Source organism: Bubalus kerabau, chromosome 13 (assembly GCF_029407905.1).
Source record: "Bubalus kerabau isolate K-KA32 ecotype Philippines breed swamp buffalo chromosome 13, PCC_UOA_SB_1v2, whole genome shotgun sequence".
Lineage (NCBI taxonomy): Eukaryota > Metazoa > Chordata > Mammalia > Artiodactyla > Bovidae > Bubalus > Bubalus kerabau.
This window is the reverse complement of record NC_073636.1, coordinates 54,522,078-54,637,313: the sequence shown is the minus strand read 5'-3', so window position 1 is coordinate 54,637,313 and position 115,236 is coordinate 54,522,078. Positions and strand designations below refer to the sequence as shown.

The following is a 115,236-nucleotide window of genomic DNA, read 5'->3' as shown; positions in this document are numbered from 1 at the left end:
CCACTCGCTGGGGGTGGAAATCCAAACACTTCCTTCCCAGAGTCCAAGTCACCAAGGAGAGCTAAAGGCAGCTGGGCTTCACTTAGCAAAGAAGAGACCAGACCAGCTGTGTTGGGGGGGGTCATCTGCAAGCTGGCCTGCATGCACCCCTCTTGGACCTGTCCCCTTCCCAACATGCTGAGTGCTGGGGACACAACCATTTCACAGCAGGAGGGGCCCCCACATAGGCTCTGTGGGACCCTGTCTGATGACAAGTGGTCCAGGCCCACGCATGTTCTTCAGTAGCCCTGCGGGGGTTGGAGAAACTGCCTTTCCCAACAGCCAAGTCTGGGAGCCGGAGGCTGGCCCTGTCCTCGCTTTCCCTCCCCTCCCTGCTGGGCAACACCTGACTGCCAACTGAAAGACACTTCTGAGGCTTCAAGCCCCTGGTTGTGGCACACTGAACAGCATCCTAGAAAACTAATGCAACTGCTGAAGAGCACAGTCACGTTTCTTCAGCAGGAAGAGAAGCAGCGTGTAGGTGCCGACCCCGCCCTCTGTCCCACGCAGCTTGCTGGGCTGGCAGGATGTGTGAGGGGCTGGAGGGAGGCCCACTGGGGACGGCCTCTGCACTTCCAGCCCATGTGGCCTGCTGCACACCCTGTTCCACCGCCACCCCCAGGCACCAGACAGCCCCCGCTGTGTCCAGAACACACAAGGTCCTGGAGGCAGAGTGTCCGGTGGTTTAGAACCTGTCCCACTTCCCAAAGGGGAGCCTAACCCCAACCCCCACCCCAGGGTGGGCTGTTAGTGACTCACTTCCGCTTCCACAGCTAGTTCGTGCTGCTGCCCCAGGGACCTGCTGCCAAGTCGTGAGGATGCTCAGGCAGGCCAGTAGACAGTCTTGGTGAGGTGAGGCGGCCTCCTGCCAGCACCCATGTGAGCCAGCTAACCTGGAAGTGGGTGGCTTCCTGCCACAGGCAGCCTCCAGACAGCCAGGGCCTCAACCACTGTCCTGACTGCAGCCTCCTGAGAGGCCCCACACCAGAATGACCCAGCTCCTGAATTCCTGACTAGACAGAAACTGAGGTGATGTTTCTTGTCCTCTGCCACTGCGTGAACTCATTTGTTTCACAGCAATAGGTACTAAGTACAGCTCTAACTCCTCCCCAGAATAAGTCCTACCTATGCTTCTCTGTTAAGAAGTGTGATCATTCAGGGAACTCAAACTTGAGCTCTGTGACAATCTAGAAGGGTGGGATGTGGGAGGGAGGTTCAAGAGGGAGGGGATATATGCATACCTATAGCTGATTCATGTTGATGTGTGGCAGAAACCAACATAATAAACTGTAAAGCGATTATCCTCCAATTAAAAATTTAAAAAGTGTGATTGCTCTTCTGGGAAGGCTTCCCCATCATGTCCTCATGTCAGAGGTTCCATGTGGTGGCTGCCCCTCAATGCCTTACCAGAGCCCCCAAAGGGGTAAGAAGCCCTGACCTGCGATCAGCTGCTTCTCTGAGAATTCCAGGGCTGTGTGCTTCCATGTGGCAAGCACGTGCCTGGGAAGCCAGATGACAGGCACGTACAACTCACGCCTTCTAAAAGTATTTTCAATGTATTTCTTTCCATTCCTGCAGATTTCGGATGTCTCCACTTTACTGGAGGCTGTGTGCCCTGGATTCCGACTTCTGCACCTCTCCCTGGGCAGGGGATGGAGGGGAAATGGTGCAAGTTCCTTGGAGCCTGGGGAAGTAGCCAGGACTGCCCCAGCAGAGGGCTGTGGGTGTGGGGAGAGGTGAATGGGTTTCTCTGGGTCCCGGGGAGCAGGCATCTCTCCAGAGTCTGTCTTTGGTCCAGTGTGGACATCTACCAAACATGCCATCTCCTCAGAATTCTGAGGGGTCCCTGTCAGGCACCCCATGTGGCAGTTCAGGTCCCAGAGGACAGTCATGTCAGCCAGTGTGAGTTAGGATGTCTACTTGGTCCCTTTGTGCCACTCCCAAGTCCCCACGTGAGGGCCAGATATGTGTCTGTGAACCATAAGTTGCCCAGCAGGGCCCACAGAGCCACGGGGCACACCCTGGGATTCCAGGATCACCCTCCCTGCCCGAGCAAGACCCACAGCCATGGTGAGAAGGCAACTCAGACCCCACGCCAGCAACCTGAGAGCCTGGCCCACAGGAAGACTCAGCCCTGGGGGAGCCAGGGCAGCCTCCTCCCTCTGCCTCCACCAACTCCTGGGTCTCCAGAGGTGAAAGTGGGCTTGTGTGCTGTTTCTGTGCTTTCTTAAAATTGCCATTGTCACAAGAACGACTCACAGTTGTGATAATACTCAAGGTTGGGGTTTCCAAGAGGAGAGCTGGCTTTCTCACTGATGCACAGGCAGCGAGCAACCCCACAGCTGCAGGACACACTGGGACAGCGCAACCATTTCTTAAACACACAGGTTTTTTTTTAATTGTTCGTTTTTAAGTTCACTTTCACTACGTGGATGAGATGGGTGTGTATGACACTAGGGCTTCTGCTACGAGAGAGCTGCCGTGGCTCAGAGAAATCCCACCCTCGGTCCTCTTTCCGCTCCCCTTTCTGAGTCCACGGAAGCCGCCTGTGGGCACTGGTGGGTCCCAACCTGGTGGGTTCCAATCCTGCTTGTCACTCCCTCCAGGGCTGTCTTGGTGGGGACAGAGGGGTGAGCACAGGTCCCAACTTTCCTAAAGCCCACTGCAGGGGTCACTACCTGCCTGTGCTCTCTGGCTTGGCTCTGGGAGGCCACCAGCGGTGACACTGTTGGTTTCTGTGGAATGAAAGCCAGGGGCACTGAGGGCTGCCATCTGGTCTCTGTGGCACTGGCTCTGGGCCCTTCCTGTGAGAAACCCCTCACACTTTCCACCAAGTGGTTGGCCAGCAGGGACATGGCCCCCAAGCATCCAACCATGTGGCTGGGGCTGTGTGGAGAAGGGGAGGCTGCTGCCATGTCGTCAAAGGCCAGCACTGGCAGGTCTGGAGTTCCCCCCAGGCTGAGGGAGGGGGATGAACCTAGCCAAGGAGGGTCATGGCAGGAAAGGCCTAGAGTCAGGCCTCCAATCTGCAGGCTAGCCAGAGGGTGCCACCAGCCAGAAATGGAAGGATGGGGCAGGTGGGGAGGCAACTTGAGGAACCCTGACCCTTGCCCTCCAGCATCTGAACTTTCAGGCACTGGTCCTCTATCCCCTAATATCTACTTAGGGCTCCCAGAGGGGCAATTGGGGCTGCCACCCTCCCACACCTGGCCACCTGAAAGCTCTGCGGCTGGAAACAGATAGGGGCATCTTTTAAACAAAGAAGAGGGCACACAGGAGGGAGCCAGGACTCCAAAGGGCTCTAGAGACAGATCTTCCAAGGCTGCCTACAAAGCCTGGAGAAGGAGAGGAGGGACAGTGGGAGGCCGGCTGTCCCCACAGAGATGCTGTGCCAGAGAGAAGAAGGCCCTTCTGGGAGGAGGGGCTGGCAGGGGTGGCCATGCTACTCACAGCCCTCTAGACCACAGCAGTTTGCTCACGGTCCTGGTGGAGATGGCCCACTCTCCTAAAGACTCTGGCCAAACCACACCCAGTGACCTCTCCAGCCAAGCGCAATGACTGAAGGCTCCCAGGACAGCCGAGGGTGCCAACCTCAGGCCAAGGGGTCCCTGGGGACCCCTGTGCCACCACATTACAGCACCCTGCAGCTCCTACCCACCAGTTCCAGAAAGCACCGCCGCACACGAGCTCCCAAGGCTGGCCAGCGACTGGATACCTGGCCCTCACTGCCCAGAGTCCTTCTCCGTTCAAGTTTTTCTTCCTCTGCCCCCTCCTGTGTGCCGAGCCCCTCTTCCAGGGGAGGACGTGCAGGTGGTGGTGCCTCTACGTGCAGGCAGAGCTGGCTCAGAGGACGTGCCCTAAGTGACAAGGTGCTCATAAGGACCCGAGTGTTCCTGTCACCATTGCTGGCTTTATTGAGGTCGCCACCACGTCTGCTAAGAGGTTTGCCAAGAGGGGACCCAGCCACCGCCCAGCTTGGGCCTGAACTGAGGGACCGTGTGCCACTCCCTGGGGGCTCCTCCAGAGAGAGCCTGTGGTCAAAGCCTTGCCACAAGGACCAGACAGCTCGGAGTGCGGAAAGAGAAGCTGAAGCTGGGAGGGCAGGAGGGGAGGGAGGAGCGGGAGCAAAAGTTGCATCTAGACAAAGTCGAACAAAACAAAACCGAAACCCAGATGTGTTCCTGTCTCATCTCGGGATCCAGGCGTCGCGGAGTCCAGAAGGCCCCTTAGCCGGACATCTCCTCGCGCTGCTCCTTGTTCCTGCGCACCTCGGCCGCGTGCAGCTCCTGCCAGGACAGGCGGAGTGGGCGGGGCCCTGCAGCCGGGAGGGACTGGGTCCTGCGCCTCCCAGTCCTCCTGTGCTCTGCGTGTCCTGCACCCCCCCCTCCCCGCTCCCGGCTTGGGGACCCTAGGGTCCTTTCCTCCCTAGATTGGTTCGGTCCGAGGTGCTGCAGATGCGACCAATGAGGACACGCTTAGCGACCAGGAGCAACAGAGGGCAGGGAGAGGCCTGAGAAACCGACTGCAAGTGTGGCTGGCCCTCAGTGAGTCTGGGGTTGTGTCCAGACCAGAGCGTTGTGGCTCAAGGGATTTCCCGGGTGTGCAGGCTGCGGGGCTCCCTGGCACTAACCCAGTCCCACTCGCAGGGAAGGGGCTCTGGCCTGGGCAGGGGTTCCCCTCACCCTAGCCGGCTCCAGCAGGACAGGGAGTCATGGGGAGGCCGGACTGTGGGAGTGCTAGTGGTGCAGTGGGCAGGCACCGCCAAAAGAAGCATCTGGGGACCCCTGCTTCGGGCCCCGCCCCCTGCTCGGATCCACCCGCCTTTCGCCCCGCCCCCTGCTCGGGCCTGGCCCGCACGCGCACCTTCTCGCGCAGCCGCTCACGCAGCGCCGCCAGGTGCGCCTCGCGGATCTCCTTGCTGAGCTCCATCTTGTAGTTGAGCTTCTCCTCGGCCAGACGGCTGAAGTTGTTGTTCTCCTCCAGCGCCTTGTGCAACACCTCGCGTTCGTGCTCGCGCCGCTCCGCCAGCTGCTTCAGCACCTGCGCCTCCTGCGTCTGCGCGGCAAGGAGGGGGTGGTGCCCGGCGGGCGAGCGTGAGGGGCGGCCGGGCCCACCCCTCCAGGCATACCCTCCCCAGCCCTCCGCGCTGCTGTCGGGGACCCGCCGCTCAGCCCGACCCCACCGGACTCGTCCTCGGTGAGAGCTCAGGCCTACACTGTCCTGCCGTCGGCTAGGGTGACCATCTCATCCCCAGACAAGCCCTTCCTGTCTACCCTCGGCCGCAGAGCTGCCCCTTCCCCGCTGGATTCCGGGCGCCCCCTCTCCATCCCACTCCAGAGTCCGGGCTGCCCTAAAGAATATTGGAGGAGCGGAAGAAGCTAAGTTTGTGGGCTGTTACTGAGCTTTCCCTTGTCTCTTCTTCAAAGGTCTGCCCGCTGAGCACAAAGTAGGTGCTTAATACACACTAGGTTCTGAGCTCCCTGAGGGGCTGGGGGCGGTGGAGGGCCCCTCAGGGCCGCTGGGGAAGGGAAGAGTCAGAATGAGAAGAGCGGCGCTGCTGCTGGTCCCAGGGGGAGACCCAAGAGCCCCAGAGGTAACAGCCTCCCTCAGCCTCCTTCAGAAGGCTGCCGGGCGCCACCCAGGAGCTGGTCACTATTGGGTAACCCTGAGAAGCCTGGGCCCCCAGGTCTCACCAGCCCTGCTGTAAGGGGGTGGATAGAGCTGCTGCCCCTGCCCAGCGGGCTTGAGCATCAGGACAGCACTCCTGACAGCATAGGGTTTTCTGTGTGTTTCAGTCTGAGAGAGTCTGGTGTGAGAAGGGGAGGAGGGGCCTGCTTCTACCAGGGGCACCCTGAGCTCCCCTGCTCAGGAGTCTGCCTACCCAGCCTCCTCTCCCAGCACCCCGCCTGGGGCTACCTCCTGATCTTCCCATCTGGCCAGTATGGCCGAGGGCACCCCTCCCAACAATTACACCCCTCTTCCAGTGGCTGCCACCCAGGAATCCTTCCTCCTTCCCCCGTTTCATTCTGATGGCTCAGAGGGTAGTCCAGGGATATGAGACTCTCTCTGCTACAGGCCCAAAGCCCTACAGGCCCATCTCCAGCAGATGCTTGGAGAACCCTGCTCCTTGGGGACTCTGTCTGTGGCTACAAGTCCCCCTGACCATCTTCATCAGGACCCAGAGGGGCGGCTCCTGACCTTCCTCCGCTCCTCAGCTGCCTCCAGCCGCTTCTGCAGCTCTTCCAGGGAGGTGTCCTTCCTCTTGGGGGGGGAGGAGAGCACGGGACTCTCCGGGGACAGGTCGGAAGGGGACTTGAGGATGACCTCAAAGCTCTGGCCAGAGGCCCTCTTGTCCAGCTGTTTCACCTCCATGTCTGCAAGGCAAGAGCAGGTGGGGGCTTCAGGAGGGCTGGGCAAGGAGGGGGGAGGCTGAGCACACATCCAAGTCAAGAGCTGAGAGAAGGGGTGAGGCTTCTCATGTGGGACTCCAGGACTGGGCCCCCAGGACCGGCCCCTCCCCCAGGGACCCTTCTCCAGAAGCCAATCAACCAGCAGGGTTCACAGATGCCATGGGAGGGGGGCAGTGAGGTCAGGTGGCAGCAGGCAGTGGGAGGTCAAGGGCCAGGCACTCACCCCCATACTGGTAGACGGTGTTGGGGTGTGGCTGTGAGTAGAAGCAGGAGCAGATGAGCGACAGCACCGACAGCTCCTTCATCTTCTCCTTGTATGCTGTGGGCATGAGGCCAGGCTGAGCGGGTGCCAGCCCATTGCTCCTCTGGCCCCACCTTCCTGGCAGCCCAGGCCTCCCCCCGCTCTGCCCCCATCACTCCCTTAAGGTGCCTCTCTGGGAACACATGGATCATGCTCTTTTGTGTCCCACATCTCTGACTGTGCATCCCTTCCTCCCTCCTGGATGTTAGTTGTCTTCCCCTGGGCACGCCTCTTTGTGGGTGCCCTGCATTGTTCTGTCTCTGAGTCCCTGCACCTCAACCCCCATGTCTTTGTCTCCTTCTCCCTCCTTTTCTCTTTTTTGGCATTTCTGTCTCCCCTGCCTCTATCTGTCTGTGTCTCTGCTTCCTTCTGTCTTTTTGGCTCTCCATCTGTCCCCACCTCTCGCTGTATCTTTGCATCTCGCTGATTCTTTGTCACTGTGTATCTTCCTGACTCTCACCTCCCTCTGCCCCTCCCTGGACTTCCTCCTTCCTCACCTTTCCCTCTCATGAATACTTGCCCAGTCGGTAGAGAGGTTGACCACCACACTCATGACTGGGCCAGCACAGATGTAGAGCTTCTGCAGGCAGCATTTTCTTGGGCTATGCACTTAGGTGAGGCCCTTAGACCCTCTTGTCCCCACACCTGCCCTGTAGTGCCGCCACCCTGGGATGAAACCTGGTTCTCACTAGACACACACCGGTGCCTCTCAAAGCCAGAGTGAAGGGAGCTGTCCGTTCAGCACCACGCCCCTCCCTCTACCCTTGCAGGGTGAGTGCCCCCAGCCAATATCCACAGTACCCAACCAGAAAAGAAGGTAAGCCTGCTCAGGCCCTGGGCCCTGTCAGAGAAGGGGAGATGCCCGCACTCAGAGTGAAAATAACTGGGCTGTTCGTGGTCTCTTCACACAAACCAGGCTCCAAAGTAGACACATGGGTTTGATGCCTCACCCACTGGTTCTCAACAATCCTGTAAGCCATACTGTCACCCCGCCCCTACTCAATCAAAAGTGGGCCCAGGTAGCTGGGGTGATTTGTTCAGATCTCCTCCATGTCAACCCAGGTAGTGTGTGTTCTTTCCAACCCCACACTAGGTCCCAAAGACTAGGGGCCTCAGACCCCCAGACCTTCCTCCCTGGCTGGAGAAGCTATTAGGGGTCTCCAAAGAGACATTTCAAGGAGAAGGACTCTGGCTCTCAAGAGAGAAAGAGCATGCATTGTTACCCACAGCAGCCTTCCATGCGGCAAACAGTTTGGACAGAAAACTTTCTGATCAAATTTCATACGATAGTGTTTTAAAATTGAATTAACATAAAATTGGGGAAAGCATTGGAATAGAAATAGGACTCAGGACAGGAGTGACCAGCCCCTGTCTCAGGGAACAGTATGCTGTGAGCAGGGTCTTTCACCAGCCAGTGCACAGAATGATGGTAATGGATTGAAACATCCTGATGACCCAGACCCTTCTGGAGAGAGCCCAAGGAGCCTTGAAAGGAGCACAAAGGAATCCTGGGCAAGCAGCAAGGAGGGCCTTTGAGGTCTCAGAGGGGAAACAGGGCAGAGACACGTGACTTGGTCATTGGCTCAGGAGGCTGAGAAGGAGGGCCAGGTAGAGGCAGGTCTCAAAGGGGATTTTGGCCTAACTTATCAATTTTGCTTTTTCAGAAACAGAATCTAGTTGTCTATTACTTATGTCATTAAAAGTTAACTTTAGGACTTCCCTGGTGGTACAGTGAATAAGAATCTGCCTGCCAGTGTGGGGGATGCTGGTTTGATCCCTGGTCTGGGATGAGTCCACATGCCTCAGAGCAACTAAGCCTGTGTGTCTTGAGCCTATGCTCTGCAACAAGAGAAGCCACCACAGTGAGAAGTCTGTGCACTGCAGCTAGAGAATAGCCCCCACCCGCTGCAACTAGAGAAAGCCTGCATGCAGCAACAGAGACCCAGAAAGCCATAAATAAATAAAAAGTTGAAAAGTAACAGCCCAGTGGGAGGGATGCTCCCCAAGAGAGGACTTGTGTGTCTGGCTGCTGGTGGTGGGAGGGACTGCATGGCAGTTGGGGAATGGGTAAATTTGGAGAGAACACCAGTGGGGGAAGCTTGCACCCAGGCTGGAGATCAGGACTGAGCCTAGTCATGTGCAAGATGGGAGAGAGGCTTCAAGTTCCTCTCATTACAGAGGGGAGAGTGGATGGAGGGCCAGGCCTCTCCACAGATGTAGCTCCAACCAGGAAACCCCTGCAGCAGGAACACTCTTCCTTTTCTCTCTTCATAAGACCCTCTCTTCCTTCCCTATCATTGACTTCAGAAGGTCATTTAAAAAGTCTCTACTATGAACTGGATTGCTTTCAGCCACCCCCTGACCCATATTAAATGTTAAACATGCAAAAATGCATATTAGCCTTTTGGATGATGATATCCCAGACAAGCAAGAGTTAGAAGGCACGGGGTCAGCGTATAGCAGCAGTGTGGTAACAGTAATAGTCGTCCAAGGGGCCTGGGGTGGGCATGCCCCTTCCTCCCAACTGACTCTCAAGACCAGCCACCACAGGCAGACACCCTCATCAACCTCATTTCTACAGAGGTGAAGAAGGCTCAGAGAGGGCAAGTGGCCCTCCCAGAGTCACACAGCATGCCAAGATGGGAGCTTGTCAGGAGCCCAGGCCTCTGAACTTTCTTGTTGGGAGCCTCATGGAGGGTGGGAAGGTCTTCCAGAACTAGGAGGGAAGTGAGCCCATCATAGATTCTCACTCACCCCTAGAAGGGCCTTGGAGGCTGCTGCTTGCTGCCTCTTGACAGATGGAGCTTGTTGCCACTCAAACTGTCCCTCTCTTACTAGTCAGAGTCGGGAGCCCAACATGGCAGGTTGTACCCAGTCTGTCCCTCTCTCACTAGTCAGAGTCAGGAGTCCAACATGGCAGGAATTGCCAGCAGCATTCACCTTTTTCTGGGAAATGTGGCTACAGTTGTCACATTGCCTGGCATGGACTGGGCACTCACCTCCTGGCAGGCCCAAGCCCAAGCACTGTTTCCCAAAATAGCTCATTCAACCCTCAGAACAAGCCTAGGGGAGGTGCTGGCACTATTACTGCCAGCCAGATGGGGAAATTGAGCCTCTGAAAGGCTAGGTAGCAGGTGCAAAGCCTCATAGCTTGCCAGAGTTGCATAAGGGGATGAATTTGAACAAGTCTGCAAATGTGCCTGAAGAGCTGAGCACTAGGGAAGGACACCAAGAGGTGGTGTCCTCAGAGTGCAGCCCCCAGGAAGCGCAGGCCAGGGTGGAGGTGACCCTGGAAGGCCACTGAGGCATGGAAGCCTGCTCCAGTCAGAGATATGTTTTCAAAAGGACTCCATAGCTGGTTCACTTTGGCCACAGTTATTGGTAGTGTCACGTAGCCACTTCTGAGCCAGACCTCCCTCCTACCAAATTTTGCTGGGAGAAGCTGTGGTGAGCACAGGCACCTGTACATGTGCCCACACTCTACAGAGGGCAGCACTGATGACAGAACAGGAAAGGCCCGGCCCCATGTGACATTAGCCAGGGGCACTTCTCAAGTGGGCACTGCACCACATCTTTGAAGTGATGGCCAAGCTGGACAAAACTGACCAATTGTACCCACGGTCTCCTTCTGGACACCAGTGGTAACCGGACACCCAGAAAAATCCTGGGAACGAGTGTGAGTGAGCAGTGCCCCAAAGACTGGCCAAGAAGAGGGTGTGGTGCCATAGGGTCTGAGGTTGGAGGGTCTGGACCCAGCCCTGATGGCCATCGAGGGTAAGGTTTCCTCTTCGTCCCTCCCCCACCTAACCTAACTCTGCTCAAGTCCGAAGGATGAGAAGGAGGCCTGTTGAGCAGTGTTTTTACCAACAGGGTGAAAAGCTGATAAATGCTCCCCAGGAGTGGTTGCCCATGTCCCCCAGCTCAGCACAGGCGGTGAATGAGGCCACTCAGCTCTACCCCAGGGTGGGACTGGGGCAGCACTGGCCACCTCCATTTGCCCAATGTCTCTGGGGATGACAGGGAGAGGGCAGGGGGTGGATGAAGTCCAGATGGACAAGACCTCCCGAAGGAGGTTGCGGAGGGCTGTAGTCAATGATGCCCGTGGTCTCTTCCCACGCTCCTGCAGAAGTCACCAGGGGCCAGAACCACCCGCCCTCAGGGGCGGGGTCAGCGCGGTGCACACGTGGGTGGGCGGAGCTCTGGCGCTTCCTGCCTAAGCGGGTGCTCCCTAGAGTCTAGTTAGCTGGGGAGGGGGGATTGAAGAGACTGGTGCCCAGGGGAGAGGGAAGAATAGGCATGGTGACCGGGTGGAAGTGGGAGGCCGCCCACCCAGCCATCTCCGGCACCGAGTGCAAAGATGAAACTGGTTTTGGGGAGACTAGACTGGGCAGAGCGTTTCTAGGGAACGTGACCCTCGCGTCCTTGCGCCGGAGGTTGCCGGGCAGCACCCTCGCGTCCAGTATTTGCCACGCGTTTCCCGCCTTGTCCAGTGCCCGCTCCTCCGCGAGATCCTCGGGGCTGCTGCGGGCGGGGGAGGAGGTGGGTCGTTGCCCTTGAGGGCGGTGGGTCTGCAGCTGGGGGGGCGGGGCGGCAGGGGAGGGAAGGAGGGGCAGACGCCCGTTCTCACGGAACCCGCAGTATAAAGGGCGGTGGCTTTTTCGACCGGGGCGGGTGGCACCTTGTCACAGAGCGTGGTCTCGAACCCGCAGCGGCGAGGGGAGGGGGCAGCGAGGCGAAATGCGGGCGCGGCTTTGCTCAGGTTTCCTTCCCCCGTCTTCTCGCAGCGCCCCCTCCAGTTCCCCGGCCGCTCCATTGGCGCAGGGAGGGTCTAGGCCGCGCCGGCCCCGGGCTGGGACTCCCGCAAAGGGTCCTGTGCTCCTCCCTCCGATCCCCGTGAAGGCGTAGTTCCACTAGGGTCTGCGGTCGCCGGACGCCTCCCAAGACCATGCCTGCACCCCTCGAGCGCGCCCACCCAGATTCTCGGAGCCACCCTGTGGTACGGCAGTCGCGCCCGGCCTGGCACAGCGCCGCACCAAGGGGCAACGGCACCCCCAGGCCGACGCCCCCACCCCGAGCGTGGTCCCTACCCCGCGGCCCAAGCCTGCTAGGCTGGCACCGCAATTCCTGCCCTATGGGCATCGGGTATCCCCATCCCCTGGCCCCCAACCCTGTCTCCTGCGGGTTCCACCCGGAGCTTGCCCGCGCCCTTTTAGGGCGCAGGGTCCGAGATGGGAAAACACTCCACATCCCGCCCAGCAGTAGGCGAGGCCAGACAATAGTCTGTGCTCAGACCTGCTGCCCCAGGACGCCGGAATCCCGGGTGCCTACCGGAGATGGTGCTGGCCATGGTGCTGGCGGCGGCGGGGTTGCGGGACGCGGGAGAGGCGCGGGCGGCGGCTGGAGCTGCAGTCGGCGAATGCTGCAGTGTCGAGGAGGGGAGGGAGCTAGGGAGGGCGGGAGGCGGGAGCGCAGGGGAGAGGGAGCGAGAGAGAAAGAAAGAGGGGGAGAGAGAGAGAGAAAGCGCCTGGCTGTGGCTTGGGCTGCAGCCGTCAGAGGGAGGGGGTGATGGGAGGGGACAATGGGAGGGGCTGAGATCTGCCTGGGATGCAGAGCCCTGCGCTGCAGCCAGAGGCCCATCCTCCCACCGCTCACTGTTAGGACCCGCTGCCCCAACTTGGCTTTGTACACTTTCAGGCGGCTGGTGGAGACAGCACCCAATTCCCCAGGGGCTGTGCAGGAGGAGGGGGCAGGCCTCAACGTCAGGGTGGGGTTGCAGAACTCTTCTGAGGCCAGTGAAGGCTGGGAGGTGCCTTTTCTGTGCCCAGGCTTGTGCTGAGGGAAAGCAAATCATGGATGGTGTGGGTGGGGGCTGGTCTGGAAGGCCTCCAGGGGCCTCCCAGAAGATGAGCAACTCGAGGCAGAGAAGAGGGTAAATCAACGTGCAAAGGCCTAGAACAAAGCTTTGGAGGAAGACAGAGACAGGATCCAATACCCGCTCTGACATCTACTTGCTGTGTGATTGAAGGCAAGTTTCTGACCTCTCTGGGCCTCCATTTCTCAGATGTGAGATGAGATAATGGTGTAATCCCCAGTGGTGTAGGAGAAGTGTGCACACTTGGTGAGTGGTGTCCTGCCTGCTTCCTCCCCAGACTCAGAGTTCTGGTTGATACCCTCAAAGGGAGGGCCTTTCCCAGAGTAAGCATCACCTCTTTGGGAATGGGAAGTCAGGCAGATGGAGTGTTGTTCCCATTTTAGGGACAGAACCACTAGGCCAAGAGAAGGGCTGACCCCACAAGCAACGGAGTCCTGGAGCCAGAAGTAGAACTCTGGGGAAACCCGGAACAAGCAGAGACGAGGAGAGCCAAGAACCTTGATGTGCACACTCAGTGAGCATAATGGGTAACCATCTGTCCTGTGGTCCACATGGGGGCTGGTCTACCATGGGAGTCCCACAAAGCCTACCAGAACAGACACTCAGTGCAAGTTCACTGACTTGATTGAAATCTCTGTGCCGGCCTTCTGGGGCTTGCTATGTGGCCTCCATGTCCCTTTCTGCTCATCTCTCAGGGTGTAGGACCACAGCACTTACATGTTATAATTTTAGAAGGCTGGGAAGGTGGTCCTGATGCACAATGTGTGACCAGGGTCCTCAGTTCCAGTTCTGGCCCAGGGTTTGCTGAATCTCTGGGTCCTGGACTTCCCTTCCTTGGACTTCTGTGGGAGAAAATGCCACTACTCTTGAGGGTGGGGGGTGTGGAGGGTAAGGGTAGGACTCCCAGCTCTGGGACTTGCTACCATCTTTTCACCTGGTGGCTCAGACAGTAAAGAATCTGCCAGCAACGCAGGAGACCTGGGTTTGATTCCGGGGTTGGGAAGATCTCCTGGAGAAGGGAATGGCTACCCACTCCAGTATTCTTGCCTGGAAAATCCCATGGACAGAGGAGCCTGGCAGGCTACAGTCCATGGGGTCACAAAGAGTTGGACACAACTGAGCGACTAACACTTTCACTTTGGGAAATCTACTAACTACTGCCAACAGTGTGCTTCTTTTTCTCACCTGTAAGGAGTGGGTCATAGACGCACTTATCTCAGGGATGGTTTGCTGGATGGACAAACATGTTAACGCCTGCATAGATGGCACTGGAAAGTGTGCCAGGTAAACATCCAGCAAGTGTGTGCCAGGTCTCCTCATCTTCTCCAAACTCCCTGCTGAGATAGACACTTTGCCATTCCCTTACTGGAACAGGTGGGCATGGGTGGATGCCAGCATGTGCCAGGGGCTTCCCAAGCATGATTTCAGACCAAGAGCCTAAACACACATGCGGCATTAACGTGCTACCAGCAGGAAAACCTCTAGACATTAAGCGGCCCACGGGACCCTCTAAAATCAGCCTGGCCAGAGGACTGCGGCTGCCACTGCACCGTCAGTTTCTTCCTGGCGCTTTCCGGGGCATACTGGGGTCACCTAGACAAACATTTCTAACTACGGAGAGCTGCGTAGACTCCTGGAACTTCCTTGTTGACTGCCAGCTGGTGCTGGGAGCTGGGGATTCAGAGGATCTGCCCTGACCATTTGGGGACATTGACCGAAAAAGCGGCTGGACCCAGAGGACAGTAAGCAGAGGAACGGATGAGGCTCTCAGGAGCCAAGTCACGGGCAAGGGGCAGCCATTTGCGACATCTGAGAGTGATCAGCTCAGTCAAGTCTTAAAAAGACTTCCGGGCGTTTCAAGAAAAGGTGCAAACCACAGGAAACCTGTCAGAAGGTTTGTACAATTGTCTGGGCAGTTGTCTGAGAGGGACTTGGCCCAGGCTAGGCGGGAAGTGGAACGGAGGCCCCCGTGGGGATGACTTTGAGGAGGGAGCCGGGCGGGATCCTAGGTTCGTGCCCCCGGGCGAGAAGGGGCGGGCCCTGGGCTCAGGGTCAACGGAAGGGGCTGGTGGGACCTGGACCGCAGCGCGCGACTAGCGCGCGCACCCTCAGGGGAGCAGTTTCCGGCCGGAGCACTGCGCAAGGGACTGGGAATGGCGGGGGAAGTGCAGAGAGTTCAGGGAAGACAGCGCGCCTAAGCCCGCATACTCAGACTGGCTGCCGGCTGCAGACACGGTGGTGGTGTGTGGGCCGGACTGGGGCGAAGTCCTGGGGACCCCTATCGTGTACGGCTCCCCTCGGAGACCCGGGCACTGGAACCTGTGCTCCAGCAGCGGCTTCCGTCACTGCAACTCCCGGCAGGCCCCGCGCCACCCTCAGGTCGCGCGTTGGTGATTCTGCCGCGCTGCATTGTGGGGCGCGTAGTGCCCAGCTCTACGCTGGCGGAGTGGGCCGGGCCCGCGAGAAGGGCGGTCGGGCGGGGTTTTGGAGCGCGGGCAGTTAGTTCCAGTGTCTAGGCGAAACCAGGCCTCGGGAGGCGGGTTGGTTTGCGGGACGCCGCACGGATTCGCGTCCCAGGTCAGAGCAGCACACGTGTTCTTTCGCTGCCCGCCTGGGAGGGATGGAGATGGCCCAGAGAACCGAGGGTGGGAGCCCAACGAGTGGGAGGTTCCGAGCCGCCCAGGCTGGGGAGGGGGTGGACGGTGGGGCCCGCTGCTGGGAACGGGCTCCTCTGCTGTGGCGGAGGTCAGTGCAGTGTCGTTGCGGGTGGAGCACGTGGAACTGCACCTCCGTCTCTTCTGTTGCCTCTCCAGGAGTTCGGTGGAGCTGTGTGGGGCGGGAGAACAGGGCAGGGACGGCACCTCTCCGAGCCCCTTGTGATGGGATGTCACAGGCTCACCTTCGGATCTGTCCGCGGGAGGCACTGCCTGCGGGAACTGATGAAGTGGCCTGGCACTCGGGAAAAGCTCGCTAGACACAGGCTTGTTGTCATTTCCGTCTCTGCTGTAGGATCTCGCGTGGAGAGAGGCTCCTTGTCCCCGCAGTGCAGGCTGGCATCACTTGCCTGAAACCGCTGAGACTCGGAGATGTTCAGAGGAGGTTTTGTCTCGCAGACCCACACAGCCTGCACTTCAGCCAACCTCTGTGACCCCCCAAGAGTAGACCAGTATGCCCAAGATAACCCTGAAAGGTGTGACAGTGGACTTCCCTTTCCAGCCATACAAATGCCAAGAGGAGTACATGAGCAAGGTTTTGGAGTGCCTGCAGAAGGTGAGGCTGCAGACTGAGGGGCTTGTACCTGGGGATGGGTCAGTGTGGGTAGAGCCTCTGCAAAGACCTAACGCATCAGTACATACACCTTCCTGTGTATGTACTGGCCAGGTCCTACTGGTAATGCTGCCCTTATGGATGTGGGCCTTAGCCATAAATAGGGCTCATGTTTTAGGTGGAGTAGGAGAGATGCTGAACAAATAAATTAAAAAAAGGTAATTCTAGATGGTGATGAGTTCTATAAAGAAAGGCATAAGGTGGTAGGCTTAAGAGCACCTGGGGGAACCTCACTGAGAAGGTGGTGTGTGAGCTGAGGCCCAGCGATGAGAAGCAGCCAGCCATCTGAGGATCTGGAGGATGTATTTCCACACAGAGGGGCAGCTGGTATCCAGCCCTCAGCTGGGGAGGTCATTAAACCTCATGGGGTGCAGCTAGTGTCCTGCTGGGTTTCTGGGCATGCCCTCTTGTCTCTGCCCAAGCCCCCAGCCCTCAAGGGCTGCATCTGCAGCTGGGCACGTCGTGTCTGCCCAGGCTCTCCACTCAGGCTCCCAGCTGAGAGCTATGTAGGCCATCAGATCTCATCAAGATCGTGTAAATGCTTGGATCCAGAATTGTAGAATGGAACTCCTATTTTGAGGCTTGACACCTAATTAATCATTTTCCTATTTATAGCATGTTAGAAGATACTGTGGTGTTTTGGGTAATGCTCTGCAAATTGTTTGCTGACATGTATTGACCTAACCTCCAGCTTTTGGTTTGGGAGTGGAAAGATCCTGTGGAATTTTATGCTCTCTGCTGGCTGCCGGGCTGGTCTCAGGTGGGCTGTGTGGCTTGCGGTGCCTGCCCCCTGCTCCCCCCTGACCCTTTTTCCCCACCCCATTCAGAAAGTGAACGGCATTCTGGAGAGCCCCACAGGCACAGGGAAGACACTGTGCCTTCTCTGCAGCACACTGGCCTGGCGAGAGCACCTCCGAGACGCGGTCTCTGCCCGCAGGATCGCTGAGAGGGCGTCAGGGGAGCTCTTCCCCGACCGCACCTTGGCGTCCTGGGGGAACGCCATCCCGGAAGGAGATGTCCCAGGTGATGCTCCCTCTGCCCCACTCCTGGCCTCCTGGCAGGGAGGTGGGAAAGGAAAGGGGGTTTGTAGCTGCCACGCCATTTCTCATCGTCCTAGCTGTAAACCTAGGGTCATAGCCTTACAGACAAATGAGGACTCTGCAGAGACCCACTGCTCTGCTTCCTGGTCACGATTTCAGGCACTTGATGCTTAGCTGTCTGTGGGTGGACTTAGCTTAGTGCCTGTAGCCGTGACCTGTCCTTCTTTGTGCTGGGCAGCCTGCTACACGGACATCCCGAAGATCATCTATGCTTCCAGGACTCACTCGCAGCTCACACAGGTCATCAGTGAGCTCCGAAACACTTCCTACCGGTGGGTCGGGGGGTCTGCCAGGACTCCACCCTGGGACACCCTTACTGGGCTAGAACCCTGAGCTCCTTGTGGCCATCAGGATGTCAGCTGTAGGTGTGGGTGGGGCAGCAGAGGTGGGGCTCTGCCCTATGTCGGAGTTCCCGGCACTTCTACAAGAGGGCTGTGTCCCCTTCTTCCAGTCTCCCATGAGAGGAGTGTGGAGGTGGAGGGGCCTTCCAGAGGCCTGCCCTCATTTCTCAGCCTTGCCTCCTCTCTTGCCCTGGACCCTGACTCAGGCTGGGCTAAGCCGCAGGGAAAGCCCCTCTCAGTCCTGGGGCAGATTTCTGCCCTGCCTGCCTGCTCTGGTTGCCTGGGCAAGTGAGCCAAGCTTCCCAGTATAACTCATGGCTCTTGTCACTGGATGGCACTGGGGCCCCTGCCCTGTCTTCTGCCAGGCCCCGAGTGTGTGTGCTGGGCTCCCGGGAACAGCTGTGTATCCACCCTGAGGTGAAGAAGCAGGAGAGTAACCACATGCAGGTGTGTTCCTGTCCCTGCCTGTCTCCTGGGGTTCTGCTGCTGCTGTTTGTAGGGGTTGCCCAGGCTTTAGGGCCTCAGCTGTGCCCCTGGGATATGGGGAAGTGGAGCAGGGTGAAGAGCTGGTGGGCGCCTGAATGGTGGCAAGGGGAGGGCAGGGTGCAGTTGTCACACAAGCCCAGACCTCGTGTTCCCCCAGGTCCACTTGTGCCGCAGGAAGGTGGCAAGTCGTTCCTGTCACTTCTACAACAACGTGGAAGGTGAGAAGGCTCATGGCGGCCCTTCCTCCCCTCAGTGAAAATGCTGCAGGGCGTGGAATGTGGGCGCCTCTGAGGGTCGAGCTCGGCGGCCTCCTATGTGCGGGGGCACCTGGGCTCTGTTTCGTGACATTGGCAGAGGAGCTCATACGGGTTGAGGGACTGGGCTTTTCGGGAGGGTCCCCACCATGCCCAGTAAGGGAGTTCCCTGGGCCTAAACTGTCCCTTCTAGGAGTCTGGAATTGAGGTGCCTGTCACGTAGGAATGCCAGTGTGAGCAGCCCCCAGGACAGGCTAGGTACTGGGTCTCTGGAGAGCATTTCTCTTGGGGTCTCAGCCACGTTCCACAGCAGCTTGTGGGTCAGCTTGCTCCCTCTGGTGGACCAGCCTTCACCTGCAGGGTCCCTCACCTCACCTGGAGGGACCTTGAGGAGGGAGGGGCCAGGAGGCCAGGGTGGGGTGGGGAGCTGGGGGGAGCTTTTGGCCTACAGAGGAGGTACCCTCGGAGCTGGTGCCTGCTGGTCCCTGGGCTGCAGGCCCCCTTCCACTGCCCTCAGCCTCGTCCCCTGGGTCTCCCGTTGGTGTTCAGCCTCAGCCTGTGGCTGCCTTCTAAAGCACAGAGCAGGGCTCCCTCAGGACTTGGTTGAGGCTTGGTGCCCTCCCCAGGGGCTGCCTGGAATCATTCCATCCCTGGTGACCCCTGTGGTCCAGGGGGACTCAGTGGACCTGAGAGCCTGTGTTCACTCCCACCGTGTCCCCAGAGAAGAGCCTGGAGCAGGAGCTGGCCACCCCCATCCTGGACATCGAGGACTTGGTCAGGAGCGGGACCAAGCACAAGTAAGCTCCCCTCTCGGCCACCCCAGGCTGGGCTCCCTCCACGTGCAGAGGCACATTCATTTCTTTCTTTTTGAAATCATGAAACTAACGTTGTTCGGTATGAAAGTACATAACAGTTGTGAGGACTGTGAAGTAAGAAGTGAGACCCTTCTTCCTGGCCCCCAGCCCACCTCTACTCCCCAGGCATTGAGCTTGTCTTCCACCTGACGTGCCCCCCACCCCCGGCATCCGCTGTGACTTCATGGATTCAGGGCTCTGGTCATGGGGGCACAGGCCTGGCTGTCCCCTTTCCTCCGTCTCATCCACCTGCCCAGGAGTGGGCCTGGGGCTTTTGTAGATTTTACACGAGTGAGTGGTCCACTCACATGGTTGAGGACGGATGTGTAAGGGGTGGCAAGCCTCGCTGCCCATGCAGTGCCCCAGCACCTCCTCCTCTCCAGGCTGTGCCCCTACTACCTGTCTCGGAACCTGAAGCAGCAGGCGGACATAATCTTCATGCCCTACAACTACCTGTTGGATGCCAAGGTGAGGCCTCAGCCTGCGCAGCTGACAGTGCCTGATGGCAAGAAGGTCCCAGGCTCAGAGGTGCCAGCAAAGGAGCCCTTACTGGTTCTGGTTCCAGTATTAGATTGTTGCTGGGAGCTGCAGGCTGGTGCCGGAGGACCAGCCTCCCTCATCAGCACAGCTGGGTGGGTGGTGGGAGTGAGGAACTGCCCGGGGTCGGTGTCCTCCCACTGGACACCACAGGGCAGCCCGGGCACATCAGCCCCAGCCCAACGTCCCACCTCTTGCTGTAGAGTCGTCGTGCACACGGCATTGACCTGAAGGGGACGGTCGTGATCTTTGATGAAGCTCACAATGTGGTAAGTGTTTGGGGGCCTCCCAACATCCCCTTCCTAACACAGAACAACTGGGCCGTCCTGTCCAGACCCCCGTGCCCCACTGTCAGGACCAAGCGAACTTGGGCAAGGCAGGCTTCCAGCCTGTGCCCGCCATTTCCACACAAGACCCCAGACTCCTCCTGCCATCTTATCCTTCTCTTCCCTTTGTCCCTGTTGGCTGCCTCTGTCACCTGCTTGCTCCGCCCCACCTGTTCTGCAGCCTCTGCCAGGGCCCAGGGACCGTGTCTCCAGGAGTGGTGGGCCTTGACTGGGGTGCTGGAGGAAGACCACTTGGGGAGCCTGGCATCCTGGGCCAGAGGTGGTCACCCTCAGCCCCACTTGATTCCAGGCAGTTGTTGCCATGGGGGCAGTGGGCCCAGTGGGCCGGTTTTGACTCGAGAGTAGCTAGAAGCCAGAGTTTAATGGGAAATTTATTAATAATGGCAACTCAAACAAAATAGTTTTTCAACACTGTCTGGACCAGACGTCCACCTCTGGGCCAGTTTGAGAGCTGGCCTTGAGATCACAGGGTGGGGCTTGGGGGGCTCTCACTTCCTCTTTCCTCTGCCCCCTGCCCCACGTCTGCCTCCCGGAGCCCCATGAAAGGTGGATTTGGGCTCACAGGAGAAGATGTGCGAGGAGGCTGCGTCCTTCGACTTGACACCCCACGACGTGGCCTCGGGGTTGGACGTGATTGACCAGGTGTTGGAGGAGCGGACCAAGGTGGCACAGCAGGCTGAGCTCCACCCAGAGTTTAGTGCAGACTCCGCCGGGTCAGGTGAGCTCACGGTGGGGCCCACAAGCAGGCCGGGGGCCAGTCTGCCCAGCACCCTTCTTTCCATTTGGCTTTTGGAAACATCAGTTTCTGTTTGGCTTCTGGAAACATCAGTTTGTCAGGCTTCTCAGCCTCACAGACTAGGGGGCTGGGTAGCCCAACGAGTCAGCACTTTCTCAAGTCCTTTCTACCATCTTCCTGGGGCGTGGATCTACTTCTGGGTAGACGTGAAAACCAGGGGTGTTAGCTGTAGGGATGTTCAGTAACAACCTGCGAGCATCGTGCACATGAAATGTTCTCTTCTTGGAGTCCTCACCCCCTTTTTCTGTCTGATCAGGGTATGCGTAGAGGTCTTGGTGGACACGGTTAGTGTGTGCACGCGGTTAGTGTGTGTGTGTGGTTAGTGTGTGCATGGATTCTGCACGACCTTTGGTAGTTAGTAATCCACGTTTTGCTCACCCAGACCACTTGGTAGCAAGGGTTTCGCTGTTGAGTTGTGGTGGGTTTGTTGCATTCACACCTGCCCTGTGGGCATCTTCCACATCCCACTGTGTCCTCACACAAGCTGCAGCAGCGTGTGAATAGCCCTTGCCTCCCAGTCCCTGACACGTAGACAGACTCCGGAGGGAGCAGAAGCCCCTTCTCCCAACAGGCTGCCTGCTTCTGCCTGTGAGGGTCTTGGGTCCTCTCTTGTCGAGCTCACAGGCTGTGTTGGGGGGAGAGTGGGTTTGTAAACGGCTTTGTGTGTTTAACACAGAAGTTCTCAGACATGTCAGCTTCAGGACCCTTTAGGTTGTTAAACTTTCAGTTCTGGAAATTTACTAAGCTTTGTTTTTGTGAGTTACATCTACAGATAGTTATCCTGTTAGAGGTGGAAACTAAGAAACTAAATAACAAACTGTTTTGTGTTACTCGGTGTTGTGTGTCAGTTTCCCAGGCCTGCCCTAACTAAGTACTGTACCCGGGCAGTGCTGGGTCAGGTGTCAGCGGGCGGCCCCTTCTGCGATTCCTGGGGCGTGCGCCCCAGCTCTGGTAGCTGCTGGCAGATGCGTCACTACTGTCTGGCTCCATCTTCACACCATGTCCTCCATCCTTGGGACATCAGTCACCAGATGAAGGCCCAGCCCAGTCCACTAGGACCTCATCCTAACTGACTGTGTCTGCAGATAAGGTCACGTTCACAGGGATCAGGGGTTAGGATTTGAACATAACTTTCTGGAGGGTACAATGCAATCCAGAACATGTTAACTTAAATAGCCTTAATATAAGGTAACTGAATCTTGTAACGTGATAGCACACGTCACAGCTGTGTTCATTTCCCAGTGCTGCTAAAGGAAATACCCAGATGTGGCTTGAAGCAGCACATGTGTTCTTTCATGGCCCCCAGAAGCCCGGGAGGATCTTCAGCACCGGCTCCACTGGGGGCTGTGGAGGAGGCTCCATCTCCTGGCCTTTCCCAGCTTCTTAGGGCATCTTCTCTGACCCTTTGACGACCTTCCGTCTTGTTTAGGGTCCCCAGACAATCCAGAGTGATCTCCCCATCTCCAGGTCTCAGCACTATGGCACCTCCAAGTCCCTTTGCCACAGAGCTGACATAGTCAATGAAGTATAGTAGCCCCTGCTCACCACAACTAGAAAAAACCCGCAAGCAACAAAGACACAGCACAGCACAAAAATAAATAAAAAAGAAACCAAAGATATTTCACAGAACAGGAGGAAGTTTTTGCAAATAATATATCTGATGAGGGATTTGTATCTAAAGCATAGAGAAAACTCTTAACAAAAAGACCACCCAACCCAGTTTTAAAATGGGCAGAAGATATAAACAGACACAGATGGTTAATATGCTCACAAAAAATGGAGCCCATTGGTCGTCAGGGAAATGCAGATTAGAACCATGATTGGTGTGTGTCCCTGGGTCCCTCCGAAGATGACCCCCTGCCCCCACCCAGCTCAGGCTGCTGCTTCCTGTCCAATTGGGACAGCGTGGGTTTCAGGGCCAGCTCTCTTCTGTGGCGTCCTGCCTTCCACGCCAGCATCCTGGCTCCTTAGGACAGCCAGTGGAGCTGGAAGTAGGTAGGTTTGTGCATGTGCACTTTTCCCTCCCCAGGGCTGAACTTGGAGCTGGAAGACCTCGCTAAGCTGAAGAGTAAGTGCCTCTCTTTTCCTGCCTGTGCCCTGAACCCCCACAGCCCCAACCTGATAGCCCCCTCCCGCCACAGTGATTCTGCTTCGCCTGGAGGGGGCCATCGATGCTGTGGAGCTGCCTGGAGACAACAGCGGTGTCACCAAGCCTGGGAGGTGAGGGCCGGAGTGGGCAGGTGTGCGGGGAATGTCTTGGGTCACAATGTAGGGAGTCTCCCCATCCTGGAGGCCCTGGAGTGGCTGCCAGCATCTCGTTTGGTCCTTGAGAAAGTTGGGACCACTCGCTGCTCTGGTCCAGCCCTCTGTCTGCAGTTGCCTTTTAGAATGAAGCGCCACCCTCTGTTGGGGGGAAGAGCAGGTGTAACTCCTTGCATGCTGCCAGCTGTGCCAGCTCAGGATGCGGCCCTGAGCCCTGCCTGCTCTGCTGTGCTCAGACCCTCTAAGGGCCCGGTTGCTCCCCACATGGCCCAGCCGTCTCCTAGGCTCGCACATTTCGCAGGTTTCCTCAGCAGTTTCCACTACCCACCTCCTCCCGACTCTTTTTCCAGAACTGCTCCCTGGATCCCCTGCCCAGAGCCTCTACTCCACAGAGGCCTCCATCTGAGGCCTGAGCCCCAAGCACAGGTCTTTCTCTGGGTATGCAGGTCTCAGGCAGACTGCTTTCCTCCCCGTGGGGGCTTTTGAGGGGAGAGGCCACTCCCCTCCAGCTTTGGGCCTCTCTGGAGGCTCAGAGCTTGTTTGCAGGTGAAGGAAACTTAAAATGCCTTAATGGCTGTTATGTTCCCAAAGTGCAGAGCCACCTCTTTCTCGTAGCTACATCTTCGAGCTGTTTGCTGAGGCCCAGATCACGTTTCAGACCAAGGGCTGCATCCTTGACTCCCTGGACCAGCTCATCCAACACCTGGCAGGACGTGAGTCCCAGCCATGCACTGGGGCCGCCCCTTCCTCTGGGCCACTGACTGCTTTCTGATTGGGAGGCTGAGTCCTTAGAGTGTCTGATGGCATGTGTCCCATAATGAGCAGTCTTCCTGGTCAGCCCCTTTCAGGAAAGAGGATTGAGGGGCTGGGTGGCCAATGAACTGTGGGCCCCACCACTGTCTCCTCCAAACCTCCGTGCTGTTTCCACCCAGAGGGTTCCCCGGGACCACTCCCCATTGGTCTCCCTGGGGGCACCCAGCCTTGCTGTGCTCTTGGCTCCTAGGCAACCCCAGAAGCCTCTGTGCTTGTCCTACTGACCCAAAGGAGACCCCCTGGGAAGAGGGGAGAACTGTCTTCTGAGGGTACACCCCTCACCAACACCGCTGCTCCCACAGGTGCCGGGCTGTTCACAAACACGGCAGGCCTGCAGAAGCTGGCGGACATCATCCAGGTAGGGACTGACTGCTGCCAGCAGGTGGCGCCTCTTCTCCCCGATGGAAGGTCAGGGCTTCCTTCTGTGGGCTGCTGGTGGTGCTAGACTGGCAGCAGGGCCAGCTGCCCCAGCACATGCTTCAGGTCAGCCCCACAGTGTGGGGTTCCTCTCACTCTGCGTACCTGCTTCAGGCCTTGAGGATGGGACCAGGCGGGCAGCGGGTCCCCCAGATTTTCGGACAGGCCTGGCCAGCTGTCGGCTCTTCTCGTTTCTTAGTGACACAGCTCTTCAAGGGAAAGTTAATGATAAGTGGATCCCAGAGTAGGGGGGAGGGGGGCCACAGAGACTGTGCCCTGTTATTGCTGGGCCAGCCTCACCCAGAGGGTGTCCAGCATGGATGGGGTGAGTGTGTCCAGGTGACGCCTGTGAGCATTGGTGGGGCCTAGGGCCGGTGTTGGGATCAGTGGTGGGTTGCACATCCCTGGGCCAGGCCAGTCTCACTCTGGGCTTTGGGATCTTCTTGGAGGTGGGGCAGCCGAGGCCCTCTTGGACCCGTGGAGACCCCACCTTCCCTAAGCCAGGGGACCAGGGGCTGTCACGTGCCTCAGGGCCACTGGTGTCCCCACCTCCTGCCCCTGACGTGCCATCCTCCTCGGGCTCGGCTGAGGCACTTCCTCCACTCAAGTGGACAAGCTGGGGCCTGTCTTCTGTTAGCTGGGTAGCTCAGGGCCTTTGTTCCTCCTCGCTGGGCCTTTCAACAGAGGCCCCTCCATGGCCATTGGTCCTTGGGACATGGGCACCAGAGGCCCTATGTGGCATGTGTGTGGCTGCCCCTGCCACAAGGAGTCACGTTTGGGGGGTCCCTAGCTGCGTATGCTCAGTGGGCTTGCGGCCCTGGGTCACCTGCCCAGCAGCGCCTGTCACTGTCACCCCACCTTGTCCCTCTTGCCAGCCCTTGCTGTGTTCCAAGGCCGCATGCCCTCTTCCACTCCACTGCATGGGTGGCATCCATGGGGCCCCTGGCCGCACCCTCAGGTGCTCGTCATTTTGGAATGTGAGATGAGTAACTGCTGGGTCACACTTCCTCCAGCTGGAGGGGACAGAACGTGCCAGTGAAAGAGAATGGCCTGCAGGCAGTTCAGGCAGCAGAAGACGCTGAGTCACCCGCGGGGGCCACTTAGAGCAGCTGCCAAAGGAGATTCCAAAGCCACGGGCTTAGTGGTGTTTGGGCTCCAGAGAGTCTGGGGCAGGGAGCAACCCACTCCATAAAAGGGTATCCGGGGAGGGGTGGGGCTGCACAGGCCTGGAACCCAGGGCCCTGTGAGGAGGGGCAGGAGGGGTGGGCAGAGAGTGCCACGAGGGAGGGTCTGCTTGGAAGGGCAAGGCCAGGGCCCTGCAGTCAGGACTTGGGACTCCTAGAGACCCAGCAGGTGTGATGGGTCACCGCACGGATGGTGGAGGCCTTGGACGCCCGCTACTCTGGCACGGAAGTGCCACGAGGAAGCAGGCAGAGCCCAGGCCTGAAGGACCACCACTAGTGTCCTCCTCTGTGAGCCTGGCTGTCTTTCCAGCCCCATTCCTGCCTCACAGACAGGACAGAGCCCCCAGGGTGGAGTGCCGAGCTGCCGGCAGGCTGGCGCCAGAGCCCAGCCAGGAGGGAGCCACACCTGGCCCTCCCCCGCATCCGTGTCTACGTCACTCAGCACAGGGCGACCACACTGGGGTCTGAAACTTCTCCCGTCCCCTGAAGTGTGGGAGCTGCTCTGGGGCCACGGCATGGGTTTGCAAAGGAAGCCATGGCCCCAAAATGGCCTTACCTGCCAGTGTGGCCTCCGCTCTGGGATGGAGTCATGTGTGTGGACCTGTCCTTGCAGGGAGATACTTGGGTGAATTACTAGGCCGGGCGTTTTGCCCTCTGGATGATGGAAAAGCTTCTTAAAGCTCCTCTTGCCCTTGGCGCTTACTCCTCACAGGCTGCACGGTACCCACGGGCTGTGCTTCTGGGGTCTCAGGGCCGCAGGGTGCCTGCTGCTCCTCCTGGCCCCGCACCCACGTCCCCTGGGCCCTGCTGGAGTTTGCCGCAAACAGGGTGCTGATCCATTTGTAGGAAGGTGTGGTGGGTAAAGCTTCTGCCTCCAGCCGCTGGTGGTGCTGGTCTCCTGTTCTCATAGGAACCGGGTAGAAGTCGAGGTTCTGTGGTCAGTGTCCAGCCCAGCATGAGGCCCCTGGGAGTGCGAGGCTGTGGACACACTGTCCCTTCTACATGTGTCTTGGCCTTGTCTCTACCAGCCGAGTGTCAGCTTCTTCCTTTTCTGTGAGAGCCTCCTGAGCCTCGGCCAGGACTCCTGGACCTTCGGGCTGTTTTGGGGCAAGCCGGGGCTCTGTGATGTCCAGAGGGCTGCCTGAGGCTCAGTCTCTGCTCTCCAGGGTGGCTGTACCGTCTGTTCTGGAGAAAGTTACATCTGTGTCTTATATATTTCCAGTGTTAAATACTTTTGTTGCTATTGAGAAAGGGATCTTTTTAATGCACCCGTGCTTGTGTATGAGAAACCCATTGACTTGTATCTGTTGGTCTTGTGTCAAGCTGGCTCACTCAGTTTTCTTTTCATTCAAAATGTTTGTCATTCTGTTTCCTGGGTTTTCTAAGTGGACAGTCATGTTGTTTGTAATGTTTAGTGTGCTGTACTTTCTGCCCCAATATTTATCCCTGCTGTTGTTTTTTCTTGGCTTGTTGCATTCACCAAGAGTATAATTCCACTTGTTTTACTTAGGGATTAATTTCATCCTTTTAGTTCTCAAGTAAACTGAGGTCCTTTGCCCTGGCCCTGAGCCAGCCCTGGGGGGGAAGGGGAGGCAAGCTGCTGACCTGGGCCCGGGGCCCATGAGAGGTGCAGACTGGCGGCCGAGGAGGGGCCAGCAGGACTGCTGTATCGCACGGGGCAGCTCTCTCCCCTCAGCCTCTTGGCTTGGAGGCAGTGGTGGGTGACGACCATGCCCTGAGTGCCTGTCTCTCCTGCGTGGGAGCAGCATGTCAGGAGAGGCAGTCTCAGGTGTGTCCTGCTTACTTCATCCCTCATCTCTGCCTTCCAGATTGTGTTCAGCGTGGACTCTGCCGAAGGTGACCCTGGTCCCATGGTGGGGCTGGCGTCTCAGTCCTACAAGGTGGGGCTGCCTCCAGGATGGGGCTCCTGGGTGGGATCTCAGTCCTACCAGGTGGGGCTGCCTCCAGGATGGGGCTCCTGGGTGGGATCTCAGTCCTACCAGGTGGGGCTGCCTCCAGGATGGGCTCCTGAGTGGGGCCTGGGACACATGTGCACTCCTGGGACACCTGTCCACTCCGCCCCTCCAGGTGCACATCCACCTGGATGCGGGTCACCGGAGGACAGCTCAGCGATCAGATGTCTGGAACACCACGGCGGCCAGAAAGCCAGGTATGGCTCCTCGTGGGCAGGGACACGCTCCCCCTGAACTGGGGTGGCGCCTTGTCCAGCTGTGGGCTCCCGGCCGCCTGTCTGTCCAGCCTTATCTAGGTGCCACCCATCTGTCTTCTGAGAGTCCGAACAGAGAAGCCAGAGTGCCCCGAGGCTGGGCTCCTGGTCCCCAGCATCCTCTGTGGTCACTCCTGTCATTGCTGGGGCAGGCTGGCCTGGGACAGTATGGGCCCGGGTCCGCCTCCATCCTCCCCACTGAGGGCAGGTCCCATCCTAAAGGTTGGAAGAGCTTCTCTGGTTCACTTCTGGAAGTGTCACTGCTGGCCTGTGATGTGGCTGTGATCCCAGAGTCACAGTGCCAGCATCCGCGTTTGCTGTTCCCATCTCGGTCTGTGGAGCACGGAGGGCAGAGAGGCATGTCTGTCCTGCAGGCGTCTGTAGTGGCTTCCTGCCTCCTGGGGCTGTGGGCCCAGGCCCCTCCCTCTTCTGCAGTCCCACCTGGTGGGTAGGGAGGGGACTGGCTCTTCATGCCCTGAGCCACAGGGACCTCTGGGGTTGGAGTGGGCTGATCTCTCTGGAAGTGACCTCAGAGCCCTCCTCTGACCCTGGGTGCTGAGGGGCTTCTCCCGTGTGCTTGCTGTTCCTGGGCTCCCGAGGAAGCACTCAGCCCCAGGCCCAGCTCCTGACTCAGGCAGGCCCCTGGGCAGACTTGCACACCCAGGCCTCAGGGCCCAGCGCCACACGTTGGGAAGGCTGATCGCTGTATGGCTGGCAGCTGGGCCTCATGTGCGTCCCCTGCAGGGAAGGTGCTGAGCTACTGGTGCTTCAGCCCTGGGCACAGCATGCGTGAGCTGGTCCGCCAGGGCGTCCGCACCCTCATCCTCACCAGTGGCACGCTGGCCCCCATGGCCTCCTTCAGCCTGGAGATGCAGATGTAAGAGCAGGTCCTTGTGCCACCCGGGGGTGGGGCGGCCATCCTGAAGCCAGTCCCCTGCCCTGGGCCGCAGGGTGCTGGGGTTCAGGATTTCACAGGGGCCACCCCCTGCCTCCCTCCAGCCCTTTCCCAGTCTGCCTGGAGAACCCCCACGTCATCAACCAGCACCAGATCTGGGTGGGGGTCATCCCCAAAGGCCCCGATGGAGCCCAGCTGAGCTCTGCCTTTGACAGACGGTAGGGGGCCTGGTGGGCCAGCCGGGCAAGGCGGGCAGTGAGTACTGGCCCCTCATGGCAGCAGCCCCCTGGTTCTCTGCAGGTTTTCTGATGAGTGCCTGTCCTCCCTGGGGAAGGCGCTGAGTGAGTGCACGGGTGCCCCCCCAACTCCTTGTCCTGCCTGGTCTTCTAGGGAGGGGGGTGGGTGGAGGGGCTCTCTGGACACCTGTCCCGCTGACCCAGGCCATGGCACTTGCAGGCAACATCTCCCGCGTGGTCCCTCACGGACTCCTGGTCTTCTTCCCTTCCTACCCGGTCATGGAGAAAAGCCTGGAGTTCTGGAGGGTGCGTCCCCCCTCCAGTGTTCTCTGGGACGGGTGTGGAGGGGAAGCCCCAAATGGCCAAGAGTCTGTAGGAGGGCCAGGCGCACACCTTATCTGAGAAGTCTCCTCCCATAGGCCCGTGACTTCACCAGGAAGCTGGAGGTCCGGAAGCCCCTGTTCGTGGAACCAAGGAGCAAAGGAGGCTTCTCGGAGGTCCGGGTCCCAGGCCCCCCACCCCCGGCTGCCCTGGGCTCAGGCCACCCTTAGCCCTGAGTGGCTGAGGTCCTGCTGGCCTTTTAGGAAGTTTGGGCTCAGGGATGACAGCAGCAGACACCACCCCACCCCTCCTGCCCTAGCACCAGACCCTGTGTTTTCTGGGAATGGTGGGCAGATGCTGGGTGCCAGTCCAGGTTGGCCTGGAAGCTATGCCGTGAAGAAGCTGCTTGGGCCTGCTGGCCTGCCTCCAGGCTGGGGTACTTTGTCTCGGAGGGTGATTCCTGGGGCTTGCTCAAGGAGATGGAGGGGTCAGGGGCTGGGCTGGGCTGACCGGCCTCCCCTTCCAGGTGATGGAGGCTTTCTACGCCAGAGTTGCTGCCCCCGAGTCCAGTGGGGCCATCTTCCTGGCTGTGTGCCGGGGGAAGGTGAGCCTCAAAAGATTGGGTCCCACACGCCTGCCCTTCCTCCCCACCTTAACCCTGTGCCCAAGGAGACTGAGGGCTCTTGACCTGGGGCTGCACCATGGGCAGGAAAGGCTGGTCACTTCCCTCAAGCCCCAGGTCCAGCAGATATGCGAAGCTGTGGTCCTTTTGGTCCTAGGGGGTGGGCCCTGGGGTCCTGGAGTGGGCAGGAAGGACAGAGGAGGTTCTGGGAATGAGGACGTGGTTGTGAGGTCCTGGGAGCGGTGGACTCCAAATCCAGCCTGGTTCAAGGTTGGAGGGTTCTTCACCCTGCTCATCCTGGACGCGTGTGGCCATGAGGGTTCAGGCACAGGGAGACCCTTAGGGAAGGTCCCGGGCTTGATGGAGACAAACGGGCAAAAAGTACCTGCTGCCCTCCAGGCTAGTGAGGGACTGGACTTCTCAGACATGAATGGCCGTGGAGTGATCGTCACAGGCCTCCCATACCCACCCCGCATGGACCCCAGGGTTCTCCTTAAGATGCAGTTCCTGGATGAGATGAAGGCCCAGAGTGGGGCTGGGGGCCAGGTGAGAGGCGGGGCTGGGTGGGGCTGGGGACCATGTGAGGGGCGGGGCTGGGAGTGGGCTGGGAGTGCTCCAGCTGACATGACAGCTCCTCCCCGCCCCCCTTCAGTTCCTCTCTGGGCACGACTGGTACCGGCAGCAGGCATCCAGGGCTGTGAACCAGGCCATCGGGCGGGTGATCCGGCATCGCCACGACTATGGGGCCGTCTTTCTTTGTGATCACAGGTGCAGCCCCTCCCACCAAGCTCTGGGGCCAGAGCCCCCACCCCCGACACCGGCTCTTCCCTCTGGCGGGTCTGCCGGAGGAGTGGGCGGTGAGGGTGTGGGGTTCCTAGACTGAGGCCCCACCACCCTACAGGTTTGCCCACGCAGACACCAGAGCCCAGCTGCCCTCCTGGGTGCGCCCCCACGTCAAGGTGTACGATAGCTTTGGCCATGTCATCCGAGACGTGGCCCAGTTCTTCCGTGTGGCCCAGAAGACTGTGAGTCCCCAGCACGAGTTGGATGTGCCCTCATGCCCACCCTGGGGGAGGAGCCGGGTGTGACCCCTGACCACCTATGACTGTCTAGATGCCTGAGCCAGCCCCCCGGGCTGCTGCCCCAAGTCTGGGCGAAGGAGAAGGCATTGTCTCAGTGTCCGTGTCACCGGGCCCCCTCCCCACCAGGAAGGCCATGAGTCTGGACGTGCATGTCCCCAGCCTGAGGCAGCGACACACGGGTGTGTGTGATGGGGTGGCACAGCCGGGTGGGGCCCACAGGGTGGAGGGCGGGCCACCTCCAGCAAGCGGGTGACATGCTGGGACTGATAACCCGAGTGCCTGGTGAGCATTGGTGGACTTGGCTGCCCACGTGCGTTCCTGCAGGCTCGCCAGTCACCAAGGATACTGAGGGCAGCCTGTGTGTGGAGTACGAGCAGGAGCCCATCCGTGCCCAGCGGAGGCCTGCGGGGCTGCTGGCTGCCCTGGAACACAATGAGCAGCTGGCCGAGGGGCCTGGTGATGAGGCCCTCCCTGTGGAGGAGGTAAGGGGCTGGGCTCTCTGGAGAGGACGTGGATGGCTTGGCCCCTGGTTCCGTGCAAGGGGGCTGAGGGTGCCCTGCTGTTCAGAGCAGTGTCAGTGCTCTGGGGCTCTGAGACCTGGGTCGGACACAGCTGTGTCGCCCTCAGGCCTTTGGCTGCCCTACCCTGTTGGGCCCTCGTGAGAAGAGGCCAACGGAGGAGCAGCGTGGCAGGAGGAGGAAAGTCAGGCTGGTTGGCAGCTCGGTATGTTACCCTTTGGCAGACGCGGGGTTCTGGAGGGGGCCTCTGGCCGTGTGGCTCCGAATGGTGCAAATGGTGCACTGGCCTGATTTGTCTGTCCTTGCTGGGGGGTGGGGTCTGGAGTGGCTGGGGCCCAGGGAAGGAAGCTGGGCAGGCCTGAGGGTGGGTGCAGGGGTGGATGGGGGCGACAGACTCGTGGCATGCACTGCACTCACCCCCATCCCACCTCGGCCTGCTCTGACCCCATCCCAATTCTACTGTGAGAACATCTCGATCTCCACTCAGCTCTCTGAAGCAGCTCGGAGGCCAGTGTGCCCTTCACTGCCAGTTTCATGTCTCCTCCCAGGGTCCCTGGGCACCCCCCCACTCAGGGCACTCCCACCACACTTTGGAGTCCTACAGACTTGTCAGATTCAGGCTTTTCATTTTGCATTTGTTTTGGGTAGTGTGGTGAAGTCCACACAGGCCCATGGGCTCCTTCCCAGAAGGTTCCGTCTTCCCCGCTGGGCAGGAGCCAGGCCTGGTCCTTTGGCAGGTTTGAGGTGGCACCTATAATTGGGCTGTCTCCCTTGGGCTGGGCTGGGCTGGGCTCGGCACGAGCGTGCAGGCTGACGTGCCTGCGTGTGAGGAGTGTGGTGTTCCCAGCCTCAGATAAAAGCAGTTAAGAGCAGCTGAGTTAAGTCCCAGAAGCTCCGGAAAGCCCCAGATGCCACTGCCTCTGTCCATTTTCCTTGATTCTGGGAAGAGCCGGGCGGTGCCCAGGGGACTGACACTGAGGGGGTGGCCTGGGTGCCAGGAGCCTGGGACTCTGCAGGTGGAGCTAGGGGACAACCTGGGAGCCTAGATGGTCCTGGTCAAGGGTCTGGGGTTAGTACTGGGGTATGTGGCAGAAGTGGGGCACAGGAATGTTTGACGTCTGGCACACCGAGAAGTATCCCTTGCTGTGAGCGGATAGTCCAAGCCAAGAGTGCCGACTGCAGCGGCCCCTGCTGTGGGTGCTGGGAGCTCGGCAGAGGAGCAGGAACTGCCAGCCAAGAGGGCGAGCCTGTGCTGTTCCTCCGCTGTGCTTGGCAGGCCTGACCACCTCGGCTGAAGCCAACCTTACTTGCTAGCCCCTCCTGGCTGCTTTTGGTGACCCCAGCCGGGCCAGGCCAGCCAGGCATCCTCTCCGGCAGCCCCAACAGCAGCTTGCTGTCCCTGCGGATGGGAAGGGTCCGCCACACCTGACAGGTGCTGGGCATGTGTGCACAGGAGGTCCCGGCAGCCAGCACAGACACGGGCAGGGCCAAGCTGTTCATGGTGGCCGTGAAGCAGGCACTGAGCCAGGCCAGCTTTGACACCTTCACCCAGGCTCTGCGGGACTACAAGAGCTCCGATGACCTTGAGGCCCTGATTGCTCGCCTCAGCCCCCTCTTTGCCGAGGACCCCAAGAAGCACAGCCTGCTCCAAGGTGCCTTGGCCTGCACAGGCTGCCCACTGAGGGTCCTGCCCTGGAGGTTGTGCTGCAGCTGTGGGGTGGGGGCCACCATGGTCCACGGTTGACCTGCTCCCTGGAAGAGATGCAGGTGGCCCCCCAGTGGTGGCTGCAGCCCCGGGGACCCATAGGCCCAGAGCCCCACCCCTCCCCTCCCCACAGGCTTCTATCAGTTCGTGCGGCCCCACCACAAGCAGCAGTTTGAGGAGGTCTGCCTCCAATTGACGGGCCAAGGCTGCAGCTCCCCACACAAGCACGGCCATCCCCAGAGGCAGGGGGCACAACTGGCCCTGGACTCCAGTGGTGAGCTGTCCTCTGCCTGGGTGGGACCCTCAGACTCAGGTCCTAGAGGAGGGTTGGTGCCTAGCTCTTGAGCTGGGTTCTCACGTGGCCCAGCCTCCCGGTTCCTGAGGTCCAGATAGGTGACCCCACTTTGAAGGCCATGGGCCCTATGAGCACACATGGCACGGGCCTCATGGAGCCTGGGTCTGGGGAGCCCTGGAGACCTGCCTGCCTCATCTCTACCTGGAGGGGTCCTGCATATCCAGAGCCTGGGAGCTGCTTTCCAAGTGTCCACCTCTGGATGAGATTTCCCCCGGGATAGTCATCACGGGGCCCTGGGATTGAAGATTCCAGCCTGAGTCACCCTCTGCACACCCCACCCTGTGCCTGCCCCCCAGGAAAGAAGCCCCACCCTTCCCAGCTGTTGTGGTGACCTGAGTAGAGTTTGAGGCCAAGTCTCCCCTTGGAAAGACCTTGTCCATCCTGGGCACCCCTGGACCCTCAGGGACCAATGGGATGACTGCTTGTCTCTTTTGTTTCTTCAGGAAGGAAGGAGTCTGACCCCAAGCTGACTGTGTCCCAGGGTGCAACCAGGCAACTGGACCCTTGCGAGCAGCTAAACCAGGGCCGGCCCCATCTGGCCTCTGGGCCATTCCCCGCAGGTACTGATCTGAAGAGGTCTCAGGTTAGAGTCAGGAGCAGCAGGAAGACCCTGGGGAGGAGTCTCCGGGGGCCACTGTGGCTCTGATCTCCAGAACAGGGCAGGTTGGTGTGAGTTCCTAGGAAACTGCTGGACTGAGACACGTCACTGTCCCATCAGGAGACCTCAACTGCTCACTGCACAAGGGATCTAGAGCCCCTGGAGCCGAGAAGCAGCACCCATCTACTGGGAGTGCCTACCTTGCCGATGTCCGCCGCACCTTGGGGGCTGCTGGTTACAGCCAGCTTCTGACAGCACTGACCACGTATAAGCAGGATGATGACTTTGAGAAGGTGGTGGCTGTGGTGGCTGCACTCACCACCGAGAAGCCTGAGGACCTGCCCCTGCTACAGAGCAAGTGCCTGGAGTAGGGGTGGGAAGGGGCAGGCAGCAGGGCTGGCAGCGGAACCAGCCTGAGCCATGCTCTCTGCAGGGTTCGGCATGTTCGTGCGGCCACACCACAAGCAGCGCTTCCGACAGATGTGTGTGGACCTAAGTGGCCCAGGCACCCGGGCTCCAGGACCCCAGGAGGGGGGCCCTGCCATGCCTTCTGACCCTGTCTGCGAGGCTCCCAGTCCAGGTAGGGTCGCCTGTTTGGTGCTCCTGCTGCCCTGTCATCCAGTCCCCCTCAACCCTCGCAGGGTGGGCAGGTGGGCAGCAGGGAAGCGCCAGGCACCCTCAGACCTGCTCCATCCTGTCTCTAGGCCCCAGGAAGACCCAGAGCAAGATCTCGTCCTTCCTTATGCAGAGGACAGCTGAAGACACAGGGGCTCCTGGCTCGCCCCTCAGCTTCCCCCGTGGGCAGGCTCAGTTGGAGTGGGGTAGGTCTCCTGGGAGGAGCTACAGGGACTGTTGGGAGTGGGGGCTGGGATGCAGCAGGCCCATGGCACTCACATCAGACCCCTTGCAGCGGGCGTGGCGTGTGCAGGCTGCAGGGCAGAGGATGTGGTCTTCTTCAAGTGCCCCTCCTGTGACTTCCTCCGCTGCCAGGCCTGCTGGCGACAGCACCTCCAGGTTGGTAGCCAGGCCCTGTGGACATGGTGGTGGCCCTGTGGACACGGCCAGCAGGGGTTGCCCACCATAGTGGGGCTGAAGGGTGGGGGGTAGGAAGTTCCTGGCAGTGTGTCCAGCCCTTCGTCTCCACAGGTCTCTAGGAAGTGCCCTAGCTGCTGTGCTGCCACCAGAAAGCAGACACTTGCACAGGTCTTCTGGCCAGAGCCCCAGTGAACATGGAGCCCCTCTGGGCACTCTGCAGACACTGAGGCTGCCCTTCCTGGGGCACTGCCTGGACACTTGCCTGTTGGCTGGGGGTGGGCCAAAGAGCCTGCCTGATAGGGAGGCCAGTCCAGTGTCTGTGGTGATGCCCCTGAGATGGCAGTGGGATCTGGGTCCCTGTGAGAGGCCTTGAGGTCACCTTGGGGTCTGGGGTGGGTCCACTGGAAGGTGCTTGCCCAGAACTTGAATGGCTGCCAGCCTCTAGGCAGAGCCCCCATAGGAAGGAAGAGAGCCCTGCCCCTCCTGGGGGTTACCCTCGGCGGACCCGCTGTTCACTAAGGGACAAAGATGTAATAAAGCTGCTGGTACTGCTGGACGTGTCTGCATGTCCTGGGCTGGTTGGAGGGGTGAGGGTGCCAGGGAGGATGGAGGCATCTGGGCAGTCTCCCTTCCACATGTTTTGTCCAAAGGGGAAGCCGCTGCCTCTTCCACCCCACAGTTGTTAGGCCTGGTAACGGCGTCAGGCCCTGCCCTTTGCCATTTGTGCTGGGGGCCGTCACAGGACCACCCTGGTACTGGCTCTGGAGGGAGGAGTCAAAGCCTAGGTCCCTAGGTCGCCGACCCCTCCTCCTCGGTGGGCGGGGCTTCGCGGGGCGGGGCCAGACCGACCCTTATAGGACGCGGCCAGAGGCCTTTGCAGCTCCACAGAGACCATGAGAGCTCCGCCGTGGCCGGTGACTGCCCTGCTGCTGGCGCTCGCGGCGCGCGGGGCGGCGGTAAGCGCGCCCACCTACCCGTGGAGGGACGCAGAGACGGGGGAGTGGCTGGTGTGTGACCAGTGCCCTCCGGGCACCTTTGTGCAGCGGCCTTGCGGCCGGAACAGCCCCACGACGTGTGGTGCGTGCCCGCCGCGCCACTACACACAATTTTGGAACTACCTGGAGCGCTGCCGCTACTGCAACGTCATCTGCGGGGAGCGCGAGGAGGAGGCGCGGCCGTGCGGGGCCACCCACAACCGCGCCTGCCGCTGTCGGTCCGGTTTCTTCGAGCACGCCGGCTTCTGCCTGGAGCACGCGCCCTGCCCGCCCGGCGCCGGCGTGGCTGTTCCCGGTGGGTGAGGGGAGGGGCGGGGCGGACCCTCCGCTAAACTGGGACCACTCGACTCTCCTGACCGCGGCCTCCCCGTCTTGTCTCTAGGCACCTCCAGCCAGAACACGCAGTGCCAGCCGTGCCCCCCGGGCACCTTCTCCGCCAGCAGCTCGAGCTCAGAGCGGTGCCAGCCCCACCGCAACTGCACGGCCCTGGGCCTGGCCGTCAATGTGCCTGGCTCCCCGTTACACGACGCCCTGTGCACCAACTGCACGAGCTTCCAGCTCGGCCTGCTGGAGCCAGGGGCCCCGGGTGAGCAGGGGGCGGGGTGGGGGTGCTCAGGGATTATTAGCTGGTTCCTGGGAAAGGCTTCCGGAAGCGCGGTGGGGGCGGGCCAGGAGACTTATTTGGCTGAGGGTTTCAGCACTGGTGGGTGATGCCATTTCCCGCCGGCATTGGGAAACAGGCTTCGAGGGCTTAAACGGTTCGCGGGAGGGCACGGCAGCGTGTGTGGCGGGCCCCCTTCGCATCGCATCGCATCCCATTCTCAGCGTCAGCCCACGAGCCGCACTCCTTGCCTACCACGTTTCCCGCGGTCGCCCCGGACCCACCGGCACAGCTCTCGCCTCGGCCTTCATGAGCGTGCGGAGACCCCTCCACGGTCCTGTCCTCCTGGGGCGCTGGCACCTGACTGGGTACCCCCTTACACCACCTTCTCGCAGGGACCGAGGAGTGTGAGCACGCCGTGGTCGACTTCGTGGCTTTCCAGGACATCTCCCTCAAGAGACTGCAGCGGCTGCAGCAGGCGCTCGCGGATCCCGGGACGCAGAGACCTCCGCCGCCGCTGAGGGAGGGCCGCGCGGCGCTGCAGCGGAGGCTATGGCAGCAGCTCATGGAGCTCCGCGAAGCGCGGCCTGGGGCGCTGGGGGTACAGCTGCTGCGGGCGCTGCGCGCGGCCAGACTCCCTGGGCTGGAGCGCAGCATCCGCGAACACTTCCATCGGGCACGGTGAGCACCCTTCCTGGTATTTATTCACTCCAGTCCGAGCTCCTCGTGCTGCACGAAAGGAGGCTTTGGAACCGGCCCCTGCGGCGCTAACGTTCTTTTTCATAAAGCCAATTGGTAAACGAGTGTCCAGTCTGCCAGTCCGTGCTCTGCACCCGGGGAGGGACACACCTGGGTGCGCTGCCTAGCAGCAGTACCCTGTCCACTGCCTTCCCTCCTACTGGGACTGACCCTCTCAGGTGGTAGGTCGCGGGAGAGAACAGCGGGTGACACCCCTCTCTCAAAGTTTCACTGAGCAGTTAGGGAGGTGTGGAGGGAGGGCGGGCAAGTCACTGAGTTCAAGGGCTCCGTTGTGGAATAGGCCAAGTCAGCGTGGTCAGCGCCAGTCTGTGCCCTGAGGTGCCAGGAAGTGTCACCTTCAAGCTGCCCCTCTTTGAGGCTCCACCCTCCTCGAAGCGGCAGGGGATTTCCTAGCAAGGGACTAGCCAAGACCTCTGGGTAGGACTGTGTCCCACTCACTTTCTGGGAAACGACGCTTTTCCCTTCTGGGGCAGGTTCAGATGAGGCCTTGACTCATCAACCTAGGACTCCCAGTTCCAGCAGCCCCCACCAGCCCTGGAGGCTCCTGCCTGACCTCCAGGAAGGGCCCCAGGGAGAGGCAGGATCAAAGCACCCCCTCAATGAGTCACCTCACCTGCAGCTGGCACCCACCCCCAGCCCTGACTCATCCTTTTCCCAGCATCTCCTCCCCAGCTGCCTGGGGAACCTGACCCTCAGACAAAGCCACCGGGCCTCTGGAGAATGATGGATGGGAGCCACTCCGACTCTTTATTTTGCCCATGGCCAGGCTCACGGGGCGTCACCAGCTTCCACAAGGGCCACGTGGGAGGGTCCTGAGGACCAGCCTTGCCTGGAGGGCCTCTGCTCCTGGACACAGGACTGGAAAGGGCCCAGACCTGAGAGCAACCCCGGCCTTTACCCCCAGTGGGGAGCACAGGCCCAGCACACTACTAGACTGGGCTCCCTGGGACCCTGCCGGCCTTCCTCACACCCCGAGCTCGTCTCTAGGTTATTCTGGGTGGGTTGCAGGCAGGCTGGGGGTGGGGGTGAGCAGATGCCCATTCCCAGCACAACCACTTAGCTTTCCCATTTTCAATGGAGATCAAAACAAGGTGGCTGGGCCAGTGGGTGGGGCTCATAGCCTTCCAGGCAGGTCTCCCTGCCTCCTCCTGAAGCTGCATCAGGACAGGGATAGAAACAAGCCCAGGTCTCCCTCAGGTGACACCAACCCCCCCACCTTGGGGTTGTCCCCAAGATCAGAGGAAACAGAGGCCAAGGACAGTCATAGCTGCCTCCATGGGCATGAGGCACAGAGCAGCCTTGAGCACTATGGAGGGCCCCACAGCTCTGAAACACCTATTTCCAAGCAGCTCCCCACCAAGGCCTCATGCAGGGCCAAACCGGCAGGCCTGCTGGGGCAGCAGCTCCAAAAGCAGAGGTGGCCCGCGGGGGCCCCAAACTGGGCCTGGGGCAGGTCTAGGCCTGCTATGGCCATAAGTTCTGCTGGCGGTCGGCTGGCATCCCTAAGGCCCCAGCACCCCTAGCAGAAGCCTCCGCTTTTCTGCACACAGAAAAATTTGTCTTAAGAGAAGAAACAAAGCAAATGGGAGAACCAAAAGGCAAAGCCGACCCAGCCCCCAGGATTGGTGGTGTGGAGCGGGCAGGAGCTCTTCAGGACAAGCGGTGGGCGCACAGGCAGGTGTGCCTATGTGATGTCCCGTTGCCGCGGCGGCCGGTGCACATTCCGCACGACGCACTTCACCATCCACTCGATGCCCTCGCGCACCCCCTTCCTGTGGAGACAATGGGCATGAGGCGGGGCTGGCTGTGGCCCCCAGTGCCCAGGGTGAACCCCACTCACCCTGTGAGGGCCGAGCAGGCCTGGGTCAGGCAGTCCCGCCTGCCAATCTTGGAGGCACAGTCGCTGAACGCAGTCTTGATGTCAGGGATGGAGAGGCAAGTCTGGGGGAGGTGAGGCCATGAGGGGTAGGCCTGCCACCCTGCCCACCCTCTACCCCCGGAACAGTTCCCAGAGCTGTGGGGGTAGAGGGCAGGTGGGAAGCTTCATGGCACCTTCCAGGAGGTGCCTCCTGGCTACTATCCAGGAGGGTACCTGCCTGGTTAGCAGCCTCAGGGAGACACACCCTGGCAGCACGACCCAGATGCTACAGGAACATGCCTCCCTCCTGTTCAGGGCCCCCTCCGTGCGAACGGCTGCCATGATGCCGCCTCTCACCAGTGGTTCATGGAGTGGGGCCGGCACAGCTACTGTGCTCAAGGGCAGCAGACAGGTTGGTGTCCGCACTGACTGCCACCCTGAGGTGCTTCTGCACTCTTTCCAGACCTTCACCTGGGTCTGCCCAGCAGGAGGCCCCTGGCTGCAGAGGAATAGGGCACTGCCGCCTCTGGTGCAGAGATGCCAGCACAGCAGAAGAACCCAGGGGGTGGGGGTGCTCTGTTCGCCTGGGGCAGCCACACTCAGGGTAACTGAAGAAAGCAGTGGCCCTCCCCTGGGAGAGGTCCCCATCTGACAGGAGCAGGAGCCCACTTGGCCTAGGGGCTCACCTCAACATCCTGCTTATTGGCCAGCACCAGGATGGGGACACCGTCCAGCGCCTCGCTTGTGACCATCTTCTCTGGGGCGGGCAGAGAGGCAGCAGTGAGCACCCTTCATCCACCTCCACACAGGTGCCCACATCCCTGCCGACCCCACATGGACGCACTTGGCTGGTGCCCTCCTGTCCTGGCGTGGCCCAACCTCCCCCCAGCCCAGCTCTGGAATGGGGACTGTGCAGACAGAACCCTCCCACTCCCCGCATCCCCAGCCTGGCTGGCTGTACCCACCAAACGCCTGTTTGGACTCAGACAGTCGCTCTTCGTCTGTGGAGTCGATGACATAGATGACACCATGACACTCTGCATAGTACTGGGCAGGAGGAAAACCAGGTGCTGAGCCTCGGGCACTCAGCCACCTCAGGGCAGCCCCTAGCTGGGAGACCCTGCTAGGGTGCTTCCTGGAGGTGGGGCAGAGTGCAGATACACCCCAGACCTGCTGGGACAGGGTGGCCACCTTCCTCACCCACTTCCCAGGTGCTGTGCTCTGAACCCCACTTCAGGATCCACTGCTGAGACCTACCCACACCCCCTGGCCTGAGGAGAGTGGCCAGAGGAGAAAGGATGGGGCTCCAGGTCTCTGTACACCTGGGTAGGGGGACCCAATGCAGACAGCAAGGTAGTAGGAATACCAATAGGGAGCCAGGGAAGGCCTCTTACATGTTCAAGGCAGCTCTGACCCCTGCATGGGACAACAGGGCCAATGACAGAGCCATGCCAGGGAGTTTGGAGCTCTGTAGGCTGGCACCAGCAGGCCAGCCGGCCCTGGGTTCCTGCAGCAGCAGCCACACAAGAGACACCACAACACACACACACACACACACACACACCTGCAGCAGCAGCCACACAAGAGACACCACAACACACACACACACACACACACACACACCACACACACACACACACACACACACACACACACACACACACACACACACACACACACACACACACACACACACACACACACACACACACACACACACACCAGAGCCCAGGGTACAGGGAGAGCTATGGGGAGTGAACAGCAGCATCCCTGGGAAACAGACACATGAAGCAAGGCCTGATGAGTCCACCTTCTGTCCTGATGTTAAGAGGACAGAAACACCCATGTCGCAGGAGCAGGTGACTGCATCCTTGCCCCTTGTCTCCACCCCAGCTCCTGCCCGGCAAGAACTCAGGAACTGGGAACACCTGCACATCCCTCAACATGGGTGGCCTCCTGGTCCACAGACCAACCATGAACCCTAAACCTGAGGCCTCTCTGGCTGGCCTGCTTGGGTGATACGGGACCCAGGAGCTGCAACCCAACAGTGCAGGCCTCCTAGGCAGACAGGGGCACTGTGGGGTTTTCAGCAAGTCAGTGAGGGAATCACTACTTGGGTCCCGGACCCCTGTGGTGGCAGAGAACTTCAACTGGTGTGTGACTGGGCCCTGGCAGATGGGGGCTGGGTCCACCAGCAGGGTATGACCAGGAAGCAGTGGCAGCTGTGAACCTATGGTGCCCACCAAACCCAGACCCTGAGGACAGTTGTCACCAATGCCCACACTCTGGAGGCTCTCATGTGCGGCCTGGAGAGACAGAGGCCACAAGTCCTCCCTGTGGCAGGGTGCCAGAGGGTCCACTGGGTCCACAGACATGGCCTGCAGCCGGCACGTGCACAAACCTATAGGTACCAGCTCGTAGCACGAGCAGAGGTACTGGGTGGAGGTAAGGCTGTAGAGGTGGGAGTGAAGGTCCACCACATGCTGTCGGACTGCAAGGGGGCAGGGACAGGGCCCAGGACATAGTCTCAGAACAAGGGGAGAGCAGGAGACCCACTTTACACTCCTCCTGGTGACTCACACAGCTGGGGACACGGCACCCCTGTGCAACCCAGTCACCAGAGGCCAGCAAAGCCCTGGCCTAGCAGGGGCACCTGATGCCATTAGCAGGAGGCAGGGCACCCACTCCATCTCAAGAGTCGGGGAGCATGTGAGAAACCCAGGGCCCATCCTGCCGAGATGGCAGGCTCAGTCCTCGTGAGGAGGCAATGGCAAGGCCATGGCGTGAGCAGAAGTGGAAGCTGGGGGCTACCACCAACCACCAAGCTGGCTTCCCCTCGGGAGGAGCCAGACCCCAGCCAGAGGCGCAAGGGCAGCAGAGCACCTTCACTGGCCGTGTCCTGGCTGCCATGGTGGGCAGTGCGCCAGCTCCTGCAGGACCCACCAGAGCTACCTGAGTATGTCATAGCTGCCCGCCATGGTGACCTGCCAAGGGGATGGGATCCCAGCCAGCTTGGCCTGACATGGGGCAGCGCCCAAGATGCCCCTGCCCCTGACCAGATCTTCATCCCCCACAACACTTGCCAGCTGCTAAACTCTGACACGCCCTGCCCCTGCTACTCTGAGACCCTGGCCTGTAAAGAATGTCAGGTCCCCGTGTGGATCTGAGGTTTGAACAAACAGCCCCTGGCTTGGTCCAACTTAAATGGTCACAGAGAGCCTGTCAATGACCTTCTGGCCATGAAATGGACAGGGTCTTCTTGGCTGGAGGTCAGGACAGGGAGGACACTATGGGGAGAAAGAGGGGAAAATGACCATGGACCCCCTGCTGGGGTCAAGCCAGAAACCAAGACTAGGGCATTAGACATAGGCAAGTGCCAGGGTGGTCAGTACCCCTAGAGCTGAGCGAGCCTGTCTGTGCCCCTGGCAGTCCACTGGGTGGGGGAGGGGAAGAGGCTCGTTCCACCCTGCTCTCTGCTGGACCCTGTGCCTGGCAGAGGCTGAGTGAAAGACTAATTCCGATTCTGAGGTCTCAGAAATGCTTCAAAAGGTTGAAAAAAGAGACAGCTGCTGTGAGCCTTAGAGGACATCCTCCCCTCAGTAGGAGGGACCCCATCAGGGAGACTCGGGCCCCGGGGCTGAAGCTGAGAGCCAAAGAGGCATGTGTCTTCCCTGCTCCTCAGGCATCCTTTGTCTTGTCTTATGCTGATTAGCAACAAAATCTCTAAACCTAAAGGAACCAGTGCGTCCCTGCTCTTGGGGGTGTGACTGAGGAACTGGGATGGGGGTGAGCCTCAGGAACCAAGTGGGTCACAAAAGCTGCCAAGAGTAAGGAAAGAAGAAGAATCCTAGGCCTTCTGAGAAAAGGAAGGATGAGACTAAGGTACCACCCAGACAGAGATGGTGCCAGGGAGCCGACGTGGCACCCATCCATCTTACCTTGTCCCACAGAGACTGCAGCTCCTCCTGCCCCCCCAAGTCCCAAAACATCAGGCGGGCCTTTCCCACGTCCACAGTGCCAACTGCAGAGAAAAGACAGGTGAGGCTGCAGTTCTGATCCCTGACCCACCAGCTGCCAGCTCTCCTGGGAGAAGCAGGCTGAATGGAGCAGAGGCCTCACCCGTGGCCTTAGCACACTGCAGCATCCTCAGCGTTCTGCCCCCAACCCACACCCGCAAAGGACCCTTACTGTTCAGGCCCACGGTGGTAGTGATTTTGGACAGACTCATCCCCTTGTAGTTCTTGTTGAATCGGGTCTTTGACTGCTCCAAGAAGGTCTAAGGGCAGAGAGAAAGAGGCGTGAGATAGAATTGCAATAGTTTTCAAACACCCCTCCTGGGGCTTATCCCTTTACAACAAAGCAAAAGAGAACAACGTTTGCCTTTTAAATCGGCTGGTGGTAACCTATGACCTTAAGCAGGGTTCAGAGCCTGCCTGGGTGGAGAACACGCAGCTAAAAAAACACCAAAAGGACTGTGGGGGTTGGGGATGGCGCTGACACGGAGAGGCACTCACCGTCTTCCCGGCGTTGTCCAGACCCAGGATCAGGACGCAGTACTCGTCCTTCTGGAACATGTACTTGTACAGGCCCGACAGCAGCGTGTACATCCTGCCCTGGGCACCCGAGATCGGTCACGGACGAGACGGCCCGCACCGGGGACAGAGGGTCCAGCTGCCCGCACGGCCGCTCACAGCTGAAGCCCAGGCCCTCCTGGCTCCGCCTCCCCTCCCCTCCTCTCCGCCCGCCTACGCCTCCGCAAATGCTACAGAATCGGCTAGGCGCTCCAGGTGCTCACACGTCCACTCCGGCCCGGCCAGGGCGCTCTGCTCGCAGGCAAAGGGCAGCCCGTCCCGCCCCGCTTCTCGCTGCTCCCCCGCCCGGGCTCCCTTCAGGCTTTGCTCCCCTTGGGTCTCCCTAACCAACCCCCGCTTCGGTCCCCGCCCGCCGCGAGCGCCTCTCAGAGAAGGGGCGTCTGAGGGCTGGTGACTGCCCAGAGCAGTCGTGAGGCGGGCGGGCGGCGCGGACAGACTGCGGACCGGTCGCCGAGCCTGGGCCCAGCTCCGCCCACCCGCCTCGATGTACCTGCGACCGCCCGGCCGGACCGCCGAGCCGCGGAGCCGGGGAACCGCCTCGCGCCTGACCCACCGACCCCGCGCTAACCCCGCGCGGCGCCTGACGGGACGCGCGCTGGTAGGCCGGGGAGGGGCGGAGCCTTCCCGGCAGCCCTCGCGCCAGACACTTCCGCCGGCGGTGGCGCTCGGGCGGAAGCGCCAGTGGGCTGCAAGGGCGGAAGTGGGGCGCCGGGCGGCTTTGGCCGGTGAGGCCGGCTGGCCATCTGTGGCGGCGGCCGGGAGACCGCGCGGAGGAGGGCCTGGCCGGGGGGGAGGGGATCTGGGCAACGGGGCCTTGGCCCGAGGTTGCTGGCCTAGCGGAGACGGGCGGCGCGAGGCCGCAGGGGTGGGCCCGGCCGGAGACACTAGACTTGGACGCATAGACCCCGGAAGAGCTTGAAGGCAGCTCCCGGGAAGGGAATCGAGGCCGTGGGGCCAGCGGCCAAGGGCCAGTTTTGGCTCCTCCTCTCGGAGCTTGAAATCTCTCCAGGTCCAAACGAAGAGACTGGTTCCGCTGGCTGTCCACCGAGGGTTGCGGTCGGCCAGCGTTCAGTGCCGGCGTTGCGGGGGCTGTCGGTCCCAGACTCATCTGTCTTCTCTTCTCCGCAGCTCTGGCTCCCACGCCTCCCCTCTGAGGACCCAGGGACCCAGCCCCGCAGGCCCGGGAAATCGGCCCCTCCCGGCAGGATGGACGAGGAGAGCCTGCAGACCGCCCTCCGGACCTACGATGCGCAGCTGCAGCAGGTGGAGCTGGCCCTGGGCGCTGGCCTGGATCCCTCGGAGCTGGCCGACCTGCGCCAGCTGCAGGGGGACCTGAAGGAGCTGATCGAGCTCACTGAGGCCAGCCTGGTGTCGGTCAGGAAAAGCAAGCTGCTGGCGGCGCTGGATGGAGAGCGGCCAGCCCAGGAGGATGCTGAGCCTTTGGCTCTCCAAAATGCCATCGCGGAGACGGCGGAGGTGCCGGTAGCCCCCGGGGCAGAACTGGAGACTGTTCCTTCGAGGGAGACTGGGCCAGGACCCACGGAGCCTGGGCAGGAGGAGGACGACGGGGAGGACGCGGAGGGCGGGGCAGCACTGAGTGGGAGAAAGGTGAACGCCCCCTACTACAGTGCCTGGGGCACCCTGGAGTATCACAACGCCATGATCGTGGGCACCGAGGAGGCGGACGACGGCTCCCCGGGCGTGCGCGTGCTCTATCTCTACCCCACTCACAAGTCCCTGAAGCCCTGCTCGTTCTTCCTGGAGGGGAAGTGCCGCTTCCAGGAAAACTGCAGGTAAGACCTGAGTTCTCTAGGCCCCTTGCAGTGGGGGGCGGGGGGCACGGGGCGTGGGGACTTGCGGACAGAACCTTTGCAGTTCTTTGCAGTTTTGTTTTTCTTGGCCGAGCAAAATGCTGAGAAGAAGAGAACTTTATAAGGGCATGGGGTTCTTCTAGCAGTATCCTTGTTTAGAGGTCTTCTTGGCTTTCCCCCAGGTATGTCAGAAGTACAGAAGGGTTTATGTTGAAAAGAATGGAGCGCTGCCCCCCCCCCCCCCCACCGTGACCTGTCTTATGCTTCAAAGTGAAACTTCTTAAATTTACTTATATTTTAGATATTTTGTTAGAGAAGTGGTCAAACACCCAGGTAACTAGGGAGAGTAGCATAGAGACTGCTCACACTGTCGTGGTAGGTCAATGTTTTGCTACTCTTGTATCCTCTGTTCCTGCCCCTGGAGTATTTTAAAGCAGATTGTAGGACTTACTGGGCATTTTGCCTGTAAGTACTTCAGGATGCCCGCTTAACCTAAGTGACAAGGATGTTATGTTAAAAATTAACCTCCGTGTCACTCTCACACTTCACCAACTTAACAGCAAGACCTTGTTCATATTTAATCATGAATGTTGTAATGATGTTGTGTTTTCCTTATGTATATTACGTTTAATTTTGCTTCTTTTTCCTTTCCAAGGAATATTTCCTGAGATTTCTAGTAGATGATTTTCTTCTTTAGTCAGTAGTCCAGGGTAACTATTCAATATCTTCAGTTGTTTGATTATCTTATTTCTTTATAGATTTTTGCTGGGCCCAGAGTCTTATTTGGTGCAGTTCCCCTTTTTTTCCTTTTTCCCCATGAGTTTTGTGAAAAGTGTAGTGTACACACAGGAAAGTGCGTGAATCAGTCATAAGCCTCCTTGAGCTTCCACAGGGTGGGTGCTGCCTTGTCCCCCAACAGAGAGTTAAGGAGCAGAGCAGGGAGCCCTCCGTCCTTCCTGCCATGGTCCCTCTGGAGGGTTCCTCCCCGTCCCTGTGCCACGTCCCATGTGGGGATGAGAACTGACGTATCCATGTGCTGCTTCCCCTGGGCAGCACTGTTCCAGGGGTTTCACAGGCATTCACTCATCTGGCAGCAAGCCCGCCAGGTAGGCCCTACAGCTGCTGTGGTTGCTGGACCCCCGGGGGGCGGTCCGGCTCTGAAATGCTGCTGCCTGCTGTCAGCTTCAGGCCTGACCCATGCAGCCCACCAACGCCACCACCACCCAGGGGTGACAGTTACTTTGTTGCTTTTACTTTGGATTTTTATTTTAAAATTTACTTATTTAAAATTTATTGTAAAGATAAAGTAGTGTTGAAGCGCCCTGGGACCTGCCTTTCTATCCTCCCCTCCCGGGAGGCTTGTCACAACTATGATGAGCATCTCTCTAGCATGTGAATCCTTTACAGGCACGTGTGTCTGTGAACAGAATATTCTTGTGCTTTATTTTCTAATTAAACTGTGTTGTACAGCCTGCTTTGTTTTGCAACTTGCTCTTCTCACTGAGCGTGTCTGGGAGAGAAGTTTACATTGATACTTATAGGACTGTTTTGTGCATTTTAACTGCTATTATTTTTCCTCATTAACATGCCATATTTTATTCTGTCTCCTGGTGTTTCCCAGTTTTTATTTACTATAAAGAACACACTGGAAATCCTAGTACACATCTTTTGTCTCTGTTGAGAATGTCCCCAGTGTGGATGGCGCGAGCATTGTCTTTCCTTGTGCGCTGTCTGCTTCTAAGTCCCTGGTCTGCTCTGTCGTAGTCACCCTAGTCACTCTTGGTCACGTTCTCTGACTTGTAGATTCGTACCCACTGAAGTGAAGAGGTGGTCTTGACTGAACTTGTATTTCCTCGAGTATTAGGAAGATTGAACATTTTTTCATATGTTGTTCTAACTTTATCGCTCTGTGTTTCAGTATCCTTATCCATAAAACAGAGAGGAGCATGTGTTTTGCAGTTGTTAAGAGGGTGGAATGCATTAATATGCATAAAAAAAAAGAGTACCTAACATCAAATAAGGACACAGTGGACTTAAAATTTTTATCTTGTTGTTTTAAAGGTCAAATCCAGGAAGTAAAGACAGCACAAGGGATCACTGTAACACTTGAGTACTCAGCTGAAAACTACAAAGCTGCCAGTTACCCTGGGGTCCTCTGTGCCTCAGCCCAAACACAGCCTTCTTCCTCTTCCAAAAAGAACCACCACCCCAACCTTTTTATGATAATCGCCTCCTTGTGTTCCTTGTGGCGTATCACTCAGATAACAGCTAGGGTATAAATGTTGCAGTTTAATCTTGCTCACGTCTAAAGGCTGCTGTCTGAATCTGACTGTGTACCCCGACCCCTGCCTTTCTTGGCTTCCCAGTTTCACTTTTGAAGGGCCAGACCCTCTAATTCTGACCATCACCCACTGCCCTGGTGCAGCCCAGCACATTCTTGCAGTGACCGGAAGGCTGGCAGCTGGATCCTGGGACCTGCTCACTCTCGGGGCCCCACCTGGGCACAACTCAGTGCTCTGCTGCTTCTCGCAGCACGTGATGCTCAGTGCCTGGATCTGCTGGTATGGTGTGGATTGCAACAAGGAGCTTTCAGCTCCATCAGCTCATTTACCAGCTAGGGTGTTTCAGAGACACCTCTCCTCCTGTAGAAGCTGGCTAGGTAGTGGGACAGATTGTATAGAAAGGGCAGGATAATGCCTGATGTTTCTCTTTCGTTTGCTTAGTTTCCAAGATAACAAATTGGTTCTCTTTCATCCTGAGGTGATAAATTCACTTTAAAAAATATTTAATATCCTTGTGGACTGATGGATTTAAATGCATTTGATGAATTTCAGTCCACTGAAATGCTGATTTTTATTGAAACTCAAGCTGTCCCACCCTTGCCAGGTGGAGCCTTTTCATGTTGGCACCTCGCCCTCTTGACATGGTCCTGGAAATCAGGATTCCCCACCCTCACCTGTGCTCTTCCTGCCACAGACCTGAAAGCAGCCAAGTCTCTGAGAAGTCCTTGTTTCTTTTAATGGCAAATGCTGTTTCAAGACTCACAGTGGAGGCCCTGGGACGCACGTCGCTGCAGGGGGCTCAGTGCTAGGTCTCTTCAGCAGACAGAGCTAGAAGTGCAGGTGGACACACGCTAATGTCTGTGTTAGTGCATCTGTATGTTCAAGGACAAGTGCCTAGTGAGCTCATACTGATTTCTTAATCTTTTCTGGATTGCATCTGTATATCCTTCTCTCCTTCAGGACTCTGGTCTTCAAGGACCAACATCCCATAACTAACTTGTTTTATCCCATTCTGCATACACAGGACGCTCTCAGAACAGCATTCATTCTTTAGTTATGACGACTGAAAACTGTTTAAAGCATTTTGACGCGCACCTCCCATTCTCCCTGCCATCTGACTGCACTAGACCTGCACAGGTGGCTCTCATGGCTGTCACAGCCCATTGTCTCCCTTCACTCTCAGCATTAGTTCTGGAAGGAACTTAGCGTCTCCTGCTCCCGTCTGTCAGGGTCTTCTTAGTCGTGTTGGTTGTCTGAGACTCATTTTCTGGTAGGTTCTTTAGGAAGGGCTCACAGGAATAACATTTGTAGAGACCTAGCATGTCTGTTTGGAGAAGGCAATGGCACCCCACTCCAGTACTCTTGCCTGGAAAATCCCATGGATGGAGGAGCCTGGTGCGCTGCAGTCCATGCGGTCGCTAAGAGTCGGACACAACTGAGCGACTTCACTTTCACTTTTCACTTTCTTGCATTGGAGAAGGAAATGGCAACCCACTCCAGTGTTCTTGCCTGGAGAATCCCAGGGACGGGGGAGCCTGGTGGGCTGCCAGTCTATGGGGTCACACAGTTGGACATGACTGAAACGGCTTAGCAGCAGCTTGTCTGTTAGGCTCTGGTTGTGTCTTTCATGAAGACATAATTCAGCAGTTTTGATGAACATGTATACGATTCTTGGTTCATGTTGCTTTCCTTGAATATTTGATACAACTTACTCAATTTTGACATAAAATATCCTTAAAAAGGTTTTTTTTCCCTTGTAAATTACATGCTCTAATGGTATGATGTAAGTATCCAACTTCATTCATTTGCATGTGGGTATCCAATTTCCTGGGGCTTCCCAGGTGGCTCAGTGGTATAGAATCTACCTGCCAATGCAGGAGCCACAGGAGATGCGAGTTCTATCTCTGCATTGGGAAGATCCCCTTGAGGAGGAAATGGTAACCCACTCCAGTATTCTTGCCTGGGAAATGCCATAGACAGAGGAGCATGGCAGGCTACAGTCCTTGGGGGCACAAAGAATCAGACGTATACAATTACGTCATTGACAAACAGAGATACTTTTGCCTATTCTCTTCCAATTCGGCTGGCTTTTATTTCTTTTTCTTGTTTAACTGCCCGGGCTAGAACTCCCAGTACTGTACTGAATGCTAGTGGCAGGAGCACTTCCTGTCTGGTTCCTGATCTTAGGGGAAAGTGCCCATCCTCTCCTCCTTGAGTGTGCTGTGAACTGTGGGTTTTCCGTAGATGCTGTTTATCAGGTTGAGTGTTTTTAACAAGCGAGGTCGTTGGTTTTTTCCAGGTGTCTTTTCTGTATCAGTTGATATGCTGGTGTTCTGTTGATGTGCTGTGTTTCATTGAATGGCTTTCACCTTTTGAACCACCCTTGCATTCCTGGGATAAACCACAGTTATGATGTGTACTTATTCTAAATGCTTGTTTTCTCATTCATGTGTTTACTTATTATTCTAGACGGTGTTATTGATAAATAATTACAATTATTCACAAATAATTATAATTACTCATAAATCATAAGCACTATTCATAAATGTTGTGAGGTAGATGATTAAGTAGGGGTGTTGCTGGGGGTTTGAGTTTGGGAAACATTAAAAATTTTTTCCTTATGAAATCTGTAGTCTGTCTTTTCCTGCCTCTTTAGTAACACCTCCTCTGTCCTGCGTGGATTTTGTCATGTTAGGATCTTTTCCTGGGTGCCCTTCATTCCATTGGTCAGGCTGCCTGTGCTCTTAGTTGACGTTGATTTCATGCACATGCCGTTAACTGCTCCCAGGTTGGGAACTTCGGTTATTTCTGAGTCTTCCATGTTTGGTTCATACCCTTCTGGCTCAATCTTTGCATATGTCCACCATATGCAAAGTCCACCATACTCTTAGGGTCATTTCATAGACGCACTTGCTAGCTTAAGAAGGACAACAAAATTTAGGGCTTCTAAGAGTACTGAAAATTCTTGCAGCGAGGTTTATTGGCGGTGTCTGGGTGTGCTGAGGAGGAGTTTGGCCAAATTCCCCCCGGGTCTGGGTCTCTTTCCTCGGTTGAACAGGACTTTTCAACCACCATGCCTGCCAAAAGACACATGGACTGGTCTTGCATCTGCTGGTGCCACTGGTCACTGGCAGTACCCTGGGTGCCCAAGGACGGGCAGGGGTGAGAAGGAACCTCCCAGAACCCCACCCAGGAAGGTGACTGAAATGCCTTCTCTCCTCTCCTTTCTCCCCACAGTCTCCCCACGCAAGGCTGGCTGTGTGTCGGAGCCAGGGCCTGTCTTTGCTTGCTCTTGTGGGTTAGAACACTTCCTCCCTGAAATGGGGGCACTGCAGGAGATGTGTGCCTGGTGGCTTCATGTCTTTATTTGGCCAAGTTCAAAGTTGCAGCCCTCTGTTCCCACACTTCCTGTCCCACCTCCTCTCTCCTGGTTTTCGTTTTGGTGTCACTGTTTCAGTGACAAAGACAAGGCAGCACCATTACAGCCAGGTCCTCCTAGTTGGCTGGGGAGGACTCAGTCCTGTGAGTGACGCAAGCAGACCCCCTGTCTTGATGACCTGTTGTGTCCAGTGGAGAGGTCCCGGGGCACTGTTGTCACAAGTGTGTCTCCCAGCCACGTTGTGTGCCTGTGTGTGTGTGACTCTAGCCCAGGAGGCTGGAGAGTAACCAGAGGCCTCTAGTCCTCAGGGCACCCAGGTCCCTCTGAGAGTTAGAGCACAAGCACAGTGTGTGTGTCCATACATGTGCATGTGTACACACATGTGCATACACGTATTTGTGTGCTTGTGTATAGTAAGTGTGTGTGTGCCTGTGTATGGTGCATATGTGAATGCATGTGCCTCTTTGTGTCCATGCATGTGTGTACATACATGTGTGCATGAGTGCACTTATATGTGTGCCTGGGTATATATGTATGTATGTATGCATGTATAGGTATGGGTGTGCATTCATATTTATACACGTGTTCAGTTTATGTATCTGGGTGTGTGTACATATGTGCGTGGGTGTATTGCATGTGAATACATGTGTTCAGTGTCTATGTGTATAGGTGCGTGTCCATGTGGGGGGGTGTGATGTGTGTGTAAACATGTTGAGTGTATATGTGTGGGTGTGTGTACATGTGGGTGTGGGTGTTGCGTGTGTATACATGTTGTGTTCAGTGTAGATGCGCATAATTGTGTATTATATGCCTGTCTGTGGATGTCTGTCTGGACGTGTGTGTCCCTCTCTCCATTCATCTCTCCATGGGGCTGTGTCCAGGCAGGTAGACTGGATTCTCCGGGCTTGTGGGACCCTGGTGGCCATACCTGAGTTATGCGGCCCTCTCTGCAGGTTCTCGCACGGGCAGGTAGTCTCAGTGGACGAGCTGCGCCCCTTCCAGGACCCGGACCTGAGCTCCCTGCAGGCCGGCTCTGCGTGTCTGGCCAAGCGGCAGGATGGTCTGTGGTACCCAGCACGGATCACTGGTGAGGCTGCCCCGGGGCCTCCCTGATGGGCCCTTGCCAGGAAGCCCTCTCCATGTGTCACATGTGTTAGTCCTGTGTGACTCCTCCTCTGGGTGGGTGTTGGGGTCCCACCCCACACATGAGAAGAGCAAGGCCCCCTTGGTTTTGGCCCCACCCTGCTCCCACCTTCCAGAGAGGTTACTTCCGTGTGCTGCCCTGCTGCCTCTGTGCCCCTACAGATGTAGACAGCGGCTACTACACAGTCAGGTTTGACTCTCTGCTGTTGAAAGAGGCTGTGGTAGAAGGGGACAGCATCCTGCCCCCGCTGCGCACAGAGCCTGCAGGGTCCTCTGACTCGGACGGCAGCGATGCGGATGACCCCAGCTATGCTCGAGGTATGGCTGCTGCCACCCCCAAGAGGCTCCCAGCTGGCAGGGCCCACACTGTGGTCAGTACAAGGATGCGCTCCCGGGGAGACAAGGGTGTGTGTTGGACCTGGGGCATGTCCAGAGACCCACAGACGCAGAAACCATAGTCCCACGCAAGCCACGGGAGGGGATGGGATGCACAGGAAGGGACAGCTTCCTGCAGGGCACGGGGACCTGTTGGCTGGATGAAGGATCGGCTGTCAGTGTCTGGCCTCCCCCCAGGGGTGGGGGTGCCCATGTGGGGTCCGTTAGCCGCATTGTCCATACTGATGGAGGGGAGCACTGCTCTCCATAAAGGAACAGGGAGTGTGGAAGAGGGCCATCCTGTGACCAGGTCGTGGAGACGGCCAGGCTCTGCCTTCTGCTTGTGCCACACGCTCTGGGCAGGGTGCTGGGGATGCTGGGGGCCGGCCGTGCAGAGCTGTGCAGAGCTGAGCTCTTGGCTTAGCCTTGGCTGGAGCCCAGGATGCCCTGCATCCAGCTGGGTTAAGCCACTGCCCTCTCATGCCTGCAGTGGTGGAACCTGGTGCTGCCAACCCCGGGACCTGCAGCTCTGCTTTTGCCGGCTGGGAGGTGCACACGCGGGGCATTGGCTCCAGACTTCTTGCCAAGATGGGCTACGAGTTTGGCAAGGGTGAGTGCACGTATGCTACATGGGGACAGGAGGGACTCCCCATCATGGCCCAGAGGTCCAGTGGCAGTGCCAGCCTGGCGTTCCCCTAGGTCTGGGCCGGCGTGCAGAGGGCCGGGTGGAGCCCATCCATGCTGTGGTGCTGCCACGCGGGAAGTCACTGGACCAGTGTGCAGAGATCCTGCAGAAGAGAACCCGGGCTGGCCAGGCTGGTGTCAGCAAGCCCCCAAAGTGCCGGAGCAGAGGGAGTGGACCTGGGGGCCGCCCACCTCCTCGCAGTGTGTTCGACTTCCTGAATGAGAAGCTGAAAGGCGGGGCTCCGGGGGCCCCAGAGGTGGGGGCGGTGCCCCCTGGGAGGAGCGGCAAGGAGGTATACCATGCCAGCAGAAGTACCAAACGGGCCCTGAGCCTGCGGCTCCTCCAGACCGAGGAGAAGATTGAGCAGACCCAGCGAGCCATCCGGGGCATCCAGGAGGCCCTTGCCCGCAATGCTGGCCGGTACGTGTGGCCCTGCCCCAGGTGCCTCACCCCTGCCCAGCTTCCCCTGAGAGAGTTCGGGGGTGGTGGGCCGGGTCTGAGGAGGGGCTGGAGTGGGATGCAGTGCTGAATGTGGGGCCCTCCCCAGGCACAGTGTGACAACGGCCCAGCTGCAGGAGAAGCTGGCAGGAGCCCAGCGGCAGCTGGGGCAGCTCCGGGCCCAGGAGGCAGGCCTGCAGCGGGAACAGAGGAAGGCTGACACCCACAAGAAGATGACTGAGTTCTAGAGCCCTGCACGTGTTGTGGACAGAACTGAGGGGCCTCGGCTCCTGCTGCCCTTGGGCAGACAGTGGGGATGCCACCAGAAGGGCCAGCCTGCTCTGTGGCTACACCTCACAAAGGGCCTTCTTGCTGGCCTCTGGCATGTGGACACTGCTGAGCAGAAACAGGCTGCAGGGGCCCCTTCCTGATGCTTCCCTGCCCACTGAGTCCACCTGCCAGTGTCCTGGGGTGTCTCGTGAGCAAAGACATTAAAGTGACTTTGTCGCAGTGTCTAATTTCATCGGAGGCTCAACTGGCTGTGGGGTCTTTGGGGAGTAGGGGTCTTTGCGCCAGGTCACAGGGCTGGGCTGGAGGGGTCCTGAGTGAGCCTGCTGCCCCTGCCCAAACCCAGAGCCAGGAGCCTCCCTGCTGCTCTCCCAGATGTGGGTCACAGCCTAGGATGCCCCCCACAGTGCCTGACAGCCACAAATGGGTGGAGTTGGTGCTGCAGTGGGAGGAGACCTTGGCCGTGCTGGGCCCGGGTAGCGCTGTTAATGGGGCAGGAGGACCCAGCGAGCTGGGGGTGTTGTGCATGTCTCCTCACCCGCGCACCTGCCACATCATGGGTGGAGGCAGTGCCGACTCGCCCCACCAAGTACTGTCTAGACCCCAGGCGGGGCCACAGCAGGTGGGGGTGGCTGCCGTGGTGGGGAGATGAGATGAGGCGCACAGGAAGTGAAGTGGGGAGCTGGGCTGTGAGAGACAAAGGCACTGTGCCTCAAGGTGCCCAAGCTGCCCGCCACCCCAGACGGTGGAGCCGCACTACACCCCGGTCTCGGTGAGGGCTACTCTGGCCTCCAGACGGTGGAGGAGCCACACCACGTCCTGGCCTCGGTGAGTGCCCACTCGCTTCCGGCCTGGCCAGGGCCCCAAGCTCCTTAGTGCCTTCCTAGGACAGCTGAGGGCTGGAGTCTGGGAGGACTGGGCCCTACCAAGTCAGGGCATTGGGACCTGGGCCCTCTGGTGAGGAAAGCCCACTTGCTGGGCCTGGGCAGACTGGCCCCCACCTCCAGAGACTCCCCACCCCATAGCTCTGTGTGACTGGACACCTGCTCCCCCCTGCCCCCGAGCAGCTCTGCCAAGACTCCAGGAAGTGGACATCCAATGGCAGGGGCAGTGGGAGGGGAGGGGTGGCGGGCCAGGGGGAGAAGGGAGTCCATGTTTAGAGTAGCTCCTCCAGCCTGCTTGACTCCCCAGCTTCCCAGCCCCTGGGGGGCCAGTCTTTAGTGGATGGCCAGGAGGCACCACCTGGACAGGAGCCATTCCTGGGCAGGACGTGGCTGTAGGTGAGTCTGTGGCCTATGGCTTGCCTTCCTGGGGTGTGACCTGGGTCTCAAGTTCAGCCTGTGACCACAGCAGGGCCTTGATCAGGCCCCATGCTTAGCCATCAGTTGGGTCATCCTTGCCAACTCAGGTCCTTGTGCGGGCCAGGCAGAGCACACCTCACACCAGCACCCCCAGGCAGAGATGGGAAGGTGGGCGCCAAGGTGTGCCCCCTCGGCCTCCGTAGGAGGGAGGGGCTACCGAGACTTGGGTTTTCCTGTGTGCTGAGTCACAGCGCACAGCGGGGAGGGGACCTCCTGGCGGCATGAGATACAGAAGTGGGGCTGTCAGGTGGGTTCCCAGTCCCTCAGCCTCCAGCACCAGTCTTCAGCTTGCAGGCTCGTCCACATCTTCACAGGATGAGGCTACAGGGGTCCTCAGTCCCTCCTGCTCTCTGGGTCCTAGGGTGCCTCACACTGCTCCTCTGGCTGTGGGTGTTGTGCACAACCTGCAACAGGTATGTCCATCCCTGCCTGCCCTGGGTGGGGCCTGGCTCAGCTCTACAGCCAGAGGGGGCGGGACTCAGGCAGGCCCAGCAAGGCTCTGTACACATACTTCCTGACGGGCCTTGGACCGGAGGCTGACATCTCTGACCCGTGTCTCTGCCTCCCTGGGCTGATGACCCTCTGCCACCCAGGAAGCAGGCACGGAGGCAGCCATCCAGGCTGCAGGGCAGTGCGATGCCAGCAGAAGTGGTGAGTGCCAGAGTGTCCCTGGGGCCAGACTGTTGCTGGGGCCAGGGTGGGGCCATCTGGAGGCCGACCAGCCTTCCTTGCCCCCAGTCACTGCTAAGACGACCCCACTGCTCCCTCAGCAAGTCGGACACCAGGCTGCATGAACTGCACCGCAGCCGGCCCTGTAGCAGAGGTGAGCTGGTGGGAGGGCCAGGGCCTGGAGGTGGGCAGGCATCCCCAGACCCCCCCAGTAACCTCTGCCCTCTCTCCACCCACAGCCCCACGGCCTGCCAGCATGTATCTCCTACGTCCACAGTGGCTGGAGGCATCCAGAGGCATGACCAGGCCCCCAACACCCTTCTCACACCAGGAGCTGCCCCTGGCTGCACCCTCCACTGGCCCAGAGGCCACCTATTCCAACGTGGGGCTGGCAACAATCCCCAGGGCCAGGCTGGCAGTTAGCTCTGGGGTGTGGGCAGGGGCACGGCTGACCAGCAGCTATGCGAGGCCTGGGCCTGAGGCCAGACCTGTGGTAGCTGAGTATGCTTGTGTCCAGAAGTTCAGGGGAACAGATCGGGGCCCCCAAGGCCTGGGGCAGGGGAAGGTCGAGGCAACCCCACCCACTCAGGTAACCCAAAGGATGTGAGATAGGGTGGGTGGGACTGGGCAGATCCTTCACTGAGTGGATGGCACTGACTCCTCCCTGGGCTGGCTTCCTTTCTCCAGGTGGACATCCTGTATTCCAGGGTCAACAAACCTAAAAGGAGGGACCCAGGACCTGCCACAGACCAGCCAGACCCCAAAGGTGGGGGAGCAATTTTGGCTCTGGGGAGTGACCCAGCCTACGAGGTCCTCCCTCTTGGGGGCCTGGGTATGGACAAGAGCCTCCTGGAAAACGTGTATGAGAGCATTCAGGAGATGGGAGCACCTCTGGAGCCCCCGAGCTCCAGCTCCTATCAGGAAAGGACGTGTGCAGGGCACAGAGACACTTTGCTTCCTGTCTAAGCCTGGGGAGGGGTCTTCATCGCTTCCCTGCCCTGAACACCCAATTACAGATGATCCTTCCTCCAGAGTGGGCTGCGAACCCTTCTTTCCCCCACAGCCTCTCCCTCACACGCAACTGACAACACAAATTCCAGACAGCAGCGCTGCCAGCATGTGGGGTCCCCCGGATCCTGGCTGCCATGTCCTCTGCAGGGCAGGCTCTCAATAAAGCCCCAGATCCCTATACCTCAGCCTGCTCTTCTCACCCTGAGAGCCTTGGGGGTGGGGTTTGGTTCCGCTGGGCGTGCCAGGTACTTGGGCCAGGTCAGCTGAGACTGCCTCTGGTCGGGCTAGTGGGAAGGGAAGCAAGCCCTGGGGGGGCGGTCCTCAGGCCGAAGGCTTCCTCGGAGAGGTGAGCTGGGCCGCATGGTGGCCGCTGATCGCCAGGGAAGGCTCCGCCACAGTCCCTGGAGTTACATAAGGGACGGGAGAGGTGGGCAGTCGTACGTTAAAGAATAACCTGCTCCAGGGAGGCCCGCCAAAGAGGAGCAGAGGCTCCCCTCGAGGAATCCGGCCAGCCCTGGGACCCGGGCGCACGGACGCGGGGGTGGGAGCCCGGCGGGCGGGCGGGCGGTGCTAGCCGGGACCCCTCCTAGACCGGCGCGGGAGGCGGCCAGCGCGGGAGCAGCCGGCCTGGGACGGGGCGTGGCTGCAGGGCGGGCCAATGGGCGCGGGGCGGGGGCGGGACCTCGGGCCGCGGGGAGGGGGCGGGGCCGGTCGGCAGCCTCCAGGCGGCGCGGCGCGGGCGGCGGCCGATCCAGGGCGGGGGTCGGCGCCCCGGCCAGCCCGGCCCGGCCCGGCCCGGGGCCGCGTCCCGAGCGTCCGCCCTAGCCGCTGCAGCCTCGGTGTCCGGCCGGCCGGCCATGGAGGCCGAGCGCTCTCCGGCGTCCGGCCCGGGCTGCGGGCGTCCCCCACTCCGCACCGCCGGCCGGGACCCCGCGACCGCGCCCGTGTCGGTACCCGCGCCGCCGCAGGTACCGGGCGTGGGGCGCCGACAAAGTTCCCGCTGCGAAGATGGCGTCGGGCTGCACGAACTTTGGGCCCCGGGGCGGGGCGGGCGGGGGCGGCGCGTCGCCGCGCGTGTCCGTGGGTCCGGCGGGGCTGGGCTGGCGCCCCGAGTGCTTCCCGCCGCGACGGCCGGGGGCGGGGCCGGGGCGGGGCCACACCGGCCGCAGCCGGTTTGGGGGCGGGCACCAGTGGGTCTGGGTGGCGGTGGTGGCGGCGGTGGCGGCGGTGGCGGTGGCGGTGGGGGTGGGGACCTGGCCGCTCCCCGCGCTGAGCCGGCCGCGTCCACAGGGCCCTGCTGTTGAGTTCGCGCTGCCCCAGGAGCCGGAGCCGCGAGCCGCGGACCTCGGAGCCCCAGGGGCGGGGGCGGCCGGGCCCCCGACACCGTCAGCGCACATCCCAGTGCCAGCGCATAGGTGAGACAGGGCCCGAGTGCCAGGCCAGTGGGGGCGTGTGCACACGTGCGCCTGTGTGCAGGGATAGTGGATGGGCGCAGGTAGGAGCCTTCTCGACCTCACCCCAGCAGGGGGGCCTCAATGGAGGGCAGGTCAGCGTCCTGAACTGGGTTTCTGTCACTGCCTCCTGGCTCCCCTGCCCTGGAAGAGTTGAGTAGAAATGACCAATGTATTAGCATGTTGTTCACCCCCTCCCCAAACCCCTGGGATTCAAAACGCAGATTTTGGAGGGGTGCATGTCCCTGCCTGTGCAGAAGAGACAGTGAGGCCAGCGTGGAATTGACTGTCCAGGAATCCTGGGCCCAAATGACCATCTTCCCATCCCTGTCTGCAGAGAAGCCCTCCCCGGTGCCTGATCCCCTGGGCTGGCCATGGAGGCAAGGGCCTGCTCTGGCCTGGCCCCCTGGGGCCCCAGGACCCGCTTGTTCTTACAGCCCAGTCTCCCTTGGCTGCTGCTGGCTGCTCCCGCCCTCCCAGGCCTGGCTCTAGGCCCACAGCTGCTGTTGCACAACCCTGGTTAATGTGTGATTGGGGGGAGGGCTGGGCCTGGCCAGGCCTCACCAGGCCTGGCGGCACCAGTCTGGGGCCTCAGACCCCTGTCCAGCGCCAGGGTCTGAAGAAGCCACGGTGGAACAAAGGCCAGGCTGCAGAGAAATCAGGCTTTGGGAGGAAGACCCCAGCCCAAGCCTGTTCCTGGTGGTTCCTGGGGATTTGGGACTTAGCAACTCAAGCTGGGGGTGGGGCTGGGCATCTTGCCTAGCCGGCTCCTGGAGTGAGGGAGCCGGGTGCACACACGTGCCCAGGCCTGCACGTGTGTCAGGCCAGGGGGCAGGCCTGGAGTACTTCTTGGGCCCCACCTGTCCCCTACCCCCATCTCCTCCAGAACCCCCCCAGGAAAAGCCCGACTGGACGAGGTCATGGCTGCCACAGCCCTCACAAGCCTGTCCACCAGCCCCCTCCTGCTGGGGGCCCCAGGTGTGACCTTCAGCACAGGTGAGCTGAGAGACCTGTCTTGGGCTGGGAGTGGTCGCGGGGCTCAGGATCGTACGAGCTGTCAAGCCCGGTGGGGCAGGCAGACTCCACCTGCAATACCATCTTCCAAGTACATCTCCTGAGTCCTGAAATGGACATCAAGACACCCATTGCCCCCTCTGCAGCCCGGGACCTGTCTGCCTCCACCCGGCAGGCTAGGCATCTCCCCACCCGACTCTTCCACGTTTCCTTCTCTGTGCTGGAAAGTCTTGTTGCCAGGCGGTAGTGGCCACCTTCTCCCTGCCACTGCCGCCTCAAGAGGTTCTTCGTCCTCAAGCTCACCTGGGGCCAGGTGAACAGGCAGAAGCTCTGCATTCAGGGACTTGTAGGCAGCATAGCCTGGGCCCCAGAGTCCTGACACGGGAGCCCGTGTGTGTCCACAGAACCGTGCCTGGAGCCCTGGAGGGAGGCCCCAGTGCAGCCACCGGGCAGCGGCGGGGGCTGGGACCCTGCCAGTGACCAGTCCTCTCCGTCTACACCGTCACCACCGCTGCCCCCTGAGGCAGCCCACTTCCTATTTGGGGAGTCCGCGCTGAGGAAGAGGAAGGTGAGCCGGGGTGGCCCTTGGGGCGGGGTAGACGTGGGGGGCGCCCAGCCTGACCGCCCCCTGTTGCCCAGAGCTCGCTGCAGGGGCTGTTCCAGTGCCTGTGGAAGCGCTGCGGGAAGGTGCTGAGCTCCGCGTCGGGGATGCAGAGACACATCCGCCTGGTGCACCTGGGGTGCGGCGGGGCCGGAAGGGGGGAGGGGCAGGAGTGCCAGGCAGGCTTCTGCTTCAACCCCACCTTCATCTCCCGTTGCTCCCCCAACCCTGCAGGAGGCAGGCTGAACTGGAGCAGAGCGATGGCGAGGAGGACTTCTACTACACAGAGCTGGATAGCGGCATGGACTCGCTGACCGATGGGCTGTCCGGCCTGACCCCAGGGTCCCCTACGGCCTCGGTGCCACCCGCCTTTCCCCGCCTGGAGCCGCTGGAGCCCCTGGCCCTGCCCAGCCTTCTGCGCCTGCCTGCCCTGCCCCCACCCCCGGTGCTGAGCACCACATCCCCCTCCCAGGTGTGCCCCAGTGACCATGCCCACCAGGTGGGTAAGGCCACGGGCAGCTCCCAAGGAGCACGAGGCCATAGCAGTGCCTCCTCTCAGGGCTGCCTGGCACCCGTCCGCCTGGAGCCACAGCCTACCCCTGTCAGGGCCTGTGCGCCAGCCCTGCCAGCCAAACCCAGTGCCAACCCAAGGTGCGTGTGTATAGAGGGGCCAGGGAGGGCGCCAGGCAGGGAGGGGCCCAGCCCTGATAGCACCCCATGTATCTGTGTGTTCCCTCAGGAAGCCCCGGGGTGATGCTAAGAAGTGCCGGAAAGTGTACGGCATGGACCACCGGGACCTGTGGTGCACGGCCTGCCGCTGGAAGAAGGCCTGCCAGCGTTTCCTGGACTGAGCCGCCCAGGGCCTCTCCGAGCTGCAGGCTCTTCTTTTTAAGAGGGGAGGTCCCCACCACTCAGAAGTGCCTCTGAAGAAACCAGCCTTTGGCCTTTTGCACTAAAGCCAAACCTCACCGCTGTCCCCTCGGCCCGGGGTGGCCGCCCCCCAGTCGGCCCTGGACTTGTCAGGAGTGTGACGGGGCCATGCAGGGCGTCCTCGATGCACTTTGAGGGGTGTCAGGGAGGGGCGCCCCTGCCCGCACTTCACCTGACTGAGGGCCCAGGCGCATGTCTGTGCCATGTTTGCTCAGGTGTCTCATGTCTGGGCTGAACCAGGCGAAGAGTAAAATTAAAGATTCGGGACTTTTCCAAAAGCTGTGTCTGTCTCCTGGGTGGGAAGGGACATGGAACTGGGACCCTGCCACAGGCAGGGGTAGCAGATGGGCAGAGAGGAGGCCAGTAGCCAGGCCACAAAGGGCTGTGGGGTGGGGCGCCCTCCGGCCACCTCTACCCAGGGCAAGGCCGGAGGAGGGGACGCTGTCTGTAACACACAAGGCGATGGCTCAAGCAGCAATTTCCCGATTTATTGAAAGTGATCGCTTTGCAAGAATAATCTAACTAATCCCGTCACAGAGATGAGACCCACAGGGGTCCCAGAGCGCACCCAGCAGATAAGAAATCTCAAGACCACTAGGGAGGAGGTGCTGTTGGCATCGATGGCTCCAGGGAAACAGGCAACAGCCCTGATGTTCCACCGACCGATTACAAAAGACCCCCCACAAATGTGAAACACGTTTCCAATACAAACACAGGTTTATAGTCATTAATATAAAGTCGATATAATATAGATTATCCCCAGAAAAAAAATCAACAATCTTCAAACACTGCCCTTTTTTTGTCTGTTTTGTTTTTGTTGACAGGTTGAAAGCGTGTTGAAAAAATAAATATTTAAGAAAAGCACACACACAGCGCCCTCACTACAAGGAGTTCTAAAAAGGGCCGGGTACAAAACACAATATAGGATCTAAAAATAAAAACACCATTAAGTATGGCTTTCTTAAGAGTTGCACATGTCACAGAATGAGCGAAAATAAGATTATCTTTCATATAATATTGCAAAAAGTTCCAGTTTTTGCATTTTCTCAAGAGTTCTCTTCTAAAAAGGAAGATGTGCAAAGTTGGAAGCAGTAGCTGTGTCCTTTCAATCGAGGTCCCTATCCAGTCCTGGCAGTGTTGTGACTATTCCCAAACCCAGAGTCCAAACATACAACCCCGTCAGGATCCAGAGCTTGATACAAAATCTTGGTTCCCCGCCCCTCCCCTACCCCAAAGAACGAGCCGCCTGATGGCCCACCTTCCACGTTGGTGATGCAGATGCCGAACACAGACGCATACACGGGAAGGTACAAAAATGTGAGATGTGATCTACACGCTTTCCGCTTCATAAAAAAATATTTATTAGTTTAAACATTGCTTTGGGAAAAAAAAAGACCACGATTAAAAGAAAAAAATCTTCATTACATGTCTTTCCCTTCATGTTTGCCTCCATCTCTGAAATCCAGTTTACGCGAGAATTAACACGGGGGCTCAGGGGCAGGAGGTGAATTTCCCAATGAAGTATCGTTTTGAGGGAGAAAACACCCCTGTGGCACCGAGGGCCCCGGAGGGGTCAGCCAGGGTGGTCCAGAGTGGGAGTGGGCAGGCCCTGAGAGTGGCGCAGAGGTGGCCCTGTACAAAACCCAGAGATGCTTGGTAGCAAAGGTCTGGTTTCCAAATGCATCTGATAGAAAGTAAGTCTTGTTTATAAAAGGGGTTAGAAAGTGGGGGAAAGGTACACAATGGGGAGCCCCGCTGAGTGGCTCAGACAGGCCCCACTATGAAAGGCAGAAGGGGGCGCGGGCCCCAGAGCCCCCTCACCCTGGGCTCCTGCCCCCACCGGCCGGCCCTTCCCTCAAGGATGCCGACAGCTGAGGATGGGAGCAGTCCTCTTCTGAGAAAAACGTGGCTGATGGTGTTTAAAACAAAACAAAACATGAAGCTGTGACTTCTCCCCTGGGCAGGGATTCAAGGACAGCACCATCCAGGTGCCTGCAGCCAGCCCTGACTGCCCCCCGCCACCCCTACAGCAGCCACCTGGGAGGGGTTGGTGGAATTTGCCTTTCTCCATCTAGAAAGAGGAGCGGGAACCTGGCAGGAACACAGGGAAGCCATGCGGTGCAGGCTAAGGGAAGAGAGAAAACCCAGTCCAGCTCTCCTCCAGCCCCAGCTCAGCACCTCAGGGCCCTGACTTGGGGTCCCACAGGGGCTCCCGAGAGAGGTGGGTGCAGGGGACGGAATGCATGTGTCACGAGCCTTAAGGAAGACAGGCTGGTGCTGGACTGGCAGCCTGATGGGGACGGGCAGCGGGCAGCGTCCTCACGGCACAAGGTGGGACCCCAGCCCCTTAGAAAAGAGAGAGGAGGGTGGATGAGTTCGTTTACAAGATGGCAAGGCTCAGGAAGAAGCCAAAGGAAAGACAACTCTGAAGATAATGCCGAACAAAACCATTTCACGTGCCGGCCTCAGTTCCCTTAGCGACTCACGGAACTGGAGCCCAGAGCACCTGGGGAGTGGGGTGGCCCCCACGGGCGGCATGAGCAGCACGGGCGTCAGGGACACCCTCCGGCGTTAGCAGCAAGGAAGGCAAGCCGCCCGGGAGGGTCAGCAGGAGTGGCCTAGGCGCAGCAGGACGGCGGGGCTGAGGGGCAGGCCGGCCCGGCCCTCAGAGAAGTGCACACGGAGAAAGAGGAGGCGCCTGCAGTGGGAGCACCTGGGCCTGCCCGCCCGGCTGCCTCCGTGGGGAGATAGCACCTGGGCGCCCTGGCCGAGGTCGGCAGCTGCTGTATGTTGAGCACCAAAGCCCAGAAGGGGGAGGGCTGCAGGCCTTTGTGGACGCCCGACCTGGATCCCACAGGCTGCCACCGCAGGCACAGCCCTCGAGCCGCCAGCAGTCCCTCTGCAGCTGACAAGGGGTTGGGGGGACTCAGCCCTGGATGGCCGGGGTCAGTGGAACTCTCCTAACAGCCCCCGGACCCGGGCCTCAGGGCCACAGAGGAGGCCCTGGCCAGCACTGGCCCCTTCCTGGCCGCCAGCCTCCTGGGCTCCCCTGAGGCCCGCCACGCGCCCCAGCTGGAGGAGATGCTAAGGGCTCTCTCAAGGCTCAAACCCACTCTGCGCCTCCACCCTGTGTGTGACCCCAGCCCTGCTAGCTGGGGCAGCGGCCGCCTCAGAGCCCCAGGTTGCTCTCCACGAGGGCTTGGGGGCAGCAGGAGAAGGGGCCCGGGGCACACACAGGTGAGGGTGGCCGCAGCCCATTGTTCGCCTGGCCTAGGAGATCCAGGCGAAGTCCTTGTCCGCGCCCCCCGTGGGGCTGTGGGGCCCCCGTGGCGAGTCGTCGTCCTCCTTGTCCCCCAGCAGCGTGTCCTCGGGGGCTAGGCCCACGTCATCCTCGTCCTCGCCCAGCTCCTCCTCGCCCTCACCGCGTGGGTCCTCAGGGTCCTCCAGGTATGGCCCGTCGCCTGCGAACAGCTCGGGGGAGCCCTCTGCGCCACCACCATCCAGGGACCCGGCCCCGCCGCCACCTGCGCAGTCGGCACACACGCCATGGCGCCGCGAGCCATGCTTGATGCCCACGCTGGCGGCCGACATGAACACACGGCTGCACAGCTTGCACACGTACTTCTTGTCCTTGCTGTGCACCTGCGGGGGCACGGCTGTCAGTGTGGGGGCGGTCAGTGCCGGGGGATGACAGTCAGTGTGGGAGGACAAAGGTCAGTGAGGGGGGATGGTGGTCAGTGGCGGGGGCTGGCAGTCAGTGCAGGGGGAGACGGGATGACTGGGGGGCCCAGAGGGTGAGGTCTGAGTGAGGGGCGGAGACTCGATCCACTAGGCTGCTCACACCCCTAACCCTGGGCAGGGGTTGAGGCACAAAGCCAGGACGTACAGAGTTGCAGGTGCCACCAAAACTTGTTCCCATTCAGAGGTGTGCTGGGCACCAGGCTGGTCGTGTCCCCCAGCAGGACTGGCCCCAGGCTCAGATCTCACTGGAGGTCGTGCTGTTCCCGACACCTTCCAGCAAAAATGGCAGAGGAGTCACCTCCGCCACACCCCAGCTTTTGCCCCACAAGGGGACAGATGGGACTCTGGTGGCCCCCAGTGGCTGGGGCATGGGGGTATGGTTGATGGCAGTCTCGGACAGCAGTGACCAGGGGTGACTCGACCACCTGACTTCTGGGACGTCGTCAGGACAGCCCAGAGCTGGGCTGAGTGCTGACCCACAGGGCAGGCAGGGCTAGGGGCTCCGAGGGGAACAGGGAAGCCTTTCTGAATTCTCCGACCGACAGGCCTACGGAGGTTTCCCTTGAGTGACTGGCCGAGTGCCCTGGACTGCTCAGTTCAGGGGTCCCGCAGACCACCTTGAAGATCTGCCCTACTGTGCCCTTACACTAAACCTCAACCACGAGGACCGAGGACTGCTGCCAGCCAGCCTGGGCAGGCGGGAGGCCGGACGCAGCCTGAAATGGATGTCAGGAGGAACTGGGCCTCCTCACAGAATCTGATTTCAGCACAGAGCCTCAGATCATTAGGTCAGGGGCTCTTCCTGCTTCTTATCATTTGCTACATTTTAAATCTAGGACTTATGCAACCCTCTCCCAACCAGAGAGCTAAGACTTCAGTCTGGTCACAACAGGGTTGGGCGGTGGGGGCAGCTCCTGGGGAGTTGTGGGAGCCTGTCCACCGGCACCAGATGGCCAGACACTTGTCTGAATGGATGCATGGATGGGCAAGGAAGGATGCGGGTGCTATGGCGGTGGGCTTGGACTCACTCCCTCACTCGGCTTACTCCGTCAGGGTCATGCCTGAGATCTCACCTTGGCCTCCCTGGATGGTCAGCCCTGTGCCAGGATGCACCTGGGCCCCTCACCGCAGAGATGTGGCCCCTTTATGCCTCCTGGTGGCTTGCTCTGCTGGCCAGCCCATGCAGCCCTGAGGTGCCTTCACTCACACCACCCAACGTTCTCTCCTGCCCCCAGCCGCCTGACCTCCCTGTTTTCTCACCCACCCAAGGGTTCCTCGCCTGCTTTTTGGTGACTCTGCCTCGCGGTTTCAAGCATGACCTTCTCTATCACTTCCTGGCCAAGCAAATACATCCACACAGCACCTGCTCCTGAGCTACGAGCCAGGCTGTCAGACCTTCCAGGGGCCGTAGGGTCCCATGGCGACTGCAGGGCGGGAGTGAGAGGGGCACGGAGGAAGTGGCTGTGTGGCAGGAGCCCCAGGCCGGGGGCAGGGTCCTGGCAGAGAAGGAGGCGCCTGCAGAAGTGGAGCTAGAGCAGAGGCAGTCTCAAGGGAAACTTGACGGGTGGGGCCGGGGTGCTGTGTCCATCTGCCTTCTGCATCTGGGGCTGGGGGCAGAGCCGGTCAGGAGGGATGTGGGGGTCCCTGCTGTCCCGGTCTTTCCCACCGCAGAGTGGACCCCACTTCAGGGCTTCCCTGGGCACCCTGACACCCCACATCCCCATCCTGCCTGGACAAAGCAGGCCCTGGACCGACCCCTGCTGACCCCACACTGACCCCGTGATGACCCCACGCCTCCCTGGCGTGGCCCCGCCCCCAGCGCCGCTCACCAGCGTGTGCCGCTTCATGTGCTCGCGCCTAGTGAACTTCTTCCCGCAGATCTCACAGGGGTAGGGCCGCTCGCCAGTGTGCGAGCGCATGTGCCGCTTGAGGATGCACTGGTGCATGGCCGAGAAGCTGCAGTAGGGGCAGCGGAACTTCTTCCTGATGACCGTGAACTCGTTCACTGCAAGACAGACAAGACAGACGGCTGCAGGTCAGCCCCAAGCCCCGCCCAGTCCGCCCGCCAGGCCTGGGCCCGGGCCAGAGGGGGCTGTGCCCATGCTCTGAGAAAGTGTGCTTCTTAGATCAGCCGGTACCTCCCACATCAGCCCTGAAACACACGAGTCCACACGCGCGGCATCAACAGACCCATCTCCACATGGTCCACACCTCCACATGGCCACAACAGGGTATATGGGTGCTGCCTGGTGGATGCAGCCTAGTGAGAGGCTGCCAGCCCCACTTCCCCTCCCCATGCTTCAGGGAGTGACACTGTGGGCCCTAGGCTGGGGCCACATTCTGGGCGGCTCATGGGGGATAGTCCCACTGTGTGAGGCCCACCAGGCACTAGGGAAGCTCATCCTGAGTGACACCCCCTGTGCTGGGCAGTCACAGACACCACAGTCACCTCCCTGAGCCAAGGGGCACCCCGTACCCAGACCCATGGCTCCTGGGTCGGTCACCCGAGCTCACCAGGGTTGCTGGGAGGCCCTCCCAAGTCTTTGGTGGCACTTCCTCCCAGGAGGGGAGCCCAGGATGGACATCAGTCTCAGATGTCTGGAATAAGCCCCCTGGCCCTCAAGCCACTCACAACACTCATCCACTGCACCCCAGCACCAGCACCCAAGGGACAGACCAAGGGTCCTGACCATCAGGCCAAAGGCAGGCAGGTGGAATGAATACCAGCAGCAGCAGGACCCCTTGTCAGACCCTGCCAAATACCCGCACCCTGCAGGGCCCAGCCATGATCACCGCTGCCCCTGGAGGCACCAGAGGGAAGCAGACGAGAAGCCAGTGGCCACAGCATGACACAGCTAGCAGGGCGAGGAGAAGCTGGGGAAACTACGGTGACTGAAGCTGGCCTCTCTCGCCCAAGAGAGCCGGCCAGGCTGCTGGACATGTGACAGGACGGCTCCATCCAGCCCAGTTTCCCCAATCCCAGGCCACCTAGCATATCACACGAATCAGAGCCCTTGCCGCCATCTCCATGAGGGGTGCCCCAAGCCACCCATCCATTCTGCTTCTCAGGCCCTGGCCCCAGGTGGGTCGCTACAGAAATGACGCCCAGGGGATGGTGCAGGACTGCAACACCGAGTCCAGAGGCCCTGGACACGCCTATGTCTCCACGAGCATAGGGAAGTGGGTGTTCACTCTGCACCTCTGGCCCTGAAACACACCAGGCAACAGGGAGCAGGACATTTTATTTTGCTTCTTAAACAAGCTGTTACTTTTCTGACAAAGGTCCGTATAGTCAAAGCTATGGTTTTTCCAGTAGTCATGTATGGATGTGAGAGATGGACCATAAAGAAGGCCGAGCATAGAAGAACTGATGCTTTCAAACTGTAGTGTTGGAGAAGACTCTTGAGAGTTCCTTGGACTTCAAGGAGACCAAACCAGTCAATCCTAAAGGAAATCAATCCTCAATACTCATTAGAAGGACTGATGCTGAAGCTGAAGCTCCAACACTTTGGCCACCTGATGCGAAGAGCCAACTCATTGGAAAAGACCCTGATGCTGGGAAAGATTGAAGGCAGGAGGAAAAGGGGATGACAGAGAACGAGATGGTTGGATGGCATTGCCGATTCAATGGACATGAGTTTGAACAAGCTCCGGGAGATGGAGAAGGACGGGGAAGCCTGGCGTGCTGCAGTCCATGGGGTTGCAGAGTCAGACACGACTGAGCGACTGAACAACAACAAAAATCAAGCCATAGATTTTCTCCTGAGACATCTTAAAGGGCATCTAAATAATCAAGCAGCCAGATGCCTTTATTTCCCAGAACACGGTCAGTGAGACTGTCCGCAGGGCCTGCTGGGAGCCTGGCTGACCTCATGGACCTGCACTCTCCCTCTGTCATCTCTCGCACCCCAGGGAGTCAGACACCAGGGACACACTGCCCAGGATGACCCCTGTCCACACACAGGCCGACAGCTTCACCAGGGGAGGCCATCACAGCCCCAAGACGGGCTGTGTGGACGTCATCACAGCTCAGAATCCATGCCACCCCCGGGCTCGCCACCTGCCCATGTCTGTACACATAGAGGGGCTCCAATGTCCACCAAACCTGGGCGTGGCCACCAGGCCTCTCTCATCATCCAAGCCCGTGCTAAGAAGTAAGGCATTTTCTCACATCTAGAAACTTCCGACATGTGTGTGGCTGGGAGCCAGGGTGGGCGGGAAGGCGCCGGGAGGGAAGTGGGTGAGACCAGGCGGTGAGAGGCGTGAACAGTCACCATTCACTGTCCCTTCACACAGGGGGCCACAATAACATCTGTGAACTACATTTTCACGGTATGATTCTTAACTGTAGGTTCTTAAGTGTGCGGCTACATCACTACTTATTCAACAAAAATGGAAGTTGTTTCTATTTTTTTTACCCTCGCAAACAGTGCCTCAATAAGATGCCTACTAGAGAACCTTTGCCCCTGGAGAGAAATCCTGAGAAGCGGCTGGGCCTGCTCTCAGGCCCTGTGTGCACCAGGGGCCAAGGCCATGGTCCATACTGGCTCAGAGGGCCAAGGCTACTCTCTGTACATGGGACACAGACCGTGGTTACCACTGTTAGCAGTACTGCTCCCGGCAAAGCTGTAGGCCCGGGTCTCAGACGCAGGCACAACCAGAGCATTCGGCAGCTCTTGGACCCTAGAGGAAGCAGCCCTTCCTGAGCAGGGCTCCAGCCCCACACAGAGGGCCATTGGACAGGTGGGTCCAGGTGAGGGTCCAAGATAGGACAGAGGGGAGGGCACCCAGCCTGGCACAGCTGGACAGGCCACACCTGGCAGCTCCCAAGGAGGAAAACCTCCCGCTCCATGTCTCTCTTCCCATCTGAGCACCAGGCCCAGCCTAACCCACCCCTCGATGAGGCAGTAGCAACACAGCCACCCACATGGGCCTCCGGGCTATTCCCCCAGCACCAACCCAGTTTTCACATTGCATGGAACACAGCAAGTGGGCTACCTGCTCTGAGATGGAAAAGGAGCGCGAAGAGACAGCTTTTAGGTTGCTTTATTTCAAATAACCTTTCTGAGTTATTTTAGACTTTCTATTCTGCTTCTATAAACATAAAAATTAAAATTTGAGTTATTTATTCTAGCTTGCATTTAACAATCCAGACTTACATGTTAGAAAAAGTACTTATCTCTGTACACAAGTGCTGTATTTTTCCCCTAGAAAAACAATTTAGTTGCACAAACATGTGACCCCCATCCCCAGGCACACTGAACCTACCCACGATGATGCATTTTGTGGTTTCTTAACCTATTAGTTGCCTGCTAATATAAATGTCAACAATCTGGGCATCTTAAAGCATCAGACACCTGTTGTCTCTATCTTGGAGGACAGATGCCTGAGGTCAAGGTGTCGCTGGGCTGCACTTCCTCCCAAGGCTCCAGGGGAGGGTCCTTCCTGCCTCTTCCAGCTTCTGGGGCCCCAGGAGTTCCCTGGGCTTGCAGCACCTCCCTCCCGTCTCTGATTCCATCTTCTTGTAGCAGCTCCTCTGTGTCTGTCTCCTCATCTGTCTCTTATAAGGACACTGGTCACTGGATTTAGGACCAACTGGATATTCCACGGAGAGCTTATCTTAAAATCCTTAATTAAGTCTGGAAGACCTTTTCCCAAATAGGGTCACATTCACAGATCCCAGGAGTTAGGACATGCACGTGTCTTTGTGGGGGGCACCATGAAACCCACTACTTTCATGAACACTGCTGAGAAAAATGTTCATTGACTGCTGTAATTAAAATAACTGTACAGGAAAGAAGCTAACACTTCCATAACTTGTAGTTTACAGCCTATATATCTTAGAACACCTTTATACATCATGGAGTTTGATTCTCATAAATACCAATAAAGTCTTAAAAATGCAAACAGTGAAAAAGTAATTGAAATAAATGAAAAAACACAGATAGCATCAAATTGAAACAGACACTCTCTACCAATCCACCCTGAAAACAGCCCTTTTGCCTGGAATTAAGTGGACAAGGTGAATGGCAAGCTTGAAAATGAGGAAGCGAGGTCAGAACTTGGCACCAGATTATCTAAAGTATGAAGTTCAATAACACGGGGCTACAGTTTTGCAGAAATGTATCTACAAAAGTACCACTCAGTGAAGCAGTGTTAGAGGAAGCCACGTCTCCACTCAGAGAATCAGACTTGCGGTAAACTCACTGACCAGGGAACATTCCAGAACCATTTCAGATATCGAACTCGCGCCCCCTGCATTGGAAGTGCAGAGTCTTAACCACTGGACCACCAGGGAAGTGCCCAGATCCACATATTGAGAACTCCACCCACCTCAGCTTCCCCATCACAGTCTGCTCAGACCCTCGTCCACGGCCTCCTTGCCCATCTCTCTTGGCTGCTGCCAGGCTGGGCATCTGCTCTCTCCTCTTCTGATCGCCACTGACTGTGTTAATCCCTCCCCCAGTTTCTGTATTCTGCAGCATCTGGGGCCTGTGACTTGGCCGGCATGCCCTCCTCGTGAGGGAGGGATTTCAAGAGAAGGTAAATAACCTGCCCATGAGCACAGCTTTCATACTGACCACCCCAGAGCCACCCCCGTTCTCCTCTACCAGCTCTCACATTTGGGTCATGGTCCCCTCCATGATCACCCCATGGCCAGACCAGGGATGGCTCTATGTCCCAGCATTGCCGACTCGGTTCAGAGCAGCCAGTCTAAGCCTGCTTCCTCCACCCACCGACGGCCCTGGGGCATCCCCAAATGCTCCGTTTGATATACTGTGTTTTTACAGGAAATTTGCCTATTTCCTCCAACTTGTCAAATGTATTAGCACAAAATTGTTCACGATGTTCCCTTATTATCATTCTAACATCTATAGTATCTTAGTAATGATTTTTTTATACCTATTATTGACAATCAGCTTTCCTCTCTTCTTACTGATCACCGTGATAGGAGTTTGTTTTACTAATCTTTCAATGTATTGGTGTTTGGCTTGGTTCATTTTTCTGTTGTCCACCTGCTTTTTATTTCATTGACATCTGCTCTCTGTTTCACTCCCTCTGCTTTCTGTGGGTTTAATTTGCTATTCTTTTCTCCCTTCTTGACTTCTCAAATTAAACTTCTTTATTTTCTAATAAGTGCAAGAGCTATAAATTTCCCTTAAATAGGACTTTAGATGTAACCTACAAGTTTTGATGTGTCATATCATTATCGTTCAGTTCAAAATATTTTGTAATTTCTATTGTGACTTACTCTAGTATCTTTCTGCTGCTGATTTTTAAAATTTAACTTCACTGAGATTAGAGCACGCACTCTGTATGAGTTCACTGTTTAACATTTGCTTAGATCTCCATTACATTCCTGCTTTGTCTATTTGTAAATGTTTCCTGTGCACTTGGAAAGTTTATGCACTTGTTTGGTGTGATGTATGACTTGGTTGACCATGTTGTTACAAGCCAATACTTCTCTGAACAAAGATGCAAAACTCCTGAACAAAATAGCAAGCTGAGTCCAACATATAGGAAAAGAGCAGCATCTTGTGACTCAGTGGGTTTATTCCAGGTTAATATTTGAAAATTGTGTTCAAATCTTCTCCATCCTTGCTGATATTCTGTCTGCTGATCTATCAATTACTGAGGAAATCTGTTTAAAATCCCCAACTCTAACTGTGGACTTCTTTCTTTCTCCTTTCAATGCTGTCAGCTTTCACTCCATATATCTAAAACCCCAACCTGTGCATCCAGTATTCGCATTTCCCTCTGAACTGACTCTCTTGTCCTGTGTAGCAGCCTCTGGAGCAACACCCTTCCGCATTTCACTTTGTCTGATACCGTTAAGCCTTTTTAGGCTGGTGTTTCCTTGGTTTCTCTTTTTTATCTTTTTGTTGTTCAGTCACTCAGTTGTGTTCAACTCTTTGCAATGCCAGGGACTGCAGCAAGCCAGGCTCCTCTGTCCTCTCTATCTCCTGGAGTTTGCTCAAACTCATGTCCATTGAGTTGGTGATGCCATTCAACCATCTCATCCTGTCTCCCCCTTCTCCTCCTGCCCTCAATCTTTTCCAGCATCAGGGTCTTTTCCAATGAATCGGCTCTTCACATCAGATGGCCAAAGTATTGGCGCTTCAGCTTCAGTATCAGTCCTTCCAATGAATATTCAGGGCTAATTTCCTTTAGGATTGACTGGTCTGATCTTGCAGTCCAAGGGACTCTCAGGAGTCTCATCCAGCACCACAATTCAAAAGCATCAATTCTTCGGTGCTCAGCCTTCTTTAAATTCTTTGCTTTAAACCTTTCTGTGTTCTTATCTGTAATACATGTTATCTACAAACAACAGATTTTCTTTGAAAAGCAGGCTGATAATCCTTTCTTTTTCCCGTAGTGTTCAATATGTTGGTAATAACAGGACTATTGGTGTATCTGGGTGCTGTTTGCATCTTGCTATGTATGTTCGATTTGTCCTTTTATGCTTTTTGTTGCTTTAACCTTCCCTGCTTACCTTTTTTTGAAATCAATCAAGTACCATTCCACTTTTCTCTTCATAAGTCTTTGAGCTGTACACGATGATTTTTGTCACTGTTTGTTGTGACTTCGTAGAGAAGGCGAGACTCATTCAGACCCCACAGTTGCCCACCCTCCCACCGTTTGAGCTGTTCGTGCCACGTGTTACTCTGCTACTTGAGTCAAAAACCCTACAAAGAGCCATAAACTTTGCTTTAAATGCTCACAGTCTTTCTACAGAGGCTGTTCTCCAGTCTTTCCTGTTGGGTGACAGTGCAGCCCCTGCTTTCTGTTTCTCTGGCAGACGTGGTCTTCATGTGGCCCTGGTCTGTGAGGGGTACATCTGCTGGCTATAGGATTCTGGTCTCGGAGTTTCTGCAGCACCCTAGAGACTAGCGGCATTGTTTCTGTTGCAAAGTCAGACATCAATCTTGATGTTGTTCCTTTTAATGTCTCTCTTCTCAGGCTGCTTCCAAGGTTCCTATTTTTGTCTTTGGTTTTCAGTAGTATGACAGCAGTGTGCCCAGTTTGGGTGTTTGGTGGTGGTTTTGTTTTGGGGTCATTCTGCTTTGGTTCCCTGAGCTTCCTGAATCTGTGGAAGGATGTCTTCCATCAGTTTGGGAGCATTCTCTGTTGTTGTCTCTCCTGACACTGCTCCACTCTGTTTTCTCTCCTCTGGACCCCAGTGCACATGCACTGGACATTCTCACTGTTCCTCAGTGTGTCTTTGCTTGTCCCCATGCTTTTTCCCCAAGTTTCAGCTGGATCCTCTCCATCACTATCTTCCAGCCCCGTGCCCTGTCTCGGATGGTACTGACTGCTCTACGCTACTCACGCATCCTCAACCTTATACTTTGTATTTTCAGTTCCAGCAGATTCACTGGATTCTTTTCTACAGATTTTTCTGTCCCTCAAGGACTGCAGCCTTCAAGTCCCACCTGCCCTGATGACTCCCCAGGATGTGTGTGTGTGTGTGTGTGTATGTGTGTGAATGTGTGTCTATGTGTGGCTCTGCCATCACCACTGGCCACCTGGACCCAATGCCAGGCTGCCTGCATCAGAGAGGCCAATACCCAGGTCCACCCCCATGTACCAAATGCCCGTTCCAGTCTGGCAGCCTCAAAACCCATCGTCCACAGGTGTCCATTTCTTGGGGCTCCTTATCTGACTTAAGGGTGGAGCCCTAGGCAAGTCCACCCAGGCCGTGAAAGTGCTCCTGGCCATACAATGAGCCAAAAGGACACCCCGATCATCCTGGTTAGGCCGGTAGAGCCTGTGGAAACCTCAGGCCCCAGCTGGAGTCACCTCTGGAGGGGCCAGTCCCTCAGCCCAGGCCTCTAGGTCTGGGGGTGTTGACCTAGGAGAGACAGATGAGTTATGGGCCGTGAGGACATGGCCGACTCAGGGAGACGGTAGCACAGAGGTGTGTACCTGCTTACCGGGTCCCTGACCAGCCGCCACAGGATGACCGTCACACTTCCAGAAAGGAAGCCTGAGCGGACATGCGAAAAATCCACATCAGCACAACACCAGCTCCTCCCACTACAACATCCTGGTTTCAAATGCACAGAAATAGCATTTGATTTATTTCAAATTACAAAACATGTGCTTAAACTCTCCCTCCTTGAAGATTTTTTCTTCAGGGAAATAATGGAACCTAACAGACCTATCTTTAAATAACTACCTGAGACATAGGAAGTGGGTCTCAGATGCCTGGTAACAAACACACAGCAGCCAGCACCACAGCAAAACCCGCTTGAGACCAACCAGCACCGCTCAGGGCTTTTAACCCACTGCTGCAGGAGTCTGTACACTGGGGAAAATTGCCCCTTAGAAGCATTGTAATTTAAATATCAAAGCTGATTCAATGTCCCAGATGTTGCAACTATTACTGCAAAGCTGACATCTGCATCACCCTGAGTGACACGGGGCCGAGGGGATTGTGGGGCAGAGGGTGGATGGAAAGCAGCCATGACCACACAGGCTCACCCAGGACATGCTGCATGTGGGTTCTGGGCACTGGGCCCATGGGGATGTGCCCAGTGGACAGGCATCTGGCCGGCAGCCCTCGCGTCTTACCTGGGCTGGGGAGGCAGCCGGCTCCCTGGGCTCCGTCTGGCCGGTCACCAGAGCGGGCATCCGGGGCTCTGAGTGCAGGAGGGCGAAGGGGCCGGAGGGAGGTGACTTGGGCTGGTGCCAGGTCCTGGGGACACAGGAAAGGAGTCTCACCCACGTGAACGGACACCAGCTGGCAGGCCGTGGAGAGTTCGGGGAGCGTTGTCCTTGGCCATCCTGCAGTGAGCCGCACGCTGCCATGTCATGATCATGAGGCCTGGGTCTCGCTGGACGAGGTTTCTATCTGCTCACCACTCCCAAGCATCTGGGTCTCCGCACGTGCCTTGTCTGGGGGGTGGTCTGGCTACGATGGGGTATTCTATCCAGAAAGTCAGAACCCGCAGCAAGGATACACCACATGCCCAACATTGCCTGGAGCGAGGCTCTTCTAGAAAGTCCTTCTAGGTGTGTGAACCTAGCTATTTACCTATAAGGGTGGTAATACCTAAGTCAAATGCCCTTTCATACATAGGAGAGTGTTTAAGGTCCCATATTAAGCCAGACTCAAGTGAAGGTCCTTAATTCATGTAAATACCAGAAGGAAATATTCTTTAAACCACAGTCAGAACAAAACCCAGCTGCTTCCCTGACAGACACCAGGGGCAGTGCACAGAGAAATGTGGGCGGGGCACCTGTGGCTGGCCGTCCAGGGTAGACCCCGCCTGCTGCCAACCCAGGTCTGCATTCTCTCCTGTAGGAGCACATCCTTCCATAGAGACAGGACAGCACCGCCACTGCTATGAGGAGATAGACGCTCGTGTGTTCCCAGGAGCCACGACGGCGACATGCACAGGACGTCGGGGTTTCTAGGAGGTTGGGGACGCATCGCGCTCGGGCCTCGACCTCCAGTGACCAGAGCAGCTGCTTCATCTCCAGTTCGTTCCCGAGAAATAAAGGTTACTTGTGTTCTCATGGCATTTTTCAAAGTCCCTCCCGGATCAACACACACCCACAAACACGGCTCAGGAAACAGCACGTTTGGCACCACAGGGGTGCTTGCCATGGTTTCTATTCAGTCAACAGAGACTTTTAACCAATGGGATGTCAGCCTCCTACTGCAAACGTAATAAAAGCAAAAAAAACAAAAAAAAATAATCAACTTAAACTGAAGCAAAGTGAAAAGTACACAAGTCCTCTTGCAGAGAAATCAGTTAAACAGTGGAGATCCACCAACGAAACCATCTGTGGAGCTTAACTGCCAAGCCAGATGTGATCAGATCTGGGAGAACAACTGAACTCGGTTTTCTTGAAGGCTCCAGAACTGTCCAGAAAGGACCTTCAGTCACTGCTAGGCACTGCCTGCAGATCTGATGGTTCTCTTAATTAAACATGTGCTGATACCACCCCTTCCTTCTGCAACACTGCGTGTCCAGCAGGCCACACTGACCACAGGGCTCCCCTCTGGAGACTGGGACGACCTGACAGGGCCCAGGAGTCCCACTCAGCACACCGCATACCATGGAGCCACCCTCGTCAGACACCATGATGAAGACGTGCCCTCCCCCGGCTGCTCCAGCCATGAGCTACGGCTGCTGGGATGTCAGCCCAACAAATCCCCCAACATCACAAAAGGCTTAGGCCCAGAAAAATCTCATTAACAAGCACCTCGAGGAGCCTGGGGGTTAGAGTCAGGAAAGAGCCCCTATAGCCCCCTCATACCAGACCAGGAATGAGACTCCCAGCACCGAGGCACAGGGCCCCATCTTCCTTCTGGGCCTCCCTGGAGGAAGCGTGGCAGCCTCTGTGTGTCTCTGCATTGCTACCAGTGGTGCCCAGTGTGAAGCCATGCTTCCCTTCCAATGTGTTTTTAGGTCCACAGCGCACACGCTATCCCATGCTGCCCAGGGTGGTGGTCTCCGGGGGCTCAGGCCCATGCTGGGTGGCACCCTGGAGGGACTCTCCATCTGGACAGGGGACAGGCCCATCCCTCCTGTGACCACATGGTTCAGCACAGAGGGGCTGCCCCCACCTCCTGGGGCCTCTGACACACGAGGTTCACACACCAACTAGGAGAACCCCAAAAAAGCCAGAACAACCGTACTGCCCTGCAGGGGATGCCCCCACCTCCCCACACCCTACCCCAAGCTGCTCCTGCCATGGCACCCACAAAGCTGCCAGCTATCCTTTCAGCTCCTGTGGACTTGCCAACTCTAAACCCCAGATGCTGCAGACACCCTGGGACCACTTCCTCAACTACCGGTTTTTGCCAACACATTCAGGGTTTGACCTGAGTGGGGAAATGGACCGACATTGGTGAGTGTTTGTCAGACTGACTTGGTTTATGCGTCCATGTTTTATATTCACAACAGCTGTATAAGTGACACTATTCCCATTTCTCAGATGCAAAGAAGTGAGACCTAAACATGTTTTCAAAAGTGTGTTCATCAGCCTTGGGGGATTCAGCCCTGGGTCTGACTTCACAGCCAGGTTCTTCGACAGCCCCAACGACCACCTTCCTTGGACTCTGGCAGGAGAAGCAATGAGAACGGGCACGCTACTCTCCACGTCAGTCTTTATTAGCCACAAGCAATTTCCATCACAGATACTCAGGATATTTTAGTGCCCGTGAAAGCAAAGTTGTGAAGATATTGTTTTTAAAATTAGAGTGAAAATTAAAGACACTCCACTGATGCCCAAAACCAGCTGCAGCTTTTCCTTTGCTTCTTTCAGTGGTGCTCAGGGACCACGCATGGCCCCGCCAGCCACACACACTTGGACTGTAGGACCCTGGACCGGCCCCTTGCCCACACCCTCTGCATTCAGCACTGCTCTTTTTGGGGTGTGTCATCCTGCCCCGAAAAGGGAAACAGGGCCACACCTGGCTCTTCCTCACAGACATCAACCTGCCAGGGTGGCTGGAGACATAGTCACGGTCCCCTGCGCACCCAGGACAGGGGATGTTCAGAGCACCTGAGCCTAGGGGGAGCAGCTCCCGCCCATGCTGGTACCCCCCTCGGGGGCTCAGCCAGCACCGCTGTACCTTATGGGCTTCTTGGGTCACTCCGTCATTTGCTTCCGAGCAACTGGAATTCAGCAGGAGACATTTAAGGTGTAAGCACAACACCCAAATCCTTTCCACATCTGAGGCGGGGGCAGCAGCACTGCCCGGAAAAAGGGGATCCCACGCTGGCCACGCCCCAGGCAGGACGAGGCGGTGCCGGCGGGGCGTGGCCAGCAGAGGGAGCCCGAGTTCGGCAGTCCGGAGGCCGCCCTGGCACCCGTCCTCGGCCAGGCACAGCGGTGCACTTGTCAGCTGATCAGGGTTTAGGGTTAGATGCCTGATTTCAGGGCTTCCTAGGCGGCGCAAGTGGTAAAGAACCCGCTTGCCAATTCAGGAGACATAAGAGATGCGGGTTCAATCCCTGGCATGGCAACTCACTCCGGTATCCTTGCCTGGAGAATCCAATGGACAGAGGAGTCTGGCGGGCTACGGTCCACCGGGTCGCAAAGAGTCGGACACGACTGAAGCAACTTAGCAACCACGCACGCACGCCTCGATTTCAAGCATGAAACATTCGGATAAGCACACGGCTGCTTCCCTCCCAGTGCCCCCGACAGCCCCCCATCGCAGGCCCCGCGACCCATCGCGACCCGCACGTTCGCAAGGTACCCTCAGCACCGTATCATAGGCTGAGGCTTGTCACTACCGCCGACTCTGGGCGCCGCGGCACTTACGGGACAGGGAATGGGCGCCCTTGGGCAGGTACTCCAGCAGCAGGGAGCTGTCTTCCCCGAGCACGTCCGCCTTCAGGGCCAGCAGGCTGTTCTTACTCATGAGCGCCGCCCGCAGGTTGGCCACGGCGGTAGCCTGATGTAACGCGTCGTCCTTCTCGGGGGTGAGGGGCGCGCCTAGGTAGCTGCCTTCTCCTCCCAGGAGCCCCTCGTCCACATGCGCGAGGAACTCTGGCCTCTCCCCTCGGCTGTCCGAGCTGCTGGCTTCAGCGATGGTCAAGTCCGAGTCTGGGGAGGAAAACACACGTTAGAGACCTTGCAGGCGACTCGAGGACCTTCGGAACAGCCAGCACGCAAAAGTAGGAAAAGCTGGAGCCAGGAGCTTCCCGGCCCCCACCTGCTTGTAATCAAGTCTGATCCCGTCCTGCCATGAGGTCTCAGGACAGCGGTGATGTCACAGCCAAGACTTCGGATGGGGTTCAACCCAGAACACGGCGGGTGGGGGAAGGGGAAGCCCACCCAGGATAAGGGGTGTGCTCTGAGTATCCGTGTAATTTCATCTCTCAGATAAGGGGCGACCGTCAAAATGGATCAAAGAGCCCAAAAGACACAACCCTTAGGAAAGCTCCAGCCTCAGGCTGGGCCACAGTCTCAGTGGTGACACCAAGGTGGGCACTGAAACAGATTAAACTGGGCTTTGTCAAAATCAAACCTTCGGAGGCCTCCAAGGACACCGTCAGCAAAGCGTGAGGACAGATCAGGAGCAAATCCCTGCAAACTGTGCCCCGACATGAGATTCCACCCAGACTCTGCACAAGAACCTCAGAGCTCAGTAAGAAGACAGACACCCCAGTTTCAAAGATATTTGAACAGATACTTGTCCAGAGAAAATGCATAAACGGCCAATGGGGGTGCTCAATGTCATTTGTCATCAGGGAAATACAGCTCGGCACCTGGAGGCCCCTCACTCCTACCAGTGCCCACGGGGCGCAGGGTCCTGGAGCCCCCCGGGCCGCTGTAAGAATATAAAGTGATGTAGCCTCAGTGCAGGAGCTCAGGTCCTCAAAAAAGAGCGGCCTCATGGCCAGCATTCCCATTGGCAGGAGGACGTCCATGCTCAGAGTGACAGCACCCATCAGGGTCAGAGGTAGAGCAGCCCGAGTGCCTGCCTACAGGTGAGGGACAAACAGGGCGTGGTCCATCCACGCAGTGGAACGTGATTGAGCATAAACAGGAGTGACGCTCTGGCACAGGCTACAAGGCAGATGAATCTCAACATGTTACATAGGGTGAAAGCGAAACAAACACTGTACTCTAATTCTGCTCACGTGAAAAGAGGCAAACCCATGGAGAATGAAGGAGACTGGGAGTTGCCAGGGGCTGGGAGAGATGAGGGGATCTTGGGGTGACTGCAGGTGCCTGAAGACGGGCCGGTGCCAGATGGATCCCAGGGAGAGCTGCTGCCTGGCCAGGGCTCCCCAGGAACAAGTGGCTACTCAAGAAATCAAAATAGAAACAGGAAAGCAAGCTCCTTCCCGAGACAGAGGCAAGTAGGGGAGGAGGGATGGGCCAGCTTCTCCCACCCCTGCACTGTCCTGGGGGGTGACGCTGGAGGGAGACTGGGTCACCTCAAATGTGAAGCTGTGGGACAGACACACAAGCTGGTCCTTGAAATGACAGGTCCCTCCTCAGACCCGGGAAGCAGGGGCAAGTGGAAATCAGAGACTTGGACCAACTTGAGCATCACGCCCCTGATATGGACATGGCCTCACGCACCTGGGAAGTGGGGGCAGCAGGCACCAGGCCGCACCACGGGGGACCTCCACCTGGATGGGTCTAGCCCAGGGATCCAGACACTCAGAGCCACTGTCCAGGGACCCTTCCAGCTACTGCCAACAGAGGTTTCTGAAGGATATTTTGTTTTTTTCAAACTATAAATCTTTTTTATTTTTTTTTTGCCAGTTCTTCAATTTTATATCAGCACTGACTTTGCACTGCTAGCCACTAACTGTAGGGATTAAATAAATTGAAATGAAGGCTCTGTCTCCCTTAGCCTGGCTCCTGGAAGAGACTTAGGTGGTTCTTGTTCCTGGGGCTGGAAGGGCCAGGATCCAGGACTGACAGGGTGGTGGGAGCCTGCTTCCAGCTTGCAGACAGCCACCTCCCCACTCTCCTTGCCCTGGCTGGTATGTGGAGGGCCTCTGATTACCCCAAGGACTTGCTTGCTGGCCCCACCTCCAAACATAAGGATTCAAGATATGGATTCTGGGGACAGAAACATTCAGCCCACAACAAGCTGAAAACTAAAAAAACATCAGATTTCAAAAACAAAATTTATTGAAATTATATTAACAATTTAAGTTCAAAAGCTTGCAAAAGAAATCAAGATAAGCTGAGAGATTCCTGCCACATGTGAAAAGCTAAAGGCTGGGTTTTGGGGAAGGATGTCTGGCAAGTGAGACCTGCAATGAAACAGTGAACCGGCTTCCAGCTGCAGTGCAGTGGTTGGTGGGGGGGGGGGGGGGTAGGCGGGCGCAGGGCGGGAGGGGCTGGCGAGCTCTAGCCAGACACATCCCCGGGGTGACCACCCTAGGATGCTTGTGGTGAGCGGTGAGGGTCCACAGGGTGTAGGGTGACAGACAAGGAGATTAAAGTCATCGATGGAGGATTTCTCTCATGAATGCTAAAGACTCAGAAAAGGCACCACCACCGGCCCAGGAATGCAGTCAGCCCACCTGTGGCGGCTTGATGACCTCACCTAGAGTCCTCGCAGGAACACTGAAGAGCCCACAGCCCCTAGCAGTGTGACAGGTTGAGCAGAAATGCCTCCTTTCCAAGTCCTCCAGTCTTTCTGCCGGGCACCTACCCGGGACATCTCCTAATATAAGGACCAGGTGGCGCTAGTGGTAAAGAACCCTCCTGTCAATGCAGGTTAGACATAAGAGACATGGGTTTGATCCCTGGTTTGGGAAGATCCCCTGGAGGAGGGCATGGCAACCCACTCCAGTATTCTTGCCTGGAGAATCCCATGGACAGAGGAGCCCGGTGGGCTACAGTCCATGGGGTCATAAAGAATTGGACAAGACTGAGCAACTTAGCGTGCATGCAAGCACCATTCAGTGAAACATGGAAGGAATGGGTCTATTCTGAAGACAGGAGTCATGAAAGAGACCGGGGAGGACGAAGGGTCCCTGACTGTCCAACATCACCTCGACGGTCAGCTCATGGACAGCACGGCCTAGGATGTATTGTTAAATGGAGAAAGCAGAGCAAAGTGCCCAGAAGGCAGCACGTGAAGCCTACCCTGGGTCCAGGTCCTGAGCCTCCTGCTGGGCAGATGGGCCAGGAGCCTGGCAAGGGGACAGGGGGCTGGAGGTGGAGGCTCAGGCGCTTATGCCTGCAGGGCTGAGCCAGACACCAGGAGGGAGAGCAGATCTGCCCCTTCCAGGCTCTTCTAGACCATAGCTGGATTTCAAAAAAAAGGATTTAAGATGAGGTCAAAATGAAATTCTACAAACAGAACAGGAAGTTGAAAGCATTGTTTACATTGCAACAAATCCTTTCGTAGATAAAGAGTCTGATGTCACTTAAACCCTTGAAGCAGGCTCTTACTGTTATCAAAAAGCTAAAATCATCCCCAGTGCCCTGGGGGTGGAGGGTGGGGACCTGTGAGGAGCATGGCTTCTGTGGTAACTTGATATTCACCGGTTAGACTCAGAACACATTTCATGCTGCTCTGAGGAGGATCCCAGCTGGAGCCGGGAGAGCTGGGGCGCCAGGCTTGGACCCGAGCTTCAGGGAAGGCCTTCAGCCCAAGCCACCAGCCACCATGCATGACAGGACTGTCCCCAAGTGCCCTCCGGGCAGGGACATCTCCTGAGCGAGGATCTGAGGACCCTGGGAGTCCTTCCTTCAGCTGCTGGAGCTCATCCACCAAGTGACGACCCTGGAAACTCCTCACCTCACATTTCTCCTCTGAAGAGCCTTTTGTGGCAAACTTAGACTTGGTGACTCAGAAAAAAGCCTTAAATGGTGATGTTAAAAAACTGACAAGCCAGGAGCCAGGCATGTGATGGCCGCCTGGGCTTGGCTGTTAGTCGTGGGCGGTGGACCCTGTCCGGGCCGCCTGGCGACACTGCAGCACCGTTCTTGGACACAGCAGCCCACAGCGGCACTGCCCGGAGCTGGACAGGGAGACCAGCCGCCAAGACGAGGGACAGAGAGTGTCCAGCCTTTTCACACACCTGTGACGGCAGGAAATGTCCCCATGCCAACCCCCGGGCCAGCAGAAAGCCACTCAGGGCTTCTTCCCCAGCCAAGCTCTCTCCGATAAACAAGGCAACCAGGACAGAAAATATCAGCATTTAACTATAAAGGCCAAGTGTTAAAAGTAAAGATGGATGTAAGAGCAGAAGACAGGGGCAGGGTTGTTCCTTGTTCCTATAAGTGATACACTGTAAGAGTTGGAAATTTTCACTCAACCTTTAGCTGAAACAGAAAAGAGATCATAATTAAAACTAGCAGAATTTCTAGACAATTAAACTAGATGATGCAGTATGAACTGCAAAGGACCTCTACGTATGTATCTATACACATAGACACATATAAACATACACGTACATGTGTGTAAAGTGTTGTCACTACCAACTACCTCTCATTGGTGTGTGGTTTAACTTCCCACATAATGGAATACTGTATCCTGTTTAAAAAAAGATAAGGAAGGTCTTTGTGCACTGATGCTGCAAGTCTAGCAATAATAAAATAAGTACAATGTGTGTACAATATGCTACTTCCAATGTAAACAGGAAAAAATAATATATTTGTTTCTTTTTCATTCACAAATTCTTGAAAAACCCAAGAATAACTAACAGTGATTTCTGATCTGATAGGTTGGCATCCAGGCAGATGAATGTCAAGGACTGCTGGAAGATACTCATGATATACATTTTTATACTTTTTGGTTTTTGAATCACTCCATTAAATTAGAAAATAAGAAACATCTTTTGAAAGACAGTGCTGAAAATATATGGACATAGTACCAATAAAGATACCGCTAAAAAAAAAAAAAAATGATGAAGCAGAGGGCACATGTCCAGGGCCTGGGGTGGGGGCAGGGCCGCCCTGCCACTGGGGCCTGGGCGCACAGCCGGCATTCGGTTGCTAAGATTTCCCCAAATCTCATGCTTCACGATTCTCAGAGCTGCTCCCCAGCTGCCTGTCACAGCCCCTCTGTAGATGCCCAGCCCCACCCAGCCCAACCTGCCACCTCTTGTCCAGGGAACAGGCGCCTGCATCTGTGGCTGTGCACACAGCAACGCAGCAGAACCTTCAGGACAAGTGAAAACCGCGGAGCGGAGACCAGGCCCTGGGAGACTCCACCCCCGACTTACAGCTCAAACCAGACCTCAGTCCTAACACTCGCTAGATCTCATGAACAATATAAAAATAAAGTTTGAAAAACCTTGTCCAAAATTTACATTCTTACTTTATGTGTCTAAGGTGTATTATTTCTTAAGTGTCATGCTTTTTATCCATGTTAAAATCAAGTTACTTCATTTTCTATCACTATCCAAAAGTTTTCACTTCATAAAAGAAACTCTCTTTAATTAAAAAAAAAACAATAAAACCCTATATAGTCAGCAAGGTAGTTCCACAGGCAGATGATATTAGAACAGCTGGACACCACATGCAGAAGGTGACCGTGAAGGCTAACCCATCACGCCCCAGGCCAGTGGTCATACTCAATCCTCCGGGAAAACCACAGGAGAAATCTTTGTGACCTGAGGCAGAGGTTCCTTGGATTAGACCCAAATAGCATGAACCACAGAAAAACAACAAAAAAAATTCATACACCAGACTTCATCAAAATTTAAAATGTGTGTGTGTGTGCTCAGTCGCTAAGTCACGTTGTACCTTGAAACCCTGTGGCCTTCCAGGCTCCTCTGTCCATGGGATTCTCCAGGCAAGAATACTAGAATGGGTAGCCATTCCTTTCTCCAGGGGATCTTCCTGACCCAGGGGTCGAACCCAAGTCTTATGTTCTCCTGCATTGCAGGCAGGTTCTTTACCACTAGCGCCACCTGGGAAGCCCCTTTTCAAATATGTACGCTTTTCAAAAGACACTGTTACCGGAAAACTCGAGTCAGAGACTGAGAGAATGTTTTCAGAACACAAGCCTAACAAGCAAACAGACACCTGGAGAACAGTCCGCTCAGCCAAAATACTTCCCCAGGAGGAGGGTTGATGTCAACTTGGATGCTCATCTTTGGGGTGGGACTGCGGCCAGCGGGATCCCCGGAGTGCAGGGTGCTGGATGGCCCAGCACTCAGACCTGCCACCAGGCACAGCCCTGAGCAGATACCACTCAAAGGCAGATGGGGAGGCTAGTAAACCCTGAGAAGACTTCTCACCCTGAGAAGATGAAACCATGAGGAGTCACCCCCACACCCTCCAGAAGGCTAAGGTTTAAACACGAACCCAAACCACTGCCTGCGTGACACTGGCACAAGTGTGCCTCACACCACCACCTGGTTCCTCGCACACACACCATCTGACAGCCCAGTCCGGGAGGCTTCAAGGCAGATCACACCAAGACTCGTCCTGGGACGTTCGAGGCAGCTTGAGCATCATAGCCGGAAACCACACAAACAACTACATGTCCATCGGCAGTTGTGTTACAGCTGAGAACAGAACACCGCTTGGCAGTGAGAGAATGATCTGAGGACTCTCATGGAGGCTGGAGCAAACTCTGAGAACAGGTTGGCAACCACCTGGGCAGACCAGAGGTTCCCTAGGCTATGGAGGGAAGCAGCCCAGGGTCCTCTGGCGGTGACTGAGCAGGACCAGGTCAGTGAACAGGTCACTGTGTGACACGCTCGCTTGTAGCCCCCAGGCTGGCATGAGATGGGTGGAAGGGTCCAGAGGCTGAGGGGATGCTTTGTCATCAAAAGGCACATGAAAGGTGTGGGTCCCAGCCTCAGAAATGCGGGCTCTGGTGAGAAGCTGGCTGAGAGCGCTGAGCTGAGGCCCTGCTGTCTGCTGCTCCCTCTGAAATGCGCAAACAAGGTGAGTTGGATGATCAGACAGATAAACATGTAAACACAGCAAAACATTAGCAGGTAGAGAATCTCAGGTGGCAGGTGGGCTCATGGTCCGTTTTTTCAACTTTTCTCTTAGTGTAAACGTCTCCCCAGTGAAATGGCCAGGAGAGAGACAATAAATTATTCAAACCTTACAGTTAGAATCTGTGCAGCTCACTGAATGTATACCATCACTGAAACAATAGGAAAGGGGTGGTGGTTTTCTTCAAACACCTTGCTATTGTTTGTCCCCCAACTGTCCCCAGGTGACTGGGGCCTCACCTCCGAGACCGTGACTATGTCGCCTCATATGGCAAAAGGGACTTTTCAGGTCCTTGAGATGGGAGATCACCCTGACCCTCCCTGTCCACACAAGCGTCCATCTCAGAGGAAGAGGGAGGCAGAAGGGCCAGAGCTAGTGAAGGGGACATGGCACCAGAGCTGAGATCTGAGGGATGTGGGGCCCCGAGCCTTTGGAAGCCTTTGGAAGAGGAGCCTTTGGAAGCTGGCAAAGGCTGGGATTCTCCCCTGAGCCCAGAAGCCAGCCCTGGGGACCCACGGTTGCCGTGTGAGGGCAAGAGAGGCTATGGTGGGGCCGTTGCCACCACTAAGCCCATGGCCAGTTGTCACAGCGGCAGCAGGGAGCAGCCCCTCAGAAACACCTCGAGGTCGACTTCAAACACACAGGCACCAGCACCGAGGGTGGCAGCAGAGGGTCCCTCATGTCCCTCTGGTCAGGACAGGGCCCACGGCTCAGGAAGGGCCCCCACCACGGGCTCCACCAACAGCAGACTGATCGGGAGAAACCAGCACCCAGAGATCTGGGGAGGGGTCCCCAGGACAGGTGTGGGGGTGGGCATGTGGGTGTCTGGGCGTGGGTGTGGGGATGTCTGAGGCTGTGGGGGGTGTATGGCGGGGTGGTGTAGAGGTGGCTGGGGGTGGTGTAAGGGTGTCTAAGGGGGTGTGGGGGTATCTGGGTGTGAGTGTGGGGGGGTCTAGAGGGCTGGGCGTGGGGATGTCTGGGACTGTGGGGGGTGTCTGGGGGGTGGTATAAGGGTGTCTAAGGGGGTGTGGAAGTGTCTGGTTGTGAGTGTGGAGGTGTCTGCGGGCTGGGTGTGGATGTGTCTAGGGCTGTGGGGGGTGTCTGCAGGGTGGTGTAGGGGTGTCTGGGGGTGGTATGGGGTGTCTGAAGAGGTGTGGGGGTCTCTAGGGGTGGGTATGGGGGTGTCTGGGGGGCGGTCAGGCCTCTGCTAGCTGAACAGCTGTGATATGGCCTTTCTGATGTGTATGTTCTGCTTCTGTTTTTAAAAAATTTGAAAAAAAGCAGTAGCATAAAAGTTTTCAAATGAACAGTTAAAAAAATAACACTCACAACTCCTTTTAAAATCTTCATTTAAATGTAAGCTTCCAAGCTGTGCCTTTAAGTGCATATATATAAACGCACATATACACCACTGGGCATTTCCACACAACCAGAGCCCCTTTGTCTCTGGGGTCGGGGGGGCGAGGGCAGTGGGCTCAGACCCCACCCTTGTTGGCACCTAGGGGCATCCCCATCACAGTGTCCAAATACCAGAAGAAAACACACACATGGTTAAGAGGACAAAACACCTCAAGTTCAAATCAAAACAGGACTCATCGAGGTGGCAGAAAAGGCAGGTGGCCTTCCTGCCAGGTCAGCAGTGGTGCTGCCCGAGGGTGAGGTGACCTGAGAGCAGGGAGAGCAGAAACGCACCCTTGGAAGCTCCCAGCCAGCGCCGGCTGTGGAGCGTCCCCAGCCCAACCCCCGCACGCCTGTCCCGAGTGGAACCTTGTGGGTCCCGAGAGGGACCACTGGCCTTGCTCACCTGTCACCCCCAGGGGCCCTGCCATGTCCTGACCACCCAGATCCAGACCCTGCAGCTCAGCTCTTCAAGGGGGCAGCAGCTGCAGGGTGACCAGCCTCCACTTCCACATTTGGAAAGATGAGAAGCCTCAGGGCCTCCGTCTTCATGAACTGAATCTTCTAGAAAGTCCAAGAACTGCTGTTTTGGCAGAAACAAAGCTCTGTTGGCCTCTCAATAAAGCCATGCCCACGGTGATGAAGGCTTAAGTCCAGGTGGTAACTCAGAAGTGTGGCCTTGGGCCAGGGTGAGCCAGCCAGTGGGGCACAGGCCAGGGGTCTCATGGCCGAGCCCTGCCCCACTCAGGCCCCCTCCATGGTGCCCCGCTCTGTTGGGTCAGCACTGGGTCCCCCACCTCCCTTCTCAGCAGCACATCTTCCTCCACGTTTCCAACCGAATGACCTGACGAAGCCCACTGCTGAGGTGTCCAGGCACTGGCAGCCCCCGACCACGGCTCTGAGGTCGAGCACATGGATTCCAAGTAATTCTGCTCATTCCCGCGGGGAAAACGTCTGGGGGCCCAGTCAAGGGAGAGGCCACTGGCTTGGAGTTCCAAGGGGCTAAGAAGCGACCCCTCTGACCTGGTCAGGGCAGGCCGGGCCCTGGTCTCAAGCGTCTGCTCCCACCCTGAGCTGGATAGCAGCCCTGGGCTCAGAGTAGCCGCAACAACCTTGGGAGGCCACCTGCACCCCTGAACCTGCTCTGCAGTTCTGACGCGCCCTTCACAATCCCGGGATGCCAGGTCCACCCTTACCGAGGTCCAGACACGAAGGAGTCCCTCACAAGACCCACACACTTTACTTCAGCTCAGAACTTTGCATCTGCAGATCCTCTTGGGAACCAGTGTGGGATGTTGGGATGGGCTGGCTGGGCTCTCCTGGCACAACCTTTGAACTAGCAGCTATAAATCCACCACGCTGAGGGCTTACAGCCTGGGGATCGCAGACAAAGGGGTGAGGCAGGAGCCTGGCCTGTACACATTGTACTGGCTTGTTTAAACGCTGTTCCCCACAAGCCATCACACAGATAGGCTGTGACCCAAAGGCACATTTCAATGGATGTTTTCTTGGAAGCTGCTGGATTACAAAGCCTGCTTAGAAAAATCACTCTTAAACACTAACAGGCCCCAGGGTCCCCAAAGCCGAGGAGGACACACAGAGGACAAGGCGGTGGCCCTGCTGCAGGGCTGGGCATCCAAGCATCTTCACCAACGGCCCTGAATGATCAGCAGGAACCTCCTGACACGTTCCTTGGAAAAGGCCTGTTCTCCTATAAACGGGGTGAGAATAAACAAAAATACTCTCTTCTAAGATGTAATATCTTTAATGACAGCAAACCCTCCTCCATCAGGGATCGTGATTTATACTTCCAAGCCCCAGCCCAGGGCGGGCGGAGGAATAAATGGCCACCGTGATGGGCAGAGCCGTCCCACGCAGCCCACACCTCAGGTCCTCGTCTTAGCAACTCGGGGGAAATCTGGCAGTTGCCTTGGTAACCCGAGGGATTTCAGACAGCAGCAAGAGTACATGAGCCGAAATCACTTGTTGGATTCCAAAAACACCTTCTGCTCGACAACTGCTTTTAAAACATCAAACCCACGAGCTCATAGAGCGCCCTCATTCTTAACTTGTTGAGGAACTCTTTGATCTAGAGGCCTCCATCCCTGCTGCCCACCGGTGTAGGACAGGAGGGGAAGGCTCTTCAGCTGTGACCCCAACAAGATGCCTTAAGTCAGTCCCCGCGGACGCTCCTCTCAAGGCTTCAGTCAGAGCTAAGGGACGTTTACTCGTTACCAAGGGAGCCGACACAACCACCAGCAGGGCGATAGGTGGCCTTTCCAGCAGCTCAGAAACTTAACCTTCTTCTGATTTAGTTCAGTTAAACTCCACTGGTTCTGGAGGGCTGCCCATCTTGGACACAACCAGGGGGTGGGCACTGCTGGCATCCTACAGACCCCAGGACCCCACCTCGCACAGAGCCATCCCTCCGAGGCGGCAACAGACTGAACCTGCAGATGCCTGGCCCAGCACTCAGGGCTGTAAGAGAATGAGAACCAGGGAGACAGGCCACTGTGTCCAGGGGCGATGAGAAAGTTCTGGACACAATACTAGTGATGTATTTAATGCCAATATACTTAAAAGTGTTAAAGGGGTAACATCTATGATACATATGTTTTACCACAATAACAAAGCCAGTGTATCAGGAGCTCCAAGGGTTGCCCTTCTGCTGGGGTGGCAGCAGCTGGTTCCCCCAGGACGCCCACCCCACCCAGCATAGGCCTAGCATCGGTGACATCTTTCAGGGCTTATGTCCACATTTTGCTGCCTTCAGTCCACCTCTGTCCAGTCATGAGGCCCCTTCCTGGAGAGGCCTCCCAGTTGAGAAGCCTCCATCCTGCCCTGCCCCACCAGGGCCTCTCCGCACCCTGAACACAGCCCTCGTGGCCCAATGTGCCACTCGGGAAAGCCCGGTGCAGCCGCAGTTATCACGAGCTCCACACCAGGAAGAGCACCCGGCATCTAGTGAACATTTAATTTGTTTACTAGCCTGTCCATGCTAAGTCACTTCAATCGTGTCTGATTCTTTGTGACCCCATGGACTCCATCCTGCCAGGCTCCTTTATCCATGGGATTCTCCAGGCAAGAATACTGGAGTGGGTTGCCATGCTCTCCTCCAGCGGATCTTCATGACCCAGGAATTGAACCCACATCTCTTAAACCTCCTGCATTGGCAGGAGGGCTCTTTACTACTAGCACCACCTGGGAAGCAGGTGGGAGACACCTAGCCTGGAAGACAGATAAAACTGCCCTCCAGAGGGCAAGGACAGTGTGAAGGGAGCTAAGCTATGAGCCCTCACCACTGATGGACTGGGGTCCAGGAGAGCCCCGCCCCTACTGCTCTGAGTGTGGACAACCAAGCCCACACTTGTTAGCAAAGAGGAAATACCCCTTGTTGGGATGGGAGCTGGTGGCCTCAAACTGTCACATCCTCCAGCACAAAACTCAAGCACGTGGGTTACAGCCCACAAGCCTGGCCTGGCCTTTCCTTCCACCTATGCCACTTCACTTCAAGGACTTTTTCATCTCTTTAATGCTGTGGTGTTTCCATCTTTAAAAATTAAGGTATCCCAGCCATTGCTTATGAGGCTCCCAGTGTGTGAGAAGTGGCCCCATACCCTACATTGGGCTCCTAGGCGTCACCCCACTTCTCCAGCTCCAGACCCCCTGCTTCAGAGAAGCGCCACACCAGTTCCCTCCGTGTGTAGGTGGCCCGGGCGCAGCACTGATGACGACACCAGGAGGTCCCATGGCCGCATTCTTGCTCTCACACCTATTTACTGCAATGATCAGGGAAGCCACTTATGTGAGCCTGGAAAGGTAACACTTTGTGGACAAAACAAGAGGCCCCAGGGTCACCGACAAGCCATGTCTTTGTGCTGCCGTGGCCCCAGGGTGCCTGAGCCCCGCCTGTAACAAAGGAAAGGCTTACTTGAGTCACGGCTGCTGAATGGCCACCCGGATGTCGGGAGGAAAGATGGCAGTGGGGAGCCGGCCCGGCTGTCCTCCTCTACCTGCTGTGTGATGTGTCGGACTGTGTCTTTGTTTTTCCGATTCTTCCTCCGGCCCGTGGGCTGCCAGCCATCCCCGGCAGTCTGCTCCGAGAAGGAGTTCTGGATGGTGCCATCCATGGCAGAAGGTGGCTCGCTGCCCCCATAGTGGGCCGGTGAGAGCGGCTCCTCCTTGACGTGCAGGGGCCCACAGCCCACGTCGCCAGGCCACAGTGGCTGTGAGGCAAGGTCGTCAGGGCCTTCGGCCTTGGGCTCCTGATCCTCCTTCCCGTAGCTGCTCCCGCCCTCATGGCAGCTGGCAATGGCTGAGTCCCCGGAGGAGTTGGCGGGGCTCGTGCGCCGGGCCAGCCAAGGGGAGATGCTCCTCCCAGCCATTACAGCAGAGATGAGGGCGTCCGCACCACCACCGGGCGGGGCGCCCACCTCAAACGCCTCGAGCTCATCCGAGGCGTCTGGCTTGATGCTGATGTCCAGCGCGGCCTTGATGAAGTCATGGCAGGCCTGCACGATGTCCGTCATCTGCAGAAAGCTGGCCGCGGACATCACCTCGATGACGTTCCTGCTGGTGAGAGCCAGGTGGGCAGAGTACATGAAGTCGATGATGGCCTTGAAGCCCTGGGCTGTGACGATGTCCAGGTGCGTGACTGTGGCCTGCTCAGAGGTCTTCTGCACCTGGCAGTAGAGCGTCTTGAAGTAGCGGCTGCTGCCGAGCAGGACGTTCTTGTGGGCTTTGAAAACCTTGCCCTCCACCACCACACACACGTCACACAGCACTCCGTGCTGCCTCTGCTCATTCAGCTCGCGCAGCAGGTGTCGGTAGTGGGACGCGATTTCCATATCTTCCTTCCGGTTGTTCATCTGGGATTCTGGGGTGGCCTCCTCTATGGACTCTGTGGGGTGAGAACAGAAGGGTTACCCGCATAGTCACACACGCACCAAGGGCTAAAGAGTGTGCAGAGGGAGGCCGCTAGGCACAGGGCACCTGAGGGCGGCACCTGAGCCAGCTCCGTCCTCCTGCACACAGCGCCGTACACGCTGCAGCTGACCCTCCAACCAAGCAAATATTCCAGAAAGGAAGAGAAGGCCCATCCGAAGTCAAAGAGACTTTTTTACCCAAACAGAAAGTCTAGGTGAAGAGAACCAGGTCCACCTTCACCCCCACCCTTGAAGAAGAAGCATCTTTAACATCTTATATGGTCCAGCCCGCGGGGCAGGAAGGGCCAAGGCTGGATGCCCACAGGCCAGTCCAACCCAGCTGCAGAGGGAGGAGGCCCCTGACTACCTCAGCTCCCCAGGAAGGTGTCCAGTGGAGAAGGGACCCAAGGTGACAAGAACCCCCTCTGTTATCCCGAGCACCCGAATCATTTCTCAAGTTGGACTCCACCGTGCTGCTCCCCCTGGTTCTGTTTCCCAGCTCTCTGCTGCCCCCAAAGTTTCTGAGGCCACCGGAATGTGTGGCCAAGAGAAAAGCACTTCAGTGCTGCCCTGTCAGGAGGCCACAGCCCGAGGCCGTGGCGTGGGCAGGGCTCCCTCTGAAAACCACGCAGGGGATGTCCTGGCCTTTGCTGCTGACCAGCAACCCTCAGTGTCCTTGGCCTGTGCGGCGTCATCCCCCAACCTGTACAGTGTCACTGCGCGTGTCGGTCCCAACATCCCCCATGAGGACATGGTCATATTGGACAAGGCCCCTCCCACTTCAGTACAAGTCCCAGCCCAACCAGGTCAGGTTCTGAGGTGCTGGGGGCGAGGACCTCAATACACGAATTCTGGGGCTGTCGTCACTGTGTGAAACCCCCCAAGGAAGATAGATCTTCCTTTTAAACTCACCCTTTCACAGCTGGTCAGAGGTGGGGACATCGTCCACCTTTCCCACGGGGAGCAGACAGAGGGCAGGCGAGGGAGGGGAGGGTGCGGGACACTTCGTGGTGGAACAGCTTTCCCTGGACTTCCAACACATTTCCCAACGTCACCTGGGCTCACCTGCAGATGGCTGCAGTCCTCACGCCAGGAGAACAAGGCCAGGGAGAGTCCAAGTCTTTTGCTCCCTCATATCTCTCGACAGTCCACTGGGCACTGTCCCCGCCAGCCCCCACCCCACCTCAAGACCAAAAGTAAACAGGCTACTTCAATCGTGAGACCAGTGGGACCTGACCCCAAGGATGGACCCTGAGAAGGAGGGGGAGTGGCCAGAACTGGCCATGTGGGGGGGGTCCCCACACTCACAGCTGATACTGGGGTGTTTGACCCTGGGTGCATGGGGGCCCCCCAAGGGCAGTCATCACCCAGTCTGCTCTTCCTCCAGGGCATGCGAGGAGGGGAGGAGAACAGACAGACCATCCAGGTTGGCTTCACCCCACAGCTGGCATCACACTCAGGTTAACCAGACACTGAGGGAGGAACTGGAACACATGTCAAGTCAGGAAATCAATCATCTGAGTGCAAAACATCGGCTTCATGCCTGAGTCCACGAGGAGCTCCTGGGCATGTGCAGGGGATGGTGGTGGGGTGGAGGGAGGTACTCAGGCACCTAAGGACCCTGTATTCAAATTAGGAAGATGCAGGTTTCATTACCTGACTTCCTGTATGAATAATAAATCTCTTTATTCACCAGTGAAGCATATCCTCTAAGAATCAGGAAGAAAACCGAAAAGGGGGAAACGCCAGAGCCGTTTACAGAAGCAGCAACTACCTCACAGGGTTTGCATTTCTAAAATAATTTCAACTCATATGGGAAGTTCTAAAATAAATTATTATTCAATCAGAGCAGCTTAAAAATCAGTTATGTATTTTACAGAGAATCTGTTGTAAGAAAATACAATTTTCATTAGGGAAAAAAGCTACCTGTATGCTAAAAAGAAGAGGAATCTAAAGGAATGATAATCAAAAATAGATTAGTCAGGGTCTTCCCTGGGGGGTGCCAGTGGTTAGGACTCCACCCTCCCACTGCAGGGAGCACGGGTTCAATCCCTGGTCAGGGAATTAAAATCCCGTGGGCCATGTGGTACAGATGAAAACAAACAAACAACAGATTAGTCTGCTATGGAAACACTAAGCATACAAATAATTTATCCAAGCCTACTGAAACTTTAGGGGAATGACTGAATTTGCATTACAAAGTGAGAACATCAGTGAGACATTCATGGGGTCCTGCCCACCTGACCGCAGCAGAAGAGCTGCTGCCCAGTGGCCGTGACCCTAAAAACAGAAGCTTCCTAGTAGTCACATCACACAGCAGTCTGACCAGAAAGAAGCAGGCTTCACACTAAAGCATGCTCACAGAGGTTTTCCTCTGAGAGCTAGGACAGCAGAGCATCTGCTCTGTCTCAAAGGAGGGTCCTGCCTAGTGGAGACGCACCTGGCCGTGGGACACACACCTGCTCAGGGAGCGCACACCAGTGGACCCACACTTGTTCATAGGACACACATGCTAAGTTGCTTCAGCCCTGTCCGACTCTTTGCGCCCCTATGGACTGTAGCCCACCAGGCTCCTCTGTCCAGATTCTCCAAGCGAGAATACGGGAGAGAGTTGCCATGCCCTCCTCCAGGTGATCTTCCTCACCCGGGACTGAAACTGTGTGTCTTACGTCCCCTGCATTGGCAGGCATGTTCTTTACCACAGTGTCACCTAGGAAGCCCCACAGCACACACGCCTGTGGACAGATAACCTGTCATTCTGAATCACCTGTGCCGCCGCATGGACCACAGGGCACTGTCGTGCATTTCAAGGTCCACATGGGCAGTCCTGTGAGGAAGGGACCCTCAAAGAGGAGCCTGTGGCCCTGAAGGGTCCCAGACGCCACTCTGTCAAGAGAAGCTCAGGCTAGTGAGAACAAGGGGGCAGACGGGTTACCTGCTGCCATACCAGCACCTGCAACTTTGTTAAAGTGACCCATGTGCCACCTGGAAGCCACTCCATCTCTACACAGGTTTCATGTCTCCTGGGGTCCCTACTCTCTGTTTTATTTATAGCTCGCTGATCTCAAGACACTTCAGCCTCAGACAGAATCACTTATGACCACCTTGGTGCAAATACAAGTTGAATCCAAGTTCCAGACTAGACTCCAAAAGTGTGCCGATCTGCACCATGCAGATTTCGGAGCCACCCCCAAAGACATAACCCAGGAAACGGGGACCATGCAGCTGATGGCACGGCGAGTGATGGAGGGGGCAGCCGAGGCCCCATCCTGCCTGGTGGGAATCTTGCCTGATGCTGCCAGAGCCATTTCTAATACCGACGCCTCTGGGAAAGGTGGAGGTGGTCTCCAAGCTGCCTGGCAGGGAACCTGAGTCTAGCCATCCGGAGCCACCGAGCTCATGTTGGGTGCCACAGACCTGCCCTGCCCCAAGTCTCACAGTCCGGAGCCAGCTCCCACGATTTAAGAGACCCAAGTCTCGACTCTTCAGTATGGTGACCTGGGGTCAAGGGGGGTGTTGAGGTCTCCCCTAAACAAGCTGCACTCAGACATGAGCACGGACCTGCTGTGCCAACCTCCTCTGTGAGCATCAGGGGCAGATGTGATGTCAGGGGCACTCCCATCTGTCACTTCCAGGGTACAGAGCCCGCAGCACTCCAACCCCAGGGCACCTCATGAACCTTCGACCCACAGCATCTGAGGATAAGGAGGTTGCAACAAAGAACCATCTTCAAAAACTACCAGCAGGAGGCCCGTCTCTTATTCATCCAGCTTGCCCATGAGACCATGGATGCTCCGCTGGTAAAAGCCAAATAAACTGCCAAGTCTCGAAAATCACAAGAAACACGAAACGTGCAGACTGCTCTGAGTTTATTTCATTTGCTGCACTGTAGGTTCAGTTTAGCAATTCTGGGAGAAGGGGGTATTATGTTTTTTCTCTGGTCCCTAAAGAGCTCCACCTTGAAGACAATTGGTTCTAATAATAAGGATGCAAAATAGTGAATGCATTTGGACGTTGTACCCAGCTGCACTCAAAGAAATTCCAGGTGTGGGCAAGGATCGGGAGCCCTGGCCGACTGGTCCCTCCCCAGGGTCGGTCACCGAGTCCCAGTACAGAAAAGCCCAATGCTAAGAGGTGAGCGCCTCAAACACCCATGGAACCTCCTCGCCAACCCGACTTCACCTCTTCTCACTCTGTGTTTCCACTGTGCTCCATTTACACTTTCTTGAAATTTTCCTGGAAACATGACCTAACAGGTGAACATTGTTTTAAGGTGGAAGCAACGTACTTTTAGTGCTAGAACCAGACCACCCACTCCTGGTCTGCAGAAGCCAAGCTGCTGCCTGCAGGCCCCATGAAGCCCCATCTCCGCCCTTGCCTGGCCGGCTGAGCACGTCTAAAAGGCCCTTCCAGGTGGACACGGGTGAGTCTCTAGATAATTACACTGCGTGAAAGCAACCGGACAAAGGAGACAGTGCAGTAATGCCTTCCATGAAACTGGAACCTGCAAAGAGACCTACACAGGCAGGGACAGGGGCTGCCTGGCCTGGGGACAGCGAGAGACAGAGATACCGCTGTGTGCAAACCCACCCATTTACCCTCTTCCAATGAGTAGCTTATTGTACGCAAATTATGACAATGTCGACTACAAAACTACTTTTATGGAAATATCCTTGCTCGACTACAAACCAGTGCGTACCCATCACCATTTGCTGTGGGTTGAACCATGTCCCAGACTCACTTGTTGCACATGACCTTATTTGGAAATGGGGTCCTTGTAGATGGAACTGGTTAAGACAAGGTCACTAGGGTGAGCCCTGCTCCAATGTGACTGGTGTCCTTAGGGAAGGGGACCCTGGGACACAGACCTTCATGGGGAGACAGCTGTGTGACAGAAGAGATGAGGCCATGGCCAAGGAAGCACCAGAAGCTGGAGGGATGCCTGGGACAGGTCCTCCATCCCGCCCAGCACCTTCAGAGGAGGTGTGGCCCTTGTTCTCTGACCTCTGCCCTCCAGGGCTTCAATGGGATACATCTCTGTCATTTAAGACACTCAGCCCAGGGTTCTGCTAGAAGCCCGGGACACACATGTCTCTTATCTACCAAAGAACCCACCAACACCAGTGGGTGATACAGTCCATATGGTAAGTGCTCGGCTCTTCCCACCAAGGCCTCTGCCCATGGGCAGAACCCAGCCCGCCCCAGGCCCTCCCTGTATGGACCCCACGTCCCACATCCCAAGGTTCTGAAAAACCCAAGATCCAAGACACTGAGAGCAGGGAACCATTTTATAACCCACACTTTATACACATTGTTTTCTCAGGGTTCCTTGCTGCCTTTTAAAATTTAAAACTAAGCTCCTGACTAGGAAGAAATATTCCACATTCAGTAACAGAAATCATCTTTAGGTGCCCGGGGGGGTCAGCTCTGCCTGAAGTTTCTCCAGTGACTCACAGCCTGACCCTTGGGTGCTGCAGACCAGGGTGATCTCATAATGCAAACCCTTGTGGTCTAGGGTAGGTCCCCGCCCCCAGCCCCACGCCACCACCACCCTCTTCCCTGTCACGGCCTCTTTCGGTTCCCTCACCTCCATGGGACCAAGAGTCTCCTCCGCCCCCCTCCCTGGACTCTCCTACCTGTCTAGATGTCACTTCCTCTCAGGATGCACACACCCTGACCACAGAGGGCCAGATGCGCCCTGTCCCCGCCTGCCTGGCTCTGGCTCTCAGTGTGGAATGACCCACAGAATTCCAAGGTCTTTGCTGTGGCCCAGACTTAGTCCCAGTGCGATTCCATATCAGCCCCTGAGGGTGTCCAGGAGCCTGGAGCTGTGCTGGGCACTGAGCTCAGGCTGAGAACCGGCCCCCCGCCAGGCCAGAGCCAGAGCAGCACAGAGGTGCTATGAGGGCTCTCAGGGAGGGCTTGAGGAAGGGGCACAAGCAGCGAGACTAAGTGAGTGGGGCCTGAGTATGGCCACCCCAGAGACCTGGCCGAAGCTCACCCTCAAGGTTCCAAGGCACGGAGCCACCCATGCTGGCGGCCCAGCCCAGCCTGGAGGACTGCGGCCCAACCAGCATCACATGGACAGAAGAACCACAGAAGTCAGCCCAGCACCTTGGGACACAAGAGGCCTGTGTTTCAGGACGGTCGAGGGCATAGGGCTATGGCCAACACACAGGCAGCCCAGGGAAGACACAGCACCTCAGCGTCTGACGGGAGAGCTTGTGGGACACAGACGGGACGGGGCAAGTGAGAGAACCACAAGGAGCCGGGGTGGTGCCGGCCCGGACCTCAGGGTGTGGTTGGGGCACCAACCACCAAGATGGGGAAGCCAGGGGCTAGTACGTCAAGGGGAGACACAGGCTCCCAGGGGAGAGCAGCCCCCCAGGGGTCCTAGATGTCCTGATTGGCAGAGTGCCTGGGGCCCCAGAAACAATTGCAGGGGCAGGGAGAGAACAGAAGAGACCAGGCAGGGAGACCACCTACGAAGCCGAAGCAGAATCATGGCCCCAGCCAGGCATCGACCCAAGAGCTCTGTCGCTTCTGCTGGTGGGAAGCCGGTCCACAAATTTGCTTAGTGGGGTTGGGGAGAGCAAGGGGAAGAGGTTACGGCTTTACCTGTGCCCCCAGGCACCTCCTGCTACACTTGACCCTCACTGTGGCCCTTTCCTCTCTAAACCACACAAAGCTGTAATGGGCAGCTACCAGCTCCCTTCAGTTCAGTTCAGTTCAGTCGCTCAGTCGTGTCCGACTCTTGAACTGCAGCACACCAGGCCTCCCTGTCCATCACCAACTCCTGGAGTTCACTCAAACTCATGTCCATCGAGTTGGTGATGCCATCCAGCCATCTCATCCTCTGTCGTCCCCTTCTCCTCCTGCCCCCAATCCCTCCCCGCATCAGAGTCTTTTCCAATGAGTCAACTCTTCGCATGAGGTTGCCAAAGTATTGGAGTTTCAGCTTTAGCATCAGTCCTTCCAAAGAACACCCAGGACTGATCTCCTTTAGGATGGACTGGTTGGATCTCCTTGCAGTCCAAGGGACTCTCAAGACTCTTCTCCAACACCACAGTTCAAAAGCATCAATTCTTCGGTGCTCATCCTTCTTCACAGTCCAACTCTCACATCCATGCATGACCACTGGAAAAACCACAGCCTTGACTAGACGGACCTTTGTTGGCAAAGTAATGTCTCTGCTTTTGAATATGCTATCTAGGTTGGTCATAACTTTCCTTCCAAAGAGTAAGCGTCTTTTAATTTCATGGCTGCAATCACCATCTGCAGTGATTTTGGAGCCCCCCAAAATAAAGTCTGACACTGTTTCCACTGTTTCCCCGTCTATTTCCTATGAAGTGATGAGACCAGATGCCATGATCTTTTTCTGAATGTTGAGTTTTAAGCCAACTGTTTCACTCTCCTCTTTCACTTTCATCAAGAGGCTTTTTAGTTCCTCTTCACTTTCTGCCATAAGGGTGGTGTCATCTGCATATCTGAGGTTATTGATATTTCTCCCGGCAATCTTGATTCCAGCTTGTGCTTCTTCCACCCCAGCGTTTCTCATGATGTACTCTGCATATAAGTTAAATAAGCAAGGTGACAATATACAGCCTGACGTACTCCTTTTCCTATTTGGAACCAGTCTGTTGTTCCATGACCAGCTCCCTTAGGCTGTGATGAGTCATTGGACAATACAAATGTGCTCTTTTTAACAGGTGGATCGAAAGGCATATCCTGCAGTGGATGCAATCCCCCCCAGCTGCTGACAAGCTGTCTCCTCCTGGAAGCCTCCAGGGGCTCCTCCTAGGACAGCACATGTGGTGCCTCTGTCAATCAAGAGTTACTGTTTAAACGTCCCAGCTTAGCTCTTGGTAGAAGTAGCAGCGGACAGCACTTTTCTGATCCTTGGTGGGCCTGAAGGTCCCACTTTCACCTCACTGAAGGACATGACAGACAGTGAGACCATGGACAAAGGGCCTCTGACCAGCCCCATGACATCCCAGGACCACAATTCAGAGCTGACACCACAGGTGTGGCTGAGAGGTGGGCTCTGATGTTCTGCATCAATCACAGCTCACAGCAAACGTGGAGGATGGATACAGAGTTACTTGCTTTTGTGGGGTGAATCGTGTCCCCAGAAGACAGTACCTGTGAATGCAACCTTATTTGGAAACAGGATCCTGGTAGATTTAACCAACTTACGATGAGGTCATAACCCAGTGGGACGGGTGTGTCACAAAAAGGGGAACTCTGAACACAGACATGCAGAGGGGGATGGAGGTAGAGGTGGGGTGGGGCGGGGGGGGGGAGGGTGGGGGACGTGGCCACAGCCCAGAGGTGCCTGGGCCACAAGAGCTGAAGAGGCGGGCAGGACCCTCTCCCAGAGCCCCCGGAGGGAGCACAGCCCCACGACCCCTGTTGGGGGAACATGTTTCTGTTGTGTTTCTGCTGTGTTTGCCACCAGTCTGTGGCACTTTGTTACAAAAGCCATAGGAAAAAGCCACACATCCACTTAAAATTTTTAAGTTTTTCTTAAAAAGAAAACTGATTGGCCTAAGAAGGCAGAAAAATTATATCCAAAGGTTTTAAATCTGAGCTATACTGACTTGAAATGTTAACTCTAACACTTGTACTCCCTCTGCCAAAGAAAAACATCAAATCTAAACAGGAAAGGGAAAAAAACCAGCACCTAGTTCTCAAGCAACAGGATGGAATCCTCTGTAGTCTTTCAACTTTTGTCTTTGAAACACTTTCCAACAGAAGGAAAAGTTGCAAGAATGATTCTTGAGAGAACTCCCTCCTAACCCTTAACCAAATACACCAGTTCTTTAATATTTTGCAACATTTGTTTACACCAAGCAAATGCTGGAATCTTCAAGCTGTCTTTTCTATTCAAAGTTGCATTTCTTAAAAACAAGAGGATCCAGCCAACCCTCTAAGGTGCTACCTAGGAAACCCCATCATACAGGTCACTGGGTTTGGACTGGGGCAGAGAAATGCAATGCCTGACTTCCCGGCTGGTGGCGGGAGAGCCCCCATGCAGGCTTGGACCAGAACAAACGTTTGTTCTGGCATCTGACACAATTTTAGCTGCTAATCGGACGTTTCCAAGTCCCCACTGTCATTCTGCATAGGCCTTGCAGACGGTAAACACTCATTAGATGCCGAATAAATGAAGGCTGGGTGGACGGCTGCCGAGTGAATGAAGAGTGTGTGTCTGCAGTAGCAGACAGGCACACACCTGAGAGAGACTCTCACCTTCTCAGGACGCAGAAACCAGGTGACAGTGAGGCGTGAACCCCACTTCCCTCACCAGCTCGGCCAGCATTCTCCTCACGAGAATCAAGCCCCCTGCCCCTCGGCCATGAAGCTACTTCATCAGCTGCCATTCAAACAGAGGGGCACACGCTCCAGACCCAGGGTTGGCTGTGGATGAAAACAACTTACCTAGTAAAGAACTAAGGCAAAAATAGCTCATGGCTCCAAACAATCACTAAAATATTCGAAAGAAATGATCTTGCCAAAAAATTATGCTTACAAAATTCCAAGATGATACTACACTTTACTAAATCTAGAATTTTTCAAATAAAACTTACATAGGTGATAATCATTTTGAACAGTTTATGTACAGATCCTTAACAGAAGGTACAAGTATCTTTAAAAGCAGGCACAAAATATAAAAACTATTCATTTTTTAAGTCAGAAATTCCAATGCAGACGTCACTGTCACACTTCGGACACTGAGTACCAGACACGCGGTCCCGGTTGCCTGGTCCTTGAAACAGGGTGGGGCTCCTAACGGTCAGAGGATGCCACCAGCCAGACCACCGTGTGGGACCAACAGGTCTGACTTTTCAACAAACAGCCCAAAACAGAATAAAGCAGATTCCAGAGCCACCACCCCAAGTGAAACTTCTCCAAATGCAACTCCTGGGTCTGTCCCGACTGCAGCTCAAATCAACCAGTAGTAAAAACTTGGAGGATGCCATCCCTAAGCCTGAGCCCCAATTGGGGGCCCCAGGAGGTACTCACGGAACCACCCACATGAAGGAAAGCATGGGACAGTGAGACAAAATGTCTGTGATTTGCTTTAAAGTAGTTCAGAGCAAAAAACAGAGGAACTCAAATGTGAGAAGAAAAGGGAATTACTGAAGGAAACACACTCGCTAATTCTGTGTGTGTTTGAAAACTTCCAAAGTAGGGATCTGAAAATACAATGAGGTTACAAAAGAACAAGATCACTTTTACAGAATCAAGGGAGTTTGTGACTAAGGAAGGCCGGTGCTAAGAGACGATGCTTCCCAGGTGGCGCTGGTGGTAAAGAACCCACCTGCCAGTGCAGGAGATGGGAGTTTCGATTTCTGGGTTGGGGAGATCTCCTGAAGGAGGGCATGGCAACCCACTCCAGGACTCTTGTCTGGAGAATGCCAAGGACAGAGGAGCCTGGCAGGCTACAGTCCATGGGGTCACAAAGAGTCAGACATGACTGAAGCAACTTAGCCCACACACACACGTATGTGCTGAGAGACAAGGCTGGTGCCTGGCCTGCAGACCTGAGTCCAGGACTATGCATGCCAACACAGTGGTGGGGGGTGGTGTGTGTGGCACAGCCTGTCTGCTACAAGAGTCACAAGGGTGTGCATAGGGACCTGGCCCCTCCCACCCCAGCAGGGGAGGGTCCTTAACCAGGAGGTGACCCTGGGAGGGGATCAAAGTGACAGCCGTGACCTTGGCCTTCAGAGGGCCTCCAGAGGGTTCGGGTCCCACGGATCAACAAGAAGGGGAACTTCACCTGTGAACGTGGATGACATGCCAGGCATACAACAGCCCTGTCTATACCCACAGCCTTTACGACCACCATGGGACACTCCTATGCTGGTCACTGTAAGAATTATGACTTTCAGACCAGTTACTCAATGAATCCATTTGATGTTATGTGAGGCTCCTCATGTTACTCTTGCATGAAAGGTTTTCTAAATTTTGAAGACTACATTTTGTTTTCCTGCATCTCCTACAAGAAGCAATAAAAATGCTGTCTAGAAAAGGGGCCCCTCCAGCTTCCCAGGGGCAAGAAAGGCCTGGGTCCACCTGGGGGGCAGATGGGCACATGGGTACCCAGTCCTGCAGGGGGGTCAAAGGAGGGGCCGTGTCCTGCTATAGCGCAACGGCACTAAACACCCACCCCAATGGCCCCACCGGACACCCTGGGCTCTGCCTCTGCCCCCACCACATCCTCCCTCCAGGCCCAGCTGCATCTCCTCTCCTCTGCAGGTATCGATGTCTGTCTGCTCTGTCACCTCCCCTCTAGGGACATGCGACCCAACACAGCCAGGACCTTGTTGGTGCCTGCGTCCTTGGACCGAGAGCCCCTCCTTGCTGAGAGCGCGGGGCTGAGTGCAGATCTGTGGGGCAAACTCACTAACACCGTGGTCACTGGCCTCATTCGCTCAACCATCAAGGGAAGGACAGGTATGAGCGGTGATTGCTGGAGATGAATGGGGAGCCCTCATGAAACCCTGGCATTGAGAAATAAATGTGGCAACATGTCAGGAGAACACAAGCTGTAACGGTGGAGAGGGCCGAATCCTTTCCCCCAAAATGATCTCCTCACATCTTAACCACAGGAGAATATAGCCTCACTTAGAAACAGGGCCTCTGCAGGTGTAATCAAGTTAAGATTAGATCATCATGGTGGACACTAATTCAAGGTGACTGGCATCCTAATAAGTAGAGGCAGATCTGACACCAGGGTGACAGCCATAAGGGCAGGACGGGAGGCATGAGGAACACATCTTGGCTGTGAGCACCCAGGACTGCCAGCGGCCACCAGAGACTCAAAGAGGCAGGAAGCGTGTCCTTCCCTGGAGCCTCTGGAGAGAGGGTGGCCCTGACCACACCTTGACTTAGGACTTCTGGCCTCCAGGTTGGGAGAGAATAAACCTCTGTTGTTTTAAGCTCCCAGATTAGTGGTCCTTTGCTCTGACAGCTCCAGAGAACTCATACAAACAGCAGACTAACTTACACAGATTGCTCCCTGGTCAGATGGTAGGAAAGCTCTCTGAGATGGGCCATGAAGGGTTCCCAACCAGGATCCACACAGTCCAGTCCACCAGCCTCCCCCGTACCTGAGTCAGCAGCTTGTGGCAGGGCTGGAGGTTGTATCCAGATGAAGCTCACCCCATCAAGCCAGAAACACAGCCCACGACTTCCTTCAAGGAAGCCATATGGCAAGGCCGCTCATGTCCAGAGTCTGGAACACGGACAGGTTTCACAGCAGCTCAGCCTCACCCCTGCACCCTGGGCCTGGTGCTGGCCCCCTCCCAGCAGGTGGCAGAGGGGTATGTGGGGAGTTCCCTCGAGACAAAGGGAGAATCGTTGTCTGCCCTAATAGTCACATGTCCGCTTCAGTGTGTATCAAGAAAAACATAACTGAGATGCCTGACTCATGACTTCATGGATATTCTTGCTCCTTAAGATGAGGCAAAACAAAGGTAAGTAGATGTGAGGTTGGTGTGACCCTCAGGCAGTAGCATGGGCAGCATCGAGTTGTGTTTGCCCTGCGTGCTCCTCCAAGGCTCGGTGCATCTCCTGAGCTCAGAGGAAGACACTCTATCTTTGAGGGACCACCTGAGCCTCAGTGAAGCGGATCTGCTGGACACAGTGCAGGTAGGTCCCCTGGCACTGACCCTTCCGATCCTCTTCTCAGGCTCTCAAGGGCATATGTACACCTGGAAGTGCTTCCGGCTCCCTGGCCTCCTGAGTGCCCTGCTCATCACAGAGGAACCATGGTCACTGCGGCCACGCAGTACACCTGCTGACTGAAACTTCTGCCTTCTCTCTGCTCCTAAGTCCGGGCGCTGGGCTTCCACCCAATAGCAGAATCAAAAGCAGCAGATGACAGAAAAGCCAGAAGGGAAGAGGTTTAAAAGACCCCCACACACACCCCAGTGTTTTTCACATCGTCCAGTGGAGCTCAGTGACTTAATGGTAAGGTGGTCCAAGGACAGTGTCACCTTATCACTCCCTGTTCTGATCTCATTCTGCCAACAATGTAAGAAAGAATAGGAGGACTTCCCCAGTCGTCCAGTAGTTAGGACTCTGCTTTCACTGTTGAGGACGCACATTCAATCCTGGTTGGGGAACTAAGATCCTGCAAGCCACATGGTGCAGCCAGAAAAAAAAGAAAAATAGGAAAAGTCAATGTACCCAATATTAAAGACCACTTTTCTCAGGTGTGCAGCAGGCCTGTCATGATACATGGTCACTGCCCCCGTGAAGGGTGTGTCTGCTGCTAACTTATGAAAAGTTCTTCAAAACACGCTGAAGTTGAGGGAGTAAGTCTTCATATGAAATAATAGCAATGAAATAACAATGTCTGTATATCACCAGAGGCAATGAAAAAAACACCATGTCCTCATGGAAAAAACCTGGAAACTTCCTGCTTATGGAGTTTTCCATGTATAACCAAAAACGAAAGCAAAAGTGACAATACATGGTAACACACACACTTTAATAATATAATCCTGAACAGAACTCTAAAAGTGCCAGGAGGGAGCTGACCGGAGAGGTTCCACTCACCACAGACGAGATGCTCAGCTCTTGGCCAGTTAGCGTCCAAGTGGTGTTCAATGTCCTGCCTCCTTTAGTCTCCATTTGGAAATTAAACATTACACATGGACACAGCATCAGCAGCAATTGCCTCTCATCAGAGGAAGGAGCCCCTGTGAGACATTGCTGAGAATATTCGGAAGGTAGGCGACCATAGCCGGAAGCTCGGGTCTCTTCCTCAACAGCAGGGACTCAGGTCCTCAGCTTTCTCTTACCTGAGGAGCTTTGTAAGGGAAATTGCCACTTTTAACTTTCCCCTCATTGCCAGTTCTTACTATTAACACTTTAGAGGTATATGGAGAACGCTGGTCAGTGGAGAGGGGTCTGAGACGGGCAGTGGAGGCTGCACTCAGACCACTAGCCACAGAAGTCATGCTAAGGCAGTTTTCATGGGACAGGACAGGAACAAAAAGAATAGCTCTGTCCACTCTTCTTAAACAACCCCCGGGCCCTGCCAGTGGGGCCTCACCTTGTCTGATTGACAGGCCCCAAATGAGACCATGTTGGAAGCTCTGGGACCCAACCCTCCAGGGCTGACAAGCTTTCCCCAGTGTCCTGGGGTTCCAGGGTTCTTGGCCTTGGAGAGGAGAACGCTGAAGGCTTCCCGCGCTTTGATCACAGGAGTTCCTAGGCCAGCCACAGACATGGGGCCCCGTCCCACCGGACCGGCAGCTCCCCAACCCTGGTCTGGATGTGAAGACCCACTGGAAAGTCAAAGGCCGCTGTTTAGGAACAGCCAGAGTGTCAGGGACCTCAGGGTGCACACAAGCCGGGTGTGGCCCCCTGCTGAGAAGAGTGAGATGGTGGGGGGGACAGCTGGGGGTGGGTTACAGACTCCAGGTCACGGCCCCAAAGCTCTGCCACCTGAAGCCACTCCACGCTCACCCCAGAACAAGCATTTCACTCTGAGCCCCGCTTCCCCACGTGACCTTTCCCCTGGGGAACTGGGACGTGTGGCCTGCCAGCCTGCTCCACTTTTCGTGTGAGAGAGGATGTGGGCCACGGAGCTGGCTGCCACAGGGCTGGCAGGAAGGACTGGCCTTCAAGTGCAGATGGACAGCTTCTTCAGAGACCAGAGGTCAGGGTGGGGCCTAGGCCAAGGGGCCCGATTCCCTGGGAAAGGCGATGGCCACCTGTGTGCGAGACTCTGAGTATCGGGCGTCTCTGACTCAACCTCGCCTGAAGTACAGGGGATGTCACTGGTCCAGGAACTGAATGTAGAGGACCCGGCCTGAGCAGTCAGCCGGCTCTGCAGTTCTGAGACTGTTCCCCCCCAGAGCCGGCCCTCTCCTGCCCCGAAGGAAACAGTAGTGTCTGAGCCATCTTCAAACTTCCTAAAGAAGAGGAAACTCCGGTCCTGAAGCTGCGCTGCTTAGAATGGGATGAGATGAGAAAACACACCTGTTCCGGACATGAAGGCCCATTTGAGGCGCCTGCCTGACTTGCTCACAGGGGCAGCCCATTTGCCCACAGCCCTGAGCTCCTCCAGTGACCTGGCCCCTCCCCTGGGTCTACAACACACCTGAACCGACACCCGATGTCACCCTGCCCGCCCCACCCTGGGCTTCTGGGCCAGCCTCCTGATGGTGTTTTCCATCACCCATCACTGAAATCAACAACCCAGTGCACTGGTGCTGCCCCTCTGACCAGCAGGCCCAGCCGGGAGTCCCTGAGTGGGTTTCACGAAGCCCATCTCTGTGCATCCTGACACAGTGCCCTTGCACCTTGGCACAGCCACCTCGAACTGAGGGCAAATCAGCACCCGGATGTCAGTCTGGAGAACAGCAAACCCAACCTTTAGACGGGTGCGGGGTGAGTGGCCAGCCTGAGGGTCCTTGCTCCCCAAGCCGAGTCCCTGCTGGGCTCTCCAGCCCCAGGTCCAGCTGAGGGACAGTGTTCAGAGTGGCCAAAAAAACCTGGGTCAGACCCTCTGCCTGCCAGTGACACACCAAGAGGGCAATCTACCCAAAGCCGCCTAGGCCCCACCTGACATGAGTCCATCTTCACGGCAGCTCTGGTTGCTTCAGGTTTTCAAATCCTCTCTCGAAGACAGAGGCATCTTCTTTCTGCTCCACAAAGAAGGGGTTCCACCCCAGGTCCACTCAGACAAGCAGGGCTGGGCTGCTACTTGGGAGCCAGGAAAAGGACAGCTTCCCTGAGACTTTCCCCGTGAGCGTGACATTTAGGAAGGGATTCGTGTGCTGAAACGCGGGCTTTGGAAGGCATCATTTGAAACTACATCGCCTCTCACCCCCAACCCCATAGCCAATCAGCCCCTAAAGCTGCCTGGCCCCAAGGTTTCTGCTCTGTCCTTGGCTACCCACTCTCCATGAAGCGGAAGTTAGAAAATAATTTGCCACATAGGTACTGGAACCAGGGGCTGGCACCATAGGCCCAACCTGGGCCAGGGGAGGGGTCTGCATGGACACCCTTTCCTCCAATAGTCTTCAGAAAGGCCACCAGGTGGGCCACACCCATCCTTCTCTGAGCTCTCACTAGCATCTGTCACTCACATCAGTGGTTCCTGTAGGGCCCCCACTCTGACCCATCCCAACAGGTCAACAGCCCCACTGCAGGAATTCTGTCTCCAATCTGGCCCACAGCAAGCTCTCAATACAGCCAAAAATCATCATGAATAAGAAACTCTGGGAATGTCTCTCTAATGTGACTCAAAAAACACACCTGTCAAAACACAGAACATCTATGAATGCTGTTGAAAAACACGCTAACACTGTTCCTCAACTTTCCAAAGTGCCTAAGTTGATAATTTTTTATATCCAAATAATGACATTTAAAAAGGTTTAGTCATTTCAAAATCTAAATAAGAGTTAAACGGCAGTGTTGAGAGACACTGAATGGAAAACTTTGCATCAATCACCCTAAGGTCAGACCTGACTGGTTGAGTTTGTCCTTATCCTTCACTAGAACAACTTTTCAGCTTGTTAGAAAAAGTTGTTTTTCTTTTCCATGACTTCTCCATCTACAAGCATCTGTCATCACCAGAAAACCAGAACCCAGAGCCCAAGTACACATGTGTCAGGCACATACCATACTGAAGCTCGAAAGGCAGAAAAGAGGGAAAATGCCGGTGAACCCGGGGCTGAAGACCCCAGCTGTACTGGCCATTCCAAAGTCAGAGCCAATGGCAGAGGACACAGGGGCCGGGGTAGGACAAGACAACTGCGTTGCAAAGACTGAAATGAGTCTTGTGGTCTCAACAGAGATTTTCAAGCATTGTTTATTCTCAAGAGTTGGGCCATTCAAGCACACCTGTAGCAAAAAGAAGAATTTTTTTTGTTCAGGGGAGCGGGCATGTTCATAAGGGAATTCTTGATAGCCTACCAACACTCAACAGATTTTAAGTAGAATATGTTCTATCAGAGAGAAGGAAAAGCCTCTGTTTTTACGAGGACACGAAACCCCCAGAACAGGGCACAAGAACCCTCTGCCCATATTAACACAGCAGTCAACAGGGCACCTGGGCACAGGAAGCACCAGCAAAGTGAGGCACGAGTTCAAGTTCAAGTTTACAGCTCCAGGCTCTCGGAAGATGTTTTGCAGGGCCTTCGCCGCTGGTCCGGGACCTCTGGTAGAGCAGAGCAGGCGCACAGCTGCCCCAGAAACACAGACCACAGGGACGCAGTGGCCCAATTTCGCTTAATTTGAAAAACCCCACAAAAGGACAATGTTGAAAAGTTTGTAATATTTGGTTTAACATGTTTGCAAATAACACATTGACTGTAAAGTCCTTCCAGGCCCCCAGTGGAGTCTCACCCATCCTCAGTGTCGACCTCACCTTCCAAGTGCTTATGTGTGACCAAGGAGGGGGGCAGCCCCCTCCTCCTGGATGATCGAGTGGGGACACAGAGCACCCAAGAGGGTTGGAGCCCCTGCAGCCAACACTCCACCAGTTCTGAATACCAGAAACTGGACGTGGAAAAAGAGCTCATTTTCAAATCTTAAACAGCTAGAGCTGAACAAAACTCATCTCATCCAAACAAAATTCTTTCATCCAGGGTAATGTCAATGAGACCTAATGAGATCCCGTCCTGAGGCTGGCCTCCAAGAAAGGCTGACCTTGGGGTTTAGCCTAGAGGTGAGGCTGGCCTCCCAGAAAGGTTGATCTTGGGGTTTAGCCTAGAGGTATCGATTCTATACCCCCTAAACAGAACTCTCCCCATAAACACCCACATACACCTCCTTCCCTTCAGTAAAGGATATAAAAATAATTACTAGTTTTCTAGGGAAACAGTGTCTAAGTCAGACTTACACCTAGTAACTTCCGCCTCAACAACCTCTCACTTAGTCCTTCCCGAAACAGCAAGGAGTCTCAAAGTTTTCAGTTCAGAGTATTTATCATGAAACACACCAACTAGAAGGAGTGCACTATAATAAAATTCTATTGTTTACTTCATCATTTATGTGAAAAACCCTTCCATAAGTTTCCCTTTGGGGAACAAACTATTTCCCCCTCCCGATGAGTGAAAACACTGCCTTCACAGGCTACACGCAGGCCAGCGATAGACCGAATCTACAGTCTGCTATCCAAAGGGAAGTTAGCTTTGATGATAAACCCAGTATGAAAGATTCTACAACTGACACAATTAAAACGCACTCAAGGACTCCGCACAGGTGTCTGAGCCCAGCGGCTCGCCAATGTGTTGCCTAATTAGCATTTCTTTAAACAATGCTGATAACAATCTTGCCTCCGCTATCCACGACAAACGCTTCGCTGAGATTGGAGCAAGGAAAGCGTAAGGAAATTCCCTGAGAATCTCAGTCAAACTTTCTTTTGTTTGTATTTCCTCGGTGTCAGAAAATACCAGTTCTTCGCCCCTTTGGGTTGTACCCAGGTTCCTCGGTCTAGCCCTATTGTGCGTGGTCCGTTAAACCTACAAATAATGAATTTGTCAGCAGGGCGAGAGGAACCCCAACTAGCCTGAGCCCTCCTCCTGGTGCAGAAAATCGCCCATTTGCCATCCAGATTGAGTTGTCAGACATTGACTCGTGCTACCCTGCGAAACTGACATGTCTATTTACAGAGAAACAAAGACGCGGCTCGCGGCGGACCCCGCTCCCTCCGCGCGCCCCGTCTGCTCTGCGCGCCCCTCGTCGCTCTGCGCGCCCCGTCCCCTCCGCGCTCCTCTAGTTGCCCGGCCTCGAGGCCCCTGCGCCCTGGTTCAGCCAGTAATTAAAATGGAGACGAAGCCAGTGCTGGGCTTCAGGGGGAGACAATGACCCCCAAGGCCCGGCGGAGAGCGGGGACCCGCCGCGCCCACCTCCCGCAGTTTCGACTCTTGGCAAACTCGGCGCGGGCGGGTCCGGGTGCGGCTCGGAGGCGCGGGCGGGGGGCGCGCGGGGCGGCGCGGGCGGGGGGCGCCAGGACGCCCCCAGGCTGCCTCCTGGGGCCGGGCGTTGACGCAGCAGAAATTACCAGCTGGAAAATTCCCCTTTCGGAGGTAACGGGGGAGGGACCGCGGCGGCGGCGGCAGGAGGCGCCGAGGACTAGGGGCGCGGGGCAACCCCGTCGCCGCCTCCGCCTCAGCGCGCAGCCCCGCGGGGACCCCGCGTAGCCCTCGCCCGCCCCGCCCCGCCCGCGCCACCGGAGCTCAGGGACCAGCGGGGACCGGGCGGGGGTCTCTACCGCCGCCCCCAGAGCTGTAGCCGGGCGCACCGATCGCCGCCGGGAGGGCGCCCCCGCGGGGCGGGGCGCGGCGGGGCGCGAGGGGCAGGCGGCGGGGGCGCGCCCCGACTCGGAGCGGCTCTGGCCCGGAGCGGTCCGGCCGGCCTGAGCCCCGGCCCCGCCGCGATGCGCCGGCCCGGCCGCGGACAATGAGCCGGCGCCGCTTACCTGTGACCCCATGGGGCGCAGGCGAGGGCGGGCGCCGCGGCCGCCGGACCAGCGCCGGTGATCGCCGCGGCCGCCGGGCGAGCGCTGCGTCCGGGCGGGTCCGAGCTGCGCGCTCGCCTTGGCCGCTGTGTCCGTCTGTCCGTCCGTCTGTCCGTCAGGCCGGCGCGCGCCCCCGCGCCGCTCCAACCCCGCGGCCCCCGCCGCCCGCGCGCGCGCCCCGCCTGCGGACCCTGACCCCGCCCCCCGGCGCGCGCCCGGCCGCTGCTGATTGGCCCGCGCCCCGGCCCCGGCCCCGGCCACCGCCCCGGGCCCCGCCCCGCCGGCCGGGCCGCCGCCCCGCCCCTCGGTCGGCCGGCTCCGCTAGCCGGGCGGAGGGGGCCGCGGCGAGGGTCGGTGCGCCTCCGCCCCCCCGTGGGCGGCTGGACAGCGGAAGTGCGGGCTGGAGCTCGCTGGGCATTGTGGGAAGCCCCCTCCGCGGGGCTGGCGGGGGGCGGGGGTGGCGCGGCGTGGGGTCTCCGGGTGCCCGCGCCCCTTCCCACGGGGACCCAGCACCCGGCAGACCATCCGGTCGGACACGTGGGTCGAGACGAGAGCACCCAACTCTTGCCCGACCGCGCACCTGGCGCTGCCCACGCGCCTATCCCCCGGGCCACAGGCTGTCCGCGTCCCCCGACGCGCAGTCGCGCCGCACGGGTCTCGCAAACTTCGCGCCTTCCCGGCGGTTTGTGCGGCCGCGCGCGGTGAAGCGAAACAGCGGTCCCACAGCGCCCAGGGCCTCGGGGCCGCGCCGTCGGGGACCTCGGCGTCCCCGGGGAGAGGCGCACCTCAGGGCAGGGGCCACGGGACAGTGCGTGCCACAGGGCTTGGATTTGGCCAATGGAGGCATCGGCGGCCGCGCGCGCGTCGGTCCTTCCAGCCGCGTGGTATGCCCACGGCTTTGCCGCGCTTCCCCCGCAAGCGATCTCCAATCCTGCTGCCCGAGAGCAGCCCCGTGCGTCCCTTCTCGCCCCCGCTGTCCTTGAGTCCTCGGGCAGACGGAATGGGAAGCGTGGCCCCGCATTCCTGGCTGGCCTGTGCGGGGGCAAAGGCCACCTCGCTTCCTCTCCCGGCCGCGACGGTGGGAAGGGAGGTGAGCCTGTGGCTGGCCAGCCGCGCAGAGGAGTTGAGCACGACCTGGCCATCCAATGGGAAGGCGCCGCGGACCGTCTGCGCCCTACCTCCCTGCGGGCCCAGCGCCGCGGAATTCCTCGGGAGGTGGGAGGCGGCGGGCCATTATGGATGCTTTCTCAGGATGTGTAAGGAGGCATTCACTGGGCTGCTGGGGGAGGGCAGGCTGGGGTTGGGTGCGGGGAGGCGGGAATTCTCCTTGAGTGAACAAGGGCGGCCGCGGTCTGGCAGCCAGCGATGAAAAGGCTGGGACACTCCCTCGCTGCAGCCGGCGCCTGAAAATGGCCGCAGACACCCGCACCCCACTCCCTTCCCGCTGCCTGCGCAGGAGCAACCCCCTTCCCCGCAAAACTTATTCCTGGAGGACCCAGGCCTGGAACGGCAGGCCCAAGTTTCCTGGGCCCTCTCAGGTGGGAACTGGGCACAGTCAACCTTAGAAGTGTCTCTTCTAGGCCTCCAGGAGGTTTTGGCTGGTCATTCTGTCCTCCCTTTGAGGGGACGGAGGGCACTGTCTCGGGGTCCTCCCCTCTCACCTGCCTGTCTGCCTGGAGTGCAGTTGTAGCCCATGGAGCAAATGATGCGGGGGAGATGGAGAAGTGCGTCTGCCAGACTGGGGAGGACCACTTGCCTGATGGCTGCCCCTCCCCAGACACTCTCCGAGGAGAGCAGCATTGCGGGAATGCTGCGGAGGCTGCCTGGCTGGGGCACACAGTGGTGCTCAGCCGCTGCTCAGGAGGCCTGCCCAGGAGAACCGAGCCTCTCTCATCAGCACCAGGGTGCACCCCACCTACTAGCCCAGGTCTTCTGGTCTTGGTAGAAAGTCTCACTGAGTCCTGGAATGCGTCCCTGGGGCCCTGGAACTCTCTCTCCACACTCCCCTCCCCTGCATGATGATGAATCAATGCCCCCTCCCCAGCGTCCCTGCCAGTGACTGGGGACTAAGACGCCCATCCTTTCTGTTCCAAGAACCAACAGAAGGTTGAGCAGCCTGAATGAAGCTGGTAGACCAAAAAGGCAGCACCAAGGAGTGTCCCAGAGAGCTCTGATCAAGCCATGCCTAAGATTGGAGACAACGATGCTTCTGAGAGTTAATAAACCCCTATCATAGGAAGGAAAAAAGGAAAGAAATAAAGAAGAAACAAAGGGAAAATAAAAGAAAGAGGAAGAGCCAATAGCAGCAGTGGTGGCCTCTCAGCCGAGCCGGGAGGACAAGGGTTGTGTGGCTGGACTCCCCGGGGCCACCTTGGTGCATCTGCTCTGATGGGGAGAGGTGGCAGCACCCCCAGGGGCCCCACGTTAATCAATGCCCAGGCTCCAACTCACCGCAGGCAGATGCCAGGCTCGGTCAGAAAGCCTCTACTCTTGCTGGGGTTCCCTGAGCCCTGGTGCAGATGCCATGCACTGCATCTCACCCCTGACGCTGGCACTGATCCTAGAGGGATCTGCTTTGACCACCAGTGGGTCCTTCAACGTTGGTAGAAGGGTGGCCTCTGTGAGGCAGCTCTACCCAGGGATGGCGCTGGGAACAGGTGACGGCCGAGGGTGTGGGGTTGGCCTCAGTGGCACTCTTCAGCCTTGGAACCCGGTGTCCAGAGGCAGGGAGGCCAGCAGGTGGGAGGGCCCTGGGAATAAGGGGTCTGAGATGCCATCATGACCTAGACATGGTTCCTGCTCTCACTTGGCTGGAGGACAAGACAGATAAACAAATGGGTGGAGAGCACTCTGCACTGGTCCTGGCCACACGCTGGTCCTTCTGGAAGTTCACCACCAGCCACACATGTGAGTGCATTTGAAGCCCGCCCAAGAGACACCTTGAGGCAATAAGGATCTGAGGACTGGGAGAGAATGAACAGCCCTGAGGCCAGGGCTGGGGACCCAGGGTCCAAAGTACGGAAGCTGGCCAGGCCCACAGGTATACTTGCCGATGGCCGCCCCTCAGAGCACACTGCCCCCACTCCCACTGGCAGACC

At 57.1% G+C, this 115,236-nt stretch overlaps 8 protein-coding genes across 21 annotated transcripts; 5 read left to right on the top strand and 3 right to left on the bottom strand.

Annotated features, from left to right (window-relative positions):
• Positions 1 to 3,929: 3,929 nt before the first annotated feature.
• On the bottom strand, positions 3,930 to 12,440 carry STMN3 (stathmin 3). The gene is made up of 5 exons (XM_055543172.1): positions 12,079 to 12,440; positions 6,673 to 6,768; positions 6,238 to 6,413; positions 4,903 to 5,094; positions 3,930 to 4,325 (listed from the first exon to the last, which is right to left on the bottom strand). The coding sequence occupies exons 1-5, from the start codon at positions 12,095 to 12,097 to the stop codon at positions 4,266 to 4,268; spliced, it is 543 nt and encodes a 180-aa protein (XP_055399147.1). The 5' UTR covers positions 12,098 to 12,440; the 3' UTR covers positions 3,930 to 4,265.
• A 1,521-nt stretch (positions 12,441 to 13,961) lies between these two features.
• RTEL1 (regulator of telomere elongation helicase 1) lies at positions 13,962 to 35,490 on the top strand. 9 transcript variants are annotated; one of them, XM_055544456.1, is made up of 37 exons: positions 14,884 to 15,199; positions 15,632 to 15,892; positions 16,777 to 16,972; positions 17,228 to 17,321; positions 17,756 to 17,837; positions 18,034 to 18,094; positions 18,852 to 18,927; positions 19,368 to 19,452; positions 19,725 to 19,790; positions 20,433 to 20,586; positions 22,694 to 22,732; positions 22,806 to 22,884; positions 23,542 to 23,639; positions 24,042 to 24,097; positions 27,170 to 27,241; positions 27,429 to 27,510; positions 27,790 to 28,011; positions 28,312 to 28,444; positions 28,567 to 28,680; positions 28,763 to 28,803; positions 28,919 to 29,004; positions 29,118 to 29,195; positions 29,546 to 29,623; positions 30,041 to 30,187; positions 30,294 to 30,409; positions 30,543 to 30,666; positions 30,755 to 30,902; positions 31,048 to 31,205; positions 31,351 to 31,446; positions 32,695 to 32,893; positions 33,080 to 33,220; positions 33,745 to 33,861; positions 34,020 to 34,253; positions 34,333 to 34,479; positions 34,604 to 34,720; positions 34,810 to 34,913; positions 35,046 to 35,490. In XM_055544456.1, the coding sequence occupies exons 2-37, from the start codon at positions 15,791 to 15,793 to the stop codon at positions 35,124 to 35,126; spliced, it is 4,023 nt and encodes a 1,340-aa protein (XP_055400431.1). In that variant the 5' UTR covers positions 14,884 to 15,199; positions 15,632 to 15,790; the 3' UTR covers positions 35,127 to 35,490. The 9 variants fall into 9 exon arrangements, with proteins under 9 accessions (XP_055400427.1, XP_055400426.1, XP_055400431.1 ...); XM_055544452.1 differs by lacking the exon at positions 14,884 to 15,199 and adding an exon at positions 13,962 to 14,516 and having other exon boundaries at positions 27,429 to 28,011; XM_055544451.1 differs by lacking the exon at positions 14,884 to 15,199 and adding an exon at positions 14,530 to 14,863 and having other exon boundaries at positions 27,429 to 28,011.
• A 190-nt stretch (positions 35,491 to 35,680) lies between these two features.
• On the top strand, positions 35,681 to 37,333 carry TNFRSF6B (TNF receptor superfamily member 6b). The gene is made up of 3 exons (XM_055544460.1): positions 35,681 to 36,224; positions 36,312 to 36,515; positions 36,926 to 37,333. Exons 1-3 carry the CDS (start codon positions 35,828 to 35,830, stop codon positions 37,213 to 37,215), a joined length of 891 nt encoding a protein of 296 aa, XP_055400435.1. The 5' UTR covers positions 35,681 to 35,827; the 3' UTR covers positions 37,216 to 37,333.
• Positions 37,334 to 38,001: 668 nt separating this feature from the next.
• Positions 38,002 to 44,362, bottom strand: ARFRP1 (ADP ribosylation factor related protein 1). Of its 5 annotated transcripts, none has more exons than XM_055544461.1 (7): positions 44,230 to 44,362; positions 43,662 to 43,755; positions 43,336 to 43,423; positions 43,086 to 43,168; positions 40,113 to 40,194; positions 39,834 to 39,904; positions 38,002 to 39,061 (listed from the first exon to the last, which is right to left on the bottom strand). In XM_055544461.1, the coding sequence occupies exons 2-7, from the start codon at positions 43,752 to 43,754 to the stop codon at positions 38,792 to 38,794; spliced, it is 687 nt and encodes a 228-aa protein (XP_055400436.1). In that variant the 5' UTR covers position 43,755; positions 44,230 to 44,362; the 3' UTR covers positions 38,002 to 38,791. The 5 variants fall into 5 exon arrangements, 4 of the variants coding, with proteins under 4 accessions (XP_055400436.1, XP_055400437.1, XP_055400438.1 ...); XM_055544462.1 differs by having other exon boundaries at positions 43,662 to 43,760; positions 44,230 to 44,358; XM_055544463.1 differs by adding an exon at positions 39,130 to 39,230 and having other exon boundaries at positions 38,826 to 39,061; positions 43,662 to 44,320.
• Positions 44,363 to 44,386: 24 nt separating this feature from the next.
• Positions 44,387 to 54,363, top strand: ZGPAT (zinc finger CCCH-type and G-patch domain containing). Of its 2 annotated transcripts, none has more exons than XM_055544447.1 (7): positions 44,387 to 44,464; positions 44,868 to 45,532; positions 52,165 to 52,298; positions 52,517 to 52,672; positions 53,220 to 53,339; positions 53,429 to 53,834; positions 53,962 to 54,363. In XM_055544447.1, the coding sequence occupies exons 2-7, from the start codon at positions 44,946 to 44,948 to the stop codon at positions 54,098 to 54,100; spliced, it is 1,542 nt and encodes a 513-aa protein (XP_055400422.1). In that variant the 5' UTR covers positions 44,387 to 44,464; positions 44,868 to 44,945; the 3' UTR covers positions 54,101 to 54,363. The 2 variants fall into 2 exon arrangements, with proteins under 2 accessions (XP_055400422.1, XP_055400423.1); XM_055544448.1 differs by lacking the exon at positions 44,387 to 44,464 and adding an exon at positions 44,493 to 44,748.
• A 1,359-nt stretch (positions 54,364 to 55,722) lies between these two features.
• LIME1 (Lck interacting transmembrane adaptor 1) lies at positions 55,723 to 57,490 on the top strand. Its single transcript, XM_055543316.1, has 7 exons — positions 55,723 to 55,748; positions 55,816 to 55,913; positions 56,070 to 56,152; positions 56,240 to 56,324; positions 56,410 to 56,588; positions 56,652 to 56,759; positions 56,858 to 57,490. Exons 1-7 carry the CDS (start codon positions 55,723 to 55,725, stop codon positions 57,134 to 57,136), a joined length of 858 nt encoding a protein of 285 aa, XP_055399291.1. The 3' UTR covers positions 57,137 to 57,490.
• A 412-nt stretch (positions 57,491 to 57,902) lies between these two features.
• SLC2A4RG (SLC2A4 regulator) lies at positions 57,903 to 61,455 on the top strand. Its single transcript, XM_055544449.1, has 7 exons — positions 57,903 to 58,149; positions 58,472 to 58,596; positions 59,519 to 59,628; positions 60,051 to 60,214; positions 60,286 to 60,386; positions 60,482 to 60,898; positions 60,987 to 61,455. Exons 1-7 carry the CDS (start codon positions 58,039 to 58,041, stop codon positions 61,096 to 61,098), a joined length of 1,140 nt encoding a protein of 379 aa, XP_055400424.1. The 5' UTR covers positions 57,903 to 58,038; the 3' UTR covers positions 61,099 to 61,455.
• On the bottom strand, positions 61,427 to 112,289 carry ZBTB46 (zinc finger and BTB domain containing 46). Its single transcript, XM_055544446.1, has 5 exons — positions 112,100 to 112,289; positions 91,653 to 92,621; positions 79,205 to 79,489; positions 66,748 to 66,923; positions 61,427 to 64,819 (listed from the first exon to the last, which is right to left on the bottom strand). Exons 2-5 carry the CDS (start codon positions 92,587 to 92,589, stop codon positions 64,448 to 64,450), a joined length of 1,770 nt encoding a protein of 589 aa, XP_055400421.1. The 5' UTR covers positions 92,590 to 92,621; positions 112,100 to 112,289; the 3' UTR covers positions 61,427 to 64,447.
• Between the last annotated feature and the right edge of the window lie 2,947 nt (positions 112,290 to 115,236).

What these genes read in the sequence shown, in the direction of transcription:
- STMN3 (XM_055543172.1), bottom strand. An exon ending in CACCGTCTACCAGTATGGGG is followed by an intron (nt 6,414 to 6,672) that starts GTGAGTGCCTGG and finishes CTTGCCTTGCAG; the next exon opens with ACATGGAGGTGAAACAGCTG. An exon ending in CAGCTGAGGAGCGGAGGAAG is followed by an intron (nt 5,095 to 6,237) that starts GTCAGGAGCCGC and finishes CTTGCCGCGCAG; the next exon opens with ACGCAGGAGGCGCAGGTGCT.
- RTEL1 (XM_055544452.1), top strand. Translation starts at nt 15,791, where the DNA reads ATGCCCAAGATAACCCTGAAAGGTGTGACAGTGGACTTCCCTTTCCAG. An exon ending in AGGAGAGTAACCACATGCAG is followed by an intron (nt 17,838 to 18,033) that starts GTGTGTTCCTGT and finishes GTGTTCCCCCAG; the next exon opens with GTCCACTTGTGCCGCAGGAA. An exon ending in CTCTTCTGCAGTCCCACCTG is followed by an intron (nt 28,012 to 28,311) that starts GTGGGTAGGGAG and finishes CGTCCCCTGCAG; the next exon opens with GGAAGGTGCTGAGCTACTGG.
- TNFRSF6B (XM_055544460.1), top strand. Translation starts at nt 35,828, where the DNA reads ATGAGAGCTCCGCCGTGGCCGGTGACTGCCCTGCTGCTGGCGCTCGCG. An exon ending in CGCCGGCGTGGCTGTTCCCG is followed by an intron (nt 36,225 to 36,311) that starts GTGGGTGAGGGG and finishes TCTTGTCTCTAG; the next exon opens with GCACCTCCAGCCAGAACACG. An exon ending in GCTGGAGCCAGGGGCCCCGG is followed by an intron (nt 36,516 to 36,925) that starts GTGAGCAGGGGG and finishes ACCTTCTCGCAG; the next exon opens with GGACCGAGGAGTGTGAGCAC.
- ARFRP1 (XM_055544461.1), bottom strand. Translation starts at nt 43,754, where the DNA reads ATGTACACGCTGCTGTCGGGCCTGTACAAGTACATGTTCCAGAAGGAC. An exon ending in TGGACAACGCCGGGAAGACG is followed by an intron (nt 43,424 to 43,661) that starts GTGAGTGCCTCT and finishes CTCTGCCCTTAG; the next exon opens with ACCTTCTTGGAGCAGTCAAA. An exon ending in TGAGTCCAAACAGGCGTTTG is followed by an intron (nt 39,905 to 40,112) that starts GTGGGTACAGCC and finishes TGCCCGCCCCAG; the next exon opens with AGAAGATGGTCACAAGCGAG.
- ZGPAT (XM_055544447.1), top strand. Translation starts at nt 44,946, where the DNA reads ATGGACGAGGAGAGCCTGCAGACCGCCCTCCGGACCTACGATGCGCAG. An exon ending in CGCTTCCAGGAAAACTGCAG is followed by an intron (nt 45,533 to 52,164) that starts GTAAGACCTGAG and finishes CCCTCTCTGCAG; the next exon opens with GTTCTCGCACGGGCAGGTAG. An exon ending in CTTGCCCGCAATGCTGGCCG is followed by an intron (nt 53,835 to 53,961) that starts GTACGTGTGGCC and finishes GGCCCTCCCCAG; the next exon opens with GCACAGTGTGACAACGGCCC.
- LIME1 (XM_055543316.1), top strand. Translation starts at nt 55,723, where the DNA reads ATGAGATACAGAAGTGGGGCTGTCAG. An exon ending in CAGCCGGCCCTGTAGCAGAG is followed by an intron (nt 56,325 to 56,409) that starts GTGAGCTGGTGG and finishes CTCCACCCACAG; the next exon opens with CCCCACGGCCTGCCAGCATG. An exon ending in AGGCAACCCCACCCACTCAG is followed by an intron (nt 56,760 to 56,857) that starts GTAACCCAAAGG and finishes TCCTTTCTCCAG; the next exon opens with GTGGACATCCTGTATTCCAG.
- SLC2A4RG (XM_055544449.1), top strand. Translation starts at nt 58,039, where the DNA reads ATGGAGGCCGAGCGCTCTCCGGCGTCCGGCCCGGGCTGCGGGCGTCCC. An exon ending in CGGTACCCGCGCCGCCGCAG is followed by an intron (nt 58,150 to 58,471) that starts GTACCGGGCGTG and finishes CCGCGTCCACAG; the next exon opens with GGCCCTGCTGTTGAGTTCGC. An exon ending in ATCCGCCTGGTGCACCTGGG is followed by an intron (nt 60,387 to 60,481) that starts GTGCGGCGGGGC and finishes CCAACCCTGCAG; the next exon opens with GAGGCAGGCTGAACTGGAGC.
- ZBTB46 (XM_055544446.1), bottom strand. Translation starts at nt 92,589, where the DNA reads ATGAACAACCGGAAGGAAGATATGGAAATCGCGTCCCACTACCGACAC. An exon ending in ATTCAGCAGCCGTGACTCAA is followed by an intron (nt 79,490 to 91,652) that starts GTAAGCCTTTCC and finishes TTTCCTCCCCAG; the next exon opens with ACTCGGACTTGACCATCGCT. An exon ending in GGGCGCCCATTCCCTGTCCC is followed by an intron (nt 66,924 to 79,204) that starts GTAAGTGCCGCG and finishes TCTGTCTTGCAG; the next exon opens with TGAACGAGTTCACGGTCATC.